At 36.9% G+C, this 144179-nt stretch overlaps 5 protein-coding genes across 11 annotated transcripts; 4 read left to right on the forward strand and 1 right to left on the reverse strand.

The window, feature by feature from the left end:
- Window positions 1–5410: 5410 nt before the first annotated feature.
- mrasa (muscle RAS oncogene homolog a) lies at window positions 5411–17781 on the reverse strand. Of its 5 annotated transcripts, XR_014629006.1 has the most exons (8): window positions 17582–17772; window positions 16156–16243; window positions 15109–15315; window positions 9077–9230; window positions 8868–8967; window positions 7739–7818; window positions 7055–7553; window positions 5411–7005 (listed from the first exon to the last, which is right to left on the reverse strand). XR_014629006.1 is itself a non-coding variant. In XM_084422158.1 (7 exons), exons 3-7 carry the CDS (start codon window positions 15299–15301, stop codon window positions 7454–7456), a joined length of 627 nt encoding a protein of 208 aa, XP_084278284.1. In that variant the 5' UTR covers window positions 15302–15315; window positions 16156–16643; window positions 17582–17720; the 3' UTR covers window positions 5411–7453. The 5 variants fall into 5 exon arrangements, 3 of the variants coding, with proteins under 3 accessions (XP_084278284.1, XP_084278286.1, XP_084278285.1); XR_014629005.1 differs by lacking the exon at window positions 16156–16243; XM_084422158.1 differs by having other exon boundaries at window positions 5411–7553; window positions 16156–16643; window positions 17582–17720.
- Window positions 17782–18573: 792 nt separating this feature from the next.
- On the forward strand, window positions 18574–20076 carry tmem177 (transmembrane protein 177). Its single transcript, XM_084422161.1, has 2 exons — window positions 18574–18669; window positions 18958–20076. Exon 2 carries the CDS (start codon window positions 18981–18983, stop codon window positions 19911–19913), a length of 933 nt encoding a protein of 310 aa, XP_084278287.1. The 5' UTR covers window positions 18574–18669; window positions 18958–18980; the 3' UTR covers window positions 19914–20076.
- Window positions 20077–21555: 1479 nt separating this feature from the next.
- ptpn4a (protein tyrosine phosphatase non-receptor type 4a) lies at window positions 21556–75550 on the forward strand. Of its 2 annotated transcripts, none has more exons than XM_084421483.1 (27): window positions 21556–21980; window positions 38417–38571; window positions 45447–45554; window positions 47971–48013; window positions 48137–48215; window positions 49060–49104; window positions 49395–49447; window positions 51436–51556; window positions 51966–52053; window positions 52369–52457; window positions 53815–53878; window positions 55150–55322; window positions 57971–58039; window positions 59468–59602; window positions 60351–60512; window positions 66303–66456; window positions 67757–67840; window positions 67947–68003; window positions 68338–68494; window positions 69311–69477; window positions 70412–70502; window positions 70587–70648; window positions 70745–70891; window positions 70980–71108; window positions 71642–71790; window positions 71896–72031; window positions 73398–75550. In XM_084421483.1, the coding sequence occupies exons 2-27, from the start codon at window positions 38434–38436 to the stop codon at window positions 73488–73490; spliced, it is 2793 nt and encodes a 930-aa protein (XP_084277609.1). In that variant the 5' UTR covers window positions 21556–21980; window positions 38417–38433; the 3' UTR covers window positions 73491–75550. The 2 variants fall into 2 exon arrangements, with proteins under 2 accessions (XP_084277609.1, XP_084277610.1); XM_084421484.1 differs by having other exon boundaries at window positions 60354–60512.
- Window positions 75551–76894: 1344 nt separating this feature from the next.
- Window positions 76895–112806, forward strand: epb41l5 (erythrocyte membrane protein band 4.1 like 5). Of its 2 annotated transcripts, none has more exons than XM_084421632.1 (26): window positions 76895–77104; window positions 77998–78202; window positions 84820–84924; window positions 88452–88494; window positions 88971–89049; window positions 89135–89179; window positions 89560–89612; window positions 92324–92444; window positions 92767–92854; window positions 92969–93057; window positions 93637–93727; window positions 95234–95403; window positions 96361–96467; window positions 96870–96888; window positions 97931–97970; window positions 98803–98927; window positions 104614–104756; window positions 105773–105864; window positions 106222–106350; window positions 106815–106879; window positions 107163–107285; window positions 108999–109080; window positions 109962–110039; window positions 110191–110250; window positions 110792–110916; window positions 112174–112806. In XM_084421632.1, the coding sequence occupies exons 2-26, from the start codon at window positions 78023–78025 to the stop codon at window positions 112238–112240; spliced, it is 2319 nt and encodes a 772-aa protein (XP_084277758.1). In that variant the 5' UTR covers window positions 76895–77104; window positions 77998–78022; the 3' UTR covers window positions 112241–112806. The 2 variants fall into 2 exon arrangements, with proteins under 2 accessions (XP_084277758.1, XP_084277759.1); XM_084421633.1 differs by having other exon boundaries at window positions 76899–77104; window positions 93637–93706.
- Window positions 112807–115152: 2346 nt separating this feature from the next.
- ramp1 (receptor activity modifying protein 1) lies at window positions 115153–142874 on the forward strand. The gene is made up of 3 exons (XM_084421380.1): window positions 115153–115558; window positions 130867–131002; window positions 142102–142874. Exons 1-3 carry the CDS (start codon window positions 115513–115515, stop codon window positions 142355–142357), a joined length of 438 nt encoding a protein of 145 aa, XP_084277506.1. The 5' UTR covers window positions 115153–115512; the 3' UTR covers window positions 142358–142874.
- Window positions 142875–144179: the final 1305 nt, after the last annotated feature.

The following is a 144179-nucleotide window of genomic DNA, read 5'->3' on the forward strand; positions in this document are numbered from 1 at the left end:
TAATATAGCACTCAGCTGGTGAGCAGTTTGGCATTTCAGATGTGATGGGCGGCCGATGTTGTGTGATCGGTCCAGAGGTTGCTGGAATTATATGGTGAATATCAGCGCGTGCGTCATTGCAGACTAACCACACGTTTATCCACGTTTGTCCAGCTGACTGTATCACACAAACCCATCACGCACACTGAACATTGCAGCACATGAAGCTACAGGCCTCACTGTTATTATCACATCATATTAACCCTATCAGGACCATACAAAGATACCTACTAACACACCGTCTGTTCGAGTTCCAATGTGATGACATCACGTCTGAGGATCGACGTCTGAGGATATCTGTACCTTCTTTCATTACGTGGACCTTCTCTGGAATACCTGGGACTGAGTACTCTTATTAACACCACTTCACTGCCTTTATCTCAACATCATTGTATCTTTTGACTCGAACATTGCTTTATTGTTTTGGTTATGCGTAGGCCTACGCTGTTTTATTGTGACATTTACATTGTGTTAACATTGTGGGAGAATAATTCATTCTTTCATTAATACATTGAGTGAATTTGACCCATGACTCTGGCTTCTTTAATCCTCTCCTAGTTACTGGACATTAATAGTGTAAATAGTCCTCTAAGGTGATTTAGAACCGTAACAGTAATCAGTGCATACTACAGCCTTCAGTACAATATTTACATTTAGGCTAAGTTTAATCATTTAGCAGAAGCTTTTGTCCAAAGCGACTTAGAAATGAGGACTTAATTAAGTGAGTCATCGTGAAGAGGCAAACACAACGCAAGAAGTGATCAAAATACAAAGTTCAGGCATTGCTCAGAGTAGCATAAGCCAAACAAGGGAGGATTAAAGGAAAAGGAAATATTTTTTTAATTTTTTATAAGGTTAAGTGGTCACGGAAGAGATTTTTATGCAGAGTGCGTGTCAGACACAATGCCTCTGATGTTAAGCAATCGCTGCTTGTTATACAAAAGTGAATGTACTTTTACTACTCGAGTACACAAGTTTAATTATGTTTAAATGGGTTTGAAAGGCTTTCAGATGGAAATAGATTTGGAACTGGGCCCTCATCTCTGATTCATTTTACATTAAGCAGTGCAATCCTGACAATTCACATAGCTGCAAAGTAAACAAGAATGTGCCCGACAATTACTAGAGAATGGTTTTAGATGGAGCCTTTGGCAGACATAACCGTCTCCACAGGAAGCCTTTCACTACTCTCAAAGGGCAATTTAGCATGTACACAGTGATGTTCATTAATGTATAATTTCAAAAATGATTTCACTAATACAGCATTGAACCACTTTCACAACACCCTACCACTTAGCAACTCAAGCAACCCATCCAGAACACTTTATCAGAACACCCTAGCAACTATCTAAATTCCCCAGCAACCAACCTGAATACCCTATAAGCCCATTACAGCCCTTTACAAATCACCCACAACGCACCAACCACCTAGCAACTCTAGCAATGGTCCTTCTTCACACCCTTGCGACCGCATGGCATCTCACACAATCCCCTCAGAGAGCCTTAGAAATGGCTTAGCAATGTCCTGAAATCCACACAGAACACTACAGACATCCCACCTCTCCCAAAAGGTCCGGGAGTCTCCTGCAAATTAATAGCGTCTCCTTGACGACAGCAAATTATAGGCCATACAATATCCCAGAAACAGAGCGAGCGAGAGAGAAAGCCTGTTTACACCTGGAATTAAGATGCGTTTTCAGTTATTCGGTCACAAGTGATCAAGTGATGGATGTGGGGTTGTGCCATCTCCCGGAAATGAGTTTTTGCAGGCTGGGATGTCTGCAATTGTAACTCACTCAAACCTCTCAGAATGCTTTACATTATTGGCAATGGTGTAGCAGAGTCCTGGCGACCATCCACAACACTCTAGCATTAGTTTCTTCAGAAGATGTAACATTTCTTCCATTAATTAAAAGTGTTCAGTGAAAATGTTGTTTTTTCAACACATGACACTATTAATATGCCTGAAAATGTAAAACTGATGTATCAATTAGCTCTCTGTGATTAGACTGTTGATCCAGTACATATGATAAGGGGTAAAGTTGCTGTTAACATGCTAAGCAGATTTTTTTTTTTCACCAGGGACTTTGGAAGCACGTGGCTTTCATGTTCGTAGAGAACTGACACTTGCCTTGACTGGCACATCATTAATAATGCTTGTGGTATAGAGCGCTATAGTAATGGTGTTGTTTGGGAGCTTGACAATGCACACAGAAAGCCGAGTAGGAGAAAAACAGTCCCCTCCTTTCTTCAGCAGATCCTGTCCGTAATCAGTCCCTTGAGGCAATCCAGCTTAACCTGCAATGTCAACAGCTCTAGAGTACAAGAGTATACAAAAAATCATAAAATCATCCGTCTCAGCTGGATATGTGTCCTAGAGTAGGTAATGACTACTAATATGTCATGTGATGCCAACTACCATTAGTTTGGTTTTATTTTAACATCCAGATCGTATGTGTATTGTGAGTATAGGCTACTTGAAGCATGTTTCTGTATTTGGTTGCGTTGCAGCACCTGTGTTGTCAAACTGATGAAAATACCCTACTTTTCTATGGTAAGGAGCTTCTATGTCGGGCTTGTTCAGATGCTGACAAGTCAACGGTCAAAAGAAGAACGATTCAGTGCATTTGGTGTTCGTTGCTGCTTTGTAGAGGCAGAGCAATAATTAAAATGATCACAGAATAACTGGGATAAAAGTTTATAGTTCGAAAATATAAACACTGATGTTTAGCAGCGATTAAAATAGAGTAAATCATCTTTTGAAAGTAACGAAGCATCAAATAGTCTATTAAAGTCTAGTAAAGATTGTATCAATTATATCGTTACACCAGTAGGTGGCGACATAATACTTAAAAAAAATAATTTGTCATAGAATCCTTCATTTAAGAGATTCGTTCAAAAGCACTGATTCAGTTCCAGTAATGGAACAAGTGAAGTCTTTATAAGCGAGTCGTTGAATCATTCATTCAAAACGATAATTAAATTTTTTTTAATAATTCATTCAAATTAATTTAATATTTTTGAAATAGACTGCAGCAATCAACATTTTGTCAGAACCTTTTGTAAATTACATATTATTTTGCTTAATAATGCAGCACTAGTGTGATTATATGAACACAATGATCAGTGGTGGAATTGGCTTCGATTCAAGGGGCACCAGGTAAAATCTTGCAGCAAACTGCTTTGGGCCCTAGAGCGCCAACCGCTATTCCTACACTCGAACCCCTTCGCAACCAGCAGTGAAGTGAAGGTTTAAAGTAATGTTATTGATTTTTAATTAGATGGCATCACCAAACTTTCTCAGTATTTGATCATTGAGAAAACTTAAGGTCACAGTGAATTGACTAGTAGCTAATTATTAACTGTTAGTGAGTTCAAGTCATATCCAGCCTTTTCCCTAAACATGAGAAATGTCATCACGATCTAACACATTACCAAAAATTCACATCTGCACACATTATACCATTTATTTATTTAGTAGATGGATACTTCCGCAGGATGACTGTGGCCTTGAATGGACTATATTTTATTCCTTAGAATTTAACTGGTAGGCCTACTCAAAAGTGATATTGTTATCAAATACATAAGTCAAATGTCAGCAGCTCTGTACAAGCATTACTGGAAAGAAATATTTTGTGTCCGTTCACAGCATGAATTTGAATGGAGCAGATGTCAAGGTATTCAAGATGAGAAGAGGACTCTGTACGTGAGGGTTATAAAATCTTCAAAATTCTTGATGATTCATGGAGAAAAAAGAAAAGAAAATACAACAAAAGCGCTCATAAGGAGCTGCTTCTGAAAGACTCTGACATATTGGTGTGTTGTTAGTTGTATGCTCTCAAAGCATCTGTAGAACAGTAGGAGGTGAACGTATTAGTCTGTGTAAGTTTTCATGGACCATGCAATAAAAAGGGATAAAAGAAGACATTGAGACATTCTGAGTTTCCTTTCTCGTGGCTCTTAAGGTCACAGTCTTAGCAGTTAGTTCAACATAAAAAAATAATGCTGAGTGCATCGTTCATGCAGCTTTGCAAGGAAAGCATCAGACAAACCAATTATATTTGAACCTTTTCCTAATTAGCAGATTCTGGTGATTGTACGTTGAGTGAGTCCACAAACTTACGGAATCGAGTTATCTCAGAGCTTCATTTGCAATAATCAAATGCTGAGCTCTTTAAAAAAAATCCACATTTTATTGCATAATCTATATTTTGCTAGCACTCAGCATTTTATGGATATTAGAGCCAGACTCAGAGAACAGAGTGAATCCTCTAAGGAACTGTGTTAAAAAGCTAAAAAAAGCAAAAAAGAGAGTTGCTTTGAAGCCTCGTTTTTCTGGGAGAGAATGAGATAAGATACTAAATTAATTCACTGTAACTTAAAAATACTCACATTCTTATTCTTAATGAATAGGCAGAATTCAATATTAAGCAGAACTGACTCATTTGTAATCCACAGGAAAAAGACAGAGCATATAAAACAGGCAAATACTAATAACGAGTCTGCTAAGATATAGGCTACACAATAGGCTATTTGATTTGCATCATCTTCCGACCCTGTTCCCCCCTCTTATAGGTATAAGATCATAGAACTAAATCTATATTTTCATATTCTGTCTAGTCTATCACTGGCAAATGTCAAATAAATGATTTCAATTCAGCATTAAAATAAAGAATAAAAATAAAGAAGACATTATTATGGTTGTGTTGTATATTATCACGTTATTATTGTTCTTAAAGACCTCAGCTTTTTAGTTTTTCAAGAAGAAACTGATAATTTTGATCGCTGTTGTAGGATACGAATGAAACTTTCTCGAGTCAGATCAATACAAATGTCTGTACCTTACTGCCACCTGCTGGTAAATGCAAGCGTATCCTGGTGTATTTTTGTTTCAGATACACATTCAGTGCCTAATATCCATGAATTAAAAAAAGAAATCGTTAAGCATTTACTACAGATGTAAAGATATAGCGTACTGACCTAATACAAATATTTACATTTAAAAGCAAGTCATCTTCTTGTAGAAATCTATGCTTGGCTACATTGTGTATAAAGAATTATTTATTTAAAACCCCATCACTAACAATCCATCATAATAGCTTTACTTTCTTATCCAAGGCAAATTAAAATGTCATTTTCTTTTGAGCAGCTTTTTGACAATGACACTTTCAAATCTTATCAGGGTGAGAAAAAGAAAAAAAAGAGCTGTTGCACAACAATATCAAACCTGACATGCTTCTCTGATTAAACAAAAGTTGGTTCTGAGACGTTTAGAGATGACAACTGATTAAATAGTTATGGCATTGTAAAACAAGTGTCAAGTAATGCAATAAACAATCTTTCCATTCATTCACAAATAAATTTTTTTTTTCACAGTATGAAAAACCCATTAGACCCATGATGACCTCTGGATGCAAAACAACTCATTTACAAGCAGTGCATGCAGACAATGATTAATGCTTGACAAACCTTGTCCGGATCTATCATATCATACATAACATAGGATTGGATTGGTATGAACTCTGATCTAGTGTCTAATACACCAGTTTATGACATCACTGATAGCAGTGTTCTAATTATGAAGCGTTTAATGTAATTGACCAACCAAAGGAAAAACAAATACATAACAACAATATTTCTAGGGGAGCAAAATGGAATGTACTGTCAGATTTTACTTTTATTTAACCTTATATAAATCAAGCCAGAGAGTCATTGTAAGGCATAGTTCACCTGTGGAAATTCATCTCCATATACTGTCAATTTAGTCCAATGTCAATGTTAAACGAATTCTAACAGAGCTTCTGGATATGTTGAACTCTCTAGCTGATTAGACATGTTTCAAAACAAAAAAAATAAACAAAAAAATCCCAATTCAACAGATCACAGCACGGTCTGATATTGCGCCTTAGGCTACTGATTTATTTATGTGTCAATATAAAATTAGGTGCGCAGAGCAAAGCTGTTATGAACATTACAACACATAACTTGGCTTAACAGCAGATGGGATCAGCTTCTACAGGCCCGCGCTTTGGGAACAGTTGGATAAGCCAGTGGCTAAGAAACGGATTATTTATCCCACTGGCACAGACACTTAAATTGGTCCAATGTAGAGGAAACTGAGGCACAGGAGGTTTGGCAAACTGTTGAATACTGAAGGTTGATCAAGAATAAAACCTATATTCTTCACACTGCCTTGGCAACCTTCAGTCACAATGTATGCTTGCTAAATTTAATGGTTTATATCCGTTCACATGTTTGGGGTTGGCAACATTTTTTTTATATAAAAAATACAGTAAAAACAGCAATGTTTTTACAATTAAAAATAACTGTTTTCTATTTGAACATATTTTAAAATGAAATGTATTCATATGATGCAAAGCTGAATTTTCAGCATCATTACTCCAGTCTTCAGTGTCACATGATCCTTCAGAAATGATTCTGATATGCTGATGTGGCACTCAAGAAACTCTCTCTATATCTTTTTTTTTTAATACTGCCCACAGAGCTGTCACAGGGACGGACGTGAGATTTCTAAGGAAGTATTTTTCAGTGGTATCTGTTAAGTAGTGGGGATTTTTCTGTGTGGTATTATAAAAAAAAGGCTTAGAGCACCTGTAAAGTGTGCAACAAAATTCAATACATAGGTCTTTAACATCACAATTCAACTTTAAACAGCAAAAGCCAACAAGCAAATACTGAAAGTGCAAAAAGACTTGCATTTGTCTGCTAGTGCAATGAGCCCATCCAATGTTTTATGTACTTTTTGTGCTTAACAGTAAAGGCCATATTGAAGACGCATCTAACACTCTATGACACTAAAAGTCAAAGAAGTTTGACTATAGCTACATATTCCTTTGCGAATAAATATCCATTTGTAAGGTTCATTTTAGCTCTTTTTGAAGGTTAAAACCAACAATATCCCTTCATATTTGTGGTAACTACTGAAAATAAAATGTTAAGAAAGCTCTACAAAACAATCATCCACATAATTATATGAGCGTTTTGGAAGCTGCACATAATTTTGATGTTAGGTGCGTAAACTATTGCGGTGTATGGTTTCGGTTTTGATGCATCTATCTGGGTAGCTCCACCCACAGTGCAATCTCACTGGACTCAAATTTAGCTTCAAATAGTATATTAAACATCAAACATGTTATGATTGGCTGTGATCTTTGTTGTTTCAGGCAGTGCTTCCATTAGGACGTGTTGACCTGATTGTTCCTCCTTTGTCTGGCAGTAGTGATTCCTTCACTGACCTAATATGCTTCCCTGAGACAGGAAGAGATAATATGGCTTCATGCCAGTTCTAGTTTGATAAAGTCTGTGGTCCTCTGATTAGTGCAGATCTCTAGTCAGTCCTCTTTGGCATTTTATCTTGCCAAACGCTGATGATTTCAACAGAAGAGACTCAATATCACAGTATCACACAGCGAAGCTTGTGAGAACTCATGGCTCTGTCTCCACGCCACTTTGTCTTTTTCTTGTTTTTCAGAATATGCTCTGGAACTTGCTGTCTAAAAAGGCAAAGCATGAATGAAAGGGACATTTTAATATAAAAACTCTGAAACTTTTAACTGCACCTATAATGCCCCAAAATGCTGTCTGGGTAGGCAGAAATAGATTACGGTTTTATCTTTTACTGTACATCATTATGAGAAGACAAACCCCTGAAAAATGTGAGATTATGAGTTTTATTCACCTGATAACTCTGACTAGTTCATGGAAAGCTCTTTCCACATTCATTGGGGGATCCTTGGCACTTGTTTCAATGTAAGTAATCTAAAGAAATAGTTAAGAAATGCAAATTACTGCAATGAAGTCACTCGCATTTACTTCAGCCTTTAAAAAGAGTAGGAGATAAACACTTGTGTGACCGTAAATTTGATATTTTTTTCTTTAAGGTTTTAGATAAACTGTTAATGATGTATACAATATCAGAATAATTACAAAAAATACAGTACTGTTCAAAAGTTTGGAGTCAGTAAGATTAGATTTTTTACAAAGAAATCAAAACCTTATCTCAGCAAGAATACTATAATTTGATCAAGTGACAGTAGTAACAAAATGTTTGCATATAAATAAATGCTGGTCTTTTAAACTTTCTATTCACCCTGAAAAAAAAATAAAAAAAATAATAAAATTATGATCTATCTATCTATCTATCTATCTATCTATCTATCTATCTATCTATCTATCTATAACATATATTTTGTCAACATATCACAATGATTTCTGAAGGATCATGTGACGCTGAAGACTGAAGTAATGATGCTGAAAATCCAGCATTGCCATCACAGAAAAAAAAAACATGTAAAAAAATATTGAAATATAAAATAGTTATAGTGTAGTTATAGTAGATAATAGTTTTAAATTGTAATAATATTTTACATTATTAATATATAATTATCTCACTGTAATAAAATTTTAATCAAATAAATGCAGTCTAGGCAAGCATAAAGTTTACAAAATTTCTTTTAAAAACATTAACAAATCTTACTGACCCCAAAGTTTTGAAGGGTAGTGTATATCTACAGTGTTTATGCTCCAAAAATGGCATAAAAAGCACCGTAGAATTAGTAGTTGTAGTACAGACTGAAAATTGAGTGTTATTCACTGAAAATCTCCCTTTCTTCTACAGAAGAAAGTCATTCAGGTTTGACATGGGTTGAGTATATTATGACAGAATTTTCATTTTTGGGTGAACTAACCCTTTAACCACTGTCAGTCAACACAAACACACACACACACACACACACACACACACACACACACACACTGAAAATTGTCATTCTCACATAAAGTAGTGCTTCGATATCTGACGGACTCACGTTGTGTTTGGCGGCCATCTCACAGCCCTGTTCATTTGTCACTTTCCTCAGATGCACCAGGTCCACTTTGTTAGCCACCAAAACCATGGGGAAAGACTCTCTGGTGGAGACACGAAAGAAACTTTACTTCGAAATTTTTTGTTAGGAGAAGTCTAGTCAAAGATGTGTAGTGGTCTTGAGTTTTGTATGAAGTAAGCATGATCTCTGACCGGTCTTTCACTCGAAGGATGAGCTGGTGAAACCGGTCGACGTGTTCAAAGCTGGCCTTGTCTGTCACAGAGAACACAATGAGGAATCCGTCACCAGTCCTCATGTACTGCTCTCGCATGGCACTAAATTCCTCTTGACCTGCTGTGTCTAAAACTGCAAGGAGAAAAGGTAAACATAATATGTGACCCTGGATCACAAAACCAGTCATAAGTCGCACGGGTATATTTGTGGCAATAGCCAACAATACTTTGTATGGGTCAAAATTATCGATTTTTCTTTTATGCCAAAAATCATTAGGATATTAAGTAAAGATCATGTTCCATGAAGATATTTTTTTAATTTCCTACTGTAAATATATAAAACATTTATTTTTGTGAGTGAATGCGGCCCAATCGCGAACATAAATGGAAACTTTAAAGGCGATTTTCTCAATGTTTTGATTTTTTTGCACCCTCAGATTCCAGATTTTCAAATAGTTGTATCTCGGAAAAATATTGTCCTATCCTAACAAACCATACATCAATTGGAAGCTTATTTATTCAACTTTAAGATAATGTATAAATCTCAATTAAAAAAAAAATTTGACCCATATGACTGGTTTTGTGGTCCAGGGTCACATATGTGTAAAATATTATCTGGAAAATGTTTACAGAATGTCTCTCTGTATGCATGTATGTCTGTATGTATGTGTGTATATACAGTATGTATATATAAAGTATATATATATATATATATATACTGTATGTATATAGTTGCAATCAAAATGATTCAACCCCCATTGCAAATCAGGTTTATTGGCAACATTTACAGACTTTCAGCTGTTTGCAATGAACAAATCAAAGAAAACTAATTGAAATAGCTCAACACAAATGTTTCAAGTGGTTTCCCCAAATTTAACTGAAAATGCAACTTTTAATGACTTCTGCAGTTTCAAAATTATTCAACCCCCTGAATAGAATCCCTCAAAACAGCACAAATCTGCAAAAAAGGTGTTGTCTCAAGCACACCTGATGCAACTAATCAAGGGCTTCATTAGTTGCACCAGGTGTGCTTGAGCTAGAACAAACAAAATATCTGAACTTGCTAGGTTTGTTGAGTGTCACATTTGACTGCAAGTTAGAAATACTGTATGGCTAAGTCAAAAGAATAGTTCAAAAAGTTAAGAGAAGATTTCATCGCCCTTCACAAACAAGGAACAGGATACAAAAAGATTAGCCTGGAAATCCAGACCTAAATCTGAAAGATTAATGGTCTGGCGTCGACTAATGAAAATCGCCCAGTTCGAGGGGCGGCACCAGGCATGCGTTTGAAAAATCTCACTACACGCAATAGGATAACACTACGACCAATCACAATAAACCCCATACGCTTAGCTGCCAGCGGAGCTAACTGGTAGATTAGACTCTTACCGTATCCGGTCGGCAAAACAGCAAAAACGTCCTTCTTGCAAAGGAACGATTCGAGCGCCGTCTTCTGTTCCTGTTTTAGATAAAAAGCCAAGTCTAACTAGTTCATTGTAGCGGCCAAAGCCGTTTCAAACATCCATAGCCATCTTGCAATGTTTACTAATGACTTCGACGTCACAGCGCTGTCGTCATCTGTTTAGCTCGCCTCTGGCCCGCCTATATCAGATAACCCGATGTGATTGGTGCAGCTCAGATCGAGGGGCATATTTAATGAGCATCATTACTCGACACCAGAGTAACTCGCTGAGGAAATTCAACTTGTGCTCTCGCGAGAACTCTGGATTACCAGGGTACAAAAAGATAGCAAAGGCACTAAATGTTCCTAGAGACACAGTTGGAACTTGGAAGCATAGGTTGCAAGTTCAAAGTTAAAGGAACAGTGGTTACACTACCTGGACTGGGCAGAAAAAGGCAGCCATCAACAGCTGCAACTAGGGCTTCACGATTAATCACAATTTCCATGTAATCACACTAAAACCGATTTGGCTTATCGCGAAAGCACTACGAGTTTGAGTCACTTATAACGTGCATTTGAAAAAGCAACACGCATCAAACATCTTTCCAAACATGAGAACATTTATGAACTTCTTGTCCAACAAAAGACAACATTTAATAACATGCTTTTCCTCCAAACTCACTTCATAACGACAGTTGAGCATCCTTCTGTGAGATGATGTGGCTTCTTATACAGAATAAGGCAGTCAAGTGTTTAGAAGTCATGTTCAATCGATCAAAGTGTTTCAATCTTCTGTTTATTCAGCTACAGCGATAGGGATTTCCTTGAATGATGCGCGTTATCGTACTTCTGCTGCGGCGTAGCTTATTTGGCGTGTCTGCGTGAGATCGCTCTCTGACTTTCAGATGGAGCAGCATTTACTACCCATCACAACACTGCACTGACAAACTGCGCATAAAATAATCGCAGCCGTTGCCAAATAGCGTGCGGTTTTATTGCGATTAATTGTGCAGAAGGTACAGTTTCCTTTTCTGAGAAGGCAGTTTCAGAAAACCCTCGAGTGACTGCTAAAGACCTGCAGCAAGACTTGATGGCAACAGGCACTGAGGTTTCAGCTGCACATTAAGGTACGTACTAAACGCATGCCAGAACTCCAAGAATTATACCACTACTAACCCAAAAGCACAAGAAAAGTTGGCTCCAATTTGCTCAAAATCATATAAATAAGCCACAGAAGTTTGGAAATTCTGTTCTGTGGAGCGATGATGGAACTTTTTGGCCCTATGGATCAGCAGTATGTCTGGAGGAAGAAGAATGAAGCATATGCTGAAATGAACACTCTGCCTACAGTAAAGCATGGGGCTCGGTGATGCTCTGGGGCTGATTTGCATCCTCTGGCACTGGAAACCTGCAGCGTGTGGAAGGCTAGATGGATTTGTTCTTACCAAACCATTTTGTTGAGAACCAACAATGGTCTTAGCAACCATTGTTCTTAATACTGGCGCCCCCCAGGGGTGCGTACTTAGCACATTCCCTTATATTCTATACACAAATGACTGTCAGAGTCCATTTACCACTACTCATTACTTTAAATATGCAGATGATACAGCCATTCTTGCTCTGCTTAATAAGGACAATGACTCTTTTTACCACTACTCATTACTTTAAATATGCAGATGATACAGCCATTCTTGCTCTGCTTAATAAGGACAATGACTCTTTTTTGGACTATCAACGTTCTATAGCACATTTTAGTACGTGGTGTGAGGATAACTTTCTGCACCTCAGTATTTCAAAGACTAAGGAACTGGTCTTTAGCTCCCCAAAAACACAGATCCATGCTTCTAGCATTACCATTAACGGAGAGATAGTTGAAAGGGTAGAGTATTTCAAATATCTCTGCATTAATTTGGATCAAAATCTCAACTTCAACCAGCACACACTAGGGGTTTACAAGTGCTGTCAACAAAGACTGACAGCTATTCGTAAACTTAGCCACATCTTCTTCTTCTTCTTCTTTTGTATCGCAGTATTATTGAGCCAGTTCTTACTTATGGTGCCATTTGTTTTTTTTATATGCTAACAGTTACCAACAAGAACAAATTCTTAAAGATAACTTATTTAGCAAGTAAAATTATTGGTATCCCTACCCCTAATTTATCGGATAGTGTCTCAAAATTCACGTTGCGAAAGGCTCAAAAAATCTTAACCGACTCAGACCACCCACTTTACAAATATTTTATCCCCCTGCCTTCTGGCCGTAGGTATAGGTTACCTATGTGTAGAAAGGCCAGGTATAGTAAGAGTTTTGTTGCTGTATCTATACGAGCTCTAAATACATAGGAAATGGCCATTGATACTTAATGTATGCTCTCTTGTTGTGTTTTTTTGTTTGTTTTTGTGATGTCAGCAACTATTTTTGATGATATTATATGTTAATAATTGAACATGTTAGATGTGTTTGTGTTATGTACTCATCTACGGTGGAAACAAATTTCCTCTCGAGGACAAATAAAAAATTCTATCTATCTATTTACTGAAGTATCATGAAATCCTAGGAGAAAACGTCAAGTTGTCAGTGAGGAAGCTGAAGCTTGGGCGTCATTGGACCTTCAAACAGGAAAATGATCCCAAGCATACCTCACATTCCACCAAGGCTTGGTTGCAGAAGAAGTCCTGGAAGATTCTACAATGGCCATCACAGTCACCTGACTTGAACCCTATAGAAAATCTCTGGTGGGATTTGAAGAAGGCGGTTGCAGCACACAAACCCGAGAATATTAATGAACTGGAGGCCATTGCTCATGAGGAATGGGCTAAGATTCCTCAGAAACGCTGCCAGAAGCTGCTGTCTGGTTAAACATCTGATTTGCAGCAGGTCATAACAGCAATAGGGTGCTCTACTAAGTACTAAAGATGCTTGCCATGAAGGGGTTGAATGATTTTGAGACTGCAGAAGTCATAAAAAGTTGCATTTTCAGTTGAATTTGGGGAAACCACTTGAAACATTTGTTGTGTTGAGCTATTTCAATTACTTTTGTTTGATTTGTTCATTGCAAACAGCTGAAAGTCTGTAAATCTTGCCAATAAACCTGGTTTGCAATGGGGGTTGAATCATTTTGATTGCAACTGTATATACATACACAGTATAAATCAAGTTTTATTTTATGTTTTTGAAAGTAGTCTATTAATCTGACAAAAGCTGCATTTGATCAAAAATACAGCAAAAACAGTAATACTGTGAAATATTATTACAATTTAAATTAACTGGTTTCTGTTGTAATATATTTTAAAATGTTTCTTTTTCATCATGTTCATTAAAATAAACAGCTGAATTTACCATTACTCCAGTCTTCAGTGTCACATAATCCTTCAGAAAGCATTCTAAGATCATTTGTTATTATTATCAATGTTGAAAACAGTTTTAGCTGCTTAATTATTATTATTATAAATATATATATATATATTTTTTTTAATCATAATACACTGCCATTCAAAAGTTTGGGGTAACTAATATTTAAAAAAAAAGAAAGAAAAAAAGAGAAATTAATACTTTCATTTAACAAAGGCACATTAAATTGATAAAAAAAGAAAAAAGACATTTATGAAATTAATAAATATGACCAAAAAAGTTATATTTATAATAAATGCTGTTCTTTTGAAGTTTCTATTCATCAAAGAATCCTGAAAAAAAATAAAAATTCCACAAAAATGTTAAGCAGCAGAACTGTTTAACATTGATAATAATAAGACATTTTTCTTAAGCACCAAATCAGCATATTAGAAAGATTTCTGAAGGATCATGTGACGCTTAAGACAAAATTCAGCTTTGCCATCACAGGAATACAGTACATTTACCGGTACTATATATATATATATATATATATATATATATATATATATATATATATATATATATATATATATATATATACTGTAAAAAATTTCTAACCGCCCTAACTCAAAATTTTGTAGTGACTGATAACATCTAAATTTTTCAATTGGCCCAAGTGAAATTCTGTAAATTTATAATTTACAGAATTTCACTTGGGCCAATTGAAAAATTTAGATGTTATCAGTCACTACAAAATTTTGAGTTAGGGAGGTTAGAAATTTTTTACAGTGTATAAATTATTCTAGTTTTACTAGAATACTATTCTACTATTTTTTTTTAAATTCTACCCAGTCTCAGATAATTTTTTACAAAGCAGAATGTTAAATTCAGTACATTTACCATTTTGTATTATTTTATCTAAACTAATGACCATAACTGACCACCTTCAATCAGTTAGAAATAATTTAAAATGGCAAGCAACTGAAGCTAGCTTTTAGGCTAAAAGCTTGATATACGGTAGGTCTACTGATAAGGCCGCAAATACGCATAACAATATGAGAGCACTAAAAGCATGAGTATGTTCCGTCTCTACGGTTAGAATCCTGCGTCCATAGCAACGGTGTGTTATACCAGAGATAATTTGGTTATACTAAGCAGCGGTCTATTATTAAGAAATAACAGACCGCATTCTACATTAGAATTCAACCAAGCCATGTAATAATGATAAACAATACAGAAAAACCCTACAGATAATAATGAGGTATTGGCACATACCATCCAAAATAGCCCACTGGCCATCGATCTCTGTGTGTTTCAAGTAGGAGTCTTCAATAGTAGGATCGTAATCTGGCACAAAAATCTTTTGGAAAAACTGGATGGTAAGAGCACTTTTTCCTACGCCTCCGTCTCCAACAACCACCAATTTGTACGTCGGGAGGTTGTCGCTAGGGACCGCGCTGGTTGCCATGATAACAGCTACACCTGAGGAGAGGAGAGGAGAATCTGATCCTTGAACATGATTTAGGCCCAAGCATTGAGGACAGTTATGAGCACCTCTTGTGTTTTATGTGAAATAAAGAAGCTCAAAGTATGGATAACAAGTTCAAATGAGGTTTTGTGTGGTTTGGGAACAGTTCTGCAGAGAGCTAATTTAGGATAGAGGGATATGGTCTAGACGCAGACATTGTGCTTCTTTGTAATTGCTGTTATTTTCTGCACAACACAAGCCTTGAATCTTCAAAGCCCAAGTCTATTTTATTTTTGTTTACGGTAATAAAAAAAGAAAAGAAAAAAGAATTAGGCTACACTCTATTAAAGCTCCATGAAGTTTATATTTGAGGATGAGAAAAAATATAAAAATGTTGATGATAATCATATATTATTTATAAAAGATCAGATCTATCCCTGCAAATGTGTCTCTAAATACAAAAAGTATCCTTAATCCTAGCATAGACCAAAAAATAAATATACAAAATGTACCATAAAGTACAAATGCACCACATATGCACATTATATGCACACACATTTCTATACATGTATACGGATCTCATAAATATATATACTGTATGTATAAGCTATAAATAAATAACCTATAAGCATTATATTTTATTTTATGGCAATCAAAAAAATATTAATTAATTTACTAATCAATATCCAACAAATGACAGGAAAACAAGGACTGGCTGTGTAAATCTATTAGCACGATTCTTAAGCAAGTTCCCCAATGTTATTATGTACAGAGTTATAGTGAAATAGCAATTTGTACCTACAGGTTGTACGATAATAAATAATAATAAAATAAGTAAAAACACATTTTCTTACCTAAAAAGACAACTCTAGCAGAAAGAAGAGGAACTCAGCTAGGTTAATGAGGAAGTGTTTGCCTGGCCCGTGAGCAGGGCACTGTGGGCTATTCAGGAGGAAAAGTCAGTCAGTGGGTGACGGCCTCCCCTTCCTGCGGTCCACAATGTGAGGAAGGAGTAAACTTCCTTCCTAATTCCAGCAGGCCTCACTCTTTCATAAGGAAACTATGAGACACCTCTCGATCAGACACACCCATGAGAGAGACCCCAAACTGACCTCTTAAGATGACAAGCTAACACTTCATGTACTGTAGGTGTAGGCATCATGCACACAGTTCGCCCAAAAAATGAAAATTGTTATTTACTCCATCGTGTCATTCCATATGACTTTTTTCTTGAGTCAGGTGGAAAGTCTTTTTCAGTATTTCAGATTTTCTTCATCAGGAAGTCAATTCAAAGTGGTTGATGAAGTGCAACGATAAAGTGTCACTGTGAGTTTTAACTTTCCTAAATGAAGAAATTGTGAAATAATCACAGTTATGCTAAGTTTAAATAATTAAATAGTTATAAACAGTGACATTATGTATGATATATGGATAGCTTAACATGTACTTTTTCTTGTTTTACCTTACAGACCACTTCACATTCAGAGAAATGTATAAAAAGTACAAATTATGATAGACCTATAAAAAGAGGACAATTACCTAAACTGATGAGATTATGACAAATTTACAAAAAAACAAACAAACATAATTATGACATTAAAATTAAACTTTTCGTCATTACGACTTTACCTATAATTCTATTTCTAATATCATAATTAGACTTTAAATCTCATAATTAGGATTTGCTATAGCATGACGTTTAATAGCATAATTATGACTCAGTCAGTATGTGACTTTTTATATCATTATTACTGTTTTATTTCATAATTATGGCTTTTAAATTTCGAATTATTATTTACCAAAGCATGATTTTTTTCTTATGTGATTGAAATGAGTACACATGGCCATTTCATTCTATGTACAGGAACTTACCAAATATTATTACAAATCATATATTTTCTAAATGTATCATTATATCACTTCCACCAGATGTAAAGCAGTTTATTTTTTTATTTTTTAGCTTTAATAGTCTATTACTCGGATGTTTTTTTTCTTTCTATTACTCGGATGTTTCATGCGCCCTTTCATCACAGATGACGTAACTTTTAACGCGGCGTGATGACGTATCCTGTTAGATCAGTCTCAATATTCAGATTTCGGAGTTTATTTCAGAGTCTCATTTACTAAACATCTTTGATGATTATAAACAATGACAAGCAGTTTATACCCGAGGGGTGTAAACTTACAAACGTTTATGTCTGAAATTAAACATATGAGTGTGATTCTTCTGACAATGATCATCAAAAACCATCATCAAACTCTGGCAGGCAGGAAACTTACCAGTGCTGTGTTGGTTAATTTACCAAGTGTGCAAATATCCCGACTCCTCCTCGACATCCCTGTATATTTAAGTTCAGAATAATCAACGGAATCTTAGTGAAGACAGGGCCTGCTGTTCAGATTAAATGAAATATTAAAACATTTACCCCGCCCTTATGAAATTACGGAGTAACAAACTTCACATCGCAACTGCTGATGCTATAAATAGCATGGTTTCGATGGGGTGGATGCGTTTCTTTTGCCACTCTTATAGAGCAGCACTGTTTTGTTTGTCTAGCAGCATTATACATCTGATACAAACAACCGTGAATATACACCCAGATCTTTTCCTAAAACACCGTCTTCTTCAAAACATGTACATCGTCGAATACACGGAAGACTCTTTCTTCCCCACACACGCAAATGGACTGTTCCTCTGTGTGGAGCCTCATCATCACTTTTAAAGCGGCAGATAAATTTATATTATTACAGTACGATTTATAAGATATATGAGGTGCAAAATAAACATTTCAGTGGACATTAAAAATATCCTTCTCTACGTTTTCTCTATTCATCTTAAAAATACGACGCTTGACAGATAATTGTAACTTTTATAAATATTTTTTAAAAAGAAGAAAAGTGTAGGCGTTGTCATTTGTCACAATTGGATGAGGTTGAACAACAGACAAAAAGTTGCGCTTACATCCGTGTGAAATAAATATGTAAATGTCTGTTGTGAACGCGTGCTCATGTTAGATCAAGTTCAATACGTAAGACAAGAAATGTCCTAAGCTTGTAACTCCTCCATTGGGAGTGGGACATGTTTTGTCTTATTGGATATCCCATATTACATGACACGTGATTATATTTAGACAACCACTCATTTCTAAATACAAAATGAAGAGTTAAAATTTGTCAAATTGTATTTATATAATTATGTACCTGTCCACACCCATTTTAGTAATACAAATTTATACACTCTTATTTCTATTCTAATCCTTATTCTATTCGAGTCCACACATCGTCCGTGGTGTCGTAAAAGTGCCGTAAGGTTGTGATTCCATAACACTCAACGTGCTGTCCTTGTGAGAATGAAAACAAAGTAGCAAGTAAGAGAATACTAATGGTTTTATGCTCTTTAATGGACAATTATTTCCAAAGACTTTACAAAAACCTTGTTTGAAAATGTGCGGAAAATGTATGCATTCTAAAAATATTATAACGTATGTGTTGGGAAAAGAATTAAGGGCTTATTGCGATAGCCTACATTGAACATGTGCAATATTTATATGTAGCCTGCATGGTATGTTAATAAGATTGGATAACATTGCTATTAAATGCTAAGATTAGGCCTATGTCATTTATGATTAATACATTTAGTCATTTTTTCTTGACAGTTTGGCCAGGTGAGCAAGAGAAGATGGCTTCGGGTTTTCTGAGATTCTCTGTACTTATTCAGAAGTATCGGACACCACTGCTCCTTGTCGGATGTGGCGGGGTCTTCTCTGCCAACATTTTTTATCATGTTTTCCCAGATCATACATACAGAAAAGTGTACCAGGCCTGGCACAAAGGAGAACCTGCCAGCCTGTCAGAGAAGCTTGAGAACGTCTTTCAGGAGGTTCTGAAAGATTATGCTGTCAGCTCCCCTAAAACCTTTAGTGCATTTGCCTCTTTCGGCTTTCATCCGGTAGGGGCTGGTGTTCCATGGCTTCCCTCTGGAGCACAGATCGGCCTCCCAGCCAACTTCAACAGCACCACTGAGGAGCCAGCGGGCATCACCAATCGCACTATTCTCATCAATGGCAAAGAGCTGGATTGGGACAGCGACTCGGGCATTGCTCTCAAAAACTCCCTGGTGTTCTCTGCAGAGGCGCAGAAGTTTGCTATAGCCCGAGAAGTGGCCCGACTGGGGGCTGGGGGTCCCGTGTTGCACGCTGCAGTGGCTCCAGCATGTCTGGCCGGAGCTTGTATATATAGCGTAGCCCTCAAGCAGATATTTGGGCTTCAGGCTGGGTCCATCATCTTCAGGGTCGGTGTTAATGTGGTTGCGCTGGGTTTAGGAGTCGTGTCGTATATCATGACTTCTGATGCTCTGAGCCAGTGGTTAGACTACAGCTCGGACCACCGTGCGGCATGTCTGTCTAGCGATTATGCAAAGGGTGGCTTAGAGTTCTATGAGAAAATCTTGACACGGAACAAGACCCTGCGCTCTCTGATGGGCCCTAAAGGGGAAGAGATGTACGCCCCCAGTGGAAACTTGTTTCCTGGGCACCTGCTGCAACTCAGACATGCAACTTACACATCTAGACGGGATGGGATTTTAAATGTTTTGAAAAATGAGAAAGTATGAGCTGCCCAAATATATTTAAAATCTTGTATGTTAATGATTATCTCTTGGATTTTAACATGTGAAAATCATACTGTGCGATTGAAATGCGATTGAAATGGTACAACACACCACTGGATACCATTGTTTTCTTTCACATGAATAAACAAACAAATGTTTAATGACACTAGGCTACTGGCTGTATATATTGTGCAAACAATTTGCCATTATATATTTTTCTAAGTCATCACACTATGACATATGACACTGAGATTATTACAAAATGCCTATTCTTCCTTTTAGTACTGTATTTTAAATCTAAATGATCATGGAACAGAATATAGTTTTGGTCACATTTTTAAAAAATATTTGCTGCTGGCACATGCCTACATAAAAACCTTAGTGAGTGACAGTCAGCCGAAGGATGGATGCCAAAAGATGTTTGAGAGGCAATCTTGCCGAAGCACACTTTGGGTGTGGACATTTCCCAATGTTTGCATACTAGATCACTTATTCTGTAATGACATTTCCAGTAGGTTTGGCTGTGGTGTCAGCCCTTTTATGGCTCTCTGAACAGTGTTTACTGTATGTTGTTTTTCCCTCTAGATAATAGCTAATTTCAAACTAAAAGCATACTTTTTATTTCTATACAATTTAGTCTTTAAACTTTTGCTATAGTGTTATATATTCTGCTTACTGTGATGTTTTAGATACATAGTTAAAGAATTTATGTCTACTAATTTTTTATTATTATTGACATTTGAAAACAGTACAGGGCCTACAAATAATAGTATATTAAACAATAATAATAACATTATAAAAAAAAGTTGTGCTGGGCATCGATTAATCGCATCCAAAATAAATGTGTGTGTTTACATAATATATGTGCATGTACTGTGTATAATTATTTTGTATAATACACATGCATGTATACATTTAAGAAAAAGGTGTTATTTATATATAAAGTATCTACGTTTATATATAATATAAATTATGTATAAAATATAAAGTATATACATGTAAATATTTCTTTATATATATATGTGTGTGTGTGTGTGTGTGTATTTATATATACAAAATAATTATACACAGTACACAAACAAACTTTTAATCGCGACTAATCGTTGCCCAGCACTAAAAAAAAGGCTACACTTTATTTTAAGGTGTCTTTGTTACACTGTGATTATACATTTAAGTACTGAGTAATATTAAGTAACTACATGTACTTACTTTAGGGTTAGATTAGGATTTGGTTTAGGGTTCATGTAATTATGCATAATTTATAGTTTTGATGATTAACTACATGTAAAGAATGTAACAGTTACACTGTAAAATAAAGTGTTACAAAAAACACAAGAGACTCAAAAACAGGATGAAATCCGTAAACGTTTAAACGTAACTAGGAGCTTTAACGCGATTTGGCCACATGATGCCACTATTGTCCACAAACTATCTGTGCCTCGAATATGCGATCTTGGATGTCAAAAGAATCGTTGCACTAGACATTTGTTAAGAGATGTTAGTGAGTCCACAATCAATGTTTGTTCCGCTATATCTGGATAAAACAAGCCTGTGGATAAAAACAAGCTCTACCTATCTGTCTGTCTGTCTAAATGGAAATTCCCCGCCTCTCCAGGTTGTGATTCCACCCCCGACCGCTAGTGGCGCTGCGGAGAGATGTCGGGCCATGTTACAATGTAACACTCGGCACTGCTTGCTGCTTCTGCGGCTCCTACAATGTAACAGCGCCGTGAACGGAGACACAACTGAAAAAAAAGTCAGCGATCCTGATGAGCCGACCTCCGGAGTGGGAAATGCGTTTTTATTCTCCTGCGAGACCCCTTCCTCCGCCCTAGTGGTCCGTTGACTGGATTGCAAAGTGTCGTCGCTGACTGGCTTTACGGGATTGAGTTTATGTGGATTATTGGAAGCGGAGGCTCGTTGAGTTGTGTGTGTGTGCTGGGCTGGAGTGGGTCAGTATGAGGCTTCTGCTACTGCTGCTCTGAGCGGGCTCTCCGCTCCTCTGCCTTGGGTCTCGAACGAAATCACATTTACTTCTAAAACTGGACACCCCTGGAGCAGTTTATGACGGTAAGAATCGGAATGTCACTTTGATGTTACTGGGGAATTTCTTTACTAAAATGCTGCCTGCTTTCCCAAAAAACAACAAGAAGTAAACAAAACAAATTTCTTGGTATTTCTCGTTGCCTATCATACTTTTATCTTTTATAAAAGAAAATAATTACATACAAGGAATACTTCTTTAGCATTTTATTTGCAAATGTTAGAAGGTTCAGCTGTTCAAGTAGCTTTTTCTTTAGCTGAAGACATTACAAGCAGATTGGATTTTGTTGGAGCTTGTGGTGTATTTAACCAACTCAATAGTGCTCAGATGGGAGATGAACATGATCATAAATTCTATTTGAGAGGATTATCCTTCTTTAACTTCTCTCATTAAGAGCCAAACATTGATGATCCCGGTCATTGGTGAAAACATTTGGTGATTTCTAAGTCAAAGATGTGTTTGTGTGGTCACACTTTCTTTTTCTTTTTTTTTAATCAGAGTTATTTTATATGTCTACATGTCAATGACGTCATCGATTTTGACAGTGTTTATGACGAGGCGCACGTGACTCGATCATTACGACGTCATATGGACAGGTGAAAACCAGTTGTTCAGAATTCTTCCATCATGAAGCCACGAGTAGATATGTGTGTGTGTGTGTGTGTGTGTATGTTTATATTGTCAGGGTGATTGGGACATTGAGATGATTTGGAAAAATGTGTCCCAATCAACATGAATCAGCTGTGTGTGTAAAGACCTTCTTGATCAAAAATGAATGCACCTCTTGATGGAAATAAATGTTGTGATGTTATTTTCATAGTCAAGATCTTGTATTGACAATAAAAGAGTCCAGCACTCTGTAAGGTCTACTCCAGCATATCCCAAAGACTTTTTGTCCCAAAGGAATTTAAGGTCTGGACTGAAAATTATTCTTCATGCTCCCTCCCAACCATTCTTTCACAATTTGAGCCTGATGAGTCTTGACATTGTCATCATGGAATATGGCCATGATGTGTCTTCCTACATGGTTGTTTAAGAAATGAACTGTTGCCAAACTTATAACATGATAGAAATAATAATCACTGCAATAATGATCCAATCATATACTCTTAAGCATTTGCCTATTTAAATCCAAACAGCAACTTTTTTTTTGTTGGCCGGGCAGTGTGTGTGTATATATATACAAACGCACACACACTCCTGGGCAAAAAAAAAGAAGGGCCAAGCCTAAAATGGCTATACACAAAGCTATTAGTGTCTTAACCACAAATTATTGGTCAGGAAATTACTAAGCAAATGCACTACTTTTTCTGTCTCAGAAAAATTTCAAAGACAGAATGAAGTTTTTGGCAGAATTTGGGAAGTGATGACAATGAAACACGGGTTGGATGGTGATGCTCCAGAGCGGTGTCTTCGAACGTCTGGTTAGAATATAATAATAAATGCATCTCTCCCACAGTGAAGCATGGAGGAAGAGACTGTCATTGTGTGGGGAGCCTTTTTAGCAGCTAGTATTGGTGAGCTGCTTCACTGTGAAAACTCATTTAAAGCTTTGGAGTACAGGAGAATATTGCAGAATGGCTTGCTTTCAAAGGCAAAGTTGCTTCCCAAATTGTAAAGCCAACCAAGAAGTGGCTTGAGAAGAAGTCCATCAGGCTCATGTTTGGCCGGTTCAGAGTCCAGATTTGAACCATATAGTGAATATTTGGTCTCGCATTAAACTCAAACGAACTGGGAGACCAAAACCATTAGAAGACCACTAAATAATATTTTTGGCTTGGCCCATTATTCATATTTTTTTTTTTGCCCAGGAGTGTATATATATATATATGTAGCCTATATATATATATATATATGTATACACACATTTAAAATGTTTAGTCTCTTATGCTCACCAAGGCTGCATTTATTTGATTGAAAATACAGTAAAATAGTGAAATATTGGTACAATTTAAAATAACTGTTTTCTATATGAATATATTTCAAATGTAATTTATTCCTGTGATGGCAAAGCTGAATTTTTCCGGTGTTCAGTGTCACATGATCCCTCAGAAACCTTTCTAATATGCTGATTTGGCACTCAAGAAACATTTCTTCTAATTATTAATGTTGAAAACAGTTGTGCTAATTAAAAAATGTTCTTTGATGAATATAAAGTTAAAAAGTTAACACTTTATTTAAAGGTGACAGTTACACGTTACTACATGTACTTACTATAGTAATAACAGTATAATATGTGTAATTACAAGTAACTAACCCTAAACCAAACCCTAACATTAACTCTATAGTAAGTAATTAACGTTACTCAGTACTTATTTGAGTAAGTACAATGTAACTACGTCACCTTAAAATAAAGCGTAACCAAAAAGAATACCATTAATTTGAAAATTTTCACTTTTCTGTCACTTGTGATCAATTTAAGGCATCCTTTATGAATAAAAGTATTTATTTATGTAAAGAACAAACAAAAAGATACTACCCATATGCAAAAGAGAATAGAAATATCTTCATGAATGGTCATGAACATTACATGACATCCCGTTGGGCTGAGTGGATGTTATGCAGGAGTAGTCCGGATGATTTCAGGGTGTCAGCTGTTAGGGGCGCGAGGGCTGCACCAAGGGCCCTGGCAGGCGTTTCTGTGCACCTGAGCCAAGGCCATGTGGAGCTGAATTGAGGAGTTTTGAAGAGGGGGTAACTGGAGGCAGGTGTTCAGACAGTTGGAACTGGCAGCACCTGCCCATCTCGGTATTGGAAACCACATTGCCTGACCGAGCACATTGCAGTGTAAATTCTGACCTCCTGAGAGCAACCCATGGCCAAGTTAAGCACCTTATTATGGAGATGTTTCATGGGATCTTAACACCATGTACTCTCTCAGACTGAGCTGATATTTCATTTCAAGCTGAAGCGTCTTCCTTTTTCACAGTTCTCTTGTCGTATTAATCGCTGGGCTTCCTGATGGGAGTAGCATTTATTCATTTAAATGTAGGTAATATTATTAAAACGTGTCACATGATCCTTCAGAAATCTTTCTAATATGCTGGTTTGAAGAAACATTTCTTATTATCTTATTGTGCTCCTTAATTTTTTTGTGGAAACTGTGACATTTTTTCAGGATTATTTGATGAATAGAAATCTTTAAAAAAAACAGCATTTATTTACTTTAAATACTGTTTTAGCGTTCTAGCTTTAAGTGTAGAAGTCTTTACTGTCACTTTTGATAAAAGTGTTCCTATTTCTTACTGAATCAAACACTGAAAAAAAAAATTATTCGTTGAATTTAATAAAAAAATGTATCGTAAGTGGTTGCACACAATTGATTTTACCTACATTTAAACAAATTCAACTTAATGCATTTGTTTAAATTGTGTGCAACCACTTACGATAATTTTTTTTTATTAAATTCAGCGAATCATTTTTTTCAGTGAAGTATTAATTTCTTTCAAAAAAACAACAACTAACAACATGACCAGCTTATTGACCACAAACTTTTAAACGATGGTGTGCTCTCTAAGATGACACAAGGCTGATCAGCGGATCTGCGAGACAACTGAAAATTTCAGTGTCTGACTCTCTTGATAATTTGAAGCGCTGTTGTTCTTTGTGGAAATTATTATAGGGTTTGGTGTCCTACTTAGTTACTTGGTGCAAATCTTAAGAGAGCTTTTGAATGGAACAAAGTTTAGAGCACCTCCACATACGCCAGGGGTCAAAGTGACTGAAAACATTTGGGTATAGCAATACAGAAACACCCATCAGATTTAACTGGACAATCAGGAATTATCATTAGTTCATCTAAGCACTGCACCTTCTACTGCCAGGTCAAATATATTCATCTCAGATCTGATTCATAAAGAGATGAGCCTGCAGGAAATACAGGCTTGTTTTGACAGATTTTCTCTGCTTGTTCTTTCCAATGAAAACTTCCTGTCAGAGATGGTTGGAGATGAATGACTGGCCTCGGTATCATGAATAGAGAGTGTTCTGTCAGCGGTGTTGCGGTGACCGCTCATGTGGCACTCAAACGGATCACCAGCCACACATCGCATGCGTTTCAGCAGATATGACCGAAGCAAATCACAGCTGTGTGTACAGCCCATCTGTCGCAGACTCAAAGGTGTTTTACAAGGGTAACGGTACTTGTTATTGTTAGCTGTGTGTTGTTTTTGCGAGGGAGGATTTATTCAATAATTTCCATTTTCAAGTTTTTCTGATGAAATGGCATATTCTTTCGAATCCACATCATAGATTTTGTTAATTATGAATCTCAGTGTTGCTTCCTCATGCTGTCACCAAACACGCGCTCGGCCCTGAGGAAATGAGTGTCACATTTTTGTGGTAAGTGCTCCAAAATGGAAAGGAAAAGCTATCATGAGCTTCCTTTTTACTTTGAGATTTTTAAAAAAAAATATTATGCGGACAGGAAATACAATTTCTTATTTTGAGACTTATTTGACATTTACACTAATTACCATTTAAATGTTTGGGGTAAGTAAGAATTAAGTACGTTTTTGAAAGAAATGAATACTTTCATTCAGCAAGGGTGCAGTAAATTGTCCAAAAGTGACAGTAAAAACATAATGTTACAAAATATTTCCATTTTAAATAAATGTTGTTCTTTTGATCTTTCTATTTATCAAAAAATCCTAAAAAAAAGTGTTTAATTTTTTAAAACATTGATAATAATAATAAATGTTTCTTGAGCACAAAATCAACATATTACACTGTAAAATGTCTAACCTCATTTGTTAACATACTTAAACTAGCAGTGAGCAGTATATATTTTTTTAACAGTATTTATTAACTTGTTCATATTCATGTTAGTTAACACACTGTAAAAAATGTCTAGCCTCTCCAAGTCAAAATTTTCTAGTGACTGATAACATCTACATTTTTAAATTGGCCCAAGTGCAATTCTTGTTGCAATAGTCTGTTAACATTGGCTCAATGAGAAATAATACGTCAGACTAATTGAAAAATTTAGATGTAACCAGTCACTTGAAAATTTTGACTTGGGGATGTAATTTTTTTTTTACAGTGCATGTTTAATTTTAATAACGTTTTAGTAAATGTTGAGATTAACATTAATTGAACTACTGTAGGTAACTAAAGCCCCTTTCACACAGCGCTTTGAACCCAGGAAATTGCCGGCAAATTGCCAGAACGCCTTCTGTGTGAACGCAAACATGACCCGGGAATCCGGGATTGATGCCGGGATCGATGCCGGGTTGGGGACCTAGTAACATTGCCGTGTCCAGTCCCGGAACGCGCGCTGTGTGAACAAAAGCCGTAATAATGCCGTGTCGTAGTGATGACGCTGAAGCCGGGATCGTTCGCCAGCTGTGAAACGGTACGTGATGATGCGCAAGTTTATGATCGAATCAGAGGAAAAAAATGCACAAGCGTGGTTTCTCGAGAGAGAAATTGCAGCTCATAAGCAAACTGAAGACGCTGCTGAGACATTACATGTCACGTCGATGTCACGTCTTTACAGGATTTTTACGGGTTGTGTGAACGCACTCTCTGATTCCAGAAAATCACTGGCAGTGTGAATGAACCAAAATCATATGAACCCGGGTCACTTTATCCGTGTATTTTCCGGAATCTCTGTGTGAAAGGGGCTTAATGTTAACAAACAGAACATTATTTTAAAGTGTTACCAAAAAATCTTAGCCATACAATAAAGCACTAAGTTTAACTTGACCTTAAAAGAAATGAAACATCCAAAACAGAATAAGTATTATTAAAATGTCCCTTCTGCCCCAGAAGATACAATTTATGATCAAACCTGTGGAGATTCCCTACTGCATTTCATTGGCTTTTGCCTGTCTGCAACTAAACTCAGACAGACAAAAATAGACGACCTCCTTTTTTCCCCTCCATTTTTAATGCAAGGCTCGTGACACATCTCAAAGAGACAATGAGATGTTTAAGCATTGAGTAAAGTTCTTGTGTTTTGACGGAAAGAGGAAGAGTCGTTTGGAAAAATTCCACCGCACGGGAGTGTGTCTATATCTGTAGACTACATCTGTATTATCCCTTCTATTACACAAGCCTGTTCCCTGTGTTTGGACCACTTGTGCATGAAATATTTTCACAAGAAATTTACATTATGCTTGTGATGTGTGCACGTAACTATTCAGTGACTGCCTTTTGCAAGATTATGAGTTAGAAAATTAAATTAAATTATTAAAGAAAATTAAATAATCTTGTAGATTAGGAATTTGTTCAAATAAGAAGAACCATAAGCTATCTATCCATAACTAAACATATTTTGGACCCTGACCCTCTGTATTTTTTAATGACTGACTCTATTTACAACTGGTATTAAGATGCATTTTGATCGATCGTATCACAAGTAGATGAGGAAGACATATTCCCGTTTACACCTGGTGTTTTAAAACAAATGTTTGAGTGACGTGCATGAAAAATGCTGATTGGGACTTCTCTCAGAGGGCAGGAGAGCAGCAAAGATGGGAAGAACTTTTAATCCATCTCTTCCGTCCACCTTTGACCACATCTGTCCTGATTTGTTCGAGGGGAGGGTCTATGGGCGAGTAAATGGAAGGTTTTTTTTTAGATCTTTCGATCTAATGGACGAAACAAGCTTGTGCAGTTTACATATGAACGCGACCTGAGACTGGAAAAACACACAAGCAGCTTTCGTTTCTACTCGGATGAACGCTAAATCAGGAATGGTGAGAGAACATTGTGCTTGGTACATTATTTTTTTTTATTATTATTTTTCTATCCAAACTTAGGTCTTCAGCCGGAAAAGTTTTAATCCAGTCTTGCTATCGCGCTTCCAATAATGTTTACGCGTTCGTTAGGTCAGTATTGTGACTGTTCGAACACATTTGACCACATGAGCGTATACACTAAGAAAACAATCTGTCCGAATGCGTTTTCGACTACCTCTGGAAGTGGTCGAAAGTGGACAAGCTCAAAATATTTTAGACCTTGTTTACACCTGTAGCGTTGTCCACTTGTGATCCGATCAACCAAAACTCATCTTAATACCAGGTGTAGACAGGGCCTGAGTGGAAGGGCTTAACTAACTGTTAAAAGTTAATTAAGTGTTGGTTCATTGACCCCTTTTCCATATAGGATGTTTGATGTGGTGTTTTACAAATCTGGAGTGAGTGGAACATTTTAATTACAGTGTTATGAACTTTACTTGTAGTTAATTTGAAAGTAGGAAACTGATTTCAGATGCTACTACCAGACATGCTGAAACTAGGAAACAACTTTGCAGTTCAGAGTAGACCTGTTTTGATGGGCCCACTGCTTCTTAGCTTTACATTTCACATTTTTCCAGTGTTGCTGCATTGGGATACTCAAACAAACATAGCCCATAATGTTTACTCTTTGGCGAGGATATCAGCCTACTAATGGCTTTACTTGTAACTGTCTCTGCATATTACATTTTATTTAACCTCACGGAACCGACGCTGCATGCTTGGACACATCAGCCGAGGTTAGATTATTTTCTGTGAGGTATACTTGAATGATCATAGGCTAACGAGTACCATGGCTTGTTGGGACAAATTACCATTTTAATACCATGGTATTCTTGTTGAACCATGCAAATACAATGGGATATTTTGAAGTATTCCCACTAGAGATGAATCAATAATTATTTAAAGCTTTATAGTTATTTTCATATTATGGTCATTAACCGATAAATGGCTAATGTTAAAATTTTGTACCACATACATTTATAATAATACACTAAAAACTAAAATCAATACTTTTAATTGTGATACTTTTAAATAGTGTAAATTAATTTAAATACCTTAGGGGTATTTAATCCAATGTAAATGTAGACATCAAAACATTATAATGTACATTAAAAAAAAATATATATATTAATTTTGAGATTTGCTAAAGATTAACAGTTATTTAAAAGTGTTATTAAAGATTCACTTTTAAGTGAACATTAGATCACGGCAATGGTAATTTAATTGACGTGTGAATCTTTGCTTGGCTCACTATTCGATTTGATTAGCCTATGATTCAGAAGGTAAAAATTCAATTATGCATCCTTTCCTCCAATTCTTTTATTATTAATAATTATATTACTAATCATAATATAGTTTATTTTAACTTTACAAAAAATAAGAACAAAGACATTTACAAAAAAGCTATTGTAGTACACTAAAAGTCTTAATACCTAAAGTGCTTTCCCTTAAAATTCCACACTGTCCAAGCTGGTTTTCGTTTCCCTCATCCACATTCAAACTGTTTTTGAAGCAGAGTGGTTGGAAAAATCACTCTTTTCCTTTTTTACTTCCTCTAGTCATTGCTTTTGTGCTTGCTGTGCCAAATGTAGCCAGAGGCTGCAAAAACGTCAAGTTCAGAGATTGACTGGATCGTGCTTGTATCTGGTTACACACTGACTCCCGTAGACCTAGTTTGAAAGTGTGTATACTCACCTGAGTCAGGATGTACGCCCACTTCCCCTCCCCACATGCCAGAGAACACACTCGCAGCACATTGCGCTGTTTATGTGGGCTGCCATTGGCCATTCGCTGTAGAGGAAAGGTCTGTGTTTGTTCTCCCAAAATGGGATTCAAACCAACCTCAAGCTAACATGCATGGCAAATTTACCAAACTCTTTATCCTTTATTAGTTATTGGCTATTCTAAGCTTTCTCTGTGCTTTTGCAATTCTGTATTGTGTGGTTGCGGTATTATGCTGCATTTTTGCAAATGTCTTTTAGAGAGAGTGTTTGCATTTGTTTTGCCTTGTTCAACAGTGCTACTGTAACCTTAAACCTTAAGCTTTAGACTGAGGGAGTCCTTTTGCTAGCAGTAATTCTGAATGATGTCTGTGCATAATTGTGTGATCATTCTCCTGTTTCAGTTTTGGTCAGAGTCTGACTTGTTGACTGATCTAGATATGCTGGTCGCATTTTAACACTTTCTAATATAAAAATGAACTATTTCTGGATCCACGTACTCAAGGCAATGCAAATTCAACCACTTCCTAAGAGCTTTTAGATCATATTGTGAGAAGGCTAATTCTCCATATGAAATAAAAGTTGAATGTACTTATAGTAAATATAATTTTACTGTCAGATTTGAAACCATTTAAGTATTAAGCTGTAAAATCAGCTTGTTTGGAAATCCTTGGATCCATAAAACATTATATGACTGCCCACATTTATGCCAGAATTACTAATCATAAGTAGATAAAGTGTTAAAGAGGCTGAAGAGTATACCTTTAACTGTTAGTCAAATACTTTATTAATGCGGCAAGTTGCTAAGCAACTGTAATCAGGCTACAATTAACTATTGAACTATATTGGCAAAAGAAGTGTTTATTAATTTAGGTAGCTTAATGTTTCATGCTGGTTAGAAAGTTGTTTTAAAATCATAAAAAAAAACTTGCTTTAAAAACAATTAATTTAGCTTAAACTGTTTAACACTTTCCCTGCCAGCGTTTTTGTAAAAAGTTGCCAGCCACCGCTAGCATTTTTGATAATTTGCACAAAACTTTCATGGCTCCCAGAATATGTTGTCATTTAAATATCTGAACATGCTATAAAAAAAAATTTATTCGAACTTTATTCTATGCATTCTTTTTATCAACACACAAGTTTCATTTAAAAAAAGCAACATTTTGAACAAAACCTTTTTTTTTTTTTCAAAGACTACAACGTGCATAAGCTAATGGACAGAGTAACATGTGAGTCTCCTGAGTCATCTGTATCCTATGAATGGAAGGAGATCTGACATGGGGATTTCCAACATACAACACATCCCTGCAAAGGGCTCAAGGCTCAAGTTGACCGTGTAGTACACACAGCATCTATCGATCTGGACTTGCCTCGCCTGGGGACGTATAATGAATACAGAACATTTGAGTTGAGCTAGCCGCTTTCTCAGCTGTAGTCTCCATTACTAAAGTGCTCAAGACTCTTCTACCATCTTCAGCCCAGGGGAGGCTTTCTTCCCTCTAATGAAGTGAGGCAGATTTGTTTACAGGATATTGATTGCTGTGGTAGTCGTCCTTTTATTCAAGTAGCTTTGTGTTCCGGCGGTGGTGGTGTCTCGGCGGAGAGGCCGGATGCAGGAGTGGAAACATGCAGGGTCCATGTGTCCAGAAACTGACAGCGTCGTTAGAGTGGACAAACCCTCAGCAGTTAGCCAAAACCTGCTACTGTAAGCAGTGCAGAATTGACTGGAATGTGCAGCTTTAATCAAAAAATATTTGAGTATTGGCTCAGGGGAACCAAGAAGCTTGTTAGTGTAGCCTTTTGCCATGCCTTGCAATATTTTGTACCTGAGAACGCACACAAAAACAATTTGGTGTAAGCTTCTAATAAATGTTAAAGTGACTGTAATTTTACCTGATTTTGATCATTTGCATTTCATGTGTGTTTCATGCCCACTATTCACATCCTCCAATGAAAAAGGGGAACTTTGTAATTTTTTTATGTTAAAATACTTGTTCTCTTTCAGTATAATGTGCATAGACCACTAAATAATAAGCTATTTGTAAGTTGATTTCCAGAAAATTTCGACTTCTGGCTCAGTATATTTGTGAATGATATTATAGAGTTATTTAAATTAGGGATGCACCAAAATTTCGGCTTTTTGGTTTGTCACTTTTAATATTAAGCAAAGTCTCAAATTCTATCGATTTTATTACGTAATTCAAACAATAAATGTTGTTTTGGCGCTCTTTAATACAGTTCAAGCGGCAGCACAGATCAAGCGCACATGAACTGATCATCTCATCTCCCCTTAACTACTTGTTACAGCATGACATATACATGGGTGAACACCAGAAGGTATGTTGAAAGATACATTACAACTTACTGAAATGTATCATGTCTCATGTAATCACAGTGTTTCAACCGTGGAAAGACGTCAATAAAACAGCTTGTAGGCTATACAGAGTCACTTAACGTTACATTTACCTCAATGTCCATAAACTCATTAGTTAGCTAAAAAAAATAACTCTAGAGAGAAGCATTTAGCTAAATATATGCACTGTATTACAAATTCATTATATTTGTACTTAATCTGTTAGTGAGGTCTTCATTGTTTAATGTATGCTTGAATAAATCTGTCATGAAAACAAGTTATTACAGTTTTTGGTTTGAATGTTTATATTTCACCAACAAATTGGAATAGAAACAATTATGTTATTAAAAGTGCCTTATGTGCAATTTAAATGTTTGTTTTAGCTACAGTATTTAAGTGTTGATTCATTAATTGAAAATTGATTCATTCATTTCTAATGTATTATTTATTTTCGGTTTTGGTTTTCGGCCAAGTGCATCCAGAATTTTCATTTTGGTGCATCCCTAATTTAAAGAAAGTAAGTTATTATAAAGTGATATAGTAATATATCATATATGAAACAAAAATACATCACTTTTTGAGGCGTCTTTATTTATGCTTCTATGGCAATGGCATAGATTGAGTATTTTTAAGTTACATAAATGGTCCCTGCTGAATCTGAATGGCGGATTTGGTAATCAAGTAACTTTTTTTTGTTGTTGCATTTTTACTGAAAGTATGAATTCACTTCTTTTTTTTTTCTTTTTTTTTTTAAACGGAATGGTTGTATATGAGTCAAAATCTGCTAAGGGGTACTAATGGAACAACAGTTTTATAAAGTGATTTTTCACTATTATTTACAACAGGATCTGCATCAATGTCTGTATTCGTCCAATTTGACTGTCGCTGATGTAATATATTTAATAAACTTGACAGGTGATTTTTGCATTGAGATTGTACAATTGAATGCAGGGACCTCAAAACATAATTTCACATCAAAAATGAAATTGGCAGAGGGAATGAAACAATAGAAAGAAGAACAGCCAATCATAGTATAAATAATTTGCATATAGGTTTTATGTTTTGGTGAATTATTATTCTGATGGTATTTTATAGACCCTCATTAGTTTGTTTGCGTGTCAGAAACTTGCACCGGTGCAGCCAAATGATTTTTCACATTCATATTTTGCGAGTTAAATGCTTGTTCTGTTGAGCTGATGTAATGGAAGCCTATTCAAGCACGCTCATGTGGTTAGGTGACGTCCCCCGAGGGAACAGACATATAAAGGTTAGCTTGCATAGGAGGATCGAGCTACATTGAGGACACCTGGGCTGTGTAGATTCTGCCATGCTTACTGACCTTTGCGCTTTGAGTTTGTGTGCTTTGAATGCATTAAAGCTGATGTTTTTGGAAGACCGTATAGTAAACCATTAAGGTGAATTTTTGTTTACACCTTTATAAGTCCCTCAGCTGCTTGTTCGGCATTATGACACAATGAGAACATTGCTCTTAGCATCTATCTTGAGTTTGTAAACTGTATCTGTCTTCAGTAGTTTGCCCTTCTACTCTCCTGTTTTCTTATTTTTCTTATTGACTTCCAGCAATGCACATGCAAGCTGCTTCATTCAAATGTCATACTCTATAATTAAATCATTAATAAACCTGTGAACAACAGAAACTTATTGTCTGCAAAGGGCAGTTTCTCTCTAGATTTGTTTTAAATACAGAGGCAGCAGTCAGGTGAGGTACCTTATCATCAGCAAGATTACTTCAGACATGTTTCATTATAACTGTGCAAGACTCACGCAAGGTGCACTCATTCTTAATGGTCTGTTAGGCTAAAATGTATGCATCCTCATGTTGTTCTAGACTGTCTAGCATTTTCACAAAATGATGGTAATCTGTTGTTAGTTCATAAGGCATTCATCTCTCTTGCTCATGTGACATGCACACATGCCCTTCAAAACTATAGGAATTGTTATCGAGTCATTGTATGTATTCTATTTTATTTTAGATGCTTATATATAATCTAAATGCTTTATTATAGTGTTTCCCTTTTTTCCCCACAAAAAACCTTTGAGCTTGAATGCCCAGAAATCCCTGTGAGGTGAGGTACCTTAAAGGTCAGAGATATTTCTCTGTGACCTTTACATGACTGTAGATCTATGAATGAACATGAGAGGGGTTCAGTCTCTGTGGATGGCCTGCTGGTTATGACCCGTGGACATGTCAGAATCCTGAATAGAAAGCGCTTCCACATGGCTGATCTTACACACAAACTGCTCTACTGTTCTATTCACCTGATAGAGCACAACAGATTTCCCAAGATAAGACAATCTGAGAAATGTGAGGGGGAAAAAAATAGACTGATAATTGAATCTCTTAAAGGTTAAAGGCACATTATGTAAGTTTTGCCGCTATGGTCATTTATTCAAAACAATAACAAAGGCGTAGCTTGATGACGCCAAGAATGAGCATGAGTTGTCGTTTACACCTCCACAGCCGATGGGAAGCTATCCAACAGGACTCGGACAGGAATCATTTTCATGGGTGATCTAATGTATTAAAGTTTTATTAACATTATTGTGGTATGAAGCAGGGTGGGGCCGAGAGCCTGCATGTGACATTTTATGTTGCTGTTTTATTATATATATATATATATATATATATATATATATATATATATATATATATATATGCCACAGTCAGCCGCTGCTTAGCCTGGTCCTAACAGACTCTCGTACATTTCATTTGTACAGAGGGTCTGGCCACTCTCCATTGACAAGCGTTAACTTCCTTGAAGGCGGGTACTCTGTTGAAGTTAAAAACCATTGGATCTGCCCAGAGCCGCTCTGGATCTGCCATAACCAATCAATACGAATATACCGCAAACCCAGACGGAGTACTGAAGGAAAATGAGAAATTGAGCGGAAGTATGTAGGAGGGCGGAGCCAGGCTAGCCCCTGCTGTTTCTTTCTTTCGTTTTGTTGTTTGTTTATTTTACAATTAAAGTTACTTTTAACGTCCGCCACCTCCTTCTCTGAACTTCAACTTTTGTTAGTTACGTTTGGTCACTTAAATTCACATTTTATTTAATTCTAATGAAATAGTAGCTGGTGCTGAATTACTTCTCATACAGGTCGCTTTATTTGACTAATTAAAATTGTGGGTTAACACAGGGCTGTTTTACTTGGTCAAAACTATCATACTAAAAGTACATTTGAGTGTTTTGAAAGTTATGTTATAACGTTACTCTTGCTGGTATGACACTTTACACTGTGGCACATTGCGGTAAGCTAGATCGATATTAGCATATCATATTAATACAAGCTGGATGACTTTGTGTTGCTAAATGGAATGCAGTTCATTTTAAAATATATTCCCCTGGTTTTACAGACAAGGCTTAATCCTAGCCCTAAACTAAAATGCATGTTTGAGCTGTTTTGAAAAATGTTGAAAAAACTTGCACTGACAAGGAACCTTTTCATAGTTCCTAGAACTATTAGCGGAAGTACAGATTTTGGCGTGTTCTCACCGCAGGAACTGTGATTTTTAGTTCTAGGAACTCCTTTTGGAGGAACTAATTGAGCTCCTTCTTCAGAGTTGGGTCTAAACCAGCCAAGGGGGTAATCTTTCAGAAAAAATGGAAGCTTCTCCAGGGGCCGCCATTGATTAGCAGACCATCACCTGCTGTGAGCATTCCATTGACTCCCATTCATTTTGGCGTCACTTTGACAGCGAATAACTTTACATCTGAGACGTTTAAAGACTCCATTTGTCCATTATTTATTTCTAAAGAAACACGAAAATGTATAAAAGGCTCCATTACCTTGTATCTTACGTTATGGCCCCGTAGAAGCAGTTTTTGTAAAAATAGGCTAACGATTGCGTCATGACCACGCGACTCTCTGTCGCACAGTAGAGAAATGACCGTATAGACAGGAGGAGAAGCTCGCAGGCAATCGGGGGGACGTGGAGGCAAAATGACAAAATAATTAATCAGAATACTTAGCAAAAGTTTCTCCTGCTCTTAGTTCATGGACACCTCCTACTCACACTCTCCGTCTCTGCAAGTTTCGGAAGGGAATGATTCAGATTTCTCTTGGCACAGCTACTAGAAGACAGACGGGTTTGTTCACGTCACATCTACGTCGTCAAGCTCAGTTTGAGTCTGCGCAGTACGGTCAGCCATCAGGAAGTGAATGCTTCTAATTGACCTCACTTTTCTCCGTTGAATCCAATGGGGTCGCTGTGTCCATTTCTTTTACTGTCTATGAAACCAGCACTATAGGAACTACCAGTGACGTTAGTGTACGCTGATTGGCCGAATGCACGCAAAACACCAGCACCTGCCATTTTTAAAAAGGCTGTGTAAAAATACTTAAATATTTACTCTAGAAACTAATTCTACAATTAGACATGTTTAATTCTAAAACATAGAAAACAGTGCCAGATGGGCCTCTTAAAAAATCCAACGCAACTTTGAGGGGACCAAGTGAAACATGATTCTGCTCAGATAGCAACACTGGACATCAACCACACGGCAAACTACCAACCTTTTCATTACTTTCTACTTTCTATGTATCTTTCTACTATCTAATTACTTATTAGACAAGACTGTTAGACAGATCGTAAACTAATGAACACGTAGAATACGAGCATTGTGTGATCAGGCTCTGGCGTTCTTAGCGCCTTCAAAATAAAGGTCCGCTGCGCCGTCAAAATTAAAGTCACAACAATAAGCGTGGCTTACGTCACTTCAGAGTTCCTACTGGCGGTGCAAATTCAACCAGGAAAATGTTCTCGGGGAACCACCCTGGTGGCTAGTTCCTAAAGCTAAGTTCATAATAACTACCTGGTGCAAAAGCCCCTATATTTTAAAATATTGTTTTCTCTCAAGATGCAGACCAGTAATGTTTTTCTCTAAAGCATGTTTATAAAAACTATTTATATATCCTAATTGAACTAAGTCCTAATCCTGGCTTTATCTAAGCCCTGTCTATGAAACCGGGCCATTGTATGGTGGAGAAAATGCTTACTACAAATAAAGCTCTTTGATTTTCTGATTATGCTTTGTCAGCCACTTGACAAAATATTGTTTCATGAGAGATTCAAATTTCTAACCATATTGACCTATATAACAATGATTTTTTTTTTTTCTGACAATAAATGTATTCAAACAGTTGCTCACCTGTCTAATAAAACACATAATACATTAAAGAATATTTGGTGTTTCCATGGTTGAAGTAAAATCTAAGAAATCGAGTGTAACAGGGATATGATGTCATCGACAGGCAACACAATGAAATGTATTTCTGTGTATGTGAATACCTCTTCTTTGAGTCCATCCTCCATGTCCCCGTTTGCTGTTACTTTTAGCAGGAAAGCTGCATAAGAACCCCTAAGGAAATAGATATATTTAGGCATAATGTAGGCTGTACATAAAAATATCAGTTTGTCATGTGTGCATTTAAGTTGGAGTCTGAATCAGCCTTGTAAATGCTGTGATCCAGTTTAACCAGTACAAAATTGTCTATGCTTTAATTCTATATTTATAGTAATAATTATACCTGTTTTTAAATTAATTAATTACTAACCCAACCTGATGCAAATGTTATATCATACTGGAATTGCGCAACCGTAAGCAGATATCTTTGTGTTACAGACTCTGGTTGGACCGTAATGACCACACGCTTCCGGTTGCCTGCAGGCAGATCCTACAATGTCCGGGCGACGGAGCTGGCACGTGACAGGCAGCGCACCGAGGTGGTCTGCAACATTCTTCTTTTGGATAACACTGTCCAGCCTTTTAAAGTCAATGTAAGTAATGTGAATAATTCAGTTTACTTATGATCAGATCATGAACTAATGATACTAATGATAATGCCTGAACCGAGAAATTGTTGATTGTTGGCGTGACAAAATGGAAGTTTCTTTAAAAATGTTTCCCCTCTGTTTGGCATAAAACTGTGTATTCGTAGTCAGTCATCCAGTTTGAAATGTTGACTACAAATATGGAGGTTTTTTAGATTGTTCGTTGTGGCGTTTTTTGTCCGTATTTACGGTTCTTTGCAGCCTTAAGCCACTGCCTACAATACGTTGGATCCTTCTCTAGAGACCGAAAGGAAATCTCTCCCGCTAAATGTTTATTCTTGAATGCTTGCACCCGGGAACTATATGACTAAACACCATTATGACTAAAAGTTTGCCAAGAAGTTTTTCCTACTAAAGCAAGGCAATATTTGACTCTAGTAAGCCAATCCCAAGAAGGCTGGTGGGAGTGGCCATGGACGGCAACGTGCCCCTGCCCAGAGCATTATGGGTGTTTTCCTACCTATTTGACAAAAGGGAATTCAACAGCCTTTTTTCTGTTTTCCCAGAAAATTTTCATTTTCTAAAGAAAATGTGAAAATGCACATTTTCTAAAGAAAATATGAGTGGTCATGCTATGTGGTTGCTGGGGTGAATGTGATTTCAACGTAGAACATGTTCCTGGATCAACATCCTTGTTGATCTTGGAATAACATTCCAATCAGCCATTAGATCTCAGAATTAGGTATACAGTGGGGTTAGGTTTAGGGGAAAGGATATGGTTAGGACTATGGTTTTTGACAGGAGTATTGTTCTAAGATCAACAAAAGATGTTGATCCAGGGACATATAAAGGAACAAAATCACGGTAACCCTAGGGGCTTCTGGGTAGTTGATAGATCATTTCTAGATGCTTCCTTGTAGGGTGTTCTGGATGGAGTCCATGATATTGTGGTCTTTATGGCTTGTGTCCCTCTTTCAATGTTAGTCAGTTGTGGTTTCTCATCCATTTCATCATCCCTCAGATGAGTCTGGTCATTTGTAAAAGTTATAGCTTGGCTCTACAACAAGAGACACTCTCTTCAATTTGAGACATGATTCATGTCTGTAACATGGTGCAAGACCAGTTTCACACTGATGTTTAATACATGTAGTTTTTTTTTTCAAATCCCTATTCATATTTATGATGAGAAATAATAATAGTGATGCTTGCTTTAGCCAACACAAATCTCGATTATTTCCTTGTCAAACACTAGTAATTAGGGATTTTTTTCCTAACTGGGAAACTCATTAACCTTTAACATACAAGATTATGTTCAATTAGAATTACATTTAATTGTAATGGATAAGAGTCTGTGAACCATAAAAAATAACAACATTTGTTTTCTAGGGGTTTCATTTTACATGTGCAAATAGCAGAATAAACAACAGAACATGAGGATTCACACATCGCAGGATTCACGCACCTGCAGCGCTTGTGTGAACGAAGAAAAACAGAATAAAATCATATAGGCTATGTATAAAAGCAGCCGCAGCGCTCCAAAAAAAAAGTTCAAGGAAAGGAGACAGAGATGGCAGAATGCGGCATCCTCTTTGTTCTCTTTATTTTACAAAAGCACAATGTTTTGTTTTTATTGTGAGTGTACACAAATAAAAGTTAACCCTTTATAGTTTCTAATGATGTCTTCTGTATGACCATTAATGGAATATTTTAAGTGACCTCATGTGCACACACACACACAACATATCAGTTCGAGCAATGCTAACTTGACATTGTAGTTTGTTCATTATCAAAATAAAGTAGTTACCCAAACATAAAAAGTTACACAGCTCAATTTAAATAGTCCATTGTACAATCTGTGCCATTCAGCGTGACCACCGCCCCAGTGGTGCCATGCCAAGCACATTTTTGCACTTTTGAAGGATGATATTTTGCGTCGATATTGGAACGCAAGTGAAGTACAAAGCCTAGTTTACTTAATAAATAATAGTTTAGCGTCCAAATACATTGTGAATATGGAAATATTTGGATTTGTGCCTAATGAGAGAGTGGTAGGCTACGTGAGCTCAGTAGGGGTTTCTGTTACAGTTTCGCTTTAAATGAATTTGTTTTGGCATTACATAATAGTATTCTTCTTCTAAATAGCATTAAATTGAAAGGATTTGTTGTGGAGTGAGGGGAACTAAAATAGCTTATTAGCTATGTTCATAGCGTTTATAATGTTTGTAAACATTTCGCTTTATTTACCAGTATTTTACGTTATAAAAAAAAAAACAAAAAAAAAAAAACGCAACTTATATGTGACTTATCTGTTTTTTCTCTCAAAAACTCCATTTTATATGTCTAGCGTGTTTTTTTAACCATGCAGCAAACGTTTTAAAATATCTTGAAAATTTACTTTCAAAATGACTTAAATTACTTTTTAAACTGTTTAACCCTGTTTAACCCTTTAACTGTCAGTTAACGGTTAAATAAGTGAATTATCAGCATCCGTATTAGTAACATTTTTAATATCACTTACACTATACCGTTCAAATGGTTGGGCTAAGTAAAATAAAAAAAAGAAATTAGTAATTTTATTCAGCAAGGATGCAGTAAAAGTATTATACCATTTCTACAAAAAATATTAAGTAGCTGAACTGTTTTCAACATTTATAATAATAAGAAATGTTTCTTGAGCACCCAATCAGCATATAAGAATGATTTCTGAAGGATTATGTTACACTGAAGACTAATAATAATTAAAATTCAGCTGTGCCTCACAGGAATAAATTATTTTAAAATATATTCAATTAGAAAGTTATTTAAAATTGTAAACTGTTGTAAATTGTTTACTGAATGTTTTAATCAAATAAATTCAGCATTGGTGAGCATAAGAGACTTATTTCAAAAACATAAAAAAAAAAAATCTTACTAACCCCAAACTTTTTAATGGTAGTGTAATAAATAGCTATAATTGCCACCAAACTTCATTAATCATATATGAATCAATGAATGATTGTATGTGAATGCCTGATCTGTAGAACATTATGCAGTGTTTAAGGTCTTATAAATAGAGCTTATTATAAAGTGTTCCCTTTTTTTCCTATATGAACCCCAAATCATATGCATATTTGTTTGAAATGTGTCGTCTATGTGAGTTTTTCCAGTCTGCGTCATCTATTCTACATCATGCTCATGTTCTAGCTAGAGGATAGTGTGTAATTCTGCTTATAGAAGGATGCATGCTTGACATTCCAGCAGGATGAAGAGTGGCCTTCAGGGTTCCAGGGATTCATGTAGATACTTGCACCTGCAATATAAAGCTACCACGACACACCCCTCACACGCGACAAGCAAAGGCACAAATCCTCAGCTCTTTCATTTGTTGGTCTTATTGCAAAACCCTTGTGTTTGTTCATCCTTGTCCTCAGTGTTGTGCAAAGTGTTGTATATAAAAGGGTCCTTACGGAGAACTGTTATGTCCTGACTTGAAATAAGGGCCTGTGCCAAAATTGAATTAAAGGTTGCTCGGGTTACAAAAAGTTATTCAGGTTTTCCCCAGTGGTTTCCCGTCAGTTACACTGTCCAAGGGTTTCCTGTGAATCAGGAAGTATTTCCATATTCGAACTGAAGCAAGCAATAAACAGTAAACCTATAAACATCACATGACTCACTTTAAACAGCTGCTGATCTGTTAGATGAATCAAGGCGTTCTTACTTAGAAGTTGTCATGTCACGCTGTTCTTTGATTTGTAACCAAAATTTCCTGGAAAGCCAGTCCTCATGTAACAGCCCCATTGATCAAATTTACACACTCGCTCTCTTGTCTGTACTTTTTTGTGCTAGACCTCTTTATGACCTAGATAGTCTGGCAACACAGCGAGTCCTTGATGAGTATAAGGCGCACATGGAACGGAAGCACAGGGTCTAATGGGAGGAGAGAAGGAGGACCAGAGGCAAATAATCAGGAGGGGGGCGAGGTGTTATTTACAGAAGTTGATGTTGTTGATGTTACGGAGGGGTCATCATAAATATGTCTCATCTGTGTGTTTGTAAAGGTGCATGTTACGTCTGGAATGCAGAGAAGTAGCCGAAAGTTTGTAAATATTAGAATTGATTGCTGCCTTGTAGCGTCTCTCTTAATGTGAATGTCTAGGTTCTTATAGATTTTGTCTCTTTGATCTTGATTTTCTTATCAGTGGTGTTTGCGAAGGCAAGTAACATCATATTGCACATACTGGGGTTGGGGGTTTGTTCAAATCCCTGAGTCTGACCCTAAGCATTATCCTTTGCCGTAAGACATGGATGGTACCTCAAATTGTGTGGATTTCATTTATTTTCAATGAGGGATGGCAACAGCGATACAATTTAAAGGAGAAGCAACACCGTGGATTAACAATAAGCATATGTTCCAATTGCCCAGTCAGACCAGTAGTTTAGATTTTTAACCATTCTTGTCAAAAAATGATAATTTTATATAAAAAATATTGATGATGATGATGACCAAAAATATACTCACCAAGATGGACATTTTGACAATTTTGTGTGTATTTGACCATTCAAGTGCAATAAGCCACAAAAGAGAATTGAATTTGGGATCGCATGCTGTCTGAGAGCCAGCTTTTTGAGTGCAGTATGTAAAATGTAGCAGCCCAATAGGGCCAATGATGGTTCCATCAGCTGGACCGAAACTCTCTCATTCTGGTTCTGGCCTGGATTAGCGGGCCATCCTTGTTGTTTAGTTCTGGACACATTTAACATCACAATTGGCCTTAGTGACATGAGCTTAGAAGGACGTTTGTTATGACAATTACTTTTTTCCTTCAAAACAGCATGCTCTAATGAATCTTGCCCAATAACCCCAGGAACGTGCATTGAGAAATCAATTTCATGCTGGCTATAATTGTGGCTTAAGTGTGTCCAAATACTTTGTGGGCCTCCTGTGCAGTGCCAATCTTCCCTTAGTATCAAAACACAGAACTCAAAGCTATTTGCTGCCTGTTCCTTTGGACTGACTGTCTTCAAAACACTCACAGGCTTCCTGAAGACCTCCGATATCTGGACAAGCTGGCGCAAGTCTGTTAGCATTTTTGTCATACCGCACTCCTCTCCTTTTCTCCTTTAAAGTCAGCATTAAATATAAATTTATAGTATTTTCTAAATGTATGTTATTGATATTATTGTGAACAATTCATCCGTGCATGTCACTATTTTTCTTTACTTTATTAAGATTAATCAAAATGTCAAAAACTTGATCTTCTGGTAAAACTATTTCTCTCTGGTGACATATGCCAGACTTTTACAGTCATTTAGTCCGTTTGAACCCCAACATTTTCTTACAATTGACTGCAAGCTCACATTCAGCAGTTCTGCCTCCACCCAATCAACAACTGATGGAGAGAACCAAGTCCTTGCCCTACATTTAAAAAAAAATTAATTTACAAAATAAAAAACAAAACAAAATCCACACATTCATTGGAAATACCGCACTTGGATCCCATTTCCAGTTCTTACCGTTACGTTAGACTTCTGTTGAAAACGCACACTCGAATAGCCACGAGGTCTGAGACCACAGCAAGTCTCCTCTCAGACACTTTTATTTAGTTTGTAAATCTACACAAAAGTGCTGAGGGCAGGGGAAGGAAACACAAGGTTCCAAAAAATCCGGGAACTTTGTTCATATCTACATCCTAAAAAAAAAAAAAGAAGAAATTTAAAATTTTAGAAGAATCAAAGCCCATATAAACACTTCCTGTTTTGGGTATACGTAGAATTTTCCCATGGTTTATTTTTGAAGGTATACAGAGGCTGTAAGACCTATTTGTGACCTGTTTGTTACTTCACCTGCTGTGAAGCTGCTTTGAAACAATCTGTATTGTATAAAGCAGTATGTAAATATAGGTGATGTGACTTGACTATTTGTTATTTATGTCTGCTCTCATGCTGATATAAAAGACATGTATGAATGCTCTTGAGTCACTTCATAAATATGATGTGACTAAAGGCATGTAACCTGTCTAAAAAACAATAACAACATATAATTTGTCTGGTGTGTTTTATGGAGTGTGTACAGAATGTATGATCCGTAGCTTGAAGATCTTTTATATGTATAATTTTGTTTCATTTAAAAAAAATTCCATGTGGCGTCAATATGTAAATTCTATTTGCGCTCCATATTTCTGTATTTTCTTGCATGTTTTGCAGCTCTGCAGAGGTGTTAGATTGTCCATATTCTCTCGGCTGGCCTGTCATTCGTTCTGCTGATGTGACTGTTGCCATTTTTGTTTATTGAGCAACAGAGCGTGGATGTGGTTTGAACTGTCTGCCTTGTGTTTCTCAGAAGGCACATGTTCAGAATATGCTGTCTTGGTATTTCCAGGACCATTTAAATGGATAAAACGGGAAATAAAAGTGCTGCTAATGCCTCAGCTTTGCTATCAGGATGCTGTAACAGATCTGACAGCCAATAAAAATGGCTTATTACGTCTGACTGTTTCCAACCACCCAAGTGGCTTGGAATTTACTGGAAATATGGGTATACTTCCGGTTTTACTTTGCTGCTGATGCACATGATTGTTGTGACAAATGCAAAGTTTAATGAGGCTCTGATCCCATTTTGCTTTTAGTTCGCTTCCACACTTATTATTTTATGCTCTAGGTTCCTCTAGGTCCTGTTTTCAAACATTTATGCCAAATTAAAAAGTGAAGAAAACAGGATAGTAATGTTATTGTATAATAATATTTGTAGACAGTATAATTCTGAAGATGATGATTGTATTTAATACAATTAAATGGTTCAAATTCAAATATTTAATATAAAATAATAAAAATGATTCTTAAATTCAAATGTATTCTTAACTTGCATTTTCCCCTCTATCTCTGTGTGTGTGCATACTATGTAGAAGCACGATCAAGGAGAGATCCTACTGGACGCTGTCTTCAAGCACCTGGAGCTGACCGAGAGAGACTATTTTGGGTTGCACCTGGCCGACGACTCCTCTGATAGCCCGGTGAGTTCAAAGGTCAAGCTCAATGATGTGCCAGAGTCCAGCCGGTCTGGGATTCACAAGGGTTTCGCTTCACAACTGTGTGAATGGCCAGTATTCCTGATATAGTTTCACATTTAGGAATGTAGGACACACAACGGTTCAGGTTTAAAGATCCTATTAAGCATCTCTCCCTTTTGGGTGGCCCAACTCAATATTCAGTATTAGCAGAATATTAGACTACTGATGTGACTGGATTCTTCATCTAATATGAGTTTCAAAAGTGCCATTTGTTTCTTTATGGGAAAAATGTGTTAATGAGTAAATCACATCTTAAACATCACAAAAACATGAGCGAATGTCCTCCTAAAATATTTCTGTAAATGTTATTCTGTATATATATATACAGTGAGGAAAATAAGTATTTGAACACCCTGCTATTTTGCAAGTTCTCCCACTTGGAAATCATGGAGGGGTCTGAAATTGTCATCGTAGGTGCATGTCCACTGTGAGAGACATAATCTAAAAAAAAAAAAAATCCAGAAATCACAATATATGATTTTTTAACTATTTATTTGTATGATACAGCTGCAAATAAGTATTTGAACACCTGTCTATCAGCTAGAATTCTGACCCTCAAAGACCTGTTAGTCTGCCTTTAAAATGTCCACCTCCTCTCCATTTATTATCCTAAATAAGATGCACCTGTTTGAGGTCGTTAGCTGCATAAAGACACCTGTCCACCCCATACAATCAGTAAGAATCCAACTACTAACATGGCCAAGACCAAAGAGCTGTCCAAAGACACTAGAGACAAAATTGTACACCTCCACAAGGCTGGAAAGGGCTACGGGGAAATTGCCAAGCAGCTTGGTGAAAAAAGGTCCACTGTTGGAGCAATCATTAGAAAATGGAAGAAGCTAAACATGACTGTCAATCTCCCTCGGACTGGGGCTCCATGCAAGATCTCACCTCGTGGGGTCTCAATGATCCTAAGAAAGGTGAGAAATCAGCCCAGAACTACACGGTCAATGACCTGAAAAGAGCTGGGACCACCGTTTCCAAGGTTACTGTTGATAATACACTAAGACGTCATGGTTTGAAATCATGCATGGCACGGAAGGTTCCCCTGCTTAAACCAGCACATGTCAAGGCCCGTCTTAAGTTTACCAATGACCATTTGGATGATCCAGAGGAGTCATGGGAGAAAGTCATGTGGTCAGATGAGACCAAAATAGAACTTTTTGGTCATAATTCCACTAAACATGTTTGGAGGAAGAAGAATGATGAGTACCATCCCTACTGTGAAGCATGGGGGTGGTAGCATCATGCTTTGGGTGTGTTTTTCTGCACATGAGACAGGGCGACTGCACTGTATTAAGGAGAGGATGACCGGGGCCATGTATTGCAAGATTTTGGGGAACAACCTCCTTCCCTCAGTTAGAGCATTGAAGATGGGTCGAGGCTGGGTCTTCCAACATGACAATGACCCGAAGCACACAGCCAGGATAACCAAGGAGTGGCTCTGTAAGAAGCATATCAAGGTTCTGGCGTGGCCTAGCCAGTCTCCAGACCTAAACCCAATAGAGAATCTTTGGAGGGAGCTCAAACTCCGTGTTTCTCAGCGACAGCCCAGAAACCTGACTGATCTAGAGAAGATCTGTGTGGAGGAGTGGGCCAAAATCCCTCCTGCAGTGTTTGCAAACCTGGTGAAAAACTACAGGAAACGTTTGACCTCTGTAATTGCAAACAAAGGCTACTGTACCAAATATTAACATTGATTTTCTCAGGTGTTCAAATACTTATTTGCAGCTGTATCATACAAATAAATAGTTAAAAAATCATACATTGTGATTTCTGGATTTCTATTTTTAGATTATGTCTCTCACAGTGGACATGCACCTACGATGACAATTTCAGACCCCTCCATGATTTCTAAGTGGGAGAACTTGCAAAATAGCAGGGTGTTCAAATACTTATTTTCCTCACTGTATGTGTGTATATATATATATATATATATATATATATACACATACAGTGAGGAAAATAAATATATATATATATATTCCAGACACTCTAAACGAAATTACATCATTCAGATGAAAGCAAACACATTAGTTGACATCTTGGTGTTGTATGTATACTATCAGCATTCATGTTACACCTGCATCAGTCTACCAGTAGGTATCTACCAATCGGTCGATCTGTGGCTGAAAAGACTTTATAGTTACATTGAAGTTTTTTTCACTCAACAAACACACTTACTTTGTCTCTTTGTGTAACTGCAGATAAGTACATCCCCACCTCCCCACAGCAGAAAACACAAGCCTATTGAATTATTGAGTGACATTAGGTCGTGTTGGACTGTTGCCATGTTATTAAGGTTTTTCTTCTCCTCTCTCTATCTCTCTCTTTCTTTCTCCCTATCAATAATTTATAGAGGTGGCTGGATCCAAATAAACCCATAAGGAAGCAATTAAAACGTAAGTAATTTTATATAAAGCTTTACTAAAGGCTGTTGTTTACAACCCAATATTGATTTATTATTTCTCTCTTTTGTATCTCCACATCTTGCACATGTGTTCTTCTTTTGAATAAAATGCTAGGGGGCTCCCCACATCATCTAAACTTCCGGGTGAAATTTTTTGTGAGTGACCCCAACAAACTTCAGGAAGAATACACACGGTGAGTTTGTGGATTTCAGCTTTGATGCACATAAAATGAAGACCTTGAAAAGTGTTTATGAAAGAAACATTGCTCTGTTCACTTGAATTCTGGCTCATGGCATAAGTTAAGGTCGTAAGGTGAGAAGGACATTCTTGCCCTTTTTTTTTTTTTTGGACCAAAATCTGTCACCAAATTCAGTCATCAATATTTTGGTCTGTTTTTCTAAAAGAGAAAGCATTTTAAATGCTTGTTTAAAAGTTTTGTGTTTAAAATGCGGGGAGAAAAAAAAAATGTAAAAATACAATTTGATTTAAAATAAGTATGCTAAAAGTTAATTTGCACACTTTTAAATGTGTACCATGTCATGTAAAAGTCTTCAGAGCTAATAGATTACTAAAAACTAGAGAAAGAGAAATAGATTTAATGTCATGGGGTTTGTCTTGTACATTTATTCCTTTAGCATAGTTGAATAATTTGTTGTATTTCTTGTTTCTAAGGCGGCTGAAATATAGAGGTAAAAAATAGTTCAGAGAAGTATAGACTAGAACAGGGATGAGTAAAGCAAATTACACTGATTGACATCCTCACCTGAATCAGTGATGGTGATTCATAGTGATTCATGGTGATATGGTAGCAGTATCTCTTTGTAGTGTTTAAACAGTAGAATATGGCACCAGCAGGTCATCGTGGGTTCAATATCCAAGGACTGCACTGCATTTCCTGTAGGAAGTTTGATTTCAATTTTTTATATTTAAGACTTCACCTCATGAACAATACATTCAATTATTAGATTTTTTTTTTTTGTATTTTTTTGTCCAGTGGCTCACATAAATGATTTGTCATGTTCTTTCCATCTGTGTAGGTACCTGTATTTTCTACAGATTAAGCAGGACATACTCAGTGGAAGGTGAGCTGGATGTTGTGCGACTGTTTTAACTATAAATCTTTCTAAGTCCAGTTGCATGGTAGGTGCGTTCAGTAGTACGGGCATTCAGTTTACTTGTAAATGATTGTAACTGGTACTATGTTGATTGTTCATTCAATATTCATCTTGTGATACCACTGCAGTTTGTGCTTCTGAAGTTGCATGTGCTTAATGTTCTTTTATGGTTACTTGAATATAGTAATTTGGGACCAATTTGGTTTGATCTCCAACATGTTATACTGTTAATTTAATATAATATATATCCTTCCCAGACTGCCCTGTCCGCACAATACTGCCGCACTCCTGGCATCATACGCTGTTCAGTGTAAGTATGAGTTCTTCTCCTTCATTGGAATGAACGGTTGTAGGATCTAAATGACAAAGCCACAAAACTAAATCAGTTTTTTAAAGCAGAACGGTATGTGACGGTCAATTACATGTGGTTTGCTTTAATTCTGGTTTGGCCTCTTTAATGTTACAACTTTAAATCCTGTTTAATGTTATGTTTGGTGTCAAACAAGTGGCGCCTGTAATTCTCTTTCTTGAGTGAGAGGAATTGATAGCAATTTAGCATAGCAGCAGAATTATAATTAAAGTTGTTTTCTGCCTATGATATGCACCACATTTCTTTTTCCACGTCAGGCAATATATCTCACCATAGATGGTATCATGCAAACTAAAATCCAGTGCTGAGCTTCCCAGCAAACCACCGAAATACAACAGCGCAAGCTCAGCATGGTACATTCCATCTGTGCACAACCTCAACGCTTAACAAGCACTAGCTTGTAAAACAGGAGTATATGCGAGCAAGAAATCTCTCTGAAGTACAGCAGGCACAAACACAGCCCAGCACATCTGAGTTAACCTAATAGTGCCCACTCGAGATGGAGCAGTGACATGGCATATCCCGGGCCCTAGGGGGTCCGCTTGCCAGATTGAGCTCAACAATAATGACTCTTGACAGATTGCTGTAGTGAGCACATTTGCTCCGGTCTCTCCGGGGCTTTTAGCGTGCAGTTTGGGCGCTATATAGGTCATAGGGGATTCTGTTGAGCCCAGTAGCCTAGGACAGCGCTATCTATTGCAACTTATTTTGTTTGCTTTAAGGTTTACTGACAAGCAGCCATAATGGCAAAATTGATGCTAAATGCTGCAGTTTATGTTGGTTTTTTTCAGTCAATGGAATTGGTTTAGCGGATTTGAAAGACTTGTGTGTTTGACATGATAATAAATTTGAAACAGGTGTTTAATCATGCTAAACCCTTGAATAGCTTTAAGCATTAGTGTGTTTTGTCATTGTATTCTAAAGTGAGGATGAATGTAATGACAACACAATGCTTAGCTTTTAAGTGAAGTTGAATTGGTCTCGTTCAGTCAATGTGCAGTCATAGATTGTCTCAACATGTTTGATCTGACAACATTTGGCATGTGTCAATAAGAACATGTTATCTCAGCAGAATTTTTTTATGTAATCACTCTAAAACACTCTAAACCTGTAATGTGAACTTAAAAATTGTATATTTTTACATATATAAAATATATAGAATATTCTATCTTACGAAGTCAAAAATACGAAAAAGGTTTGCACAATCCTCAAACCAAAACAGGGATCAGGTGCAGGACAAAGGAGATTAACTAAAGCAAAAAACAAACGTAATGTCCGCACACTGATATGACTGCTCCAGAAAAGTATTTATTGCAGGTCTTTGCCTGACGAAGACCTGATGGTCGAAACGATGCAATAAATATTTTTCTGGAGCAGTCATATCAGTGTGCGGACATTACGTTTGTTTTTTACATTCTATCTTACACCTTGAATTTATATGATTGTACACATCTTAATCATTATTTTCAATACATTTTTCAAATAAAGTTAAAAGCTGTTTCTTATGCTCACCAAATCTGCATTTATTTGGTCAAATTTCTTTACAGTTAAGTTCAAAATAACAGGATTTATTTGAAATATAAATATCTGTAACAATTTAAATGTTTTTCTTTTTACTGTCACTTTTGATCGGTTAAATGAATCCTTAATAGAAGTATATATATTTTCTTATCTATTTCTTTTATATAAGTTGTAGACATATAACTTTTAGGGCATTTTGCTTCGATTTTATGTCACATAATAATAGTGACACATAATAATATGTGTAAGTCACACACAAAGCGAGTGATCAAGAGATGTGGGCACCAGTGTGTATCCATAGTGATCCTGCCCCTTTATACACATTATCGGGTGACTTTGTCTGCATGTTGCACTGTTATGAGTCATGGCTGTTATTCATAACACTGTGGTTGTATTGTGTGATTCAGCTGAGCTGGGTGATTTCAGTGAGGCAGAGAATTTGCCGGGATACCTGTCTGAGTTCTGCTTCATCCCCAACCAGCCTCAGGGCTTTGAAAAAGATGTCACCAAACATCACCAGCAACACAAGTAAGAGTCACCGCTCTAAACTTACTCTGGCTGAACTCTGGCCAACCCTGTCACTATTGTAATCAAATATTCCTTTCAGCACATTACATTGCTGTCAGAAATTTGCCACAATGGAGGAGTCTGGTAGATTTCACATATGGCTTTATGAATATTCATGAACACTCACATGTGCTTTCTCAGTGCTCATTACTTAGTACGTACAGTGTAGAGCTGTGCTGAGAACAGGAAAATCATTGTGCTCCACGTCTTTGCCATACTGACAAATCGGTGGATTCTCAAAGACGGCAATTTAAGCAATTTACACAAGTGTTTTGTGCACACATACCTCTACTACTTCTTGTGATGTGAATCTGAAGCATATGTCTTAATTTTTTACCTTTTATTCTCCCCTTTTTTGGCCTGGGCACAGTGGACTTAACCCAGCACAGTCTGAATTCAATTATCTGAACACGGCACGAACGTTGGAACTCTACGGAGTGGAGCTGCACTATGCAAGGGTAAGTGTGCCAGTGCTGTTCCATTATGTATCTACACACAAGCCTCTTTGTATAGAAAGCGAATCACTGAAACGAGCTCATTTCTGGTCTGTTCCGCACACAAAGCTATTGTATAGCTTCAGAAGACTTAGTACTTTCATTGTATGGGAAAGAGCCTTTTGCATAGCTTTTATGTTCCATGAAAGTAAGAAGTAAGAAAAGAGTTTTCACTTTTGGGTGGACTAACACTTTAAACAACATTACACAACACAGTTTCGAAAACATTTAATGATCCTCATTAATAATTTCTCTCTCTCGCTCTGTTCCTGCTTTCAGGATCAAAGCAACACAGAGATTTTCATAGGCTTGATATCAGCTGGCATTGCCATCTTCAAGAACAGGGTACGAATCAACTACTTTCCATGGTAAGTGAACTTGCCTACTTTGTGTAATTCGGGTTCAAGTCATGAAGTGTAATGACTGTGGCTGAGGTTGCAAACTGAGCCAGTTTGAATGTTAAGCATTGCTGTCAGCCTCAAGGCATCCTTGAATGAAGATTTCCAGTTCAAAATGCAGTTTTTGTTGCTATAAGTTTTTGTGTTAATGTGTTGTTTTAACTAGGCGTCAGTCAACGCTGAATGTTTGAATGCTTCACAATGTAGGACAATATAAGAACAAGTCAAGTCAAGTATATTTGTATAGCGCTTTTCACAATACAGATTGTATCAAAGCAGCTTCACAGTATTAAATTAAAATAACACAACAAGGTTTGTTTCTAGTGGAATTTATTGATTGATAAAATCAAATTAAATATCCCCCAAATATCCCCAACATATTTGCATATTACATATTATATACTATATTATATTGCATACAACATATTATATACATAGAACATTATATATTATTCACTCTTAATTGTTCTATAACTATATCACTTAGTTTCTATTGATTTGTTGATTTTGTCAACTTTTAAAATATGTGCATATCTATATTTTGTTATTAAGACTAAATGTTCAGACATTTTTAGATTTTCCATGTTTTGGTTGCACTCATTTCAAATTGTGAGAAGTGGAATAGCCGATGTGGAATGGATAAAAGCCTCTGCTAAATGATCAAATGTAAATGTAAATAGCGGCACCCAAATCCTCATCGGCCAAAGCTTCCCCCCACCCCACACCAGCAGACTGTTTTTCTGGCACACAAGGCCCAGCTGCTCCTGTAGCTGTTGTCCAAGCACCTCCCATTTGAAATACACGCACAGATGCTTTCCAGGCAAACTATGTTTAGCCCAGAAGAGAAACAGGGTCTGTTTACCACAGATGTCAACTAAGCTCTCAGGGCAAACGGTTGCGCTTATTGATTATTTTATCGCTCACCACTGTAGTTCATAAAGTTCAATAGTGATGGTTAAAAAGAGTAAATGTATACAACGCTGACTATGGATGCACACAAATATGTGGATGTTCAGTTTGACCAACTTGAGGCAACACTGTGCTGTACTATTTGTGTGTGACAGAATGTGTCATAAGTGGTTGACACTCCTCCAGCATGTGTTTATTCAGACATTTGAGAGTGTGTGTGTGTGTTGTGTTGAATATAAGTATGTAGCTTCACTCTGAGTCATATTTTAATTGGAGTAATGCTTAGAGAGACACAAAGGGCCATGAAATGGGTCAGGTAATTTTAACAGCGCATAAATGTGTTTGTTGCTGCCCTGCAACAATGCAATGTGTTTTTGTGTTACCAACAAATTCTTGTTTTTTTTCTTCTCTATTTTAGGTTGAAGATTGTGAAAATATCTTTTAAATGCAAACAGTTTTTCATCCAGTTAAGAAAAGAGGCGGTAAGTGGTACACCTTTTTTTTTCTTTCTGTAATTCTAGATCAATTAATCATGGCAACTTAAAGATTTCACAACACATTTAACTTCTGTAATGTAATGCATTTCTGAGTAAACCAGGAAACATAATCTGACACATATATGATACATATCACAAAACAAAGGTCGCCATTCACAACGCGTCACAATATCGTATTTAGATTTTGACTGAAAATGTAGGGCATTATATTGACTGCACAAATAATTAAATAACTAAATAAATATTAATGTTTTAAAATTATTGTATTAAAACAGTATACATTTATAATATTAAAAATATAATTTATTCTTGTGTAATGTGTGGCTGCATATGTGTGAAGTTAACGTTCAATTTAAACTACAATATTTTTGTAGTAAAAAAGTACAAAAATATTTGTAACTACAATATTTCCTCTCACTGTTTGCTGATAACTATGTAAAATCATAAGATGACTCCAAAAGACATCATCACTCCCATTTAGAAACTGCAGAGAGCGGTAATTCCTATTAATAAATCATCTCAGTCAATATCAAATTAAATAGCATAATGGCTCCCATTAGCACCACTGATCTTTGTTTATTTGAAATCCCTCTGTAATTACTGCCCTGCTGCCAGTGACGATGCAGAGAGAGATAGACACTCTTTACAGCTTATTAATTATGGAGAGTAGATGATGCATTTTGCATGTGGGGGAGCAGGATGCGACCTGACATCAGAACTATGCTGATTGCTGAGACTCGACGAGAACCTGTGTGCCTGAACCGGGTTTCAACTGTGTCACAGACCCTCTGCTGGAGACCTCAAAACACCCCGGCGGTGTAAATAATAAACAGGGACCTTTCAGAAGCAGTTGTACTAAAAGCAGAACTCAATGATGTCATGATCCATAATTGATGCCCAGATGGCAGCGCTTGGCTGAGTGGGTCCGATTTCCCTGGACCTGGGTCTTAGGCCCTGCGATTTGTACAACCAAAAACAGTCTGGGAAGTGCATTTACCCCCCTCTGGAGTCCCCAGTGACCAATGGAGCCTTGCAGATTGGAGTGTCAGGCCTGATAGGTCTATCCAGAGCAGAGGTTTCTGGATACTTTGGCTAGGTTTCAAACGGAGGCCCAAGTTAAGAGCAAAACAAGACGACATAATGTGTGTAACGTTCAGAGCAGGGAATGTAAATGACATCTCCTTTTTTTGGGGGTTAAGCATGCAGTATGCTTGGTTTAACCGCCTCAAGATCCTTCCTTCTTTTTTTGCCTACAGCACGAGACAAGAGATACATTGCTCGGTTTCAACATGGTCAACTACCGAGCCTGTAAGAATCTCTGGAAGGCCTGTGTTGAACACCACACCTTTTTCCGGCTAGATCGGCCCGTTCCTCCACAGAAGAACTTCTTTTCGCACTACTTCAGTTTGGGCTCCAAGTTCCGTTACTGGTAAGACATTCCTCCAGTGTTCCTACACATCCACAGCCCTTTGCATTTCTTTTTAAAAGGGGCCAGATAAAGTGCATGTAGTTTGAGGAAGTGCAGCTTGTTATGAATTCCTATCAGTTATCAACAGTTAAGATTTTTATTTGATCTGCCAAGTCAGGCCATTCCTTTTCACTTTTTCACTTGCTCAAAAACAAAACAGAAGAAAATTATGTATTTTAATATTTGTATGAATTTAAAAGTGTGTGTGTGTGTGTGTATATATATATATATATATTTATATAGTGAGGAAAATAAGTATTTGAACACCCTGCTATTTTGCAAGTTCTCCCACTTGGAAATCATGGAGGGGTCTGAAATTGTCATCGTAGGTGCATGTCCACTGTGAGAGACATAATCTAAAAAAAGAAATCCAGAAATCACAATGTATGATTTTTTAACAATTTATTTGTATGATACAGCTGCAAATAAGTATTTGAACACCTGAGAAAATCAATGTTAATATTTGGTACAGTAGCCTTTGTTTGCAATGACAGAGGTCAAACGTTTCCTGTAGCTTTTCACCAGGTTTGCACACACTGCAGGAGGGATTTTGGCCCACTCCTCCACACAGATCTTCTCTAGATCAGTCAGGTTTCTGGGCTGTCGCTGAGAAACACGGAGTTTGAGCTCCCTCCAAAGATTCTCTATTGGGTTTAGGTCTGGAGACTGGCTAGGCCACGCCAGAACCTTGATATGCTTCTTACAGAGCCACTCCTTGGTTATCCTGGCTGTGTGCTTCGGGTCATTGTCATGTTGGTAGACCCAGCCTCGACCCATCTTCAATGCTCTAACTGAGGGAAGGAGGTTGTTCCCCAAAATCTCGCAATACATGGCCCCGGTCATCCTCTCCTTAATACAGTGCAGTTGCCCTGTCCCATGTGCAGAAAAACACCCCTAAAGCATGATGCTACCACCCCCATGCTTCACAGTAGGGATGGTGTTCTTGGGATGGTACTCATCATTCTTCTTCCTCCAAACACGTTTAGTGGAATTATGACCAAAAAGTTCTATTTTGGTCTCATCTGACCACATGACTTTCTCCCATGACTCCTCTGGATCATCCAAATGGTCATTGGCAAACTTAAGACGGGCCTTGACATGTGCTGGTTTAAGCAGGGGAACCTTCCGTGCCATGCATGATTTCAAACCATGACGTCTTAGTGTATTACCAACAGTAACCTTGGAAACGGTGGTCCCAGCTCTTTTCAGGTCATTGACCAGCTCCTCCCGTGTAGTTCTGGGCTGATTTCTCACCTTTCTTAGGATCATTGAGACCCCACGAGGTGAGATCTTGCATGGAGCCCCAGTCCGAGGGAGATTGACAGTCATGTTTAGCTTCTTCCATTTTCTAATGATTGCTCCAACAGTGGACCTTTTTTCACCAAGCTGCTTGGCAATTTCCCCGTAGCCCTTTCCAGCCTTGTGGAGGTGTACAATTTTGTCTCTAGTGTCTTTGGACAGCTCTTTGGTCTTGGCCATGTTAGTAGTTGGATTCTTACTGATTGTATGGGGTGGACAGGTGTCTTTATGCAGCTAACGACCTCAAACAGGTGCATCTAATTTAGGATAATAAATGGAGTGGAGGTGGACATTTTAAAGGCAGACTAACAGGTCTTTGAGGGTCAGAATTCTAGCTGATAGACAGGTGTTCAAATACTTATTTGCAGCTGTATCATACAAATAAATAGTTAAAAAATCATATATTGTGATTTCTGGATTTTTTTTTTTTTAGATTATGTCTCTCACAGTGGACATGCACCTACGATGACAATTTCAGACCCCTCCATGATTTCCAAGTGGGAGAACTTGCAAAATAGCAGGGTGTTCAAATACTTATTTTCCTCACTGTATGTATATATATATATATATATATATATATATATATATATATATATATATATAATTATTATTTTATTATTATTTATATTTTTTATCATTTTCATATTTCTCACTATCACTTTCTCATAATTTTTACATTTACCATATAATATTTAAATTTAAAATTTAAAATAAATAAATTTAAAATAAATAAATGAAATTAAATATCTATTATTAGACATGTTACGTTTATTTACGAATAAAATTTGCAATAGTAGCTAGAAAGAAACCCAATTATATTGATATAGGAAACTGTGGCAACAGATCATTCTTGTTGTTGAACCAGGGTTATGTAGAACAATGTAAAAGTTATTCTTACAAATCTCAAAACTTTTATTTTGTGTGGCATGATGCACGTTTAATTTTTTCTGCTGAGGGAGGCCACAGTCACCAGAAAGCTTGACCTTCGTCGACATCAACAAATACTCTAGTAAATCATGGAGATAAACTCTTGAAAAATAGATGATGCTCTTTAAGCCACTTTTAGATGTAGGGAAACTAGGATGAGGAGGTGATCAATAATTCATCTTGCAATGCTTTCTAGATTTATAAGTGTTTATTGATGCTCTCTATAGTGTAATAAAACATATTTGAACTCTGTAGCTTTGAGCAGCAAGAGCCTCATATAAAATGAGGCCATTCACAGAATTGGAGGTGTCAGGCAGGAAAGTCACATTATATGTTGTGAAATATGGATTGAATCCTGACCAACATTGTACATCTCTTCACAGTGGGAGGACGGAAGCACAATCTGTTCAGTATGGCAAGGAGAAGGGAATCAAGGACAGAGTGTTTGCAAGGTAATGTGAGCTTGTACTTAAGGGATTTTGTGTTGGTGACCGGTTATGATATGGTTCTTCAGTTAATGATATGATAATGATAAATTATATGATAATTAACATATTTGGTCTAAAAGAGTATTTATTTCTGTGGAAGTGTTAAATTTCTTATATATACTACCAGCTGGTGAGGAGGAGTGACTTGGTTCAGCAGGTGAACTTTAGAAGGATCTTTACTCGCAGCTTTGAGATGTTTGTATCAAAGTCCTTTTTAAGTAAATCAGTTCACTCAGTGGTCACTGTCTTAATAACACCCCCGAGTAGATGTTTTCAGTCACGAAAGTACAGCTCCTATCTACTAGAAATTTCCAAAACTGTTTGCCTAGCTTATGTTTCAGTCGTGTGAATAAAATCACTACTACTGACAACAGAGTAATGTGTAATGGAACTTCTTTAGCTCGAATCAGGCTACTGTAATGCTAACATAGACTACAATTCAAAAATTTAGTAAGTTAAAAAAATGTTTTGTTTTTTTTTGCAAATTGCTATAGGTTTTTTTTATTTTATAGGATACTTTGAAATTGAATAGGAAGTTCAAATGAACAGCATTTATTTGAAATGGAAATCTTTTGTAACATTATAAATGTTTTTATCTACTTAATTGCTGAATAAAATTAATTTCGTAAAAAATACACGTATATTGACCCCAAACTTTTGAACTGTAGAGTACATGAACATTATAGAGCAAAAAGACCAGGTAATGCCATTGTCAATAGAGAATTATTGAATAATGAGTTACTGCTCAATCAAATCATATTAAAATTTCCAATATAATCTAATACTTTCACCAAATTGTTGACAATGAGATTTGTTATGCATTTTTTTTTAGTCTAATATCCTTTCTGAAAAGCCTTTTATTTTTTTTACTATCTTTTACGACTTTTCAAAAATGTAATGCTTTTATGCACTTGAGTTGTTTGAAATGTTAACAAATACAAAATTCTCAAATGATGAGCATAGTCAAACATGTATTTGTTCTTGTTTTATCTCAAAATAATGATGACATTGGCAGTAGATTGTTCTGTCTGACTTTAAGAGTGGATACTGGTATAACAGAACAAAATATGACAGCGCTCTTGAATTTTAGGTGTGTTTTTTTGTGCTAAAAAGAGATCTCTCACTAGGGGTTACTGTGTCTAAATGTACTGAACGTCTGCAGTTAAACATTCAAAATATAAATGTAACATTGTAGTACAATATCTCAGGAGAACATAAAGGTAAAATGATACTCAGAATTCAGTTTAAAAAGAACCTGATCTCTGATCTCAAATTAGATAATAGTAATCTGGAATATCTAACTCAGACAGTTAACACAAGCTTATAATTGACCTTAGCCTTTGGTTCTACTGGGGTATGGCAGAGATTAACAGAATGCATTTCATCTCTCAGATCTCCCAGCAAGCCCCTGGACAGAAAGTTGATGGGTGTGACAGACTGGGAAGCAGTGAGCAGGAACTCACTGTCTGAAGAGAGGCTGGAGACCCAAAGCCTGCCCACCCGCTCCCCCCCTGGGACACCCAACCAGTGAGTGCCTCTCCGTTTCATTGAAACTTTCAACCTAATGAGCAAAGACACTGCAGGGTGCTTTGGGGTGATGGGTGATGGGGGTGGACAAGTGTGTAAGCTGTATGTAAGTGAATCTCACAATTGCAATTAGTCACATTTCACTCAAAAAAATAATAATTATACTTTGCAAAAAGAAAATGACTGATTTTTTTTGTTTTGTTTTTTTTTAATCAGCACAAAGGCACTAAATATAATTTAACTTCTATGTAAACATATTTCATGCAAAAACATGGTCCTGAAAAGGCTTAAATTCCTAAAGCAAAATATATTATAACTGTAATGATTTTTTCTTTGACTTGGGGGTAAAATACGACCTAGACATGTTCTTGACAGGTTTTGTGAGTTTTACCTATGCAGAAAGTCAGGGAGTCGGACAGCTGTTCAAGGAGCTCTGATGAAAACTGTCACTCTCAGTCAAAGATTCAGAGATGGACTTCAGCATTATCAGTAAACTAACAGTGACTGTGTTTTCAGGAAGAAAGAGAGACTGTATGAATGCAGTAAAATAAAAAAATAGGGTTAGACTTAGAGTTAACATTTCATCATATGTTATAATGCACTGCACTCTTTACAGTCACTATAAATGCTACTGTGAAAAATGTATTTGTTTTAATAGGTAAGAACACCTTAGCCAGAGGATTTGTAATTTACTCATAAAACAAACAGCTGAAAATGATTACAGCAACTATAAATGTTCTGTCAACAGTAGAAACTCCTTATTTGTGCAAGAGGGTGCCCGGCTACGGCCCTCTTCCATGGGTCACCTGGTGGACCATGTCATCCATGCCTCCCCCAGCCTTCCTCTTTTCTCCAATCACAAATCAGCTTCCTCTACACAAGCGAACAGCATCAGCCTGGAGTCTACGCCGTAAGTACTTCCTCTTATTCAGAAGGAAAACAGTCCATCCTCAAGAACTGGCTTTGGTAACGCTTTATTATTATTGATGGTGCGTCCTAAGGTTCCCCTCGTGTTCATACTTAAGCAACCACCCAGAACTAACTAGTAACGATCTAGTGACCGCCCACAATAACAACATAGCAATGCGTGGATTATGCCTTTTAAAGGATAAGACTCTCCAGATGTCAAAGTCCGACGGATGAAATGCTGATATTTTTATTCAAAGTAATTTCAGTGACAGTTTATTTTAATCTTTCAGTAGAATACCCTCGAAAACCAACTCTTTTAGCAGACGTTTGGTATACTTGCTTTTTTTTTATTAATGTACTTTGTAATGCATTTCAAGTCTTGAATGTTTGCTTATCCATACCGCAGTGCCGCTCTAACTTATTGAAACATTAAATCATTTCAGTTATTATAAACCCTATTTAAAGAAGCCACATAATTTAGTGTAAAAAAACAGAAGCGCAAGTCTGTTCCTCAAATGGGAAAAGTGGTTTTTCTGCACCAAAACCATCTTATATTGGCTGTTTGTTTTGTCTCTGCCTTCCAATCACGGCTACCACCCTCTGTCTGCGCCCTTAAATGGCCCCGAATGGAAACTAAACGCACGCTGCGCAGCTGTAAAACGTGTTTACCGCTCTCATAGTGTAGGGCACAGAGTTTTGGTTTTTAACGGTGCATGGTAAACATGTCAAGCCTTTTGTGATCCTCTTGAATAGGTCTGCAGTATACTTAAGCCTAATGACATTGCCAGTGGCAGATAGGCTATTTGCATGACATGTGGTGGTTTTGACTTTGTTTGCTGAGCTAGTTTAATTGAAATATAACACCCCACCCCCTTTCCTTTGTTTCACTCTTTAAACCGTTTTAGAAATGACCTGTTTACGGTTGGGGGCATCACCACATAACATGTCTGAAAAAAAAAAAAAAACATTATTCTTTGATTGCTTTTTTAATTAGTATTACGGCTCAAAGTAATTTGATAGTGTCACAAAATTTCTTAACGTGATTTTTATTGAAAGATTGAGGTGTATTTATATGCCATTTTTAAAGGTCATTTGTCAGAATGTGATGCCAGGAGGACATAAGAAGTTAGAAGGTATATTTTGGTTCGAATTAGATTTTGATTGGTGAGCATTCTTACAATGCTTGCTATTTATTTATTTATTTATACAAAAGTTCATTCATTCTATTCTTTTTTCCCCCCTCGTTTATGTGTTAAAATGTATGCAGTTTGACATATATAAAATAGCACAACACCATGTCCTAACCAACCACAGCTGCAGAATGTAATGTGCAATTGGACGTTTTGTCAAGTGCTTGGTTTCTAATTATGTGGTATTGCTGACCTACCAATATTCATACGCTATGAATATTGTCGGCTCTGTGATGAATTGCTTATGTTTTGCTTTTGTAAGTCAATTTGGATGAAAGCATCTGCTGAATTCATAAATGTATAAATTGCTTTGGATAGCCCCGCCCACAATAAAATCTCATAAGTCCAACATCTGGTTCTTAATGTGTATTATACATCAAATGTGTGTTCGGACACGGTTGTAGTTAAATTATCTTCACACAAAAAATGTGTAAAGTGTAAAATATATTATTTTATAAAATATAAAATATGTTTTTACACATTAAACCTGGTAAAATTACCAGATTGACTTTTCCTGTAAATAGATGTTCACACAAGCATCGGCGTTCAGTCTTATTAACGGAAAGATATTTACACTTCAGTACCAGAATACTGGCAAACTCTGTAATGTCAATCATCAGAAATTAAACACTGCACTAAATAGAAGCACTTTAGTTTCACTAACTTCTGAGTGTCAGGAGTAAGGGGATGATCACAGAGAACGTGTTTTGCTCTTAAAAACATGAGATGCATAACACTGTAGTTACTATAGTACAGCCGTAACTAATATATAGTGCGAAAAATTAACTCCAGCGCCACAGTGCTAATGAGTGGAAATGAAGGCTAGGTCTTTAGTGTGACGTGGCGCAATGGTCAGAATGGTCTGTCTAGCACGTTTACATAGAAAAACAATTAAAAGCAGCAGATCTTACTGTAAACATCTCCGACAGAGCTTTATGATTGGCCCAAAGCAGGCTTCTTATGTCAGCGCGTCGTGACCTAACCCTGAGTAATCCTTTTTTTTTTCTTCATATTGCATCATTAATTTACTAGTAATGTTGCAACTTCTCAAACTGGAAATTGACAGAAATGATTTACAGTATTTTGGAATACGTGAACTCTAAACGGTAATTTACTGTCAGTTTACCCTTAAAGGGACCTTATGTGTAAAAGGCTATTCACTGTAATCGGGAAGTGAGAGTTTGGCATATATTAGGGTCTGTGTTGGAGATGTTTATTGGGCCGGTAAATGTCATTCGTCTTTCTGCTTTCTTAGTTTATTTATATATAATTTAAAGGAACTGAATATGAATATATATTTCATAACACACAGATTTATGCATAGCTAATGCTTCACAATGCTTCACAATGCATGAAATGCTTTCTCTTCTGTTTTAGCTTCCTGTTCACCTAAAGAATAGACCAACATGCGCACACACACACGATACTTGTTAGTCTGTTACAGTTCCAAATGATGACATAACCACCTGCTGTAGATACTCAGAACTGAACTAAATTCTTTTTTATTTTTATTTATTTTTATAGCATTCTCGATTCATGAAACTATTCGGCTCATACGAATCATTTGTTTGAGAATTGGACTACACTGGTTGTGTTGTATGTCCCTGCTGTCTGTAGATAAACAGACATTTGCTCTATGACCTTTGGCCTGCTCAACTTCTCTGTATGTGTGTGATGTGTTCAGTTTGGGTCACTTTCTGACACCATGCTAGGGTGCAGTAGCGGTAAATTTACTTAAAAGGACTGTAAATTTAGCTAGGGCAGATTCTGGGTTAGCGCTAGTTTATAATAAACTTTTGTAAGCCTTATATTCTAATCGCAGAACGCACACAGAACACTCTTGGCAGAGGTTGTGTTATTCAGCCTGAGAGTGGCACTCTAGTGTTGACTGACAGGCTTTAAGTACACACGACACATGCATAGAATGCTATCTTAGAATTGCCTTAATGTAGTATTTATTGCCTCCAAATGTTGTTTTAAAATATTACAAGTTGTGGAGGAATTCCAGTGAGGAAAAGAAAGCCATGTCTATTCTCAAACATAAAACAAACACAACAGAACTATAAAAAGCTATTTACATGAGCACGCTTAAGGATTTATACTTTCATTAATTTGATACGCTAGTCCACATAGGAAGAACAAACATGCCAACTAGTTACTGACCTGATGCAGACTAATATACACAAAGCTGAAGCTTATTAATATCGTCTTGGTCTGGAGCGAGGTTTACGCAAGGTAATGTGAAAACAAACAGGGCTGCCTGAAATCTGCCCCAGTGGCTCTCAATCAGATCACGCTGCAGTTCCATTTTTCACCACATATTTACATTGGAAACCTATGGGGCGCTGTAGAGCTGGGGAGGGCTCAGGAACCCGCTGCCTCACTTAGTATCATTATACATGCCTGCCGAAGCCATACATTAAGTTTTAATATAGACCATACATAAAGCTTCTCACTTTACGACTTAAAATCGGAAAAATATTTGTTGCAGAATGCTGAACACATTTACAATTGATTGATTGATTCAGTTTATATAGTTTATCTATATTTTGGATGAATATTTTGACGAGCCACGGCTGCTGGGGTGAAAACATGAAAAAAAAAAAAAAAAAAAAAGACTAGCGGGGTCAGTAAGAGCCGACGCACACATTGAGATGCGCACACTCGTATACCCCATATATCCAAACACACACTCAGATACTCGTGTCCCCCATGGTGTGGTGTAGTGATGGGGACAAGACCGCCTATGCCGAGTCCGAGTCAAGACCGAGTCTTTGAAGGGTCGAGTCCGAGTCGAGACCGAGTCCGTTGGTTTTCAAATTCAGTCGAGTCCGAGTCAAGACCGAGTCTTTGAAGGGTCGAGTCCGAGTCGAGACCGAGTCCGTTGGTTAACATGGGAGGATTTGAACTTGAAACACGGAGTGTACTGACGCCGTGGTTAAAACAACATTGCTTATGTTTGTTCATGTTTATTTGAGGCTATAAATTAACTAGAAGGAAGAGATGATCGGTTCACGAGCAGCTTTAACTGATGCTCTACAGCGATCTGTCACTACACATTTAAGAGCCACAAAACGGTATTTATTGTTTAAATTTCTTTTAAAAAATGACCAAGTTTGAAAGGCGAGACTTTGTTTAATATGTTTAATATCAAAAGTAACCGAAAAGTAACCTGGTCTGTCCTGTCTGTCAGCGTGTTGTCAGTCTCCTCTCTGCTCCGCGATGTATTTTTCACTGCGTGAGAACATGGTGTAACGTGAGAACGGTGTAGCTTGTCGGACATAGCGACAGTAACTAAGGGGGGCGGGTCTTTGCGAACAGTCAATTAAAATTTTCTAGTGGTATCAGAGCCCGTCTACGGAGAGCCTTGGCACTCCCTATTCAGCCCCATTGTATTGATTTTGGTTGCAGTTCCATTAGAATTCCACTGGGGGTGATCGCGAGCGAGTGCAGACTGAATGGGAGTCAATGGGGCTATACGGCTAAATGTGTCTCTTTCACCCGATTGCTGTTGAGAAATCTCAGATTTTATTGTAGGCTTTGCAAGTTCAACATAGGTTATAGGTTGAAAGTTGAATGAACGAGTACTTTTTTTTTTTTTCGATTTCTTACAGGTTGAGTTGTTGTTGCCCATAACACGCTAGCATTCTGCTAATGACGTCAGCATTCTGACGTCATTGACATTTTAAAAGACTTTTTAAACCAAATAAGTGGCTCTAAAAAATCTAACACCCAGCAATGTGTAATTTCTTTGCATCTCCTTTCGAATACAACATTCAAATTACTAGACAAAAAATTATATCCTGAGAAAAGTGGATTTTGACGGTTTTTCGCCATAGACCTCCATTCATTCTGCACTCACTCGCGAGCGCCCCCGCATGGACAGAGACGTGTTACTGCAGCCAGTCCAGAACCCGGAAGTAAGCAGAGAGTGCCAATTCTCTTCCTATTAGACATTCTCTGGTGGTATGTATTCTAGTGGACTAGTGATGGGACGAGACCGCCTATGCCGAGTCCGAGTCAAGACCGAGTCTTTGAAGGGTCGAGTCCGAGTCAAGACCGAGTCTTTGTAAGAACAAGTCCGAGTCGAGTCCGAGAAAGCAGAAATCGGTCTCGAGACCGGACTCGAGTCCGAGACCGGACTCGAGTACTACATCACTAGTGTGGTGTTCATTGGAAGTGTGTGCCCAAGTGTGAAAGCTAAAACAATGTGTTGAATAATTCAGTGGTTCACTGGATTGTCACAGTATAATGTGTGCAGTTCAACTGAATAAAATATATTGAGCTGAATTGTGCTAAACCTTTTTTATGTCTCTGCTAGCCGTTTGCTACTGCTAAACTTTTTACGAAGCTTCATTCATGTGTTGGACAAAAATGATGGTATTGGAACCCTTTTATTAAAGGGATATTTCACCTATATATATTAGGGATATTGACATCATTTACTCACCCTCGTGTTGATCCAAACATGTATAATTTTCTTTTTATCTAGCAAATCGAAAGATGTTTTAAAGAATGTTTTGATGCTCTTCTCAGTGAAATGCAAGCATAAATATATGAATATTTATTATATATATTTTTATTCTCCCTGAATATAATAGGTCTCCGGAAGGCGTCGAAGGACCGCCTCCTGCCCTCCCACCCAAACAGTCCCGGAAGAACCTGAGCCAGCTTATACTGTCCCACTCCCAACAGGACTTGGACAACCACATCAACGAAATGTACGATGTCCCCATAGCAACAGACAAGACCATGGTAAGAATACATCCACTGACTCACTCGACCCAGACTCTTTGTGCTGCTTTGTTGTTCCTTTTTCCAAAGTTGGCATTAATAGTCCAGCGTCCCTCCCTTCTATGGTACACCGCTGATGTGGTTGCTCTCTCAAAAAGTTATAAAACACTGGGTGGTTTGGTGCACGCAGTTCCTTGCACATAAATCATTTTCACTGCCTCAGTGCGAGTTAATATTTCACATGTTTTTTTATCTAAGATATTTTCTGTCTTTTAAGATAAACACTACGTTTGTGAAAACTAATAGTAATAAAGCATTTTATGTATGTAGTATTTTTCATACATAAAATGCAGGCCAAAGTACTTCATTCTTTCAGTATGCAATATTTAAAAAAAAACAAATACAAAATAAGGATGAAATCAAAAGATTGATATGTGACCCTGGTTCACAAAACCAGTCACATGTCACACGGGTATATTTGTGGCAATAGCCAACAATACATTGTATGGGTCAAAATTATCGATTTTTCTTTTATGGCAAAAATCATTAGGATATTAAGTAAAGATCATGGTCCGTGAAGATATTTAGTAAATTTCCTACCGTAAATATATAAAACATTTATTTTTGTGAGTGAATGCGGCACAATCGCGAACATAAATGAACAACTTTAAAGGAGATTTTCTCAACGTGACAAATTTTTTGCACCCACAGATTCCAGATTTTCAATAGTTGTATCTCGGCCAAATATTGTCCTATCCTAACAAACCATACATGAATTGAAAGCTTATTTATTCAGCTTTCAGATGATCAATAAATCTCAGTTTCAAAAAATTGACCCATGTGACTGGTTTTGTGGTCCTGGTCCAGGGTCACATATAAATAAATAGAGGCGAAAAAAGCTTAAAAAATAAGTGCAGTGACTAAAAGGGTTTCAATGTTTTATTCTAAAGCTAACTAACTAAGATGTTTTCAAAAGCTATTGTGATCGCTTGGAACTTGGTAAGATTTTCCAGATTTTGGGGGGCGTAATGGCTTATAAGCGGTCTGAGATCAGGTGAAGATGTGCCAATAAAATAGCTCAAACAATGATTTGAAACATGCTCAGAAACTGTAAGAAGAAAGAAATGAAGCAAGCAAGAAAATGTAGGAAGGTGCCAAGTCATACAATGCTTTAAAAAACAGATAGAATCCTGTACTTAATAGAAAATGTATGCAAATTTGATAAAACAAATGCAATGTGCTGTTTTAAATTTAAAACTTAAACATAAAAAATGACACTCAAATATTGACTTTATCGTAATTTTTTCTCTCAAATGTTTAGCCCAATGGTGTCATTCCTCATGACAATCTTGTCCTGATCAAAATGAAACCGGATGAGAACGGGAGATTTGGGTTTAATGTGAAGGTAAAATGCTCAGCATATGTCATTCATTGTAACTGATTGTTGATGATTTAATGATTCCATTGCCTCTTAGAAATCATCTCTCTCTCTCTCTCTCTCTCCTTTTTAGGGTGGCTCTGATCAGAAGATGCCCATTATTGTGTCTCGAGTAGCACCTGGGACATCGGTATGTTTAATAGACTGTTTATTGTTGTAAATACTGTAGTATTACCCTTTATAGGGCAGCTGGGAATGGATTAAAGCTGAAGACAATAAGGAAAGATTAATTGAAGAGTGACCTCTATAGGATTAGCAGTGAACTGCCCTGTGTGTCAGTGTTTGGTTTATGCCTTTGTTGAAGGATTTATGCTGCTTTTCATTCAAAATTGCATATGGAGTTTTCCTAGTTGATATTTCTGACTTGATAATAGAACAGTCCAAATGAAGAATTAAGATCTCATGTGTCATCTAGGTGCAAGTAGTTTGAATTTCATCATTTTCTGTCTTTATCTCTTCTCCAGGCTGATTTGTGTGTGCCTCGACTGAACGAGGGCGATCAGGTTGTGCTGATCAACGGTCGAGATATTGCAGAGCACACACATGATCAGGTGGTCTTGTTCATCAAGGCCAGCTGTGAGAGCCATTCCGGGGAGCTCCTCCTGTTGGTGCGGCCCAACGGTGAGCACTCACCTGATTAATAAACAAATCTTTTGCTGCCTTCAAGTCATGTTGAAATGACTTCACTACCATTCAAAAGTTAGGGGTCTGTACGATTCTTTTTACGTTTTTGAAAAGTCTCTTAGACTCACCAAGGCTGCATTTATTTGATTAAAAATACAGTAAAAACGCAATATTGTGAAATAATATTTGAATTTAAAATTGCCAATCTTATGTTAATATATTATAATAAAATTGAATTTATTACTGTGATGGCAAAGCTGATTTTTTTCAGCAGCCATTCATTCAGTTTTGATCATGAAAAGATCATTATAATATGCTGATTTGGTGCAGAAAAATGTAGTATTATTTCTTAAATATTTTGCTGCTTAATATTTTTTGTGGAAACTGAGATAATATTTTTATAGTATTATTTGATGAATAGAAAGTTCAGTAGAGCAGCATTCATTTTTAATTAGATGGACTCTACAAACAGTGAACTCACTTTTGATTAATTCATCCTTGCTGTATAAAAGTCTTTTGAAAAAGTCTTTTCAAAATGGTGCAATTATGTAAATACTTCGGATAACTAGATATTTTTATTGAAACCTCTTTGAATTGGGGCGCCATGATTAAAGAATCATGGATTTAGTTTTATTTTGACCAGAATCACTTCAAATGCACACATTATAATTATGATTTCCAAACTTAAGTATAAAGACAGCCTTTGATGTGATTCATTCACTTTTTATGGCTTTTGTTGGGGGTAAATTATTTATTGTCCTTTACACCTTGTGGACTTAGCTGCCATCACAATAACTGTTTCTCTGTATGTAGCTATCTATGATGTAGTTGAGGAGAAACTGGAGACAGAGCCTGATTTTCAGTACATCCCAGAGAAATCTCCCACAGACCCATCACAGCTGGACCAGGACGCCTGGAGGGACTCGATGCTGCAGTTAAAGGAGGGTCTTAACAATGCTACTATACTAGCCCAGTTTGATGTGAGTTAACAAACTGATTATTGTCACTCATTCTTTTGAGTTCTAACTAAGTTCATGTTTTTTCTGCCATTTGTTTTTTATAGTAGCACAGAATTCAGGTTTCAAGTAATTCGATCTTTACGATCAAATGCTTTTACTCCATCAATGATTAAAAAAGCTGTCTTCTGTTCTCCACAGGAAAAAGGCAGTTTAAGCTCATATGCTATTGTTTATCTAAATTGCTCATTTACAGAATGCTCTGAAATCAACAGCAATCAGGGTTATTCAGGATGTGGTCATATCAAAAGAACTTCCTATTACTTCCTGTCTTTCATTAGGAAGCTCTAAAATCGTCCTGTTAGTGTGTGTGGGGTTTGTGTATGTGTATGTTGATAATAAAAAAAAAAAGATGGGATGCATGCTTTTTTGCTCATTGTGCTTTTATGTGGCCATGCATGGATTTACACACAAAGCACTGAATGTGTCATTGAAGTAATACATTATTGAAATTCTTGGATAATAAGAGTAAGCAGTCATTCCCACAGAATGCGTTATGCATTTCACTGCACTTCCTGTTGATTTTATATGTAAACATGCACTAAATGGACATGTTTGACCATTACGCTCATGTCTTTTGCAGCGTCTCGTGCAAGACACGGCGTTCTAAAAATGGCAGAGCTCAAGTTTAAAGTTCAACATTTGAAAAAAAATGTTTTAATAATTATTCCACTACCCAGCGTCTCATGTGCAAAAACGTGTTCAGATATAGTGTAGTGTCTGCCCACAGTTCATGTTTTGTAAAGGAAAATTTAATGTATGAAATTTCTGGTCTAATACTTGAAAGTTGAAAAGAAGGCATGAATACTGAAGGTCATAACTTAAAGTTGTGTGTCCATTAATGAGTTTTCATTCAATGGGATTTTTGTAGACTGACTGTTTTTGTTTTGTTTTAAAGCAACTGTATCGGAAAAGGCCTGGAATGACAATGTCATGTGCCAAATTACCTCAGAATATTTCCAAAAACCGCTACAGAGACATCTCACCTTGTGAGTATTGCTGCACGCCGTTCCTTTGTACTGATAACCAGTGATAAAAAAAAAATGAATCAGTTTTTGTTGTTTTCTTGTCAGATGATGCTACTAGAGTCATCTTGAAAGGCACATTTGACTACATCAATGCAAATTACATCAATGTGAGTAGCTCATAATTATTCTATTATCTCGCTGCGAACTCAAGCACCCAGCGAAAGATGGACTGTGATAGTAATATTGTTCTGTCATGTTCGCAGATGGAAATCCCTGCCTCCCGTCTCATAAACCGCTATATCGCCTGCCAGGGGCCGCTGCCCAACACGTGCCCGGATTTCTGGCAGATGACATGGGAGCAGGGCTCCTCTATGGTAGTCATGCTTACTACTCAGGTTGAACGAGGACGTGTATGTATACCTCTTGATGTTTGACATAAATTTTTATGTCTTTTCTTAACTTTTTGAGCTAACATCATTCCATCCCTTTCTACCGCAGGTGAAGTGCCATCAGTACTGGCCGAACCCCTCAGGTAGCGCTACGTACGGCGGCTTTCAGGTTTCCTGCCAGACTGAGGAGGGAAACTCTGCTTTCTTGGTTCGAGATATGACTCTTGCTCACATTGAGGTGAGTGTATCACAGATTTGCTTGTCAACAGTCAGTATTAGACTTGAACCATGTAATGTTGCAGTTCCTTATAAAGTTACAAATTGGTGTTTGATTTACTTGCTTAACTTACTTGGTTCATCCAAAAATAAAAATAAAAAAATCATAATTTACTCACCCTCATGTCATTCTGAACCTGTGTGGCATTCTGTCTTCTGTGGAACACAAAAGAAGATATTTTGAAGAAAGTTGGTAACCAAACAGTTTTGGTGCCCAAACTGCCCATTGACTTATGGACGGGAAAAAAAAATACATTTCTCAAAATGTATTATTTTATGTTCCACAGAAGAAATAAAGTAACAGCATGAGGGTGAGTAAATGTTGACACAATTTCCATTTTTTGGGGGGTGAACTATCACTTCCCGCCAGTGTTTATTTGCAGTAGGCACTTGGAAAATGTTAATATTGGACTCTGGGATCTTGTTTACAGTGTATCATTTGCTATGATAACCATGTCATTTTTTTGTTTGCTGTTTTGTTGTTTGTGCTGTTAGAGTGGGGAGAGCAGGGAATTGACCCAAATCCAATACCTGGCATGGCCTGATCACGGTGTACCAGATGACTCAACAGACTTCCTCGATTTCGTGGCTCTGGTCCGGAATAAACGAGCTGGGAAGGACGAGCCCGTTGTGGTCCACTGCAGGTATTTCATATATCTATATCACAAAGTAGTTTTTAAATGTAGTTATTCAAAGAGAATCACAGTGTAATCAAGTTTTCCTCTCTCCCTGCCTCTGCTCCGTCCCAGTGCTGGGATTGGCCGGACGGGAGTTCTCATCACCATGGAGACGGCAATGTGTCTGATGGAGTGCAGTCAGCCAGTGTATCCGTTAGACATTGTGAGAACCATGCGGGATCAGAGGGCCATGATGATTCAGACGCCTGTAAGTCCCGCCCACCCTCTTTTGTCCTGTCATATCCCCTGTCAGTCATCCATTAAGGGTTTATCATTAGCTTTCTGTCTTCATTTACTAAGACATGGCTGAATACGGTATAGCCAATGATGACATGTTAAATAAACAACTAAAAAAATCATTTGAAGTGACATTTTCACTGACATTTAAAATGCAGCCACTGGCCGTGAGGTTTTCACACATAATGTGAAGAAGAGTTGCTGTAGCAGGGGTTCTTATCCAGGCTGGGACTCCCAAAGCTTGAGACAATGATGCAGCTGTGATTTCAGCATGATACATGAATGAGGCCTGTCTGCCCAGAGTCTGCTGACCATGAGACAACACTAATTAGACAACAAGAAGAAGAAAGGGCTGATGCTCAGTGAAAACACTTGTGCACTACATGCCCACTCTGTTCTTTTTCATTAGTGGTGTTGCTAAAGCATCACTCTTTCTATTACTCATACACTACCGTTTAAACCGTTTGACCCCGTTTGGGGTCCGAAGTATTTTTTTAAAGAATTATTATTAATTGTACTCAACAAGATCAAATTATCTATTATTATTATTATTACAAAACATATATTTCAAATAAATGTTTTTTTTTTTTTACTTTCTATTTATCAAAGAATCCTAAAAAATGTATCACAGTTTCCACAAAAATATTAAGCAGCACAACCATTTTCAGCATTGCAACATAGTAAGAAATTTTACTTTGAGCAGCAAATCAGCATATTAGAATGATTTCTGAAGGATCATGTGACAGTGTAGACTGGAATAATGGCAGCTGAAAATTTTTGCTTTGCCATCACAGGAATAAATTACATTTTAAAATATATTAAGATAGAAAACTATTATTTTAAGTTGTAATAATATCAATATAAGGGCAATATTACTATTTTTACTGCATTTATGTTTGATAAATGCAGTCTTGCTGTGCAAGAGAAGAGACATTAAAAAACCTGACTGACTCCAAACGTAGTGTACACAAGGTTGGAGTTTTAAACAAATTATTTATATGTTTAGGAGAGATGTGCTGTTTCTTCTCTGCCTTCGCTTGGTGGACAATAAATTGGTTTAAAGACTTATTTTGAAGGAGGGACCCGAGAAATATATTTTTGATTGTCCACATCTTATCGTCTGCTTCTTAATATACAAAAAATGTCCACGGTGGTTCTACTGTATATGCAGTCTTCCATCTTGCTTTCTCTCGCTTTCTCTCTCTCACACACAGACACAGACACATTATGCTCTCATCCCAGTTTCACATACTATCGTCACGCTTGGCTGCTCTTGCTTGATAGACTGACTCATCTTCCATTCACTGTGACTTCCCCTCTGTTCTCTGTCTTCTCAGAGCCAGTTCAAGTTTGTGTGCGAGGCCATACTGAAGGTTTACGAGGAGGGCATGGTGAAACCGCTCAAGTCCACGCTGTACGAATCCAACTAATGCGATGCCAGCTTTTCCTGAAAATTATGCTGAAATTCACTGACAGGATCTTCTCCATGTGATGATATCGCAGCTTCACGACAGAGCGACGGAGAAGTATCTCGAGCCAGGAACACATGACATAAACAAAGCACTGCTGCACTTTATGCTGGCAAAGAGACTATATGCCAAGCTTTAATGAGGAGAGAAAGAAAGGACAAAAAATTAAATCTAACAATGGTGAATTAGGTACTTGTTGGGACTTTGAGTGTTCAGGGTTTTGACACATATGTTAAAAATGAAAATAGTCAAGAGATTGCTGGTGCCATATGTAAGTGTGTAAGGGCAGGCCCATGAATGAATGAATGAGAGTTTTTATATATGGTCACCTATTATTTTGAGACAAACAACACCCACAAAACAACTCACATCCAGGCCTGTGCTGCAGATGATTATTATTTTTTGGAATATTTATTGTTTTAGTTTCAATTTTTGAGCCCTGTTCATGCAACATAACTAACTACTTACAAATCAAAATTTGTATTTCTTATGACAATATTTTTTTCTGTTTGCTGTCAAACTAAAATGCTCTCAACAAGGACTTTAAAGCACTTTGCATTACAGCTGTGATGCAAAAGGTTCAGCCTCTCATGCAGAAGGAATAATATTTTGATTATTTACTCACCCTTGTGTCTTTCAAAACCCATATGTTCTTTCGTCAATGGAACAAATGTTTTGAGAAATGTTCATGCTGCTCATTTTCATACAATGAAAGCCTACAAGAAAAAACAAAACATAATATTTACTATATACCACATCTTCTGAAGCCAGACAATAGCTTTGAGTGAGGAAAAGACTGAAATGTAACTTTAATTACTGAAAATATTACTCCCAGGTAGTAGATGACACAATTAGTTATGTAATGCAAGAACCAGTGAGGCTGTTGAATATTAAATTCAGGGCCAGAAATTCACATACGGAAGATTCTTTTAAAATGCGATTTGATTCTTTTCATAAAATATTTTAAATTCACACTGCTGTTTAGTTGAAGGAAGAATGCCATTCAGAAATTTGAACTTTCCAGAAGCAAACATTCCCTCAAAATCAACTCCCTTATCATTTAAAATCAGATATTCTATTAAAGGGATTAGTATCCCATGTAGTTGATGTAGTATCTATGTTGCTTTTTGTTTTGTTGTTAAATCTGAACGTTACACACCACAGTGTGTCAAATGCAGTACTGTGTTGGGGGATCAGATTGGAGTTTGTTTATGGTTGACCTGTTTATTTCTTGTAGCAGACTGCACATGCAGAATATCTCTGTAACATTAGCCAGCTGAAAGTGTGTCCAGTATGTGTTATTACTGTATGTTTCTGCTGTCTGTATGTGTGTAAGTGTGTTTTATAATACTGTTAATGTGAATGTAATAGCCCAAATCACATGTTCAGGTTTTCTCTAGGCCTGGTTCAACACATTAGAGCCGGTGCCTGGTACAGACGATGATTTTATTTAGTTTATTTAATTTAGCCCTAGTTTTATTGAACAGTCTTATGTTTAGAATCCATCAAATCCAAAATTGGCATTGACTTTGACAAAATAGCACTGGCTTCTCATGCTAAGATGTTGCTGTTTGAGAGTTTAGGGAACACAATGTCTGCTAAATGAATTGTGTGACTCATTGCCCAGTTTCACAGGTTGCCTGTAGTTGAACGCAGAGTTGTCCATGACTTTACTCTTTGTAAGGTACTATCTACATTTACAGTCACTCATTTGTCATTTCTCTGTGGTCATGCTTGCTGGAAAACCTTGGTTTTAAGACCAAATAATTCCTTTCTATGCTCAACAGGTTACAGGTTTTACCAAAAGACATTTAAAACAGGAATGCGACATGCAATTTGGGAGAAACTACACGCCTCCTGTCTTGTGGGAAAGACAGCACTTTTTCAACAAAGATGTACAATTGTAGACTGGTGTTAACATTTATTTGCTGCAAATAACAAGGTCAAGTTGCGCCACTTGTCCATTTTTATGAAAATATTATAGTGTACATACGATGTTGTATATTAAAAAGAAAGTCTTTAAAATAAAATAAGGTGTGTGATTGGGTCATTTTTGCATTAAATATATTCTGTTTTTTGTACATTGCATATTTGTACATTTTAATTCCTTTGATTTTGGTTTCTAATGTTACACAAGTTTCAAGCCCTCAGTAACCAGTGGGTGGTGCTGTTGGAAAAACAAAATACAGAGCACCTGCAAGCACCTGATAGTTTGAGGGTTGTGTTACTCATGTTTTAGCAAGAGCATAGGGATTTTTCAAGTTACAATAATTAGCCTAGGCCCTAGCTAGGCATTTTTTTAAATAAATACAGTACATGTCAAAAGTTTGGAAAGTTTCTTATACTCACCAAATCTGCATTTATTTATTTAAAAATACAGTGAAAACAGCTATATTGTGAAATATGACAATTTTAATATATTTATGAATATATTTAAAATTGTAATTTGTTCCTGTGATGGTAATGTAGAATTTTCAGCATCATTATTCCAGTCTTCAGTGTCACAATCATTCAGATATGCTGATTTGCTGCTCAAGAAACATTTATTATTATTATCAATGTTGAAAATAGTGTTTGCTGCTCAACATTTTTGTGGAAACAATGATACCATTCAAACATTTGTGGACCTGTGATAAGATTTTTTTTTTTTTAAAAGAGAGAAATTAAAACTTTTATTCATCAAGGAACAGTAAAGACATAATGTTACAAACAAATTCTATTTAATAAATGCTTTAACAAGTTTAATAAATACATTTAATAAATGGACATAAATGCTGTTCATTGAACTTTCTATTAATCAAAGAATCCTGAAAAAAGTACCACCATTTCCACACAAAAAATAAATAAAATAAAAATGTTAAGCAGCAAAAACTTTCAACATTGATAATAATCAGAGGTGGACAAAGTACACACTTCCTTACTTGAGTGAAAGTACAGATACTACTGGTAAAATATTACTTCGTTACAAGTAAAGTTTGTAAGGACCAATTTTTACTCAAGTAAAAGTACAGAAGTACTCGTTTTTTAAAAGTACTTAAGTATCAAAAGTAAAAAGTAAATGTCAATGCATTGTTTTATTATTGTTGCATTGTTGTATCACCTTATGCCTCTGCCTGCCTACCCTCATATCAATTTCAAATTTATTTCTAGAACACAGTTCCAGTAGTGTGATTGAATGTGAGATTGAATAAGTGCACTCAATAATGTCCACAATGGTTCCCTCTTTATCATTTTACTATGTACCACAACAGTACCTTTTTTACAAGGGAAATATGCAGATCAGTTACACAAAGTCCTGTGAGAATTCGGCAGAACACCGTCCCTTTAAATGTAAATCCACTTTTAGGGATTTACGTGACGTCATTTCCTGAGGCGAAAACAGCCACCCCACATCCCACAAGCTTTCGGAGCAGGGAGAATAGCAGTAACACTTATCTAAAAAACAAGAAAAGAAAAAAAAGGTGGCTGTGCCACACTGTGGCTTAGAAGATGGATATTTCAAAGCACAGAGTTGTTTGTTGATAAAAGCCGATGCTAGAGGACTCTTTCATTGGCGGAATATTCATCAATCTGTTGTAAGTATAGCTTTTGTCTTTGGTCTGACTGAGGATCAACAAGTGGATTCGCGCCTCGACTGCGTTTGTCCCTGAGGTGCACGCGATATATATCGGAACAAAATTAGATGAATCACCGGTGTATAGCCGTATTCTGATTTCTTGCTGTTTGTGTCATTAAAAGCTAATTTTGAGATAGTTAACGTTACGCCGTTAAATGTCAGTTAGGTGCAGTATTTCTTACGCAAACAGGTGTCAGTGGAGTTCAGTCAGTCAGCGCGTGATCGTGAGCTGCACGGTACAATTTTGATCGAAACATGAAATAGTTTGGATAATGCGCGTGCACGCATGAGAGCAGCGTTAAACGTTTGATATTTTGTCCGCCGTTATTTTCTTAAAAGATGCTTCAGTGTTGGTAAAACCAGTGTGTAATTTGAAGACAAAGTAATGAATAACTTGTAGGAACAGGAAAGAACCGATCACTGTCTAAGTAACACGTAATTATATTTTGCTGTAAAGAAAATCAGGAAATTTAAGTATAGTATCTTTAACTTAGTACAGTTACTACAACTGCAGTTGTACTGCTAACGTTAGTTGGTCTCTAAATATCTTAGACCATTATTATTATAAATACCATCGTTTAATTTATAGAAATTATATTCTCATTGACATACCTATGGTATGAAGACGTTGATGATTTTACTTGTGATATTTTTTTTTCTTATTGCTGTGGTCTTATTACAAATTACTCAGTAGGTACTGTACAATTCTACATACATTTGTTTTGTTAGGAAATAAGGTGCCAGCTATGATTTTAATACAGTCGTAGTTTCTATTGCTACTTCTTAACCATAGGTTTACTGTGGTAAGAACAATTGTTGGCCTGAGTGTAACCGAGATGGTCTTTCTTTCAGACTGGACTAACACATCTTCCTGAATATGCTGAGCTTCCTGCGCCGGACTCTGGGTCGGCGGTCCATCCACAAACATGCAGAGAAAGCTCGACTCCGGGAAGCCCAGCGAGCCACAACACACATCCCTGCTGCTGGAGATGCCAAGTCCATCATCACCTGCCGAGTTTCTTTGTTAGATGGCACAGATGTCAGTGTTGACTTGCCGGTGAGTAGACTAATGCACAAGTGTTGCACAGTGTTTGGTTGACTATGGTTTTCATAAACAGACCTATTTGTTTAGTCAGTTTCAGTGTTCTTAACAGTTGTACTTGTTGTGATGCACTCTTTTTTTGATTGAGTTGTGAATTGTTTTTCTTGAGTTGCTCAAGTTTAAAAGGTGTCCTTGATTGAAGCTCAAGGTTGAATCGGCATCAGTTTTCAGCCTGTACTTTGACAGATACTGCAGACAGTATGCCAGAGAGAAAGCTCTCCATTGTTCGTTGCTGTTTGAGGCAGAAAACCTGAGAGAGTGAAACTAGACATCACTGTTTAGTGACTACAGATGTGCTTCGCACTTGTTACTTGACAAATGAGAAGTCTTTACTCTCAGCTTTGTAATTATGTTAAGATTAGGAATTCCTTCAAAGAAGCTTTTTTACTTATCACATCCACTTAAAACTTATTTGTGCTGAACACTCATTTATATTTTCAGTACCTTTCCACCCTCAACCTGATGATTGTCATTAAACAGGTTGTTTTTGCTGTTTTGTCTTAATGACTTTACTCTGTCTTAGCGTGTGAAATGAGAAGTGTTCAAGCTGAGGGTTTGCGGCCATTTTTCCTACAAGTGGATCTTGACAGAATAAAGCCTACATTGTATCATATTTGATGTGAAAACTCCCGTTAGCAATGAAGCTCTCTGCGCTGTGCAATGAATCACTTATTGACATTGTGTTTATACTTTGTTGGTTATAATGAAAGGATTCATAAGCTGGCAAAACTTGCGCTGAACAAAAAAAACACCATTTGGACTAATTTAAACATCTGATTGACCATTGAGTTCACACACTCAATAGATATGTCTGTGATTCGCTACAAAGCTGAACGCTGCAAAAACACATTGTAAATAGAAACCTTTGACACGCTTCATGGAGTGCTTACACAAATAATCACGGGAGCGTTTTAAAGTAGCTGACTATCAGCGGGTACTAGTTCTTCAGAATGGCAGGTATTGTCATTATCATCAAATTAATCTTTGGTGGGACAAAGATTAATTTTGGTGGTTGCCAAAATATTTTTTTAAATGCAGAAAAAAAACTGATTCTATCATCAGATTGATAGTCATTCTTTTGTTTGGGAAAAATAAAAGGCCTTTTAGTATCAATCCAAAAATGTCTACCTTTAGTCCGTGGTACACGTCTTTTTGCTGTGAAAGTAAACATAATAACTTTTATATTGTTGTTAATATTTCAAGATAAACATTTAATGGACTGAAGAGGTTTGCTTGATTACCCATATACCCTTTTTTTTAGAAAAATTATGTTAGCTTGTGTGAATTAAATATGATCCAATAGGCTTTTGAGGAATGTTTATTTATACATCTCTCAACCTTCATTGTATTTCATTGCATTTCATTGCATATGTTTTGCCCCCAAAAAATAAAACTAGAGAGCTTTTCTCATCAAAACTAAGCATTCATATATTATATAGTGACAACTGATATTTATAACAAGCATTTTATGTAAGTAGTCTGCTATATTGTAACTGTTATAAAAATCTAATTGATTTACAAGCTATCAGACACTTACTTTTGGACTTATAAATAATATTTGATTTGAATTGCATATTTTTGCTCAGTTTGAGTGTGATATTAACACTATATAGGGTGACCACCTGGTAATTTCTCTGTTCAGCAGACGTGATTTTTGCGAAACAATGCAGGACACTTGGGCGAACAATAACTTATTAGTGACACTGGATGATAATATGCTTTAAGTCACCAAAAACCTGCAACAAACGATTATTTTGATAATCGATTAAACTAATGATTATTGGAACGATTAATTGACTAATCATTGATTATTTCCCTGACTAATCATTAGGCTTTGATCGATTATTCCACTTTTGCAGTTGGTTACAATATTAAGTTTATACCTATTTTATAAAGCAAGGAAATCACCTCAGCTTTTTATAATGTATTTTTAATGAATTTCGAACCTGAATCTCCTTCACGTTTTCTTTCCTCCTCAAAAGTCATCAATAGTTACAATGAGTGGTACTGTGTTTTTGTTAAGTCTGGAAATTGTAAAACTTTTTAATGATTAAAAATATGAATATGTAATATTGTGCATATTCTTTTAGAAAAATGCTCATCTAGAGTTCTTTTTCTATTATTAACTATCGAGTTTATGGTCACTGAATGGTTTTCCTAAGGTAAAGGTAACATTCTGTGACATTGTTTACAAGCTGTTTATTAACGTCTTTCTGCGGTTGAAACACTGATTAAGTGATTTACATGAGAGATGATTAATTTCAGTTGTACTGTAACTTTCAACATATTTTGATGTTCGTTCATGTTTATTTCGTCCTGTAATAGTAGTAAAGAGGAAGAGATGATAGGAATTCTGTAGGAAAATTGACAGAATTAAAAAAGATGAGACTTTATTTGATATCAAAAGTAATCTGCTCTGTCTTATCTGTCGGCGCGTTGTCTGTGTCCTTTTTGCTCTGTATCTTACACTGTATTCCACAACAAAAATATTTGTCTACACTTTTTTTTTTATAATGTCGACTAATCGTTTCAGCCCTAGTAGCATGGGGTCATTGGACTGTGTGGCAGAGTCCTGCAAGGGACCTGTTTGTTTGGTAAACCCATACCTGTCCCGACCCGTTTGACATAAAGGCTGCGACCCGAAGAGTACCCGCATTAAATTATAGACAAGAATTATTTATTTTCTCATGTAACACAAGCAATCAAACCAACATTAGAGTTGATGCATTTAAGAAAAATAGACATGCAGCCCAACACCGTAATAATTAAAAGAAAGAAGGATGAGAACGTGCATCCGTCATGTAAACAATACAAAACTTTTGCCGATATGTGAACAATCTGCCCATACAGGCTAATGTGCATAAATCAAACAATAGGCTATACAGATGCTTAGAGGTCTCCATAAATTAAAAGGACATATAGCCAAATATGAGCTTTTACTGTCATATAATATCAGGGATATTTTAGCGGATTCACTGCATTTAAAACTGCGAATAGATTATATACAGAAAGTGAGCAATAAGCGCTCCCTTAATGACTGAAGCTGTCAATCACTTCAGTTGCAGCGCGCAAACGCCAGTGCTCAACGCTGCGAATCGCGTTGTAATTAGAAACCTTTGACGGTCTTCAGAGACTACGGAGTGTGAACACAAATAAGCACAGGACCGTCTGAAAGCAGCTGCCTATCAAGTGGGTACCGAATTGAGTCGAAATAGTCTTGGCTATTGGACCCGCAGTCCGCCCGTGCATACTGATTCCCGACCCGCACCTGCACCACAAATGACAACGTAAATATTATTCCACCCGTTACATCAAATATTAGCGGTTGACCCGTCCCACTCGCAGGACTCGGCTGTGTGGACAGTGAATGACTTGATCCCCTCAGCTTCTTAATGCCTTTGTTTACGCTGTGGTTGAGCCTCTGGCAGGATTTTCTCTGACCTCCACCTGAATGTGTTAGGTATGATGTATGACTGAGTGTGTTGTTAGATTCAGTTTATTGCGTTTCTCATCTCCATTCCTAACTAAAGTTCAGTATTTCCATTAACTGATGTTTTAGTGCATTTTAGTTGTTTGTGTTAATATGTGCACATTTATGTGCTACCTGTATTACTATATAACAAATTTAGTATAAGTTCCCTTGGGATGTCATCTGTTGTCATTTTAATTGCGTAAACTACCCATATTTTAAAATAACCATAGTGATCTTGCATCAATAATAATTACTAATTGTCTGCGGTTTGCAACCCATTCAGACTCCACTTTCTGAATGCAACATGCAACATAGTGTGGTCATGTCTCAATATTGCAAACTGTTTTTAGACTCTTTTTCTTTTTTAAATCAGTTATTGCAATGCACACTGTGTACATGTGATGATTTGGAGCTCATTCATGGAAGGCTTAAATATATTTGGTTTTGAGGTATCAATTTTAGTCCCTTATGTGGTCTTGCACCCAAAGATTTCATTGTGTTAAATTTTTATTTATTAATGCAGTGAGGAAGGCCTAATAGATGTTAGCTGTTTACTGAAGGCACTGGGTTTTGTTCATCCGTCTGATAAGGATCACTGCGATCTCTGGGCTGGTCACTGTAGATTACTAATGGTGGCCTCTTTGAGGCTTGACAAGGAAAAAATAATTCCAAGTGGGATTCACATGCCATAGGCTAGTAGTTAAATCTAAGATCGTAATCTGCTTATTTCAGATAGTTGGCACTACTTTTTTGTTGTTGTTTTAAAGATTCCCTCTGATCTGTCATACACAAGGGAATGATGAACATAAACTGAACTAGTGGTGACTGATAAATTAGAGGATCTTGATCTGTTCCAAACTTCATAACCAAGAGTAAACAAACCCATTAAATGAGCAGATTCCAGTCTAAAAAACAAACTTTAAGGAATAGCGAAAGTTATCAATTTATTCAACCTCATGCTTTTCCAAATGCATTTGACTTGCGTTAATATGTGGATTTTTTTTTTTTTTTGAATTGTTTTTAAAGACTGATATTTTCTGGTCTCCTCTTCACACAAATTAAGCACCAAAGTACAAAAGACAAACCACTGCTTCTCTCTAGACAAAGAGACAACAAACCTATTCTATAGTGCTCTGCTTCTGAGAAAGAAGAGACATAAATATCTTTACAGTTCGCAAGCTGCACAAACATGCAATGACCATCTGGTGCATCTCCAAGGAAAAGCCTTTCAAACAGTCACCCTGGATACCCATAAATGCTGAATCGATGTTTCACTGCTCAGTAAGAAGGTGGATGTTTCAAGTTCAATTAATTTTCTGGCTTGACATGTTCTCTAACTCTTGAGGAGTGAAGCCAAGCCCTACACAGGAAAGTCCAGTGTCACAAATCATGACAAGCATACTTTAGGACTGGGTCAACCTGTTTGTTTAGTGAGTTTGACTATTGACTTTTCTTTTTTTAAAAAGCTCTAATTTTGGTAGTGCATCTAAGAGATAGTTTTAGAATGCTGACAGTGGGCTGTTTTTATTATAAAAGTGGTGATCTGATATTTTAAGTTACTTTTCTGTCCTGCTTGCTGGAAGCAGACTGAGGAATGTAACTGCGCCTCCAAAGGCTGTATGTTGGCCTAGCAGCCTGGAAAACCTCAGCTGAACAATGTGAGTCCTGAGCCTGGGGTTCACTCAAGCACACAATGGACTCTTTGTCTGCATTCTTGCAGCTCGCTGGGATGCTTTGTACACTATGCCAACTCACTGGGGCCTGCGTGAGCATCCGGTGCTGAGCGCCTGGACTACGGTTAAACCGGCCTTCCCAACTTGGAGCAAAGCAGTTGGGTGAGATGCTTGTGTGTCAGCACTCTTTAGTTTATACATGGAGATACTAGCATGGATGTAGCTGTCCATAAACTACTACTTTGTTTACTGTAAGACTAAAGATAAAGGGGTTTGTTTAGATTTTAGATTAGATTATCTGGAAGCAAGAAATTTAAATTTATAACTCACTGATTTACTTATGAGCATCCATGAAGTGGCCCCATTGTTAATTGTCTCTAGTAGTAACATTTATCACTTGTTTTAATCCAACCATGTGAAATATTTGACACTATCTTTGGTGGTCAAGGGTCAGGGTCTTCCTTCGTTGTAAAGCCAGACTGTGGCTCATTGGTTTGTCAAGATGTGGTTTGAAATCAGGCACAGTTGAAGTCAAGTGGTTGAGCTGTTGCTGAGTTATCATGATTAAGACAGAAGAGCTCTTCTTGCAGTTTGGAAATTGGGATTTTGTGCCTTAAAGGGCTGAGGTTTTTTATATTCCCAATCCCAGATGGTTGGAGTGTTTAGAATTGATTTAAACAGAATATTTAAACTGATTCCAAGGATCTAAGGCTGCGTCCCCACCAAAGTGTTTTTAGCCAGCTGAAAACGCCTAGCCTTAGCTGTCGACGCCTGAGAGTGCTTCGGCAGTGCAGGTTTTTTTTTTTTCTTTCAGTTGAGACACTTTGGTTGCTCTGATACGGAATATCCACGAAAGTGTTACTAGTATCTAGTATCACAAATAGTTTGTTTCTGTATTGTTTCTATATTAAATATGTTGATGCAATGTCTATTTGCTCTGGCTCTTGTTTTAAATTATTTTGTTCCGTTATTATGCTTGTTGTTGTCATCTGTTGGCGTTGTACAAGCAGGATGTGGCGGTTGGTCAGTTTTGTATTTGTCCCGCTCCTCCTCCACTGTGATTGGACGGCTGGGTAAAAAGTGACCGTGATGAGCTCTGCATTTTACCCAAAGTTGAACAATCTTCAACTCTCGGCGACTGGTTAAAAAAAAAACGTAGAAGTGCTCAGTGTGAAATAGACAGCACCTCGTTATGCTGCTGGCGTTTTAAAAAACGCAGCGCTCCCATTGAAAACAATTGGGAAAATACACTAGCCTTGGGAAAAAATGCTTTGGTGGACACACGGCCTGTGTTTTTGATTTTGATTTTTTGACAATCACAAATGAAGCCTGCATATATACTTAATATTACATAATATAAGTTTAAACGCCTGAAACCCACTATTGACTGTTAGGATTTAAATCATGTTCTCTCTCTCTCTCTCCAGAAAAAAGCCAAAGGTGCAGAGCTATTTGAGCAGATCATGTATCACCTGGACGTTGTCGAGAAAGATTACTTTGGACTGCGCTTCATGGATTCTGCCCAAGTCCCGGTAAGAGCGAAAGGATTTCTAGAAAGTGGATGCAAAATTTGCTTTGATATATGATGATCTGATTATTATGATAATTTCATGTTAATTACTAACAATCTATTTTGTATAAAGCGCTGTATTAAATATATCAAATTAATCTCACATCAAATTTGGCTGAGAAATTATTGTGTTAAATGAGAAATAGACATTACAAAAAGTAGCTTTAGAAAGAAGTATTTTATTTAATTCAACAGAATTTAGCACACACAAACTTTTAGGCTACAAAGGGCCACACTTTTTTCAGAAGCTGTTTTTTTAAATATATTTACAGACCAAAACAGTTATATATTCAGTTATATACAGTTAAATATTATCTTTTATTTTACACAAAAGAAAGTAAGTCATCCAGATTTGAAACGACATGAGGGTGAGTAAATGTAAATAAACAGATTTAAAAAAAAAAAATGTTGTAGACCAGGTCTATTCCAGTAGTGGAGCCAGATGATTCAACAACATTTTAAAGGTGCATTGTGTAATATTTAGGAGGATCTGTTGACAGAAATGCACTATCATATACATAACTATGTTTTCAGTGGTGTATAAAGACTTTACATATAGTGAGCCGTTATGTTTTTTATTACCTTAGAATGAGCCATTTCTATCTACGTACACCGCGGATTAGGGCTGTCACTTTACGTTCGAAAATCGATTACACAATCGATTGGACCAACCAACGCAAGTTTCGAAAACGAAAATAGGGAATCGATTTTAACAGTCTTTTCTCGGAGCGCGTCCAGCTCGTCACGATGCGCCCACAGCGAACGCACGTCACACAGCAATTGCAGGTTCTGACAAACACACATAACAGCAAATTATACTTCTGCATATTGTGTCTCTTTTTACAACAAAACTGTGAATTCTGCCGGTATGCAGACAGTCTCATGCCTACGTAGGCGAAATTTGTTTGACATTTCTAATCGTAAACACAGCCATGTTGAAGACTGCAGTAATGTATTTAATTTATGTTATGGCAGTCCACTCTGCTTATTGTTTTTCGAGAATGTTGCACTCCTGTTTGTCATTGTGCACGAAACTTCACGCCAATAAATCATCAGGAATATTTGCTGATTTGTGCGCGTCTCAAGCGCTCTCTTTACGTTCGTCCTAATTAATGCCTGTTAGTTGTCCGTGGATTTGGCCATATTTGGCGTTTTTGTGACTTTTCATGTCTTTAGACATGGAAAGTCGATTTTACAATCGATTCAATGAACACTTATGTCTCAAAAATAGAACAGGATTTTTTCACAAAAGTGACAGCCCTACCGCGGATCCCCTTACATTGAAATAGCCATTTTGCACCGACATGTTTCTACAGTAGCCTTAAACGGACAAACGCATTTCGTCACTGTTTTTCTTTGTGTAAAGGAGCTAGCTGAAGTCAGCAAATAAAACACTGACTCAATGATGAACAAGTAACAATAATGTTCGCAATAAAATATCGTTTTACTGAATAATTAAGTAAACCCAATTTCTTAATTTATCTTTGTAAAGAAACCTCATTGCTTAACTGGCTACTCTCTGCTACGGAATCGCGCTGACCATCACGAAGAGAGAGAGAGAGAGTAGCAACTTCTACTGTGTTTACGCCACGGGAATACTCGGCTTGGCATTTTGAAATATGTATATGTTTATTTGGCCGTTTAGGCTCGCAACCGAAGACAAAGACTATATGCTTGTCCGTGTTGCGCTCGGAGTGCGCGCACAGCATCCTGTCAGTACAATTCAGATCTCTTTCGCGACTTATCGCGCTTTTAATATTTATTTTCAATATAAAGCACATCCTGCTCTTTTCTTTCTCATTCATTCATGTTTTATTATTAATAACTTTAAACAGAATCGTCAACTGAAATCTGCGCGGATTATCAACAATACGACACATTTATAGGACATAAAGGGTCTCTGCGGCAAAAGTGAAAGTACCAGCGGCCAGCAGTGAAATGTTTCGAAATGTCTCTGAACAGTAAAGCACCCGTTTCAATAAAAGGATATATTAAAGTTTATATAGCCTACTTTTACATTTTCGCTGCTGTTCTAAAATGATTTTCGCCATCACCTTAAACAAGCAGCAGCTGCTTGAATCCCAGTGCAGGAGCTGTAACTGTTAGGTTACCACAGAAACGTAAGCGGTTAGTTGATTGCTGTGGTGACTCGTGACACTCGCGAACAGCACTGAACACGCACGTCTTCATTTTTTTATCGTTCGTTGGTAAAGGGTGAGAGACCTTGCGAGCCACATGATTTTTGCCTAAGCCAGGTTCCCAATCACTGGTGTAGTGTACACACCACACGAACACGAACTGCCGTGAGACTGGGCTGGTCTCACAGGGTGGGGGCGTGGCATCACGATGGTGGCTTATGATGATATCGTCCATCGGCACAACCCTACTTGAGACGCGCACAAATCAGCAAATATTCCTGATGATTTATTGGCGTGAAGTTTCGTGCACAATGACAAACAGGAGTGTAAAAGGCTTCATTGATTTACATTTAGTTTTTATTCATTTATTGCACACTGTTATCCAAGCTGCTTAAAAATAAAGGATACTACAGCATTTCACAAAGTAGATTTTTCAGGGGAGTTAGTTGGAGGTAGGGGGATTACTAAACCTTGTGTATTAAACTTGATGCGGGCAGCGACTGGCAGCCAGTGAAGTGAGACAAGAAGAGTTTAACATCCACTCCTAGGATCATCAAGACTGAACACATTGCCTAGTGTTGTATGGCAGTCCTCATGACTGGGCATTCTTCATGATTTGGTTTGAGTCAAACACAACTCCCAAAATTCCTGACAGTTTTGGATGCTGTTTTTATTGCCATACCTAGCTAAATTTCAGGAGCATTCTAGATTTGGTGCATTCCCTGCTTACATTGTGCAGTAACAATGCTTTCATCTACAATCACTGAAAATCAGGAGCTTTTCCTTACACATTTGTTAAACATTGCCATTTTTTTATGCAGTTTCATTTGCTTAACTATTCTGATGGTTTATTTTGCAGAATAAATAGTCATAATTGATTAGCTTCTGTTCAACTGAATAAAAAGAACTTCAGGATGCACATTCTAAAAACTTTCATTATTGACACTTCTGTAACTTTAAGAGTGATACAATATTAAATATGCTAAAGAGCAGCAGACAGAACTCAGGCTAGTGCAGAGTCTTGCATAGAATAGAAAGAGGGAGGGAAGAGCATGTGAGGAATGTGTGGGAGAGATTGAGACACTATATTCTTCCATCAGCATGAGTGTCTCCTCCCTCCCTCCCTCCCTCCACATTGTTCATGCATCACCCCATTATAGCTGCCCATTTCAATAGACGGGACAGAATTTTCTAGTGTGTATGAAACACTTTTTGCCCAAAAATTGTAAAAAATAAATAAATAAATTAACCCGACATGTTGTTAAATGTTAGTGATGTATGCACAAAATTAAAGGTTTTCCATATTCCCAAACAAGTGACGCATTTCATTTATTTATTTTACATTTTACAGCATTGGCTTGATGTCACCAAAAGCATCAAAAAACAAGTCAAAAGTAAGTAAAATGTTGTTTTCCTGCTGAACTCACTTTTTGTGAAATGATGTTTTGATTATATAAGCAACATTGTGAAGGCTCCTTTCATTAATGATATGATAGAGGCCTGATACACTCGATACATGGTTATTTACTCAGAAACTCTGTTTCAAAACCTTGTGGACCACCTTGTATTGCATTATCTAGGTAGTAAGCTCACAGTGTTTTGGAATAGAGCAACATTTTAGTTAGTCTTCCTGAGTAATCTTAGAAATAACTGTTTGTATATGGTTAATGCTTAACTGTGTATGTGAAGGGCAGGTAATAATGAACCATGAAATGGAAACTCTGTATCTCATCACTTGAATGACGTTCATCCTGAAATTCCATTTCTATTCTGTAATCTTTATCATTAACTTTTTATACCACAAAAAGCTGTACACAAGCCATTTTGTTTGACGTGTCTATTATGTTCTCTGCCTTGTGTCTTGTTTCAGTCGGGCCACCATATTGCCTCCACATGAGAGTAAAGTTCTACTCCTCAGAGCCCAACAACTTACACGAAGAGCTAACAAGGTTCATCACCTGTTTATACCATTAACAAACTAAATATTCACTCAGTTGTTTTACTCATTTCTTTTATGTTCATTATCTCTTGTAGATACCTTTTTGTACTACAGTTAAAGCAGGACATTCTCAGTGGAAAGTAAGTGAAGTTGTTTCGAATTGTGTCCTTAATGTCAAAGCATCCTCACATTTGTCTAATTATTATTACTATTATTTATTTTAAAGTTTTATTATGTGTTTTTGAGCAATCGATTGTCTGTACTGTCACATTTTCATTCTTAAACATACAGTGGCCCCAATATATACTGGTTATATTGGGTTTTTTCTTTCTGCCACTGATTTTAGAATTTAAAATTGTATTTCTAAACTATGCAGTCAGTGGTATTAAGGGCATTGCAGCAAAAACCTTTTACATGTAACAGAATCTGTGATAAATTTCTCACTGTAACGAAACACTTTGTAAAATGTTTTTTATGAAGACTTTTAGTAAATATGCTTTGATCATCTTGTTTAATCTAGGCTGGAGTGCTCGTTTGACACAGCAGTGGAGTTGGCTGCGTATGCTCTACAGGGTAAGTGGCAGAACTGAATGTTTTTTTTAAATCAGTTCAGAAATACTATGATTTATACTACTGTTCAAAAGTTTGGGGTTGTTAAGATTTAGTTTTTGTTTTTGAAAGTCTCGTATGCCAATCAAGACTGCATTTATTTGATTAAAAATACTGTAAAATGTAATGTTGTGAAATATTATTGTGTTTTTTATGTTCAAATATTTTAAAGTGTAATTTATTCCTGTGATGGCAAAGCTGAGTTTTCATCATCTTTACGTGACAATGTTTTTGAAAGATTTCTCTTTCATTCTGAAAAGTAAATGACGGCTCATTAGTGTGGGTCGTAAAGAAATGGCTTATAATCCCCCTGTTCCAACTGTGCTCTGATCTTCTACATAAATGCACAACACTCTGCTGGCACTTAGCAACTTTTTTTTTTTCCTCTTCTTTTTTCAATTTGAGCTGTTTTAGTAACACGGTCATGTAATCTCAAGTTTTGAGGGTCATGTGGTTTATCTGTTGGAGAGAATGATTTGTCCTGGTTCTCTCTAATCATGATATCTTCATAATTTCACCACTGTCGCTGCTTTTTGAACTGAGTTGTACATGACAACAAAATCCACAACCAGTTCATGATGGAGCTAGGGCTGGGCGATAAAACGATAACGATATGTATCGCGATAGACACGTAATCAATATCAATAAAAAATGCGTTCGATAAAACGTTCGATAATTTTTTTTTTTTCTTCGTCGGAAGAAACCAGAGGTTGCGAAAGCAAATTTGGTTGCATGAACAAAGGCACTCAACTCTCTGGTAACCTTGCAACGTAGGGGGTGACACGCAACAGCCAGTCAGTATGGTTGCGCAATATTGTTGTCTCGTGTTGGATTCTTCAGTAACAGAACCGGCGTGTAGTGATACAGCGATTGTTGATAAAACAGGAAAACCGTAGACTGACCGTAGTCAGACCATGTCGTCTGCAAATTATGCAAGACCATCGTCAGTTTCTCTGTTATTCGCGTGCTTATGAGCTGTTTTAACGTGTGCGTTTCTCAGCGCGTACATGTGAAGCTCACATGCACTCTGTCTACCAGCGCCTGGATACTGGATTATATTTCGAGTCTTATTGTGCTAATACTGTTATATACACACAAGGTTTACATAAACTAGTCGGATATGTCTAAAGTGAAAGCAAACTTGAGAAAATTGAGAGAAAATCTGCTTGTTAAATGCGTGTATATGACCCCCAATTTCCACCGGCTGCGTTACGGCTCCGGCACGGCGGCGGAGTCAATAGGTTTCCATTAAAGTCAATGAGTGTATTTCCACTGAATGCGGTACAGCTGCGTTCCGACTCCGGCGATCCGCAGCCCTCCGGAGCAGATACGCAGAGCTTCTATTTTTGCCGGATGCCGGAGAGCTCCGCAGCAATTCAGCACTTATATCGCGCGATCATACGTGAATTTGCGAGATCTCGTGGGTCCTTGTGACTTCAGCTGTCAGTCATGACCGCAGCCGTTCCGCAACAAATACGGACCTGGTGGGTATTGACGGACGACGGAACACGGAGCTGTCACGCAGCGGAGCCGTTCCGCAGCTGTTACGCATCTGGTGGAAATTGAGGGTACGCGTCGCGCGTAACACGCTGCCGCTTGTCCTTAAAGGGATAGTTCACCCAAAAATAAAAATTCTCTCATTATTTACGCACTCTAATGTTGTTCCAAACCTGTATTAATTTGCTTCTTATATTTTCAAATATTAATATTTTGAAGAATGTGGCTATCCAAACAGTAAACAGAGCTATCCCTTTAATGTTAATAAAACAACAAAATGCAAAGAGAAAATCATTCACTGCTCTTGACTGATAACTTTAATAGTAGCTTTAATAAGTATCAATGTATAATTTATACAGTGAAGTCTGTTTTGTTTTATTTTCATATTTGTTCATTTAATTACTTTCTTCAATGCTACTGTTAAATACACCTACTGTAGCTGAAAACATAAAGCACTGTTTATTTAATCTGTATATTAGGTTGTGTGTACGTGTAATGTGTATCTTTGATCTTAATATTTAATAACAAAGAACATAATGAGAACTTTTTTATCTTCGCCCCTGTCTGCCATTCTTTTTTATTTTACATTTTGTTACCTAAGGCTTTGAGCATTACAGCCAAACTAATGTCCATATTTTAAAAACAGCCACAAAATAGTAAAACCAACATAAAAAAGAATCGTGATAAAATCATTAATCGTGATTTTCCTGAAAAAAATCGTAATATTATATGTTTGCCATATCGCCCACCCCTTTATAAAGCATTTCTTACGTATTCTTTAATTTTGCACCTTAATGTTAAGAGATAATTGTTAAGTGTTCATTCAGATTTTAGACTAATTATTTGAGTGAGTGTTTTCCATGGTCGTGTTGACATTTCTGCCTTTATAACTGATGGGATTATAATCAGAAAGTTTAAAATAAAAAATCTTTAAATGTAATGTATTTGTCTCCTGGACTGGTCCTTATTTTAAATATGTCATAAAAAATATCAATAATTATCGATATCGACCGATATGAAACACTTATATCGTGATACAGTTTTCAGCCATATCGCCCAGCCCTAGATGGAGCCATGATGGAGCATTCAGTCCTGATAACTCATTTTTTTATACTTATATAAAAATCAGCTAAATGCTACAAACTTTGTTGCTGATCTGTAGAATTTTTATCTTTCAGCTGAACTGGGGGATTGTGACCCTGCCGAGCACGGGCTTGACCTGGTGACAGAATTTCGTTTCACGCCAAACCAGACAGAAGATATGGAAGTAGACATCTTCAATGCCTGGAAGGAGTGCAGGTATAAATGAGAGAGCTCAGTCTATAAAAACATACCTCCTAGTTGCACATTATGACTCCTTTTAAGTCTGTGCTTAAAGAGGAAATCTAAATTTAAAGCAGGTGGATGAATGTCAATGTGTAGGTCATCACCTCTGACTCTTTCTGGGTCTCTCCTGTCTACTCAACCAAAGCTCTACTGTTGACCCTGAACACTTCATATGTGATTTATGACTCATCACTGTAACCTCGACCAGCTGTAATCGGCAGCAGATGTGCAGCAGCTCGGGTTGTTTCATTTTCTTTGCATTTTGTTTTACCCTGTTCATTTGCTGGTGTCGCAGGGGCCAGACTCCAGCCCAAGCTGAGATAAACTACCTGAATAAGGCCAAATGGCTGGAGATGTATGGGGTGGACATGCATATGGTCAAGGTATGCATTTTTAAAGCATGCAAGAGTTTGTTAAAATCATGATCTTGAGGGGGGGCTCTCTTCAATCCAGATATATCTAGAAACGTATCTGTTCTTTGTTACCTCGTCCTCCAGGCACGTGACGGAAATGAATACAGCCTGGGTCTGACCCCCACTGGCGTGCTTGTGTTTGAGGGGGAAACTAAGATTGGCCTGTTCTTTTGGTAAGTGGTCCCTCACCAGATCTTTATAGCTGCAGTGTGTCATTTCTTCACCACTAGCAGCACCGAAGCGGATTTTTACATTTACCAAAATATATATATTTTTTTTCTGAAATATTTGAGTGGGTTTAACACTTAAAAAACATTTTATCAGCTCAGAGCAATAAAAGGCTGTCTATAATATTATAGAACAACAGAATATTAAAATTTTCCCTATAAAAATTAGGTTATTGCACATTACTGTTGTTAATAAAAGTTCATTTTATCTGCATATCAATTCAAGTTCAATGCTTTACTGTTAAATTTCCAATAAACAAAAATCTAATATTATTAGTAACTACACTTATTAATGCAAAACAATAGTAATTTAATGATTAAATTAACTTTATTATCAATTTTCCCCTAGCATTACCAAATCAGGTGCTGGCGTCAACGTCTATAGAACTTAGTGGCTTAGAATAAGTGGCTTATCTGTAGAATCTATAGAAGTTAGTCTGGAGACCTGTCTAACTGTTCTGTCATACTTCAGTAAATGTAGTGACAATGGCCATTTTATCTAAAGCAAACCGGTTGTCTGCACAGGCCCAAGATCACACGTTTGGACTTTAAGAAGAGCAAACTCACCCTGGTGGTAGTGGAGGATGATGAACAGGTAATGCAGGAGACAGAAGAGGTAATGAAACATCTCGCACACACAGACACGCACACACACACAGTTGACACATGATCTGTTTGTGAGGGGTGATTGAAAATAGTATGCACTCAGTTTGGTGTATAGCTGGTATTAACATGCATCTTAAATCTCCTGTGACCACTTCTGATAAATGCAATAACATACATCTGCAATAACACAATGTGAGGTATGGGTCTTTGTGTAACCCCTCCACCCGGGTTCTGCTCGCTCCACTCTGTGTGTGTGTGTGTTCTTGCTGAGACTGTTGGCATCTCTCCAGCACGAGGAGTTAGGCATGCCTGGCATCTGAAGCACTACACACTTTATAAAGCACTGGAGCTGTGAATGAGGACAGACTACTCAGTCATGACACATGATGGTGTCAGACAGCAAAATAAAATGTATTTTTATGGGGGCTTGGGTTTGGTGCATTGCATTATGGGGTTCTGTTGGGTCTGGAAGTCTGTTGTAATTATTTCCAGCATTAATTCATCCAGTTGATTGTGACTAGTAATAAAATGATGTTTGTCATAGAAAGGTATCCCCATAGGATGCAATTAGTAGTCTTTGTCCTGTATGCGATTGTACAAGTTCTCCTTGAGGTGTATGTCATTGATTACTGCATACTGAGTCCCCCAGACTCCATAGGTCTTTGAAGTTGAACTGCTGATAAAAGTCTTAGACAGACTTTGATTTGCTTAGAGCAGATTGAGCAACTGGTATTTTCTGGATGTATCTTTTTTTTTTTTTCTGTCTTTGCTATCAGTCGCAAAGGCAGCAAATTAATTAAATACATGCTCTTCATGTTTCAGAGTGAAGCCCTGCATTGTGTTAATTTACACACATTCAGCTCATGATTTAGTGTTTTCAGTGTCTTGGAGCCACTCGTTTTGCAGTAAACTTCTTACAAAGTATTTAGGAACGCAACATGTGCTAACCATCTTCCCAAACTTGTAATGAAAAGCACTTATTAACCAGCTGTTGTCAACAAAAGAGAAGGTTTTTTTTTTTTTTTTTGCCAAAATAAAAGCTATGGTAATAATTCAATTTGTTTTTTTATGATCGGATTGATATACAATCAAACTTTTTTGTGCTAAATTGTAGAGCCTTACAAACAACCACAGAAAACCTGGAGCTTTTTTTTTCCGCAAATCGCAACTGCAGTTTTTATCATAAAAATCACAATTAGAATTTTTCTCTAAATTTCAGCACTAGTAGCACTCAGAAATAATAGCTAAATGGCTACTGAGCTTTTTGTGTACCCTTAAAGATAACTCTGTCTAGCTCAAATAAGCTTCTGTTAATTATGTAACAAAAGAGTCTAATCTAGTGAAAACCTTTCCTGAAGGTTGAGCCTACATGTTCTCAACATCATTCTCAGCATGTTCTTGAGTTTACATTTGTTTATGCCTTCTACATTCTTAAACCATTCATTCTGTGCTTCTTTTGTCAAACCAATGGATGAATTAACAGTACATTGCTCTAACATTTTGTACTCTGCCGTAGGGGAAAGAGCAAGAGCACACGTTCGTCTTCCGCATGGACCATCCGAAGGCCTGCAAGCATCTGTGGAAGTGTGCCATAGAGCACCATGCCTTCTTCCGCCTACGTGGCCCCGTCCAGAAAAGCTCAGCCCGCTCCGGGTTCATCAGAATGGGCTCACGTTTCAGATACAGGTGAGTTTTTCTACAGTTCATTAATCATTCATCCATTGTGAGTGTCTGGCAGATAAAAAAAACAGGGAAAATAAATTCTACAGACATAGGACAATGACTTAGAAACTTAGCACACACTAAAACTACTCACACTGAACTTAAGCAACTGCTTGGTAATGTCTTGGTGCTGACCCAAAACAAGCATTGTAGCAATGAGTTTTGCAGGGGCAAGCACCACCAAAATATATTTTAGACTACTTGGTTACTTGCTTTTATTGAAAGCAGCCTCTAATTTTGTGTATTTTAAATTTGGTGAAGGGATTGGCTCTTAAAAGCATTACATCTCTGCTTTTGCTCATACAATGGCTTCAGTAGAGGCACATGTTAGAGTAGTGCATTTTGGGTAATGTGTATTTAGTATAATAAACCCATTATAATCATGCCCAGTGGTCAGTTGAATGTTTTGTCTTTTTGCCTGGATTGAGATAAGACTTCCTGTTTTTCATAGGTCGTCTTTACAATATCTGCTGCTAAGTTGTAAATCGTAGCATGGTCTGCTTTAAACGTGTATGTGTGTGTGTCCTTACTATGGAATTGCATCTTATCTCCAGCTGCCAGCCTGGAGCTTTGACGCTGTCCAGTTCGGCTTCCTATTGGGCAGGCTTTTTTTTTTTGCCTGCATTTATTTGCGCACTTATCCAGGCTCAAGAATTAACCTATTTTTATGTTAATGTGTTCTTTATTTTCCCCCTGTGTGTGTCTGATTGTCTCATTTTTTGTTAATTTGTTTGCTAATGCTGGTTGGTCTGCTTATCCTCCAAGGAACAGTGGCATTACTCTTTCCAATGCCTTTAGACTTTCATTACTCTAAGCCCATAAAAGTAAATGTCTGCTGTCTTATCGAGTCAGCAGGGATTTATCATGAAGGTTTTAAAGATATGCGTGTAACTGACGTTAATTTCTTTTATTTGTGGGAAGTGGGAAGACAGAATATCAGACAACTAAGGGCAACAAAACTAGACGATCTGCCTCGTTTGAAAGACGACCAAGTCGGCGTTATTCTAGAAGGACCATGCAGAACAGAGGTGAGAAAATAAACTGTTCAGTGTTGGGGATTAAAATGTAAATGTTTTATGTAATAACACTGCCAACCTTTTCAGTAACATGGCATTCTCAGGTTTAAGACATGTAGTTGTTTTATTTATTTAATGGTCCCAACAAGTAAAGCCAAATGAATTTCAGTGAACCAGTCATTATAATTTATTTTTTTTAAATTCAGATGTCCTTGTGCAGCATTTTTTGTCCATTTTGCCTCCTATAAATAGTTATAATGTAATCAGCTTTTGTTTTTTAGCAGCTCCTTCAAATAGTTGAGTCTTCCCCTGTTCCCCAGCACGTGTCAGCTACACGTAATTCTGTTGTGACTTCAGCTTTATGAGATCTTGCATAATACCCTACTCATTCTTTTTTTGTTTGTTTCCCTGCAGGTCCTAACAGATCCTTAGAGTAAGTATTTTACATTGCTGCATTGTGAAATGGAATTTTAATTTTCTCTTGTATTGTGATGAGGTGACTTCCACTTTCAACATCAGTCACAAAGTATGTGTCATTTGAAAGCATACCAACTAATTCAGTTCAGAGCTGTTCACCGCTTCTATGGACTCAATCGTGATTCTATACTAGTGTGTAGTATTACTATTTGTGTGTATAGTAACTGTTTATGAACTATAAATGATTTAATGTCCAGAGCCTTTTTACATTTTATTTTATACCAACATGCTGTCAAAACATAACTAGGGTCTTTTGCGTTAATTTCTTAATATGATTTGAACGTAATATAGGATATGAAGTACTACTACTACTACTTCAGAGTTAAAGATGCAAATGTGGACAACATTTTGTGCTAGCACTTTTGTAGTGCTGATTTATAGGGACTTTTTCAAGACTTTACTGTGACTGATACGGTTTAGAAATATTTGTAGTTCCTGTGGCACGCTATACGTTTGAATGTTTTAATGACAGCGAGGAGTGCTAGGCGCATGACAATTCCTCTTTTAAGCTTAATTGCAGAATAAAATATTTCTCACGATTTTTCTCGCACTTAACTCTGATATCATGGCAGACACTGTTGGATTAGTTCGGTGGTAGAACGGTCCATTGGCCAGTTTGAAAATGTCTGATGACAATACTGTTCAACCACTGCTGTTGATTTCGTGTGCAGGCAGACAGTAGCCTAATGATACTGTAGCTCCTGTGATCTTGATCATGTACGCACAATCTTCAGCTGACTGGGTTTTCTAAAGGGAACTTGTGCATATTTTTAGGATGAAATCTACAGAAAGTTTTGAACATGGGGCCCCTGGTCACATGCTGAAACAACATCAGGAATGTCTTGGCTCATGCTGATCCAGTGTTGGTTTGACATGGCCATGTTTTCTGGTCACCTCTATAAAGGGACCATCTTTGTGCTGCCTACTGAAGTCAGTCAACAGTAGCTCATAAAACCCCGACATAGGTTATTTATCACTCTCATTTTCTCTCTCCACAGTAACCACAATAACGGAGTGAACCCAAGCTTAGAAACAAAGGTAGTACATCCTTGCAGTTACCTTACAAAAATATATACTTTTGTAATGTTTACCAATGTGTTTTTTATTTTATTTTTATCTTGCATTGAAAGAAATGTCAAGTCATATTTCACTCCAAACTTGAAGAAAATTATTGCACATGAATAAACTAAAGAAATCTCACAGAAATGCAAAACGTCTGAACACTTTAAAAAAGATAGTAACATACATTACTGTTTAAAGTTTTGGGGTCAGTAAGAATTTTTTAATTAATACTTTTATTCAGCAAGGATGCATAAAAAATGTGACCGTAATTTTTAAAATAAATATTTTTACAAAAGATTTCTGTTTCAAAGAAATGCTATTCTTTTGAACTTTCTATTCATCAAAGAATCCTGAAAAAAGTGTCATGGTTTCCTCAAAAATATTAAGCTGCACAACTTTTTCAACGTTGATAATAAGAAATGTTACTGCACCAATAATGGATGGGTAATTTGAGTAATGGCTGCACAAAATTCAGCATTGCCATAACGAAAACAAATTACATTTTAAAATATTAAAACAATTATTTTAAATTGCTACATTTCTGTTTTTTGATCAAATAAGCAGCTTTGGTGAGCATAAGAGACTTCTTCCAAAAATATTACAATATCTTACCAACCCCAAACTTGCAAAAATGCACATCACAATTTGAGTAATATAAATAAATGTTAAATATAAATTTGGCCCCTTAATATACTGCATATCTCTAACTAGTTTGATTTGAACTTGCATTCACATGTTTGGTTTGGCAAGGCTATTTTGCTTTGAGTGTTTTTGTACCTAAATGCAGCCCACACGCATCTTTCCTCAGCCCGCCCAAACACGGCCTCCCTGGTCCGGTATGCCTGTGGCCAGCCCCCCACCCTCTGCACCAAGTTCTATGGAAATCGAAACCCTCCCCAGAAGCCCCGGTGGCAGCCAATCGGACAAGAGGAGGTGAGCTTCTCACAATTTTAATGCAATAAGACCTCTAAGCAGGTTAATCTGATTCCCTGCTGTTACTTCAGGCCCCCGCACAGCCGGTTAACATCACTTTGGCATAGTACGACACTTGTATAAATGATATGTTTGGGCTGTTTGGTCCTGCTGGTAGTGTGTTGGTGAGCTGGTGTGAGGTTGTGGTGCTGGCTGGTGACTGGTGTTGAAGGTGCTTCATGCTTGTTTAGCTTTGACGTTGAGCAGATGGCTGCTTCAGCACAGGAGAAAACGCCTGCTGGGCTGACAACATACAAACTCTCTCTTTCTCTCTTACTTTCCCCCTTGTCTTGCTCTGTCTCCTGAGGCTGTCTTTGTGGTTATTGTGCTGTGCAGAGCTTTGCCTTAAACTTGAAATATTGAAAAGAAATTAAATCGGAGAGTGGGATTATTATGTGAGTGTTGGATATGTTGTCCTGTCTTATGAACAATTTGATCCTCGTTTTTCTAAACTTTGTTGTAGTCTGATGTTCTGAAACCCCAGTGGCCTTTTCATAAGGCAAGGTATGTACACTCCTGTTTTCAACCCTTCATAGACTCTCTTCAACCAATCAGTGCATTTCTGAGGGATTTCTTGTGATTGGCTTTTTTATCAATTGTTTTTTTTTCTCGGGCTTGGAAAATCAGTATCAACATCAGTTCTGCTATTGCTTGATTATAGTCCAAACCAACCAACCTAATCAGTAGGGTACCTGTGATCTCAGCTGGACCAATAGAATGGTGTGTTGTAACTGCCAGATGAAGCATTGGGCTCTCTGTTTTTGGCTTTGTGACTGTCCTGTCCTCTCTTTCATCAAACCTGAAACTAATTCAAAGGTGGAATCAACACAGACAAGTGGATATCCCTTCTCCACTCCTTTCTGATGACAATTTCTCAATTCTGTTCTTCTTATCTGAATTGATGCTTTAGTCCTATTAATGCTCCTCACTAACCAAACAAAATCCCCTTCTGCCTAACCTAGTAAACAGACAAAAAATGCTTTCTTGTCTACGATTTTGTCCTCAAGTATGTTTTGAAGTCATTCAGCCCTCTTTTATTGTCACCTTACATCTGTCTTACCATCTGCTCCCCCGTGACCTTGTTTTCCCATTGATCCATTTACATTGCTACATCTTTCCGTGCAATAATAGTTATATTTAATTGAAAAATTATAATAATATTTTAGTATTAATACTAGTGACAATTATTTTATTAAAATGAATATTAATTCATTAGTCTCAATAATAGTAAAAATATTAATTTAGCTTCTTAACACAATGATAAATTCATGAATAGTAAGCTATGAAAAATTCCTCAAATAACGAGTCAGTTTCACCGAATGAGTGAGATGGATTGGAAACTGATATTTTGCTCAGGAGTTTGAAGATTGATTTGTGAATCTGTTCAACTAATGGTGCGTCTCAATCAGCTCCCTAGTTCGATAGTCAGGGCAATGATCAGGGAGTCATTTTAAAGGCTGTCTCAATCGTAAAATCATTCCAGTGCACTGAAACGTTCGCTCTCTAAAAAGTCCCACAATGTACCGTGAAAACCAGGAAGCATCAATGCTCACTATGTTCCCTTAACGGAAGTTCTAAAGCGCGAAACATAAATAACGTGAGCCAACTCACGACACATAACGAAACGCAATAGATCTTTTTTAAAATACAAACCATTATTTAATTGTGTCAGCATAAACATACATTGCTAGACAGGTAATGAACATAATCTAGCTAACATTTAGAATTAATTTACGGCTGAAATGTTGCACGTAATGAACAAGCAAGGTATTTATAATAATGTACTTTAGATCAGAGGTCCCCAACCCCCGGGCCGCGGACCGGTACCGGTCCGTGGGACATTTGGTACCGGGCCTCACAGAAAGAATATATAACTTAATGTATTTTCCGGACTATAAATCGCTCCGGAGTATATGTCGCATCAGTAAAAAAATGCGTCATGAAGAAGAAAAAACATAATATAGCCTAAGTCGCACTGGACTATAAGTCGCATTAATTTAGAAATGTAGCCTATTTCACAAATAATAATAATAATAATAATAATAATTGTTCGGATGGGACTGTTCACCCTTACGGACGTGCAGCGCTCTGAAAGCGGCACAAAAAGACTGCTTTAAAACTTTCACAGAGACCTCAGACAGAAAGCAAGCCTGTCTTTAAATTGTATTTCGTTTTGTATTAATTGTATCTTAATTTTAATCAATGTTTCATCACCCAATTGCCAGGATTTAATAAGAAGTAAATATAATAGAAAATATTTAATCAGGACACGGAGGCGCGGGCGCGTGAACTGGAGCTGATCTCATAAATTAACCGAAATTCAGCGTATAAGGTAGCCTACTTGCCTCACAGACCTGAGACATAGAAAGCTTGAAATGTCTAATTTTAAACAGAACAATTCAAAACAAAAGAAAACTGACTGTTCTCTGCTTAATTCGTATGAAATGTGCATTTCTCTCTGGCGCGTTCACTAGGCATACTGCGAAGATCGAGTCAGCATTGTCAACTTCATCTTTGCACAGAAAACACTTGTTTATTATTAAACAATTAAAATGTCTCCTGCTATATTTTACATATTCATAATCATTAATTTTGGTTCTTAAAATCGGTTCTTTGTGACAGCTTTTAGGTGCTTTATTGGCAGCGCCACCCTTACATCGCATCAGCACCGTAAACATGGAGATTTTTTTCTTTTGGGGGGCTTTTTGTTTGTGTTCAGACTTTCTCAGTTGTCTTTAGGCGCGATATTACGAGTACCCTGCTAATAAAATTGCAAGTAAGCCTACACATTGGATTCACGTTTATTATTATATTTAATTGTTTTTTATTTTTTTTTATATTTTGTTGTATTTATCCGCCGCACCTTAAAGGCCGGTCCGTGAAAATATTGTCTGATATTAAACCGGTCCGTGGCGCAAAAAAGGTTGGGGACCGCTGCTTTAGATAACATTAAAAAAAGAATATAATCAAGATATGAGTTCTGCTGTTGTTCAAAAATACCAGTAGTGATGTTGTACAATGAGGATGTTGTCATGTCGCCGGAAATAGTCTCAATGTGTAGTAAGCCAGGGTCATTACTTTCCTTACCAGTGCCCAATTTGTGTACACAATATACTGGTTCACAACCTAGAATGCTAGGGTGTTTTGAGACGCACTTGGGGATTGGGACACTTTAATTCATTAAAAGGAACATTATTTGCAAATCGGACATCTCAGATATTCATTGTTGAATGCAACAACGACAGAAGATATACGAATCAGGAAACATTTGCATCCACTCTAAAGATGCAATTAACTGATGCCCTTTTGCCAGATAAAATCATATAAAACTTAGTTATATTGTCTTGTATTTGTGACAATTTGTTTTTGTAGTCTGGATTGGAGCTCTATTTCTGCTCTATCTGTCCTCTTAGACTGAGAAATCTACTACATAGTCTCTAGCTATTATTCAAATGTGAAAAAGGTAGTAGTTCAGTGCTTAACGATACCCATTATTTAAGAATGGATTTAAAGCATGAAGATAGTATACCCTTTTCCACTCAGAAATTGGCATATTCAAATGTCATTGCATCAGGTTATGATTGGGATATGTTTGATGCATGATATTAAACTACATTAAATTAGTAGAACACATTGTGTGCTGATGCAGCTTGAAAGAGTGAAATAACATTACCAGGAAATACCTCCTCTATAGTGCATTCAAACTAGTGCAGTCATCTATAAACTATATAGATTTTTAATATATTTTCTGTATATCATCCTCTGCCCTAGCTCCTTCAACTTTTTACCTCTTGTTTTATGTCTTTGTTTTATTTCTCTCTTTATGTTGCCTACGCTGATTTCTACAGTATTCCTGTCCCCTCATGCTAACACTCCCCCCTCCTCCACTGACCCATCCAGGCTTCACTCCCCCCATTCAATCCCAGCACTGACTCCAGCGTGACTGCCAGGCAACTCCCTGCTCCTCCTCTCAGACACGGACGCTGTCACCCCCCCGCATTCCTCGGATACAAACTGAGCGCCAGGGAACGCCAGGATGAAAGGCATATTCTCTGACTGAGATCAAGTGAAACTACCTGGACTAAAGTCTTCCATTCATTTTAACCACAGAAAGCGTTCTATGCCCTTCCCCTGTTAGACTGAAACCAGCCAGAGTGATGAGAGAGCCTTCATCCTTAATGTGGCTGTGCTTGCAATGACAATGACTTGGTCATTTTTCAACCACCTTTGTCACACAGGAAATGTCCTGTTGACATTTATTTTAGCTATTTATTTGACATATGTTATACTTTGATCAACATACTTAGAGTTGTACTTGATTGTTTAGACCTATTGTACATTTAAAGTTATTAGGTGCTTTTCACAAATAGGATACAAAATAGAGCATTAAAATCTCATTAAAATGAAGTGCTTAACTCAGAAAATGATTTGTCCACCTCAAGAGGTTGTATTTATTTGAGGTTTGCAATTTTTTTTAAACCCTATTCGTTTTTGATTAATGTAAACATTATTAAAAATGTTTTTGGTGGGTAACAGTGCTGCCTGAATTGGGACCTGTTTATTTTTTTAAAGGAAAATCATTTTATGGAAAAAAATATTTCCATAAGTTTTGTGCCTTTAGGGAATAGGGAAACCTACTTTTACCCTATTTGTGGAAAGTGCCACTAAAATTATATGTTTTATTTCAGTATATCTCTGTGTAATCAGAATTATCTGATTATTGAACTTTGCCGTAAGTTCTTATTGGGGTGATTAAACATTTTCACCAGTTGACAATGTGACAGTGCAATATACATGGTTTTTAGATTGTCTACAGTTCAATTATAACCAAAGGACAGCTGTATCTTACGTGGCTGTAAGACATATGATTAAAACTAACAAACAAAAGCAATCCCCCATTGTTTTTTTCAGTTTCTTTTTAGGTCTGTGGGATATTTATATGCTTTGAGTTAGAAAAACATTTCTGTTAATGACATACATGGTCATGTCTTAAGCTGGAAGCTGGCTTCTTTTTTTTTTTTTTTTAAATGAAGTGCTAATTACTTGGTCCGTACAGGCACTGAAAAATGTATAGTGCAAAGTGTGTTGGGTTTAGTCAGTTTGGCAAGGAATTACGTGTCCAAAATGAAGCTTCCTTTCCAGAATACATTGCTTTTTCATTACAGACATTACGTGTGTGTGTGTGTGTGTGTGGTCTTTTAATCTAGATCTAGAGGAATGTGTGTGGTCAGTTGGCATATGACTCTGTTAGATAACGGTTCTATTCCTTTTGTGTGAGGTTCCCTAGTAATAAATGTCTACTCAAATTTGATTATGAAGGTTTGATTATACCCTTAGAGTTGTGCAATACGTTTCATATACATGTAAATCTATATCGCCCAAGCCTAACACCCATCTTGTTATGAGTACATTATCTTTCACTGGGTGTAATTTGTTTTCTTTTTTAAATTTTGACTATCACATATTTGGGCTGTGTTACTGTGCTATTGTCTACGTAGCTGTTACTTGAGGTTGGCCCAGCTTCAAGGATTTTTGTCCAGGTAAGTCACATTTGTCATACCTATCGATGTGGACTATGAACGAGCAGCACATAGGGGGTTACATCCTATAACTGACAAATGGTAATTAACTCTTTCATCCTTCACAGCATGCCCTTGGTGACTGACCTCTTGGAGACATGTGTAGATGAGGTTCTGGCCACTGTTTCCACGGTGACAGCAGAAGAAGTGGGACCAAGTGCTGCTCATACCACAGCCAGCACAGTCACTGAGGAGACCCTCTCTCTGGCTGGTCAGTTAACACATCACAGATGCACTAACAGAGAAATTTTGGACAATGTTTTGTCCAAATGTAAAATAAAATAGACCATTCTAAATGCTTCAAAAGAAAAATCAGGCAACAAAACCATTTTATAATGTACGTTAGACATGTTTAGTGCTTTTGTAACCTGCCACAGGAAAAAGAGTTTATCGTTTGAACTGGGTAAAAAGTTCAACACTGGTATCGTCTGCTTCCAGGATAGGCCAATTCAGGTTACAGAATAATAAATAAAACTGCAGTATTGACCAGTACCAATCACATATACATTACCATTCTATAGTTTGGGCTCAGTATGATTGTTTATGTTTTTGTTTTTTAAAGAAATGAGTATTCTTTTATTCCGCAAGCATAAATTAAACAGATCAAAGGTGACAAAGACATCTTTGTAACATTGTTACAAAAGCTGCTTTTAACTACCTATTTGTGAATGAATCCTGAGAAAATTGATTTCCTTTAAAATATTAAGCAGCACAACTGTTTTCATTGTTGATAATAATAAGAGATGTTTCTTGAGCACCAAATCAGCATATTAGAATGATTTCTGAAGGATCATGTGGCACTAAAGACTGGAGTAATGATGCTGAAAATTCAGATTTGCATCACAAGTCATTTAAAATTGTAACAGTATTTTACAATTACTGTTTTTTTGTTGTTTTTTTACTGTATTTTTATCAAATAAACGAACAGTAGTGTATATTGGGTATATACATTTTATATAAAATATTTAGAAAATATCCTTTTTAAAATCTAAAGGCTTTTATCTAAAGTACTACTTGCATTATATTTTACTTGGTTTTTAATTTGTTGATTTCAACAGGCCTGAATTTACATTCTGTTCAGTTATGATGTCACGCTCTGCCTTTCCATTGTGTGAACCGATTAACCCAAGAGTGAACATGTTTTAATCCTCACACATGCAGATGTGTTTCCATCTATCTGGCCTCTCATTGTTTAGTGATGCTTACTGTATCTGTTCTCATCCACAGAGGCTGCAGCTCGGCTCAAGCAACTAGAGATCGAAAACAGTCCAGTGTCTGCACCAGCCAGAACCAACGTCAACCTCAACATGAACAACCAGGTCAGTTCAGCCATCCAGAAGCACCCACACACAATGAGAACAAAGCTTTTTGAAAATGACTTCACAGCATCTGATTAAAGCTTGACAGAATTTAAATACAAGGAGTAGACACTGTGTTGGCCACTATGCCACTCTAACCTAAGGATGTATTTTACATTAAATGTGAATAGGGAAGATGATTACTCATGTTGTCACTGCAGTCAGTGATCTCTATATTGTTTCCAGCTCAGTGCTATGTCAGGTCTTTTCAACCTGATATTTATTTCAGCCTTCTATGTATTTAAGCGATTAACACAACACAAATACAAAGTTGATACAAATTCATCATCACACATTCAATCTTTGATTTGTGTGCAGGAGGAAGTGGTGAAACTGACAGAGAAAAGTTTAAATAGTGTGGGCAACAGTCCTGTCCTGAACCAGCTCAAACCTCCTGATGAACTCAAGAGCAACATCCTGAAAGCTCAGGCAGAGGCAGCACTCAAGGTATTCAAACACTCTCATAGGCAGTATTAGTGTTTACATGCGCAGTATTAACGTATTAGCCTATTCTAGGAAAGTTGGCTGTTCGTCTTTCCCAAGGGGGTGTGAGTGGGGTCTTTGATTTTATGACTGCATACACAGTTGCAATGCCGGCATGATGCTAGATACAGTGGCTTGCGGAAGTATTCAAACCCCTTCATGTTTCTCACATTTATGTTAAATTACTTTAAATTACATTTTTCACATTAATCTACACTCCATACCTGAAACCGGAAAATGTCTGTCCACTGACAGTCCCCAGTCAACCTGACAGATCTTGAGAGGATCTGAGGAGAAGATGGGCAGAAAATTGCTTTTGAAAAAAGAAAAGGTTTTTTCAAGCCACTGTATGTTAATGTCAGGTATACTGTTGCTTGAAGTCTTGTGCATCTTTTTGTTTGAAAATGTTCAAAAATCTCTTTGTTTAGGATTCTAGAGATGAGCTTAGATTGACTCCAGACAAGAACTGTAACCTACAGGAGGCAGCAGCCAGGTATGATGTGTTTCGGGGGAGAGAATGCTATTGTGCATCTGTGCTAAAGGTGTAGAATGCCTTTTATAGCTAAACTGTTTTTGGGTGAATTTACTTTATGCACTAAAATGACAATGTAGCAGCTGAAATTCAAGGTCAGGCATTGTTTTTGATATATTATAATATTCTCTTGTTGTGACAGTTGACAGATAACATGGACACAAACATTCAAATTGTTACATGATTGTTATAAAACATTTTTTTTAAATAAGATGTGAATGGTGGATTTCTGTCTCTTTGTCAGACTGACGTGTCGTGGGGGGCGAATGGGAAGCACAACCTCTCTGCCAGTGAGTGGGAGAGCGGAGCGGCAGGAGTCCTGGGACCTGTTCAAACAGCCTGGCCTGCTGCCCTGCTCTACTAGCAGGTGAGACCACAGCACAGTGAGCACACAAAACCTAGTCCAAGTACAGTGAGAAGATTGTACTACAAAGAAGCATTGCTTGGTTGTTTGAGTGTGTAGATTATGACATAGTAGGACCAAATGTTAGTGAGCCTGTGGGCCTGTAATTCTCCTGGGACAGTGGAGCACAAGCAGGCAGTCAGAAACTGGGGCACACCTGGTCCTCCCATCAGCAAGCCAGGGCTTGTTTTATTTCTTCTGTATATGATCATACACTACCATTCAAAGGTTGGAGTCAGCAAGTTTTCTTTTTTTTTTTAAAGAAATCAATACTTTTATTCAAGGATGCATGAAATGTACCAAAAGTGACAGTAAAAACATTTATGATGTTACAAAACTTTTTATTTCAAATAAATGCTTTTGAACTTCCTATTTATCAAAGAATCTTGAAAAAATGATGTTTTAATACAAATAATTTATCTGTGAGATGCTGTCTTGTTTGCACAGAAAAATGGACACCATCTGTAAAATACTTTCAATTGGAAAGAAAATGTGTTATTTAATGAAAGCAGTTATAGCATAGTTTGTAAAATTGATTTGATTATTTTTAATAAAATACAACTTAGAAAATAAACTAATTGACAGCATTTTACAGAAGATGTCAAAAGACCTTTCCTTGTAGTGAACCCAGAACTTTCCTTAATCTAGCATTAACATATCTTTAATGTAGCTTGCTGTTGCCATCTAGTGGCAGCTGTTGATATGCAGTTACCGATGGGTCATATTCTTTTACAGTCTATGGTCATATTGCTGTGGTCTGCCTCTGAACATGTTCTTATGTAAACATATGTACTCATGCCACAGATTGACTGCACAATTAGCTGTGTACACAGACTTCGAGACATTCAGCTCTGATAGTCACATGATGATAAAAGAAAGATATGTAAAAGGAGTGCCTTAATGTGGAAGATTTTTGTTCTCTGTTCAACATCACTGTACACATCAGCTGCAGATTTTGTTTACAATTTTATGTCTGTAGAATCAAATATCAAATGTGACTAATTGTTGAAATTATATACCATATGAAAAACAGTTAATATGGAAAGGATCAAGAGATTAAAATATAATTTACTAGTGATGCCCACATCAGATGCTCAATTCGTAGACACCAAAATTATGGGTTTGATTCCTGGGGAACACACATACTGGCAAAGTCGTCTGCCAAATGTATAAATAATTTGTACCTTTACAATGTTACCCACTTTGTCAAGGCTGCTCCATCCAAATGTGTGCACACAAACCCATAATCATCAGTAATCACAAATGACCTCTGAGTCATTTCCTCAAACACTTCATAAGAGGTGTTCATAGGTTTCATTCAAGGGTGAACATTGTGAAATCCTGTATGTCTTTTGAATGAACACTAATGAATAGCTTGGAAAGTGCTTTGAAATGGTTTTCCATGTCTTTTGTGCTCTTTACCCGTGATCAAATCAAAAGGTTTTGTGTCCAGAGCTCTTCTCAGACATGCTTCATCACTAATGAAAGTGCCTAAATGTTATAATGTTTATTGTTTATTTGTTTGTTCGTTTTTATTGTTACAAAAACAGACAGGAACAACTTCATCAACAACGCCATTGTTTTATCATATATGGCATCTTCAAGATTCTCTCACAAAGACAAATCATTTGGCACTTTCTTTAACAAATGCGCTATCTATTCATTGTCTCTCCTTAGCCTGGAAGAGAACGCAGACGACTTCATTTCTTCTTTGCCGCCTCTGTCATCAGACCCACTGAATGAAACCCAGTCATCCAAGGTAACAAAAGTGGCTTAATGTCATTCCAGCTGCTAGCACGCTGTAATGAGAGTCCTCAGCAGCTGTCAACATTCCCCATCATTTACTCACTCCCTGCTGACACGTGTTCTCCTTTACAGGGAAATTAAATTTCAGCAGGCATGTCAATAGAGTGCTGCAAGGATTACATATTGTAGGCCAGCCCGGAAATTTGCATCACCCTGGTTCCCTCGACAAAATAGCAACAATAGGATTGGCTTTTGGATTATTGCTGAAAATAAGCTCTGTAACCAACAAAAGTTTATGATACTTGCACAAATGATAATCTTCACAAATCATCACAACTTTTATGAATTTTGAAGCCTAGATAAAAAAAAAAATCGCTGATGCATTTTATGTTGCAGATTAAAATGTGAAAATATCTTGAGCTTGTGTTAACCACAGACTTTACTTCAGGCATTTAACTTCGGAAAATGGAACGGGAAGTACATTCGTTTCTGGGTTTTAGGACCTATTCCTGCAGCACTCTACACGACACACAGCTTTTGTGACTGCAATTGTAACTTAATGAAACCATTGCATAAAAACTAAACGAACCCATAGACTTGTTACAGGAGGGACCTGCACCATATCTAGGGACCATAGAGAATTGGCGAGGGTGTTTTGGACTGTGCCACAAAGAAATCACCTAGCAATGCTATATTTCCCATTTACTCATTTGTTTACCCATCTATGTTGAATATTACTATCAATCTCTCCCTTTCTGCATTTTGTTAAAATTTTGTTTTCTAATGATTACAAAAACTTCTTGATGTCTAGATTTGCATTTCCTGCAGGAAAAAGACATTGAATGTGCTTTTGGTTGGCATTCCCTTTAGAGCATGTGGCTTTTTACAATGCAGGTCAATGTTCAGGATCCTGAGCCGCTGACAGCCCCTCTGACTGATAACCTGATAGACTTCACAGACCCCATTCCTGTAGTAAGTTCAGCACTGAAACAATAAGCTTGTGCTGCTTTTAGTAAGCCAACGTTTACTGTTTGTCCATATGATTGACTGTATGGCACAATAATGCCTGTTACAGATTTTACAGAAGTATTAATATTTTATGGAAACATTTGAATTGACACAGGTGCCAGCCCCCAAACCCACAATCACTCCTCGATGGATCATTCCAGCTTCAGCACCTACAGTGAGTTTACTGCTAAAATCTATAACAGTTTCTTTTATTTGAAAGCTTTTATCTAAGCAGGTAGATAAGTTTATGACTTAATGTCACTAAGTTTAGTGTCATTTTGAATATTTCTGACTAGAAGATATTAGATGAATAAAATTGAAATCTCAGATTGATGAATAGGATGAATGCTCATAATATGATACATTTGGTAAGCCTTAACAGTACATGCAGAAATCACAGAGGTTTAGCTGTCCCTGTTTTCCCCCGGTAACGACTCCAGACACTGATCCATGCATTATTGTGGAAGAGCAACAACTTTATCTAAGAACTTGTGCATGGATGTCTCTTCCTATTTCTCTGCAGTTCTGTTTTTGCACTCTGTAGATTTATACATTTAGTAAAAGCTTTCATATTTCATCTGATGACGTTGACTCAGATGACTCACTATCAAGCCACACGTTCAGTGGAGTGTGCAGTTTCATTATCCTCACTTCTCACATTTCTAGTAGTTAATTTAGTGACTGACTGTCCCCCCTGCTACCTCTCTCTCGTCTAGCTGTCTGGCACCTTTACTAACGGCCTCCTTGACTGTACAGCAGAGATGTCATCTCAACATCCTGAGGGGGCTGCTATTTCCCCACTCCCCCATCTCTCTCACACTCACAATGTGATTGCCACCAGGTTTGTTTAATCCCTGCTTCATTACCTTTCTCTGCTCTGTTGAGGACAGTTGTCCATTCGCCACTTTCAACTTGGTGGACGATAAAACCAAGGGGAGTCATGCTGTATTTACACCATTATGTGGGCCTGCTTTTTCCACTGAAGTTGTGTATTCCGTTAAATACACTACCGTTCGAAAGTTTGGGGTTGGTCAATTTGTAGTTACCTCTTTTGCTCACCAAGGTTGCATCTATGTGAAAAATGTTTTCTATTTGAACATATTTTAAAATGTAATTTGTTACCATGATGGCAAAGCTGACTTTTCATCATCATTACGCCAGTCTTTAGTGTCACATAATTTGTTTTTGTAATTTGGCCCTGTTTACACCAGGTATTAAGATGCATTTTGGTCGATCGGATCACAAGTAGTCTCTCTTGTCCACTTTCAACCACTTCTGTCCTGATTTCTTTGAGTGGAGTGTCTATGGAGTGTAAATGTGTTTCCTCTGGTCTTTCAATCTAATGGACAAAATAAGCTTGCGCATTGTACATATTAACAATGAGAGAACATTGTCCTTTGTACGTTTATCGTCTTCAAACCAAACTTGGGTCTCCGACAAAGTTTAAATCCCGTCTGGCTAGTGCGCTTCCCATAATGTTTTAACATTAGGTCAGTAGGCGGTCTTTTCGTGGTTGTTGGAACATATTCGACCACATGAGAGTCTACACTAAGAAAACAATCTGTCCGAATGCTTTTTCGACTACCTCTGGAAGTGGTCGAAAGTGGACAAGCTCAAAATATTTTAGACTCTGTTTACACCTGTAGCGTCGTCCAATTGTGATCCGATCAACCAAAACTCATCTTAATACCAGGTGTAAACGGGGCCTAATGCTGATTATTGCTCACGAAACATTTCTTATTATTAATTTTGAAAACATTTGAGACACTTAATTTTTGTGGAAACCATTTTCAGGATTTGTAATGAATAGTTCAAATAAACAGCATTTATATAAAATAGAAATATTCTGTAACATTATAAAAGTCTTACTGTAACTTTTGATAAATGTAATGCTTCCTTGCTGAATATAAGTGTTCATTTCTTCTTCTTCTTCAAAAAAAAAAGATATCATACAGAACCCAAACTTTTGAACAGTAGTGTGCTTTTACATGCAGCATATAAATTGCAAATGTTTTAGTGCATTAAAATTGCTTTAAATAATTCAATTAGATTTAAAGTATGTTCTTAACCTGCCAATTGCTGAATTGATCTTTGACAGTATTGTGGCTCACCCAGCCAAGGACGACAGCCACAAGCCCAAAGGTCTGCTGACCACTGAACTCTGAGAGCGACGCATTGAGCACATGCCTAACATCTGTCACTGGACCATCACAAGTTGTTCTTTGATTACTACATTCCAGTCAAACACATTCCAGTGCAGGCACAGACAGCTGGACTCTGGCCATGCACGGTGTTGCAATTCCATCTTCAAGAATGCTGACTTTGTACATCCACTAGCCCAGATCTCAATGCTGATAACAATTCAACTCATTGCACAAAGGGTTAGCAGTCCAGTGTTTGGAGAGCACCATTCCTTTTATAACTTTTATACCTCTTTTGAGTGACTGTACAGCCCTTTGTTTTAGCAGCAGCACGTAAGACCCGGTCCTGTTGCGATTGGATGTAGAACTTTTGATCCACCTGCTCGCCACTTCCTGTCGAGATCTTCTCTGATTGGACGGCTGTGAATGCGCTTGGATCACAATGCCCCACTGACAATTTTTTTAGAACTGGACTAGTTCTTCCTACAGAAAATATATTTTTAATCTTTGCCTTTCTTTTGCTCTGCTTTCTGTGTTCTTACGAGAAGTAGCTGCACTCATTTTTACGCTTTTAAGTACTGTACTCTAAACTGGAAGGTTGTTAGAGCACTATTGTGTAGCATTGGGCAACATGCAGTCATTGAGCCACGATTTGCTGTTTGAACCTTTCATCAAATGCTGTTTTTATCCAAACATTGTAGTTATCACCTGCCTTATTTTAATAGTTCATTTAAGATTTTAAATGTACATGAACATATTACAACATAACGTATTGCAATCTAGTTTGTCATCTACTGTATTTAGTTGATGTATTTCACTGTGTAGTTTTAAGTGTGCTTCACTGTGATTATAAATGCTGTATTAGATGTGATGAGAGACACAGGAGCCACTGAGACCTCTTGTCAGCCGCTGGCTCTTACGTTATCAAAACTGTGGAAGACAATGTAAACAGATTAAAATATTTTTAATTGTGATATAATGGGGGGGGAATTACCACTTGCAGTCTGTGCCAGCAGTTACCACAAAACGAGAGGCCTTTCATGGACCCTTCTTCCTCTACTAAGTTCCACAAGCTATTTTGCTGCTATTTTTCAGCATACTGAAAAGTACATAATTGGTATAATCACTGGATCTGTAATCACTGGGATGAAATGTTTGGAGGTCAAATATCAACTTTTTATACAATCAGTTCTTGTGAATAAGTCCGACTTCTCAAAGGTTGTTTATAAGGTCTACATCTTCTGATTTGCTTTGTACTCCCTGCTTTAGTGGAAGTGCTCGACCCACAGAAGGCAGTTGTAGCTGGATTCCATTGATTTGCTAATTACTTTTGTTCTCTAAGTCTCACACTGTAGGCTTATTTACATATATTAATGATCTGTATATGTCACAGCAATGATGTTTGTATAAATACACTTGACTGTAGGCCTTGTCAAATTTTGTATGATGTGAGAATTTCCACAAGTAAAAGCATTTAAAAGTTGCTTTTTTTATTTATTTAATTATTTCATCTCATGTTGCTGATATTTATCCGGTATTTATGAGCAAAATTATAAGGCTGCTTTTAGGCATAATAAATGAAAACATTACCATTTGTAGGAAATTCACTGAACTTATACTTGTATCCAGCAGGTGGAGCCAGAGCTCTTCACCACGGGCATGAGTGATACTCCGATTAGAGTCGTCTAGCTTCAGTACAAGCTCTGAAACTTTTTTTCTTTTTTTTCGCCTCATATTTAAAGGGATAGTTCACTTTAAAATGAAAATTCTGTCATCATTTACTGACCCTCAAGTTGTTTCAAACCTGTATGAATTTCTTTCTTCTGCTGAACACAGGAAGATATTTTGAAGAATGTCAGTAACCAAACAGTTAACTGGAACCATTGACTTCCATAGTATTTTTTTCTCCTACTATGGAAGTCAATGGTTCCAGTTAACTGTTTGGTTACTGACATTCTTCAAAATATCTTCCTTTGTGTTCAGCAGAAGAAAGAAACTCATACAGGTTTGAAACAACTTGAGGGTGAGTAAAGGATGACAGAATTTTCATTTTAAAGTGAACTATCCCTCTAAGGAAGTTTGTTTGAAACCAATTGTATTTATTTAAAAAATTACAGCATTAGAAACAAATGCAGATTACATCTTAAAACTCATGGCCCTGACCAAACAGTTTACTTACACAATGTATTTTACTCATTAGATAACTCCAACAGAAAAGATGAAAGCATGCTGATTCCTGGTCATAATTTAAAACTACAGAGTCGCAAAATGCTCAGTTGCTCAAAATGACAAAATTGAAATAGAGGGCAATCCTACAACATTATTATTAATAAACCATTTTAACATTTAGTATAAATGTCATATGATTACTTACAGCAACAAGTTCACATGAAATCAAAGCAGTGTGCACTTATTTATAGTCGACAACAACTTAAATAGATTAAAACCTTGTACAAAGCTGATATTGGACCTAAATGTTACAGGAGGAAAACAATCTAATTGGCCTATATAACATTATTAATGTTTTTGTACAATACTACACAAAGAATAGCCTATTATTTGTTCCCTTTAGCAGAACTAATTGTTTTGGCAAATCCCCCTAATTTACATTTTGATGGATCAAAATCTTGGGACTGCTCTTCTAAATTATATTTCATCTGGACATTTGCGTCGTTCCATCGATGCAAGTTTCTCTCATTCTTTGCTTTGGAAAATCTCTCTCTGTATTTATTATATATTACATTTGAATGTGTATTTGTGCAGTAGTAAAATTGAAATTGAGCGTGATTCCCTTTGGCCATAGCCTATTGTCGCTAAATGTTTTTCTTCATTTTTTCCCCAGTGTGAACGACAGATTGTGGGTAACAGTGGTTTCCTCACTTCGCTAATGAATTATGTTCATGTTTATTATAAGCCAGCTTAAATTGATGATCCTTGAGGGAGGTGGCTTCGCGTTTACAGTTGCCACAGCACAGCTATCATCTTTTATTGTATGCCTGACGCGCGCTCGAGCACACAGCCCGACTGTCCACGAGCGACTTTAGCGAGAACTAATGAGCGCGCACGCTTCAGCTGACCGAGACCCATTTCAGTTGTTCGTTTGAGCTTTATTCGGAACCAAAGCAGCACTTTATATAATACAGGGTATGGTGACTGAGAGGACTTCAGTGGAGATTCAGCTTTGAATGAAACTGTCAGCAAAATGACCTGCCAAACGCGCGGATGTGTCGAGCTGTGAGGGAGTCGTGTCGTTTAATCAAGAAACTTCTGTTTGCTTTGACTGACATTGAAACGTCATGGCATCAGTGTCGTGGAGACACGCGCTTTTCTTCTTGGTAGTTGGTAAGTTAAACTGGTTTGTCCAGTTCATGTCTGCATTTCAACCTATTAGGCTATGTATGTTTTTGAAAATTCATACTGACTGTAAAATACAAAAAAGAAAGCCAGAACAAATCAGAACGGAACTATCCATCTCAGACAGTAACTGTACTGTTTTGAATCAGAAGTCCAATGTGGTTTTGCAGTGGTTTTGTATGTTGGTCGGTTTCAATCAAATTCAAACCATACGATAATAATGAATGTGAAGGTTAACAAGTCAACATACTAGCATACAATGCATTCAGGCAAAGAATCACCTATAATGCTGATTTTGTGTTCTCAGGACAAGGGAATTGTATTTTATTTTTATTTTTTTAATAAATTTCATGTCAGTTAGTTTGTGCAACTGCTTATATCAGCTTATATTAAAGCTAGCTTATATTATAATAAAGTGTATACATTATATGTATATATTTTATATATTTTATATAATTAAATTGTATTATTAATTAGTTATTTGCTGGCCAAAACAGGTTTACTATTTTAAAACGTGGAATATTTTTGTACGTATAGCACATGCTTTTAGTCTTTTTCACAATACACAGAGGTTGGACATTTTGATGAAAGTGAAAAATCCATAAGTGACAAGCACACCCATGTATGGGTCAATTATAAAATTTTCTAATTAATAATGCATGGCAACCTCCTTCTGTTGGAAAGAATTCATTTCACACTTACCTTAACAAGCTCACTGAGCTGTGCTGATCATGACTTTACAAGCTGCTCTTTGCTTGCCTTGATTTCCTGTCACTATTCAATTGGGATTGCTATATTTACTCTGCGAAGATTCATCATGGCATACATTTGTTTAGAAGTAGTGTCTCTAAAGAATTTTAATGAAAATATGAGCGATTCATTGTTGTGAACTGACCTGACTCTCAGTCAAATAATGCAAGTATGTGACTCTTTCTTGTTTGTGACAGTGAAACAGATACAAACATGTATCTGGCTCTCTGACTGCAGAGGGAAAAAGAGAATGCTGATGGATTCACACAAGACAATGGCATTAAGCTCATGATAATAGCAGTCAGTCTGTAGGAATATGTAACTCTTGAATAAACAATTCTGCTCCAGTTAACCCCGCTGTAGTGAGTGCCCTATAAAATATGTAGATTTAGCAAGAGAATCTTCTTACTCTGAAACAGCGTGAGGAAGCGAGGAAGTGAACTCAGGAGAAGTGTATGTTAACAGGGGCTCTGATGTTAACTATTTTCTGAAAAAGTATGTGAAAAAAAAAAAAAAACGTTGGTATGCAAGCTCAGTTTGATGTGTTGCATTTTAGAATAGGTTCTTTTTCTCTTTTTTTTTCTTGGCATAACTTTACTTTTCATTTAGCTTTTCTTTCCTGTCTCCTGTTTATCTGCCTTTCCTTCCTTTTCCTTTTTTCCTTCCTTTTTTGTTTTTCTCCTTCATTCGCCTTTCATTTCCTTTCCTTCCCTTCGACCTTTCCTTTCCTTTCCTTCGGCCTTTTCTTTCCTTTCCTTCGGCCTTTCCTTTCCTTCGGCTTTTCCTTTCCTTTCCTTTCCTTTCCTTTCCTTTCCTTTCCTTTCCTTTCCTTTCCTTTCCTTTCCTTTCCTTTCCTTTCCTTTCCTTTCCTTTCCTTTCCTTTCCTTTCCTTTCCTTACCCTTCCCTTCCCTTCCCTTCAGCTTCCCTTTCCCTTCCCTTTCATTTCCTTTCATTTCCTTTCATTTCATTTCCTTTCATTTCCTTTTTTTTATATAGATGGCTCCCACCCTAGTTTCTTTATAGATAGCTATGTCCATCTTGTCACACAGATGCACTAGGGGAGCCTGAGAAGTCCCAGAATATTGATGGCATCATAACGGTTCACTACTGGCACAGAGAAAAAGGTGGCTTTATGCTGTTGTTGCGAGCCGAGAGATAAACGTCAAGCACACATTTTAAAATTCGAACAAAGCTTTCACTGTGTTCCAGGCCCGAATGCTTTATCTTTTGAGACCCACTGAGATGCATTGCCCTCGTATATCTGACATTTGAAAGTCTGCCACAGATAAAAACTCCACAAAGAGTTAAAAACACTTCAGGATGAAGGGGAGCTCAGGGATGTGTTCAGTTCTCTAAATACAGATTAACACGGTGCATTTCTCTGATTGAGGTGAATAACCTGATGGCAGTGGGCGGGGAGATCCGGACAGCCGTAACAAGTGAAGATGAATATATGGCTGCTCTATTTCTTTACGCTTGTCAGGACCGCTTTGTATTTCAATCCTAATGTACTGCCTTAAGCTGTTCAACCTTTGTTATAATTCAGTTCAGTAGGTATCGAATCCAAGTGCATTAGTGAGCACTGTGTGCAAGGAATTTAATGGTAAATGATAATTGTTAAGGAATTCGTCTTACCAATGGAGCGTTTTAAATGGCATCCAGAGGGCTGCTGGAATAAACTAAGCATGCTCGATTGTGTAGAATGGCTGCTGAAGCCGAACACAACAGATTCATCTATATTTCTGAGTAGAGCTGACAGTCATGTAGCATAAACTGAAGACATCGCGATAACTACCCTTAAATAACTTAAGTGAAAAAGTGGATTCATTTAATCTTGATGAATTTTTCATTCTCTGTGTTTGTCATTGTCTCAAAATATTAGTTAGCCATGTGAGCCCTGATATTTACCATTCAAGCTGAAAGAAGTTACTTTTATGCATAAACCCAGATGACCCTTTTGAGTTGTGTTTGGCACATGACTGCTTCACCTGCATCAACAATTGTATTTTGCGGAAAAAGAGCATTGCGTAACCTATTTGGCCAGCCGGATACATATGGGAGATGTGAATACAAAAGCACAGTTAAGGCTTGTTCACACCAAGGATGATAACTATAACGATAAATATGTAGTTCTACAAATCGTTCTAAATTTAAAAGAATTGCAGAACCCACACCACACCTACAGCGATAACGGCACAATGGAGGAACAATGTCGTTGAAATCACTTTCAGAACTATTATTTTAATTTTTTTCAGTTGATGAACGCTAATCAGAATCCATCCTGCTTTAAAGAGCTTGAGCATTTAAAGCAACAGACAACAACACTGCAGAGCACGGTAATAAACAAAACGGTATCGGTTGCTGGTGTGAACTATAATATACTTATCATTATAGTTATCTTTATAGTTATCATTCTTGGTGCGAACGGGCCTCTAATCGCATACGGTGCAATAGCGAAACTTAATGGAGTTTTCAGTTAAGAAATGTGTAATAAAATCTGTTTATTTTATGTTAAAGGATTGGTTCACCCCAAAATGAAGATTTCGGATTTTTCAATAGTTCGGATTGAGCAGATCAACAAACGGACAGGGAACTACGTCATCACGTTGAAAGGTCACGCCGGTGCCGGCAATACTATTTGAACTACTATTCATATTCATTAGAATGTTATTCATATACTATTCATTTTCATATTCACTGAATACTATTACTATATATATAATAGCAAACAATACTATTTGAACTATCCTCCTACGTACGGTCGCATTGTAAACAGTGGGGCGGTACTTCTGCCGGCGCCGGCGTGACCTTTCAACATTTACATTTACATTTACATTTATTCATTTAGCTGACGCTTTTATCCAAAGCGACTTACAATTGCTATATATGTCAGAGGTCGCACGCCTCTGGAGCAACTAGGGGTTAAGTGTCTTGCTCAGGGACACATTGGTGTCTCACAGTGGATTCGAACCCGGGTCTCTCACACCAAAGGCATGTGTCTTATCCATTGCACCACCACCACCCCAACATGATGACGTAGTTCCCTGTCCGTTTGTTGATCAGCTCAATCCGAACTATTGAAGGTAAAAAGTCTATAATTTCTTCTTTTTTTTTTTTTAAATGACCTATCGTTTCGCTAGATAACAACCTCTTCTTCAGCTGTGATCGCGTACAGCCCGTTTAAACACTTCAAAGACTTTTGAAACTGCATTGATTTGGACTTAAAAACTATGGTAACCAATGAAGTCCATTGTTAGAAGAAAAATCCAGAAATGTTTTCCTCAAAAAACATAATTTCTCTCCCACTGAGGAAAGAAAGACATGGATATCTTGGATGGCATTGGGGTGAGTAAATTATTAGGAAATTTTCATTTTGGGGTGAACTAATCCTTTAATGTTTATTTTTTGTATACATTTATGTACAATTTCATATAAAGGACAAATAAAAATAGAAATAAAGATAATTGATGACATACAGAGCTGTAAAATAGCAACATGGTTTTAATAAGAAATGTTTGAGTTTATATCGAAATCTCTTACGTTTCATTGCTGACTTTGGCATCTTGACGAATCTGAGCGTATACAGAAATATCTTCTGAAACTTTATGACACACATTTGACTTTACTAGGGTCTTTTACTTTCTAAAGCAGGAGGCTTCAGTAAAGATCTCAATTTAATCACTGTCTTGGAGAAGCATTGGAGATTTTTCTTTTCAACAGAATGGCATGAGACTTAGCTCTTGGCTGCTGATCATATAAATAAAAACAGGCTATTTGAGCGCCAGCCCTTCCCTTGAGGCACATTTAGGATTTGTCTTGCTACAAAATGAAAGCGTGGCTCTGTTTAATGCATTAAGAATTAGGTGTTGGACTGAAAAATGTAGTTAATATTTGATGCCTAACTTTGCCTTGTGACGCCAGCAGGGAATCGGCATGCTGGAATGTGCAGCTCTCTGCATCGCTGCTGGATGGGTTGGAACTCCTGCATTAGCTGATTATTCATTATGCAGATTGAGTCACCCTATAAACTGCGTTGCGTCATGCTATGGTATAAATTAGTTATAATTTATTAAATTATTAAATTTTATTAAAAGGAAAACGAGGTGGATTGATTCATTTGCTCATTGACATGCTTGAGATTAAAGCCACAAAAGGCCCCTCTTATCAAGCAGGGGACAGACAACCTGGCATTGACCCTGAATGTGGCATAATGTGCTGTGAAGAATCATTCCGGAATCTTTGGTTTGATTGTCTAAAGAGACTCTTAAAGCAGCGCTGGACCCCATACAGTGTTTTTAAGACCTCTCTGACAGCAGGAGCTCAGGAAACAAGATCTTTCCCGGCCCCTGAGCGAGCAGTGGCATCTAAATCACAACTACTTGCCTTCGAGTTGTAATCATATTTCGTTTTGGCAACACTTGAGCCAACAAAAGCATTCATTTTATTTCCCTTTAGATTTGACATGGAAAAAGAGGTCTTTCTTTAAAAATAATATCATTTTTTGAGTTTTTAATATCACCCAAAACAGAATTTAGCTTTTCATGATCATGTTTTCATACAATGAACTCAAAATCTGCTAAGGGGTATTAAATGTAACAAATCATGTAAGTATTTATCAACTTTTATTGGAAAATTAAACATTTTATCAAACTTTGATAGTTGCCTTAAACAACTGAGAAGATAGTGATCAAACTACATTTCATAAAAATCACCTGTCAAGTTTATGATGTATTACATCAGCATATGACAGTCAAATTGGACGACTACAGGGACTCATCTCAAGATCAAAGATTTAACAGTTCATCTATTGGCAAAATGATGACAAAAAAGATCAGTCAAGAATAAAGAATTATTGAAAATACTAAAATCAGGAATGTCAGATTCAGAATGCGTAGTTTCTGCGTAAAGAAATGTCTGTCAGAACCAACACATGTTGAATGATGTTCACCAACCCGGCAACGTTTCTCAGTTGGATTGACATTTATTCTCTTTAGCATGCAGTGTGAAGTATTTCACTATTTCACTCAGTTCCCTGATCACTCCGATTCAATTTCAGTGAGTGAAAAACAAATTTGTATTCACGTGCGTTGTGTATTATGCACATTATCGTCTCTGCCATTGCATAGCAAATTATCATATATATATATGAGGCACAGAAATAAAATGAAGAGCTAATATCTAATTATTTTTGCAGAATAGATTCTTTAAAGGCATTTTAATATGTGAAATTAGGCTATAGAGCATTAATAATGAGTGTTTCAATTGTACTAGGGTTCTGTTTCAACAAGTGCACTTGTCTGTGAACTAACGGTGAAAGATTTGATCTATTTATAGGTATTATTGATCTTAATGTCTTTAGGAGACAATAAAAAAAAATCACATACATATTTGTGTAATCTGTGTACCTATATATATATATATATATATATATAAATTATGATGCAAACACACAAATCATCATCTTTTTTTGCAGCTTAACTCTGACGCTTAATATGAAGTGCATTTCAATTGCTGCCTACAACAAATTACAGTGCAAGGTGTCGATTAACTCTTACAGCAGTGAGTCACGGTGACCCGCAGCAAATGACCCTCTTTAATGGGAACCAGCCGTTGGTGTAATGGCTTTGAGTGATCCATCACCTGTATGGACAGATACGCTGACATTCATGGCCCTGGTAATTGCTTCATCACAAAGGACCTGAGCCATGACCCATGTAGATTATTTTGGAATGCCATGATGGATGTTGTGCATGTGTGTTTCTGAGATAAGAAGAGTAAACGGTGGCATTTACTTTATCAATAGTCATAAACCATGTTGCAGAGCCTGATTTCACCAAGTGCAACGTTTCTGAATCAACATGTTTGTTGATCCTACAACATTCCAATCAACCAATCAGATTTGAGGGACAAGTTTACAGTTTATGTCAAGTTTATTCTTATAAACTTAAAAGTTCTTATAACCAGGGTTAAGTGCTTCTATATCAGTGTTATTCACCTATCATTTCCCTCTGATTTTAGGGATAACTTATGGGTAGGGTTAGGTTTAGGGGTAGGGATATGGATAGGATTACATTTTCATACAGGAATGTTGTTTCAGGATCAACAAAACATGTTGTCCCAGGAACGGGTCTAACTCGGCAAAATCAGGACGTGCAACTATGTTACACAATAAGAAGACAAGTGGCATTTTGTACTGGCACATTGCTTGCTTTCAAAAGTGGCAAACAGTCCTTGGTCAGGTGGTCATGCAGTGTAGTTCTTCAAAACTTTTAAATGTTTTGTACGGTTTGCTTCTTGACTGGGAGTGCTGTATGTTACTTTCACCATGTTTTTTTCCCCTGCAGCATATTGCAGGCTAATGCATCTTTTCTGGCATTAAAGGGTTTAATGCTAATGTTAACTTGCTCTTCTGGAGTAGCCGCAGGCTGTTTTTGTCCATGCTGGGATAGCAGCGTCTGGGTACACTTCAATTCTGCATACTTTATACACTGGTACATAATAAGATCATAATACCACCCTAGTGAAAACTTGTAATTTGTATATATATTGTATTTGAAATATATTCCCTTTTTCAATAGTACATTGTACAAAACATGTACTATCTTTAAATATATTAAAAGTACATAGCTTTATATATATATATAGCATCATGTTTTTACCTATTTTCACAATACAACTTTTAACACACTTTAAAATAATTGTGAAAAGTGAAGTGAAAATTCTGTTTATTTTTTAAAAGTGTATTTATTTGCACTGTGTGCTGGAAATAATCATTGTAACAATGCACTGAAAGTATACTTTCAAAAATACATTATAGTATACAATAGTATTTTGTACAAAGTATAGCTAAGTTTTATTTGTTTATTAATGTGCATTTGTTATTGAAGACAAAGTGTGCAATTTGTATTAAGGTATTAGCCAAAGGTATTATTGAGAATATACTTTTTACTCAAATATAATATGTGATGACGAAATTCATTTGTAGCCTTTAAAACTACTTAATTTGTTTAATATTTTATTTTAAAAGTAGTATCAAATTTTATTTTTTATTTGTCATTTTGTTTTCTGCTTCAGTCCAAATTTTTTTATTAATAAATATCAAATGTGTCAATTTTATTTGTTATAACTTGTGACCATTTATATACATGCAAATATGAAGATTGCCATCTGAAATTTTCTTCTAAAATGAGCATTTTTTTCAAGCTCGTATGTTTAAGTTCAGTAATTTCACTTTAATGACAATTAATAGGTCATTTTCATTGCCATTAAAGTGAAATAACTGAACATAAACATAGAAGCTTGATAAAAATGTCAGATGGCACTTAGAGGCTTTTGCATCTGAAGTCTTCATATGTAAAATTATATTTTGCTTTACTAAATGTCTTTTAAATAAAGTTAAATTAAAGTAAAAAAAAAAAGTAAAATGGTATGTTTCCAGTAAAAATGACTAATTATATACAAAAATGTAATGTTTTGGATTACATCTCTTGTCCTATTATTTTCCAAACAAGCACAAAATAAAAATTAAAGTAAAATGTCACTGTACATTCTGTATTTCAGTAGTGGCCATCACACTGATTTGGGCTGGCAGCTATATCAATGGTTTTGGCATGTCTGACTCAAGACCAGAGTGCTGTTGTGAGAGAGGTGTCATTTGTACGTGACCGTCTCTGGGACCCGCTGGAAGCTTCGAAGCTGCAGGTCACCTCACACTGTTTACGAGCACGGACCTGTCAGCCGTGAACTCAAAGCTACATTTCAGCAACAGTAAAGTCCATTAGAATTTTTTTTGTAGCTGAACATCAGTCTTGATAAATTGACATATGGTCCCTTCAAAAGTATATTTTCTCAGATGATACCAACCTATCCATCTGTTTTCCTCTTTTATCCAGTGTATATGAGTCTGGCTCTTGAGTTACATCCCCTCAGTATCTGTCAATCACTGTCTGTCTGCATCCATTTACTAACATGAGACACTCCTGGCAGGCATTCATTTGACCAATTATGAGGCTGTTACACCTTAAGAAAACATGACAGCTTGACAGTGGCATAAAAAGCATGCTGAAGGAAAAAATTCAGTAACTGGTTAATTTCAGTATAATGCTGCTGTCAGCAATATTTGTCCATCACAATCTCAAGTGCTTTCTGAAGAGCATCAATTTAACACAACAATATGCTTAAATAAGCATTCCGGGTTCAATACAACTTAAACTTTATTGACAGCATTTTTTTTTTTTTTTGACTCCATCAGTTTTTATAAAGGTGCATTTACAGTAATGCACTTGCCCTGTTTAAAGAGGCATATACAGTATTTTATCCCATAGAGATAATTATGTGGCCTTTTGAATTGTGAGTCTCACCGTGTCATTGTTTCACATAATTACCACCAGTAACATATTCACACATCTCGTGCGTCATTGTTTGGAAGAGGAGGCACACTTAATAGGGTATCAGCTATACAAACACAAAACTGAATGCAGAGTGATGCTGATATATTTCATGTTTAGTTAAGCATAACAGATATGTTGACACAGAGGATGAGGAAGGACATAGCTGAAACTGCAGCTGGACTAGAAATAATAGTTCATGTCTATTGTTAGGTGCTTTTGAGCAGCATTAATTTCCAGGGACTGAAGTCCCTTTTGTGTTCAGATTCTAGGCTCATCTTTTCTATACAATGAAAGCAGATAGTGACCAGGGGTTGTCAAGCTACCAAAGGAACAAAAAACATGATGAAAGCACCATAAAATATCTGGCACCAAGACATTTAGCAGCAGATTCTTCAAGTCATGTAGGTTGCGAGGTGAAGCCGCCGTGGATTGAACTTGTTGGTCCAGCACATCCCCACAGATGCTCAATTTGATTGAGATCTGGGGAATTTGGAGACCAGGGCAACACTTTGAACTCTTTATCATGTTCCTCAAACCATTCCTGAACAATGTGTGCAGTGTGGTAGAGTGCATTATCCTGTTCAAAGAGGTTACAGGGTTTCCCAGCAGAACACTGTCCAGAGCATCACACTCCCGCCTTGTCATTGTCCCACAGTTCATCCTGCGTGCCAAATGGCATACGGCCGTTCATGTGCTGTAAAAGAAAACAGGACTCATCGAACCAGGTAACCTTCTTCCACTGTTTCGAGGTCCAGTTCCGACACTTGCTACGCAGCCCCATACCCAACAGAGTGCGATCATTCAGTGACGCATTCCTCCCATAACCATCATTCAAATTTTGTGTGACTTGTGTCACAGTAGACCTTCTGTTGGCTCGGACCAGACAGGATAGCCTTCGTTGCCCTTGTGCATCGATGAGCAACCCACTAGGTTTCAGAGATACTCTGACCCAGTCGCCTTGCCATAACAATTTAGCCCTTGTCAAATTTGCTCCGATCTTTATTCCTGCCCATTACTCCTCCATCCAACAATGTTGATTACAAGAACTGATTGTTTGCTTATCTAATCTGACCTTAATATACGGCCTTGTTAGGAGATGATCAATGATATTTGTTTCACTTGTGACTGGTTATAATGTTTTGGCTACTCAGTGTAGTCTTCAAAATCCATAAAGCAACTTTAAGTAAGTGTTTTTTTCATTCAATGCTTGGAATAACACACGTGTTATTGTTAACTACTAAACTACTAACTACTAAAAAATAATTTAAATAAAGCGGAAATAATATAAATATTAGATAAAATATATAAAATTTGTCCTTTTGTGTTGCATGGAAAAAATGTTAAATGTGTTTCAAACAACATGAGTGAGAGTTAATGACTGAATATCCATTTTTGGGTGAACTATTCCTTTAACAGCCAGCCTTACAGTACATCTGCATAAATACTCTTAACTGAAAAGATGATGATGAATATGGCAGTCAAACCAGTCAAAGTTACGGAGATGATCAAGGAGGAAACTCGAAATACTCTTGTTTAGTTCTCCTCTCTTTCAAAATTCATCTTAGACCGAATGTTTTCTGTATCATGCAAGAGTTTGAGATAAAAAGAATCTCAGTGTATATAAGGTCATGTAGCAGCACGATGTTAACTTTCTGTATTTTTTACGTTTTTTTTTACTGTTTTATTGGAATATTTCAAGTTTATTACCTTGACTTTAGGAGGCCTGCAACAATACACTGTATTTAAAGGCATTACAGATGCACTCCTGACACAAAAAAACAACATTATGCTGCCTTCTAAGATGTCATGCTTTGGCAAATTGTAAGGCAGCATCACACATATGCTTAAAGATAAGGCAAGTTCAGTAAAAATATTCATCCAAGGTGGCAAATGGACTCGAATATAAAAGCAACTATAAATGTACTTTTTTAAATAGTGAAAAGTACTGATTTAAAAAGATAAAAATCAATTCAATCAAATATTCAAGTCATATTCAGTGCGGTAGTTACTGAATTGTTATTCTCTGTTTACAGATACTCAGAGTTTGTGACAAACTGAAGTGGTTCTGAAAACACTTGTGAGTTTACCATTTAACAGCAGCCAGAACAGATGGATGTGATCTGTGTGGCCCAGCATCCTCCTACACACTCTGGGCTGGCCTCAACTTTAGTATTTTGTTAACTGTTAAAAGTTGGTTAAAAGTAATTACGAAAATGTCTTGCAAAAGTTAGTTCTAAGCTTTAGCATCATTTCTTTTATAATGCCACTTAACACAAATACATTCATATATTTTTAAGTGTGACTAAAGTATAGCTTTTGTGGCCACTGCTCTTACAAAATCCATGATGTTGCAGTGATTTATAATAAATGGCAAGTTCTCTTTCAGAATATCTGTTTTAAAGAGTTCAGCTCCTCAGGAAGTATACATGCGAAAACATACTGCACCCTGTCCCCTCCACTATCAGTGCAGTCTTGGTTAAAAATTCACTTTGCATAAGCAAATATGCCACTTTTGCCTGTATTGGGAGGCAAAACTGGAACAGTGTTCCACTGTATTATTCATATTCCCTTTCATCCATCTTCAGGGCAATATAAAGCCTACGCCTGCTAGAATCGCTCATGAAATAGAATTGCTTAGGGTGCAAAGCTGTCTATGTCGTGTTGTCGGAAGGCTCCAATGTGCTTATAATGTGAAATCACACTTTGTACCTTTTTTGCATTTGTATTTGCACACCACAGTAAATGGAGTGACGTATTACTGACTAATTGACTCTAAAGGATCCTGGATATCATCCAGATTGCCCGCATATTGCAGATGTGAAGTAGTTAGCAGCACACTTGCTTGCTCTCTCTCACACAAATATGCTGTGAATGTCAGCGAGAGCAATGATGTTGCACATAAAGAGACTAATTAAGTGTTCTAGTGGAAAGGTTCCTGTCATATTGAGAATATTGCATCAAAGGTCATATTTTAATGTGACATGCCTGATGTTGTCTTCTCTGGACCTAGTTGGTTGGGAACTGTACTGCTTTGCACATACAGTTTTCTGTTCCTCACCATATAACCGTTCACTTTCTGTATTTATGTTGTTATTTTATATTGTTATTTTCACCTGTTTATAATGCTGTGTGATTGAAAAGGGAATTCATTCAAGATAAGAATTTAGAACAGTGAATGGATTTGTTTGTTGTTTTCTTCCCAAGGGAGATGTTTTAACAGGGAAATTGTGAAGGAACACTTTCCATCCAATTCTGTGAGATTCAGTGGCTCGTATTCAAAATCTTATCACAAAAATGAACATTTTCTCTCTTCTGAAACATGAACGTATTGGCACATGGAAGGGAAAACACTGGCACAGAAGCAAAAACAGAGAGAGGAATAGTAGAAAATAGAAAATGTTGAAGTCAGCATCCAGAATTAACATCTGCCAAGAGGCAAATGCAAGTGTAAACAGGCTATGGCAAATAAATAAAACATTACATTATTTAATTGAATTGCAATTATGATAATCGGACTCTCGTTGAAATAAATGTTGAAATATGCATGATTCAAAATTAACATGAAAATTGTGAAATCCAGTTAAATTATATCTAAGATGTTCTGAAGAAAGTGTAGCTTTAGGTTCACTGTATCATTGGGCTGGTAAATGCCCACAAGTAAACATTTGTAACTGTTTGCGGCAACGCTCATGTAACATTTTTGGATTAGGGCTTTCTGTGCTCTTAGGATACATAGAAATGTTTCTTTCCAGGAATATGTGATGGTTGTGTTGCATTAGATTGTGCAAAAGCCTTTAAAATCTGCTCTATTCCATTTCAGACTCTGATAGCTCGAATCACTAGAGGATTTACTCATGGTTGACGTCCAGGGTTATTTATGAACATGAAATAAAACAGGAACATATTCACACATCTATCTCAGATGCTATGCAATATCTAGTGTTTTTAATGTTTTTATGCTCTCTTATGCAGTTTGTAATGTCATCATCCTTGCATCTCCCCTCTGCCAATGTTATTTTTATTTGCAAATATGGTTTGATGTTGTGATCTTACATACTTTTGCATTTCCCGTCCTTTAATGTTTGCTGTTTTTCTTAAAGCTGCCTCAAAGCATACAGTGCACTCTTGGATGAAAAGTTTTTATATAGAACCTTAAATGGGTCAGGCGCTTCATATGTAGAACATTTTAGGGGTGCCCATCCTGGGATCTTTTTATGGATTTAGTTTTAATTTTTTTTTAATTTAATTAAACTGCTTGTATATATACTTTATCACTGGGGGGGGGAAATGAAATAGCCTGTTAAACATAAAAGTTTTATACAACCATTTAAGACATTTCTCCTTATATAACTTCTTGTCATAAAAAGATCTTAAAATTATGTCAATAAACCTAGGGTTTTATATATAAACCAACTGAATTTTATTTCTAAGTGTTTTTAGTGTGTCTTTCCCATAAAAATATTCATGCCTGGACATTTTTGTCACTTATACAATTATTTTAGTTGTGACCTGGGTGGCCTCGGATCAAAATATATATATATAAAAAAAATGATTTACCTTTATTTATATAGTGCAATGTAGATTGTTTCAAAGCAGCTTTACAGTGATAACAGGAAAATAATAATTCAGCGATGCGAACAGAGTTCAATTCTGCTGTAAACCAGCTCTAAAAAGAAAATCGTGTCATTGTTCAGCTGAAAGGAATAATGTGTAAGGACTAACTCTGGAATCATAATTTGAAAAAAGTTTTCAGAGAGTTTTTATTCAATACAAAACACAAATCAATTCTTTACTACATTATCCTATAAAAAGGCAACAACCAAAAAATCCTGTTGGGATAAAGTTTATCCAGTGAATTCCCATTAGGATCCTTCAAGATTATGAAAGTCTGATAGGAATACTGATAAGAAAGTCTGATATAATCCTGCACAAATTCCTTTGTTTTTTGTTTGACCTTCCTCTTTATTTTTCTTGTGGGACTCTCAGCTGTCACATAATTGATGTGATATCTGTTGTTGACTAACAATGAGCCGAGGGGAGCACTGTCACTGCGGCTCTGACCGTGAGCCCGTCTTTCATACTGATCAGACACTTTTCTGTATGGCATTGGGGGCGAGTGCTACATTCGTAACATGGATCTCTATAGGAGAATAAAGCAATAGGAAGGAGAGAGAGAACAGAGAATTTGAAAGAAAAGGACAGTCAGACAATGGCTTCTCTGTTTAAAAGGCTATTGTGTTCCAAGAGCTGCACATTAATACCATTATATCAGAGTTAATGAAAATGACTCATCTTTGTTTCTCCTCTGAAGTTTTTTTCTTTTTCTTTTACACTCTATTCAGACCTTTGCTACAGCTTCTGAAATGTTTAATCCGTTTCTGGCTTTTTTGGAGAGTTTTATATTACATCAATTAATTACAGCATGTCTGCTGGTTATCTGGACGTGATGTTCAATTTTAAAGAACTGTCCCAGGTTCAGTCAAGTAAAGCTTGATTTATGCCTTTTACAAACTGCAGGGTGAGTCTAAACTTTTAAATGTGGTATCAGCAATAGACTACAGTGTCCATTTCATTAAACATTATGATTAATGAGAACGTTTTGAGTTTTAAGTGTCCTTTTTTATTATTGAGACACATCAAAATAGCAACTTGCGTGCTTAAACACATTTTCTCATGCTGATTTTAATGTGTTTTGTTAAAAGGTTCCTCTGATTTCAGCCTATTGATTTATTAAGGTCAGATGACAGATACAGTCGACAACTCATCATGTGCTAGGGATGTGGTTAAAACAAATCCTGATTAACCACTTGCCTTATTATTCCTATGGGAAAATATGGGAAAATGCCCCCCCCCCCCCCCCCCCCCCCTTAAATTACCCCTTACTAATAAAAATAGACATAGATGAGACAATTATTGACATGTAAGAGTATGAGAGCTGTACAATTACATAACACTGATCATTTGATCTTGAGGGAATTTTGGTGTCTATGGAAACCAGTTGAGTTACAGTATAAAGAGATCTCATTTGTGATGTTTCTTTACCATTGAGCTCCACTATTTATGTATCTAAAAACATTTTCACACACAGTGCGAACCGTGATCTGTGGAGTAAAGAATAATTGAGATGTTTTTCCTCCATTCTTTTTCTCTTGCAGTGAACCTGCCTGTGCTAATGAAGGCATGTAGCAGTCTATATGGAAATGCCATTGAGGAGTTCTGCCTGGTCAAGTTCAAGCTGGACATGGAGATTCTCGACCAGCAACAGTGGTGCAGCTGGGAGGACACTGTTGAGTAAGTGAGAAACATGACACTTGTAGGATTTAATATATTATTGGTAATTTCTTGATTCTGATTAGCTGACATATGACATGTGAAGGTCAAGTATGGTAACCCATACTCGGAATTTGTCCTCTGAATTTAACCCATCCAAGTTAGTGCACACACATTAGGGGTAGTGAGTAGTGAACACACTGCAAACCGTGGACACACCCAGAGCAGTGGGCAGCCATTTTTGCTGTGGTGACCGGGGAGTGATTGAGGGTTAGATGCCTTGCACATTCAGTCATTTCAAACCCACAACTTTCGGGTTACCAGTCTGATTCATGATCACTGTCCTCGTCAGAGCTCATTTCCCAGTACATTCAGCGACATTTTCAATATCTTCGAAATCAATATTTTGATCGCTGACAGTTTCTTCACCAGATCTACCATCAAGTGACAGTGACACTAATGTTTGATTGCGTTCAGTACTTGCTCTGCAGTAAATCACTGAGCCTATTCAAGTTTTGCCAATGATACTTTCTATTCTTTTGTTTTCTGCGTGTGGTAATATGAGTGAAACATCACTTCATCATTATTTTAAAAAATGCCTGTTTTCCCATTCATTTTTTGTAAAAATTGTATAGGGTCTAGAAATGTATTCTTTTATTCAGAAAGGATGCATTAAAAGTAACAGTACATACTTGCTACAACACTGTTACAATTTCTATTTTAAATAGGTTTTTTTGTGTTTTTTTTACTTTCTATTCATCAAAGAATTCTTCATATTTTTGTGAAAACTATGACACATTTTAAGCAGCCCAATAAATGTTTCTTGAGCACCCAATTAGCAAATTAGAATGATTTCTGAAGGATCATGTGACTGAAGACTTGAGTATAACGGTGCTGAAAATTCAGCTTTGCCAGGAATAAAATACATTGAAATATTATTACAAATTACAATCTTTTAAAAAATATTTTAAACAGTATTATTGTATTTTATCATTAGAAATTAGGCCTTGATGAGCATTCTTGAAAGAAACTTCTTCAAGTCAAGTCACCTTTATTTATATAGCGCTTTTTACAATACAGATTGTATCAAAGCAGCTTCACACTGATAACATGAAAATAATACAACAATGTTTGTTTCTAGAAGAAAATTGCGTCATCGTCCAGATCAATAATATTTGTTGAATATTAAATGAAAAAACATACTGACACACTTTGGTTCAGCACTCATTCAACAACTTTTGTTCAGCGCAATCATACCTTGCCGCTGACACACCTGCATGTTTATTTGAACAGTTCATGACAAGGTTAGTGAAGAGTTTTCTCAGTAAGAGAGACGACAGGGGTTCCCATACCGTAATATACTTCATACTTCAGAGGGATTTAGTGTGCCATGTGGCACAGCTCCAGGCGTACACCGTTCCTGGGAAATGCCTCCATATGTGCAGCTGTCTCTGTGACATAATGGAGGAGGTCATTTGTGGTGCCCCAGAAAACACATGATATTGAAGAACTTAACAAGAAGAGCTGTCTTAGCTTTACCTTTGTGCCTTTGACAACTGACCCTAAAAAACTTCCACTCTGACGTTAGACTGAAACCGTTGCGCTCCAGTGCAACAGTCAAGAAAAGTGACACTGGATGTCAAGGCTGTCGGATCGGGGCCAGCAAGGTCTGCCAGTCCCTGTCATCAACATTTCATACACTGTTTGTCCCCTGCGACCTACCTCGTACATACTGTACTGTAGCTCTTGTGAACGTGCAAAATGCTGACAGTGTTTTACGGTTCTAGAAATCACTGTAATTAAAGGGAAAGTCCACCCAAAAATTAAAACTTTGTCATGTACTCGCACTGATGTCGTTCTTGATGTCATGTCTGTATGGCTTTCTTTATTCTGTGGAACACAAAAGAAGATATTTTGAAAATGTCTCACTGTTTTTTTTTTTTGTCCATACAATGGTAACCAAAACTGATTGGTTACAAGCATTCTTCCAAATATCTTCTTTTTTTTCTGCTAAAGAAAAAAGTCAAACAGGTTTGGAACAACATAAGGGTGATTAAATGATGACATTTACATGACTTTTTTAAATTATGATGTTAAGCACTTATAATAGAAGTGAATGGGGCAGATTACTGAAGAATGATTTTATGATTTTATAAAAGCACATTAATTATTAGCTTAATATTATTGTATTATTTGATTACATTTAAACCATTTTCCCAGGCATTTTAAGGTTTTAGAGTTTATACTGTTTCATTGTCATGGTGACGTACTTGAAAATTTAGATATAGCTTTACACAGAAAATCTTGTTAACACATATATTATTTGTCTATTGAATATTTTAACTTTTATGGATTTACTTTTATGGAAGTGCCTCACTTTAACCCAGATTTTTGCTCAACTATGAAGTGGAGAGATTGTCAGAGCAAAATGTTCTTGGTGTTCATTAACAAAACTGCTGGTACATTTGTTGTCATTCAGATCAAAATCTCAGAACGTTGCCCTAAAGTTGCAAACAAAAAGAATTGTGTTGAGGAGGACGTCTGATTCCTGCGGGTGTTGTTATACTGGGGCATTATGACACAAAATGATTATTCATATCAACTTTATTAAAAGCAGTTTGAGTGATTCCCTTTATACAGTGAGTCATAGATTCTGCTAACTGTGTATAATGGTTTGTCATGAACTTGATCTTTGGTATTTCATTTTTGTGCTTTTTTACATTAGAAGTGCTTTAGCCCACCAAACAAAATCAAAGCCTTAAATCCTGGCTAACAATATTTTTCTGTCTGATTCAATGATTTATCTGTGGTTAAACCTTTATAACAAGCACAGACTTAAGTTAGCTGGCTTTATTTAAAATACAGAGTACATCAAAAATGATTGATGCCACACTTCTTTAAATCAATAGAAAATTCATGACATAAATCTGTCATGGCAGGACAGAAAGTGAACAATATTACTCCATGATTCAATGCAGCACTTTTTTTTTACCATGAAGTTCGACTCCAGGCTCAGTTTGTCAGCCTTCCTAGAGAAGAGTGTTATTGTTCAATGGTTGCTCTTTCATAGCTCAGGGGATTTCATGGTGTTCTCAGATCTGGGAGCAGGTTCAAGTGCCCCACTCACCTGTGAAACAGCGCTCATTAAAGTATGTATGGCCCCTCGGCTCCCTCCATGGTGTCATCCAACTCCGTTGCTCAATTATGTACAAAGCACCATCTAGAGACAGCCACAGGTCTGGGATGAGGGCTGAGCAGCGCTGTAGAACGGCGTGTGGTCTCCAATGAGCCTCAGAAGTGGTGAGGTAAGACTTATCGAGCACTGAGGGCAGTCAACTGCAGGTAATTAAGATATACAAGCGATCAGAGGCGGCAAGCACTGTTGGACTTCAGCAAATTGTCTCACCTGGGCAATGAAGCATGAAACCGCCTCGGCGAGAACCAACAATCTACTGACATAGCCTTTTGCCCTGCCAAGGGTCATTCCTCTGTGTGTGCCGTATGCTCATTAAACTCCTCTTAAAGCACTGTTTAGAGGCAAAATAGACTTGTTAAATATATACAAATTAACAGTGAAGAGCTGGAGTTAGGCAGGTGTTTGTCTAAAACAATTTTCGCTTTACTGAAGAAATTAGATTAAGAACAGATGCAACCATTAAATGCATGAATGTTTCGCCAATCATTACTACATATTCGGGTCTTTAGCGACCCAGATCTATATCTTACACTGATGAATCTCTATCTGTCGCAATAATATAAAACTCTACTGATATTAAAGTAACAATTACAGAAGAATAAAATAAAGCATATTTTGTTACCTTTTGGATCTTGGAAGGGTTCAGTTTGAGCAGATGTTGTATACCATCTGCTCATACCAGTGACTGTCCTCGTCAGAGCTCATTTCCCAGTACATTCAGCATCTCGAAAATATAAACTATACTTTTCAGCATCTTCAAAATCAATATTTTGATCGCTGACAGTTTCTTCACCAGATCAACCATCAAGTGACACTGACAATAATATTTGATTGCGTTCAGTACTTGCTCTGCAGTAAATCACTGAGGGTGCTTCTCAATATCCCTCCTCGGCTCCTCGCTCCTCCGTCCTCCATCCTATGACCCGGAAACCGATCGAACTCAGCCATCTCAATTCTCTAATTGCACCGCGAGGAGTCGAGGAGTGAGGAGGCTTCCTGAGGAGTCATGAGCGAGGATACACAGGTGTATCCTATGCGGAAGAGTTTTATCGACTAAAACGTGACGCACGTATAAATTCTCCTCCCCCATCACATCGGTCACAATAATTTTCATTTATACTTTACCTTTGCAGTTTATATAAACCACACATCTCACATATTTCAGCAGGGTATCTTGCTTTATTATTATTTATTATGAATTTCTTAAATAAACAAACTTCAATAACATAAGAGCAGATCCTTTGAGCGCTGCTTATGACGCGGTGAAGTGAAGCTCGAGTGATCAAGGATTCCAATGTATAAAAAAAGTTACATTCGATTACTCCGTCCTCATTTTCTTTCCTTGCAGCCTTCCCTCGCATCCTACAGGGGGTGGAGCTGAGACGCGAGGAAAGGAAGCGAGGAAAGGAAATGAGGATGTACAAATAAGAAATGAGAAGCACCCTAGGCCTATTCAAGTTTTGCTGATGATACTTTCTATTCTTTTGTTTTCTGAATTCCAAAACTTAAAGTTCATAAATGGGCAACACTAACCTTTATCTATTTTTGTGCCATTACTAACAACAGATAACAAGTAGCCTAACTGAATGAAAACTTTGGTAATTGGTCATAATAAATAAACCTTGTCAGTGTCAGTATCTATAGTTAGCAAAGAAAGGATTGCCTGTATGTGCTTCAGGGCTTTATTCTGCTAATGGTCACATGACAGCAAAAAGCCATTATTCAAGCTAAAATTTGACCAACACATCTCTGGTCTGAATCTTTAAAATTTGCCTGGTGTATGTAATCATATTTAATTTAGACTTCATAGCCATTTTATTGAGGTTTTGATGTGTGCTATCTGAAATAGTCAAGGAGACAAAATGTCAGACCTAATTAATGTGTTCAAAAAAGGCATAATTAGTCTGCTAATAAATGTTCTTTGTTGATAATTGAACTGCTAATTTAAAATTACATATCATTTTACAATTATATTGAGTTTAATTGAACAAATGAATGATCTAATTAAAAAGTAAGAGACACACATCCCAAGACTTCTAGTGGCTGAAGCTGTTATTAATCCAGACACATAACGATGATGTTTTCAGGCCATGAGAAAATATTAGAGGCTATTCCATTTAGCCTCTCGAGAAATCTATTCCATGATGGATGTGATCCTCTTCAAGCACATAATAAGTCAGAGATCCTGTAACTCGAGCTCAGGTGTCTTGACTCATTGTACCCATAATTTGTGTGTACACCATCTGGTGTTTGGGCAGTTCTGACTCTTTGGCCCCTCTGTGACCTGTTGTCCTGTCCATCCTGATGAGACTGCATGAGGACAGGCGGCTCATGAGATCGCTTGTTAAACTAAAGGAGAGAAGAGAAAGTAAAGTGACTGTTTTGGTGACGGCAAGGGAATACTGAAATCTAGAGCTGCTGGTTAACAGACAGTCCTGGAGTTTAAATGTATCTGAATGCATTGATACGAAGTGACAAAAGAAAAAAGTTATATGAATTACATTGGGAAATATCCATATGGCTTATACTGCCATATGAAGTAGTAAATTCAACAAACGTGTTACCCAACTGAATGCAATATAAAATATGGAATTATGGGGGAAGATGCCCCCCTGCTGCCCAATGCAGTCGCAGAGTTTAGGTTCTGATCCCAATGTCCATCTGTTCCCCCGCGGGCCGGGCATGCACCCCCCTTTTACATTACAGTCCAGGTGTTTGTGGGATAGTTTTTATTAGCTCTGGGGAATGTGACCACACTTGAAAGCATTTAACCCCTCTGTCAGCCTTGATGACACTTAATAACTTTGAGAGAGACTGAAAGAGCCAACAAGAGGGTGACACTTTATAATATGTTTCAACAATTCTCATCACCTTCAGCATTCAGCGGACAGAGATCAACTGCTTCTGTAACTGTTGCAGAGGCACATGCTCGAAATGTTTTATGAGGATGTTTCTGGATCATCGAGTATGTGATCTTCTGGGTCACTGTTGTTATGGGTTCTGCCCATAAGTAAGCTATAACTTACAAGTACAGACACTGCAGGAAGTTTTGTCACTTCGTATCAATGCATTCTTCAGTTGAATGTGCTGTTTCTATAGAGCTCCAAAAACCAAAATGATGAATGAATATTATTAATCTGGACATTTTTTAACATTTATAAGTATGAGAAACACAGCTGACATAAAAAAGCATTTCACTGCTAAAATATAATAAAATTAAATAAAACATAACATAACAATTATATTGTTTTCCAGTACAATCAAGTAAATATCCTTAAAACAATATACATTTACTTGAAGCAACATGGCATGAGATACTGAAAAGTAAAAAAAAAGAAAAAAAAGAATACATTTCCAGTGGGGTAATTCCCCCTCATGCCTTTGGCATTTTATATTAAATTGTAACTACATTTAGTTATTATTTATATATATATATATATATATATATTTATACTTTTTAATTATACTATTTTTTTAAAGACTTCTTTTTTTTGCCAAACAAAAAACAAAATGCTTATTAAGAAAAATTATTTTAGCAACGTAATATTTCAGCATGAGCTGAAATTAGGATGGTTTCATGAATCTGTCACAATGTTACAGGGTTTGCAAAGAGGTTTTATTGACAAATAGTGCAGTGAGCAGGAGTAAAAGCATTGATCGAACCATTGCTGTGACTGGATATGGTGGTGTAGGAAAGCCACAGCATGAACAGTGACACTGTGCTGTAGTCATGGTCTCTGTGTGTTGATGTTTGTCCCTGACTCTCTCTGTCCTGTCACACAAGTTATATTTAGTGGTGTTAAACCATTTTGAAATGTAATCTGCTGTCTTACAAGACTGAAAGCTGCAGGAAGACTTTCCCATCACATGCTCAATGGAGAAAAGCACCAGCAGTCACCTATAGACTGAAAGATTTGCTGAGTTTTATATTAAACTCAGTATATTATTAGCAGTTAATCATAGTGCAAAACAACTAAGAACTGACATTTGTGCAGCTTCTTTCAGTGCTGCCTAAGTCTTCCCTCTTAAATACAAAGATTAATTAAACTGATAATAATGTACAGTAAATCATAATTGAACAATATGAAAATTTAATTGAAAGAAAATATTTATTGCCAGTAGATGAACTTTTTAACATACCTTCATCATTTATTTCTACTTTTCAAATTCCCTGTCTAAATTTTGTTGTACCTTTCTCCCATTATAAACTACAAAAATACATCAAAACATTTATGTAAACAATGTTAACAAAGAGTGAAATAAACATTTCAATATTTATTGTGTGAAAATGCTTTATATTCATGTTTACAGAATTTGTGACCGTTTCCCCCACAACCAATTATTTCGCCCCTAATAAAGTTTTTATCAAAGTCTATTAAGCTGTAATTTTGTCTAATTATAAACAAAGAGAAGCACTATAAAAGTAGACGTTGTGGTCGTCTGAAGATAGTATTGTGTGATGAACCGGCCCTATATTTAAGACATTATTATGCCTCAACATCTTTTGTATTCCACAGAAGAAAGTCATGCGGGTTTGGAATGACATGAAAGTAAATGATGACCTTAATACAAAGATATCATCTGATGTCTCACATCTACAGTCAAAGGATCTTAACCAGAACTCTGTTTCATCTTATCTGTATTCACTTGTTAATTGCATGATAATAGGTTTTGACAGGGCAAAAATGAAGCTGGTTCTTTATGATTAAACATCCAAATTTAACTTGTTCACTAAATGACTTCCTCTCCAACTGATGCTACAGGCTAAATATTGCCACAGCTGTTTCTGTTCATGCTGGTGATGATACGTTTGACATCTCTTCTTCATCACTCTGTACAGTTGGATGAAGTAGTTAAATATAAACAGAAATTCTCATTTGTCTCTTCAGCAGAGCAGAAACTAGAAGATTATTTTTCAGATAGTTGAGCGCGTCTCATCCTGGTTTGATGTGTATATGAATTAGGAAGATTCTCTAACCAAAATGACTTTCAAATTAAATGAATGTACAATGGCATAGTGTTGAAAACCCATATAGATTAAAGAAAATGTGATGACTGCTGTTGAATGGCACAACCTTATGTGCATAGCTTTACACTGCAATCCACCTGGAGAGGATTGGATATTAGATTTCTGATTCTCTCACGTTCATGATGGTGACCTCTTTAAGAGCCTATGAAATGTCACAATGGGACGATGCCATTTATACAGTTTTTACATGGATCCATCTTTTGCCCTTTTCAAATGTGCTGCTGTGTAGCTTCTATTGAGGCCTGTTGTCCTCTGACCCTGTGGCCTCTTAAAATGGCCACCATGTGCTGATATTTCTGAATGTGTTGTGCGTCAGCTGTCACAATAGCAACATTTCAGTAGATGGACTAGTGGTATTTGACAATTCTTTTGTCTATACCAATTTCGATAACACAGCAAAGAGGAATGTGCTATTGAACAAGCTCCTTTATCAAGTAATTATTCCAGACAAGTAGACAGTCAGTAATAAAATAAACATCAAAGGAACATTACGTCAATAGAACAAAAAAAAGATAACATTTTTCATACAGCAGTATGAACAATTCAAATAAACATTCAAAAACTGGAAAAAGAGAGAACATCATCCAAAAATAATGCTAATTAAAATAGCTTCAGTAACTGGCATAGTCTTCACTGCATGATTCTGTTCATGTTCAATGGTATAGGCCTTAATAAAGTTATCCAGCCAAAGCAGTGTTATGTGCCAAAGTTTAAAACGTTTAAGAGTATGAGCAGTACTAATATCTTCACTTCAAATATGAGCAGTAATAATAAAGACGCTTGTCTTAGCAAACACAATTAAAAATGAAATGAGAAAAAATAAATACAGTGCTACTTTACAATTTAACTGTCCATTGTGGGCATACATTCGGATGGTTCTTTGTTTATTTTAGTCTTTAATGTGAATGCTAATAATACACGGGCAGACAGAGACGATCAGAGGTGTGAGCTCAGGGTCAGTCCATTAACAGACGGAGTTTAACAGAAGCTGGAGCTTCTCCTGAACATTAATTCCAGTAAAACTGACTCACTCCATTAGTGAATGTCTACCACAAATGATTTCTTGTTTTGTTTTGTTTTAACATTTATCAGTGGTACCCAGGCACATCGACACAAACACTGACATAGCACAGTGTATATATATATACACACACACACACACACATATAAAATAAAATTCAAGTTTAAAATCAATATCGTATGTAATTATAAAATCGATTAAATAATAAAGGGAAACCTATAAAAATGGACTTGCGTTTAATAATGCAGTGCAACAGTAAGTAAAATGTAGCTCAGTGTTTTAAATTCAGTTTCCAAGTCAATCCTTTAAACCCCTTTCCTGAATTTGCAGTAGTTCCAGTCATTCTCTACTGACTTCTTTAATTCGTTCTCGTTTCCTTTACCCAAACACCCCCTAGCCTCCATAGCCGGGCTGTGCACACAGAGGTGACCTAGACACCCATATGTGTCACACATGCCTCTTTGGGAAGATGAGACGTGCTTTTTGCACTTCCCGAGTGTTTGAGCTGCCATCCTGCAAGCCATCTTTATCCCTCGGGGTGAAATGTGAGGGGAGGCGGTGTGCAGTCTGCTCCAGCCCCTAAAACAGGCCCGGAAGAAACCTCTTGATTAAAAGTCTGCACCGGTTATGCCAGGCATCCCACGCTAGGCTGACTGGGCTTAAAAATAGATGGCTCGGGGGAGGGGGAAGGGGGGAGGGGTCTAACACTCACACAGGGACCTATTAAGAGCTCATCTAAAGAAGAGACTCTCCTTGAGCTTCTTCACCATCATCATCATTATTGGAGTGATCACATTCCATCAGGGCTCCTTAATGATCACTGAGAGAATCATTATTTCAGCTTAATAAAGACATTTATCACGCACACTCTCACACACAAATATGCAGTAGTGGATTTCATGGATGATTAGGCACAGCACCAGAGAGATTCGTGTGAACCTATGGTTATTTTCATGTTTCTTACAGACCATGTACAGTCAAGTACAGTCTTGAAATCTTGCAGGTTTTGATGTGAATTCATTGATAGTACTTTTACATTTCAGCACAAGTGAATTTCTGCATCACCGGTGGCACCAAGTGGAATTGCAAAAATGGTTTTAGACAAATGACTACTTATTAAAAAGATATCTTCAGTAACCTAATTTAAATATCACTATGACTTTTGGATGTGAAAATAAAGGCAAGTGCAAAACATTATCAACCAGATGACTTGAATGCAAAGTCATCAATAAAATGGTGCCATTTTATCTCAGAGAAAGTTTTCAGTTGTGGTCATTAGTGATGGGTGCTTTCGAAACACTGCTTTGCGAAGCTTCAAAACCTTTGCAAATATGGCACATTTAAAAAAGCTACCTAAATGCCCTAATTGAACTAAGGCCTAATCCTGTCTGTGAAAACAGGCCTTAATGTTTAATGGTAGATTGCAGGTTACACTTTCAAGAAAACATTTGCACTTGGTAAAGGTGTAAAAGGAGTTTTTTTTGTTGCATTTACACCGTTTTGACCAGCGCTTCAAAACAGTCAATCATATTGTGAAGCAATTTGTTTAATTGTTACGGAGTTGCAAAAGCTCAGTTTCTCTTATCAGTGGCCACTGCAATGAGCTAAAAATGAATGTAGAACCATTCCAAAAGAGCAATGTTTTGAAAGTGCCACAGTGTTTACACTCTCTGGGAAATAAACCTACGAGTGGCTTCCCTATAGTTGGCTCTGCACTTCTCCTGCCTCCTACGGGGAAAGAGAAAGTATTTTAATATCAAACATTGACACACTTCACATTTAAACCATTTTCTCTTCATCCTGAAACCTTTAAAAGTGCACAACACCATCTTATGCAAACAGTCGACACTAACCTCCTGTTTTCTCTCCTAAAGGTCTTATGGAGAACTAACCAACTGCACGTTCCTGGTGGCTTTGAAGATGAACTGTTTCTGGCCCAACCGAATGGTGGATGAATTCTTCATCCGGGTGCACAGACACTACTTCCATGACTGTTCGTTGTCTGGACGGCTGCTTCACGATCCACCCAATCGGATCTTGGGGCCTTTTATCGTGGTGCCCATTCTGGTGACGCTACTCATGACTGCTCTAGTGGTGTGGAGGAGTAAACGCAGCGAGGGGATTGTATAAGTCTACAAAAGTTAACCAAGAATCTCCACACTGAACAACAGAGAAAGTGATATTTCACAGACTGCGAACATTAAGAAAGACTTGTTTCTCATCAAGTAGTTGTATATCGAAATGCTTATAGTGAACACAGTCACTGTGTTATCTACAAACAGATAACATACAAGTCGTTTATACGGACAAAAACTTTCAGCACAATTTCTTTCAAGTAGTTTTTAACTAAATGTTTTGTCATGTCAGCATTTTGTCAGTGAAACAGATCTCCAATCTAGATGCAAGTCGTTATGATGATGGATAAGTATAACCTTGGATGGATAAACACCAAAGGAAGGACACTGTTATTCCCATGTGTTTGTGAGTACTGGACTCAATCACTTTGTGACACCTCAATGTATTTCACACTCATAGATGTGCTTTGTGCTAAATTATGACATTTGTAGCATGACATTCATGATTAATATTTTGTTGTAATATTTAAAAAATAAAAAAGGGCTACAACCATGATCATGCCAATAACCTTTACTATATAATGGTCTATTATGTTTTTTTAAATTGAAATGATATGAATATCACCATCAGATATTTCGGTAAGACACCTAAAAATGCTTTGGCCAAAGCATCGCATGCATCTCTCAAAGTCAAGTCAATCCCACAGTGAATTGCAACTTCAAAATCATGCAACATTTTGGGAAGTTGTTGGAAGAAATTGATTTCATTCAGTACTGAAAAATAAACTACTAATTACATTGATAGTAAAATCTATGAGCATTTATACACCACAAATGTCATCTCAATTAAGTTTGTACAAATTGATGGCACTTATGGAGCTTTAAAAGATCATTTAATTCCACCGTATACAAAGACTGCAAAAATGACTTTACTATTGTTCAGCACCATCTGGGTTTTTATTTTTAATGCCTAATGTCATGAGGGACAATGTGCTACCTCCATTATATTTAATGTTTTAATTTGCTCTAAAGTGTTAGTTCAATTAGGCTTTATCGCAATCTTAGTGAACCCCCAGTAGGGTAACTGCGTAAGGGTCTATACGTCTAATATATACTGTAGGCATCAGCCAGTCCTGTAGCTCATCATGTTCTGGATCAGATCTTTTGTACTGACAGTGGCTATCAGAAACTATTAGAAGCAGTGAACTGAGAGAACTACTGCATTATTTGGTGTCTCAACACACAGGCTTCATGAGGTCATGTCAAGGGGAAATATTTTCTTTCTTTAGTGGAGGACAACCCAGCTAAGAAGCTTGCAGCATTTGTCAAGGAATAATTCATGTATTAACACTAAAATGTTTTTATTCACATGGTTCTGCTAAATGTTTTGTTATGTCTGTGTGTCTCTGGAGCTCTGTGTCCACAGTAAGTGGATTAAAAGCCTGTGGTTTTCACCTGCCTGTGGCAAATTAGACAGTGGCACAGACACCAGACGTCTCTAATGTCAGCTGAATTTCAAAGCCTCTGATTTCTCCCTCCCAAAAGTAATTTGCCCTCGACTTTTTTTTACATTTTTTATTCCGGACATTTCCCCTCATTTGGAGGGATGCTTTGGAGCACATCATATGCAAACAAACAGACACGAGAGAAGGCATGCGGTCATGAGTCACCAGAAGTTAGCCGTTAAATAACACCAGGTCAGTTACAGCACTACTATTTCCCGAATTGCTTCGATGTTGATGCCACATGATGTTAATGTCTCTGCATTTTGTTGCTAGAAGGATATTCATGGAGCTTTATTTTTTAACCTCAGAGATGAATAATGAATTCTTGTAAATAACTGCCAGTATCACCAATGCACTGATGTGCCACTATTT

The sequence above is a fragment of the Rutilus rutilus genome, assembly GCF_951802725.1.
Source record: "Rutilus rutilus genome assembly, chromosome: 10".
Taxonomy (NCBI): Eukaryota; Metazoa; Chordata; class Actinopteri; order Cypriniformes; family Leuciscidae; genus Rutilus; species Rutilus rutilus.

Bases quoted from the DNA above. Each gene is read 5' to 3' on its own strand.
- ptpn4a (XM_084421483.1), top strand. From the start codon at position 38,434: ATGACCACACGCTTCCGGTTGCCTGCAGGCAGATCCTACAATGTCCGG. The intron at 51,557-51,965 runs GTAAGAGTCACC...GCCTGGGCACAG, and splicing joins AAACATCACCAGCAACACAA to TGGACTTAACCCAGCACAGT. The intron at 53,879-55,149 runs GTAAGTGGTACA...TTTTGCCTACAG, and splicing joins TCCAGTTAAGAAAAGAGGCG to CACGAGACAAGAGATACATT.
- ramp1 (XM_084421380.1), top strand. From the start codon at position 115,513: ATGGCATCAGTGTCGTGGAGACACGCGCTTTTCTTCTTGGTAGTTG. The intron at 115,559-130,866 runs GTAAGTTAAACT...TTTCTCTTGCAG, and splicing joins GCTTTTCTTCTTGGTAGTTG to TGAACCTGCCTGTGCTAATG. The intron at 131,003-142,101 runs GTAAGTGAGAAA...TCTCTCCTAAAG, and splicing joins AGCTGGGAGGACACTGTTGA to GTCTTATGGAGAACTAACCA.
- mrasa (XM_084422159.1), bottom strand. From the start codon at position 15,301: ATGGCAACCAGCGCGGTCCCTAGCGACAACCTCCCGACGTACAAATTG. The intron at 7,819-8,867 runs GTGAGTCCGTCA...CTATTTCTTTAG, and splicing joins AGATGGCCGCCAAACACAAC to ATTACTTACATTGAAACAAG. The intron at 7,554-7,738 runs GTGAATAAAACT...TTGCCTTTTTAG, and splicing joins GAACTAGTCAGAGTTATCAG to ACAGCAAGTTCCAGAGCATA.
- tmem177 (XM_084422161.1), top strand. From the start codon at position 18,981: ATGGCTTCGGGTTTTCTGAGATTCTCTGTACTTATTCAGAAGTATCGG.
- epb41l5 (XM_084421632.1), top strand. From the start codon at position 78,023: ATGCTGAGCTTCCTGCGCCGGACTCTGGGTCGGCGGTCCATCCACAAA. The intron at 110,040-110,190 runs GTAAGTTCAGCA...GAATTGACACAG, and splicing joins TCACAGACCCCATTCCTGTA to GTGCCAGCCCCCAAACCCAC. The intron at 110,917-112,173 runs GTTTGTTTAATC...GATCTTTGACAG, and splicing joins CACAATGTGATTGCCACCAG to TATTGTGGCTCACCCAGCCA.